Source organism: Schistocerca cancellata, chromosome 6 (genome assembly GCF_023864275.1).
Source record: "Schistocerca cancellata isolate TAMUIC-IGC-003103 chromosome 6, iqSchCanc2.1, whole genome shotgun sequence".
NCBI classification, from domain to species: Eukaryota; Metazoa; Arthropoda; class Insecta; order Orthoptera; family Acrididae; genus Schistocerca; species Schistocerca cancellata.
Window position 1 is genome coordinate 421,722,370 of NC_064631.1, and position 105,623 is coordinate 421,827,992.

The window sequence follows — 105,623 nt, forward strand, 5'->3', positions numbered from 1 at the left end:
CTACAGTCATTTTCGAAGCACTCGCAGTGGAGTAGTACAATAACTTCTTCCTCATTGTGTAGGTAAGTAATGTAGTCATAAATCGGATCTTCACGTGCAAAAATTTTCTTCTCCTTCCTCATTCTCATGAACACTTCAGCAAAAGTATCGTCATCGCTATCTGCATCAGTCGCTATTCCTGCCATCTTGAAAACATATTCCCAAGGTTAAGCTCGTTAACCGGCCAGAAATCACCGGTTAAGTTATCGCGAATTTATTCACCGGTTAGGTGCTATTCCGGTTTCGTACAACGCGTTTTTTGCGCTATTCCGAGAATAGCGCTTAACCAGCTGCTAACTAGAGATTGTACAATCGGCCCCAGGAGCGAGGGATTTCCTTATGCTCTTTTAACGTTCTGAGTGTATTTTAGACATTCTCTTATTAATTTTAAATTGTTGGGGACATGTGAACAAACATTTTCCAGCGTGAATAGTGGCGCACAAGTGGTATGATGCAGAGTGCATTAGACTCTATGCAATACACACGTTCCGTGTTTGTTGATGGGGCAATGTAATATAATTTGGTAGTCAAATGTGTTAATATGTGTTGTGTGAATAAAGCATAAGTTTATTTTGTCCCTTAATAGTTGTTACCTGTCATTTAGTTGCTTTAATCTGCATAAACTACAACAGGATGTGGGCCTAGGTACTGGATTAAAGCAAAATAATAAGCCTTAAGGTGACATGTATTTGCGCAGAAGGTGTGCGGAAGCTGGTATATGCTATACAAAGAAGAAAATAACTGTAAAATGAGTACAACACAGATACCACAAATAGAGCGGATTGTAGGGCGCGAAAATTACGCGACCTGGAAATTTGCTGTAGAGGTGTATTTGCACTTGGATGGCTTATGGGACGTCGTAAACGGTAAATTGGTACATTCTGAATCAAGTTTTACTACTAAGGATCGGAGGGCGAAATCAAAACTAATCTTTTTGATTGATCCAGTGAATTATTTTCACATAGAAAAGGCCATGTCAGCAAAGGAGGTATGGGACAAACTGAAAAACGCATTTGAAGATGGTGGTTTAACCAGAAAAGTAGGATACTTCGTGAGCTAATAACCACAAGACTGAATTAGTGTAAAAGCGTGGATGAATATGTGAATAAAATGATTTGAATCTGAAATCGTCTGAGGAATATTGGTTTTGAAATTGCCGATGAATGGATTGGAACTTTATTGTTAGCTGGACTACCAGAGAAATATTCGCCAATGATTATGGGTTTGGAAAGTTCGGGAATATCCATTACAGCGGATAGTGTTAGAGTAAAGATTCTACAGGACGTGGAGAGTGGACCAGATTCTTATGCTTCAGAAAAAGAAACAGCGTCGGCTTTCAACTCTAAGTACAAGAAGAAGAAGCCAATAAGATGTTTCAGTTGCCAGAAAATTGGACATATTGCTTCAAAGTGTAACAAAAAGTTGAGTATAAAGAAAAGAAGCATGTTAATTCTAGTAGTTCTGAGTGAAAGACTGCCGATAAAGTTAAGGCATTTTCTGTTTTTTACTCTTTTAATGAAGCGAGTGACGATCATGGAGAATGATTCCTAGATTCAGGAGCATATGTGCACATTACCAAAGCTCCGTCAGATTTGTATAATGTTCAGTTAAGGACTGACATTGGAATTCCTACAGTTCACAGATCTAAGTTAAGGTGTGAACTCACAGGAAAAGTGAACCTTAATTTGCTTGTGAATGGGGAAAAGGAAATTGTTGCTGCTCATGATGTACATTATGTAAAGAATATTGCAACTAATTTGTTATTAGTAAGCGAAATAGTAAAGAAGGGTAATAAAGTTACCGTCGATATAGACGGAGCCAAAGTGATAGACTCTTGTGGTGATATTGTAGCTACTGCAAGTAATGTAAGAGGTATTTACAAGGTGAATACAGTTCAAAATACTGCTGAAACAGGAAATCACTCTGTTTACGCCGCAAAAGGTTTCTTGTGGCAAAGGAGACTTGGACATTTGAATAGGAAAAGTATGACTTTACTGACGAATATGGCAACTTGGATGGAAAATTATCGAATGAATAATGTTCAATGGGAGGTGTGTTTACAAGGGAAGTAGGTTAGATTGCCATTTAAATCGAGTCAGAGCAGATCTACCTGAGTCTTGCAACTCGTACATTCAGATCTCTGTGGACCTATGGAGAATGAATCCTTAGGAGGTAGCTTCTATTTCCTGACATTCATAGATGATTTTTCTAGATACATGCATGTTTATTTTATAAGTAGCAAGGATCAAGTGAATGATGTATTTAGTGTTTATTGCAAAATGGTCGAAATTCAGACTGGGAAGAAAATTAAAATTATTAGATCAGACAATGGATCAGAATACGTAAACAGACGGTTTAAGGAACAGTTGAATGGAATAGGTATTAGGCATCAGACTACCACTCGCTACAGTCCTTCTCAGAATGGGGTTGCAGAACGAGCCAACAGAACCATTGTGGAAAAGGAAAGAAGTTTGTTAAGCGATACTGAGCTACCTAAGTGTTTTTGGGCAGAGGCTGTGTCAACAGCAGTGTATTTAATTAACAGATCACCTACCAAAGCTGTGAGACACAAGACAACTTATGAAGTGTGGACTGGGAAGAAACTGGATCTAAAGCACTTAAAAGTCTTCGGATGTGAAGCCATGGTTCAGATTCCAAAACCATTAAGAGGAAACTGGAATGCAAAATCACAAAAATATATTTTTGTTGGCTACTGTGAGGATTCAAAAGGCTACAGGTTTTATAATTCTGTGAATAAGAAGATAATAAGTAGTAGAGATGTAGTATTTTTGGAGGATTATAGACCTAAAATAAAGGAAAGTAGTCAAAACGGTACAGTAATGGAACCAAGCATAATGTGTGATAGTGCTGAAACAGAGATGGAAACTGAAACAGAGGAAGACGAGAATAAAGAGGAAGCTGATGTGCGACCCGAGAATCAAATTGAGGAAGAAGATTCACCACAGGAAGTCAGTTTAAGACGGTCTTCACATATAGCAAAACCAAAAGAATATCCAGATTATGAAGTGTATGCTGCCCAAACAATCAACAATGAACCAGTCACTGTTGATGAAGCTTTAGCAAGTTCAAATGCTCAAGACTGGAGAAAGGCTACTGAAAAGGAGCTGCAATCTTTTGTGGACAATGATACATATGAATGGGTTGACATGCCTGAAAATAAAAAGCCACTAAGATCAAGATCAGTGTTTAGTATTAAAAATCCTTAGAGTGCAATACGAAAATTCAAAGCCAGATTGGTAGTTAAAGGATATTCCCAGAAAGAATAGATTTCAATGAAACCTTCTCACCAGTGGTGAAGTATTCATCGTTAAGATACCTTTTAGCTCTGGCAGTAAAGGAACACTTAGAAATTCATCAAATGGATGTGAAAACAGCCTACCTGAATGGAAGACTGGAAGAGGAAATATATGTGATTCCACCTGATGAAGTTAAGCGACCTTATCAGGGGAAAAGGAGAATTTGGCGTTTGAAGAAAGGCATATATGGATTAAAGCAAAGTGGCCATTGCTGGAATAAATGTTTGCATAAAAGTTTGATCAAACTAGGCATGTTACAGTCAAAGGCAGATCCCATCATATATCATAAAAGGAGCAATGAAGAAATTGCAATCATGGCCATATGAGTAGATGATTTTTTTTTTATTTTAACCGATAGTGGAAGCCACATGGACTTTTTTAAAGAACGATTATGGTCAGAATTTAATACGCCTGATTTGGGAGAAATTAATCAATACTTACGCATGAAGATTCTAAGAAGTGCCAACAGAGAAGAATTATGGATTGATCAATCTCTGTACACAAAGAAGATCTTAGAGAAGTTCAATGTGGAAAATTGCAAACCTATTTCTACTCATATGGAAAACAATGCAAAACTGCTAATAAATGATGATGACAAGAAATTTATGGAAAGTGTACCCTATTTGGAAGCTGTAGGAAGTCTATTGCACTTAGCACAGGCTCCCAGACCAGACATTACATTTGCCACAAACGCAGTAATCAAGGTTTGCAGTGATCTGAGAGAAAAGCACTGGATGGCAGTTAAGAGAATATTCAGATATTTAAATGGAACTGCTGATTATAGGTTAAAATGTTCTAAAACTGGAAATGTAAATTTGGAAGGATACAGTGATGCAGACTGGGGAAATGAGTTGGAAAGCAGACACTCCACCACTGGAAGTTGTTTTAGACTAATGGGAGGATTAATATCACAGTCTTGTAAGAGATAAAGAACTGTTGCTTTGAGTACTGTAGAAGCTGAATATATGGCCTTGTCCTCCACTATCCAGAAGCTCTTTGGATCCATACACTGATGAGTGAAATAGAATCTCCTCCAACATTAAAGTCAACTGTGATACTTTGTGACAATATGGGAGCTATTAAACTTGCAAAAAATAATGTCACCAGTGTAAGATCCAAACATATTGACATAAGGCATCACTTTATAAGACATCATATGGAACAGGGGAATATAATCCACAGTTATCTATGCGCAGAAGAAATGTTATCTGATCTCCTCACCAAGCCTCTCAGTAAGGACAAATTTCAGAAGCCGGGGAAACATCATGGTTTAACCTGGGATGTATAGTGTTGAGTATCTGAGAAACAAGGGGGAGTGTTGGGGATATGTGAACCAACATTTCCCAGCGTGTATAGTGGCGTACAAGATATGATGTGCAGAGTGCATTAGACTCTATGGAATGTACACGTTCCGTGTTTGTTGATGGGGCAATGTAATATAATTTGGTAGTCAAATGTACTAATATGTGTTGTGCGAATAAAGCATAAGTTTATTTTGTCCCTGAATAGTTGTTTTCTGTCATTTGGCTGCGTTAATCTGCATAAACTACAAAATAAATCCACAAAATAAACAACAATTTCACCAGCGCTTAGCGGAAGTCTTCCTAACATCATGCCCTTCAGCAGCTACGGATGCCCACAATATAAAATAATCAGTGTTGCATGACAGTATGTGATTATTGTTAAAAAATTAACTATATTGCTGTTTTGAGAGGAATGTTTGTTTGAAAAAACTCAAAAAGTAATAAATATATTCTGTACCATCCTTCACATGTAGCAACGATAATCGCTTCTGCCATTTCGATTTCGTCCTTCAGATGTAGTAATCTCTGGTGAGAGTTCTGTCAGCCACGTCGGCAAATAGAATTTTATGACTGTCAATTAATTGTCAATAAACGAAAAAATATCCGGTATCATCTTTCGGGTCGCAAATAAAAAGGAAAAGATTGAGTGGAAACTCCTGTTCTGTATTAAACAAGAGTATATGAAAGATAGTAAGCACCTGATGCTTATCAGAGGTAGTTAATCCTTAATTTCTTGGAAGGAAGTGTTTGCGAGATACGTTGCGGATTTGTTTTGCCCGTTCACATCTTGGTATGAAACAGTGTCAACAGTCATTTGAAAATTGGGAATTGTGGTCTAATTTTCAGATAATCGATCAAATATTGAATTAAGTAAAAAAGATAATTGGATTCACGCAAAGTACTGCTTAACAACATGATTTCTGTTTTAATCACGAGTGACTGATGTACATCATTTGCTGTTCTTATAATTTAAAAGTGACGGGGAGCACGAAGATGCGAATATTTAGTTGGTATAAGCACCTTTGATTTGGAAGACAGGCGGATGCATATGAAAGATTTTACTATAAACTCTGAAGCGGATAAGAACCGTAGTGTGATAAATCTGTCGACCAGTTCACGAAGAGTAGCAGAAAGTCGGTTAATTACCAAAGAGCCGAGCCTTAATGTGGAATTCGTGCGATTAGATTGTATATTAGGTACGGCACACAGTACTCTGCATAAATCCTAGCGAGGAGCTCATTAAAGATGTGGGACATGTCGAATATAGACTTACGAATTGGATACATGTATCGGCGTTTTTAGTAAACGGATATGATATTGCTTAAAAATGAAGCAGATTTGTTAAGTTCGTATTTTGCTCACATAGGAGGGTTTAGTGGGAACGATACTGCGTCAATTTCTCTTTTTCCTGTAGATAGTCCGTATCAGAAAAATTTATCTTTACATCTGGAAACGCCTACTCGGAGTATTTCCCTACTTACTCAGCCTTGTTCCAAGTAACTAGGCCTACATATTTTTAACTACTCATGTGCACTATGATACAGTTGTTTGTATCAGTTATCATGATATAATCTATATTATATTCGATGGTCCTGTGTTGAGGTGTAAAAATAAGTGGTGGTAATGCATTTTACTATAGAAGAGGTTGGGAATGTTTGTTACCTACAATCTTGTTTCCCATAGCTGTTTTCAAAAGCTTTTAACAGTATAATCACATTCAGTAAGATGGTTGTGTATTAAATAATATTCAAACGTACATGAATTTCTGAGAATACCTTTTGATAGATACATTATGTGCATGTTAATTATGTGCAGACTCAGATATTTGTGAACTGGAAGTTGGTGAAAGTGTCAGATATAAGATGGAAAAATTGTGAAATGCTGTATACATTATGCCACGTTGCTGAAGGTGTGGTCCATTTTGAGCCCGTAGAACGCGTTCTGATAAATTTCAGCTTGTGTGAAGTTTACAGGTGCTTAGGGAGTAGTGGGACAGGAAGAGATTTCCGTTGCTGTTCTAAATGTATAGGATGTTTATATTGCTCTGATTATCTGCTGGTAGCAGAATGACGTCCTCCATATAAATGATTATCAAAATTGGTGCTGCAAAGTTTACTATAGATTTTGCTACATGGGCTGTTATGTGTTACGTTGCATAAATTTAAATAAGAAATCCTCCTTACTTTCGTGGTTTTTTACAAGATTTATACATAGGTCATATGTGAAGTCATGCCAAATTGCAGTTCAGTAAGCAGTATGTTGGGGCCACTAGCCGTTCTTTTGTAAAGGACAATTTTTCAATGTCATTGCAGTTACTAATAAGTCACAAAGTTTTGTTTACTTTAGCTCATGATTTAAGAGGGTTGTCATGCAAAAATTTGTTGATTTATTTTTTTTTATGTAAAACAGCTTTGGATCATGTTTTGGTGCTTGTCTCATGATAGGATGGTTTTCTGATTTTTCTTCCGTATTTTTAGCCTGCCAGCATGTCTTCTCTCTGTGCAAGTGGCATCTTGATTGCTTAAATAATTACTGAATTATGTAAGATTAAATTAAATTCAAAAAATATATTCATCAGTTTTTCCCGATTTTCGAAAGGGTCCTCTCACATGTGATTATTCTCTGCAACATAAAACATAGAAAAGGGCTCATTTTGTTCAATGAGGAAAAGTTTTTAACTTTTTAGACAAACCAATTCAAAGATAATAAAGTGATTTCAAAACATCCATTGACTGCTATTAAGAGCGAAGAATGCGATGACTGTTTGAAAATTAAGAAAAACTATTATTAGGCCTACTTGTCTTTGTTTTTATTAAAATAAAAATAAATTTGATGAGGTTTTGAATTTCAGAAATCTTTGGTCATTTAGATCATTCCTGTGGTACCTTGAAATTCACCACACCACTTTTTCCCATAGTGCTCAGAGCCATTTGAACCACACCACTTTTCACTATCCATGAACATGAGAAAATATCCACCATTTTTACGTTTAACAGTTGCAAACAGTCAGGTGGACTTCAGAATTGAACTGTATGTTGATGGACATTAAAGGAAACATTTCAAAGCAGTTTAGCATTGGCTTTGCAGATAAACCTACATGTGACTGCCAACATTTTACCATTCTTTCTGAGACTCCACACTCCATCATGTCTTTTGTAGTCCAACTTTGACGTGATAATATCAAAATCTACAAATCTTCTGATTTCTTTGACAACTGCAAGTTTTCTTTCAGTTTAGTCAGCAGTCTATGATCTAAGCATTTAGGATGTGCCTTACTTATACTACATGTCCAAAAATCTTTTAGATCTACATCTACATCCGTACTCCCATACTCTGCAAGCTACCTGACGGTGTGTGGCGGAGGGTACTTTGAGTACCTCTATCAGTTCTCCCTTCTATTCCAGTCTCATATTGTTTGTAGAAAGAAAGATTGTTGGTATGCCTCTGTGTGGGCTCTAATCTCTCTGATTTTGTCATCATGGTCTCTTCGCGAGATATATGTAGGAGGGAGCAATATACTGCTTGTATATGTTCTAGAAACTTCAACAAAAGCCCGTACCGAGCTACTGAGCGTCTCTCTTGCAGAGTCTTCCATGGATTTTATCTGTCATCTCCGTAACACTTTTGTGATTACTAAATGATCCTGTAACGAAGTGTGCTGCTCTCTGTTGGATCTTCTCTATCTCTTCTATCAACCCTCTCGGGTACGGATCCCACACCGGTGAGCAGTATTCAAGCAGTGGGCAAATAAGTGTACTGTAACCTACTTCCTTTGTTTTCGCACTGCATTTACTTCGCATTATTCCAATGAATCTCAGTCTGGCATCTGCTTTACCGACAATTAATTTTATATGGTCATTCCATTTTAAATCACTGCTAATGCCTACTCCCAGATAATTTATGGAATTAACAGCTTCCAGTTGCTGACTTGCTATATTGTAGCTAAATGATAAAGGATCTTTCTTTCTATGTATTTGCAGCACATTACACTTGTCTACATTGAGATTCAATTGCCATTCCCTGCACCATGCGTCAATTCGTTGCAGATCCTCCTTCATTTCAGTACAATTTTCCATTGTTACCACCTCTCGATGTACTACAGAATCATCTGCAAAAAGCCTCAGTGAACTTCTGATGTTATCCACAAGGTCATTTATATATAATGTGAATAGCGACACTCCCCTGCGATGCACCTGAAATCCCTCTTACTTTGGAAGACTTCCCTCCATTGAGAATGACATGCTGCGTTCTGTTATCTAGGAACTCTTCAATCCAATCACACAATTGGTCTGATAGTCCATATGCTCTTACTTTGTTCATTAAATGACTGTGGGGAACTGTATCAAACGCCTTGCGGAAGTCAAGAAACACAGCATCTACCTGGGAATCCGCGTCTATGGCCCTCTGAGTCTCGTGGATGAATAGTGCGAGCTGGGTTTCACATGATCGTCTTTTTCGAAACCCATGCTGATTCCTACAGGGTAGATTTCTAGTCTCCAGAAAAGTCATTATACGCGAACATAACATGTGTTCCAAAATTCTACCACTGATCGACGTTAGAGATATAGGTCTATCATTCTGCACATCTGTTCGACGTCCCTTCTTGAGAACAGGGATGACCTGTGCCCTTTTCCAATCTTTTGGAATGCTGCGGTCTTCTAGAGACCTACAGTACACCGCTGCAAGAAGGAGGCAAGTTCCTCTGCGTACTCTGTGTAAAATCGAACTGGTATCCCATCAGGTCCAGCGGCCTTTCCTCTTTTGAGCAATTTTAATTGTTTTTCTATCCCTCTGTCATCTATTTTGATATCTACCATTTTGTCATCTGTGCGACAATGTGGAGAAGAAACTACAGTGCAGTCTTCTTCTGTGAAACAGCTTTGGGGAAAGACATTTAGTATTTCGGCCTTTAGTCTGTCATCCTCTGTTTAAGTACCATTTTGGTCACAGAGTGTCTGGACATTTTGTTTTGATCCACCTACCGTTTTACATAAGACCAAAATTTCTTAGGATTTTTCTGCCAAGTCAGTACATAGAACTTTACTTTCGAATTCATTGAACACCTCTCGTATAGCCATCCTCACACTACATTTCGCTTCGTGTAATTTTTGTTTGTCCTTAAGGCTTTGGCTATGTTTAAATTTGCTGTGAAGTTCCCTTTGCTTCCGTAGCAGTTTTCTGACTCGATTGTTGTATCACGGTGGCTCTTTTCCATCTCATATGATCTTGCTTGGCACGTACTCATCTAATGCATATTGTACGATGGTTTTGAACTTCATTCACTGATCCTCAAGACTATCTGTACTTGAGATAAAACTTTTGTGTTGAGCCATCAAGTACTCTGTAATCTGTTTTTTGTCACTGTTGCTAAACAGAAAAATCTTCCTACCTTTTTTTAAAATTTCTATTTATGGCTGAAATCATCGATGCAGCAGCTGCTTTATGATCGCTGATTCCCTGTTCTGCGTTAAATGTTTCAAATAGTTTGGGTCTGTTTGTCACCAGAAGGTCTAATATGTTATCACCACGAGTCAGTTCTCAGTGTAACTGCTCAAGGTAGTTTTCAGACAATGCATTTAAAAAAATTACACTGGATTCTTGTCCCTGCCACCCATTATAAATGTTTGAGTCTCCCAGTCTATACCTCGTAAATTAAAATCTCCACCCAGAACTATAACGTGTTAGGGAAATCTCGAAATATTTTCTAAATTTTCCTTCAGGTGATCTGCCACAACAGCTGCTGAGCCAGGGATCCTATAAGAGATATCCAATGTTTGAGACTGCTATAACCATGACCTTCACCCAAATTATTTCATATTTCGGTTCTACGTCAATTTCCTTCGATACTATTGCACTTTTTATCGCTATAAACACGTCTCCCCTTTCACTGTCTAGCCTGTCTCTGTGGTGTATATTCCAGTCTGAGTTTAGAATTTCATTACTGTTTATATCTGGTTTCTGCCAGCTTTCTGTCCCTAGTACTATGTGGGCATTGTGACAGTTTATTAATGAGAGCAGTTCTGGGACCTTTCTATAGACACTCCTGCAGTTTACTATTACCACATTAATATTGTTATTCTCTTTTTTAAAATTTATATTTATGGCTGAAATCGTCGATGCAGCAGCTGCTTTATGATCGCTGATTCCCTGTTCTGCGTTAAATGTTTTTTGCCTACTGCTACCTTGTCACGTCTCAGGAGGCATCTTGTCGGGCCTATGGAGGGAATTCTCTAACCTAAAAAACCCACATGTGCACTCCACACATACTCCGCTACCCTTGTAGCCACTTCCTGCATGTAGTGCACGCCTGACTACATTTCTCCACCTGATAGCGGAGGTCGAGAAATTTGCTTCCCAGATCTCCGCAGAATTGTCTGAGCCTCTGGTTTAAGCCTTCCACTTGGCTCCAAACCAGAGGACCACAATCGGTTCTGGGAATGATACTATAAATAGTTAGCTCAGATTTCATCCCGCGAGCGAGGCTTTCCATCTTCACCAACTCTGCCAACTGCCTTTATGACTGAGGATGACCTCTGAACCCAGACGGCAGGAGTCATTGGTGCCGACATGAGCAACAATTTGCAGTCAGGTGCACCCCGTGTTCTCTATCGCCGCCGGCGGGGCCTCCTCCACATCTTGGATGAGACCCCCCCACCGGTAAGCAGACAGAGTGAATACTAGCCTTCTTCCCTGACCTTTCCGCTATTTCCCTAAGGGGCTCCATCACCCGCCTAACATTGGAGCTCCCAATCACTAATAAACCCCTCCCCCCGCGTGCGTGCTTGGACCTTGCTGAAGGACTGGCCACATGTCCACTCACCGGCAGAGCAGGCGATGTCACATGGCCAGCCTCCACATTGACCCTCCACCTCCTGCAACACAAACGCCGCTGAACCCTCCACTCCCCTTGGGAGAGGGTGGCCCAAACCCGCAGCAGTAGCAGCAGTGGTATGTGCAATTGCTTCTTGAGTTTCATTTACCCAACCTTTTTTGTGACCTCTGGCATCTCTCATTAAGACTCGCTGAAGTGTCAGAGGAGAGATCCCAATAGCAGTTAGGCTTGTGTCAACTGAGTGATTCCAATGGACGTACTTCATCTTCTTACTGTGATCATGCTGACTTCTTTTGTAATGATTTTTTTGCTGCAAAATTGTTGTCAAATTTTATTAACAGGTTTAACATTGCTCTTTTTCATAGTTTTCAAATGACCATTGCAACCCATAAGCCTTTTTCACAGAATGGTTCATTAGATCAAAAGTATATATCACAAGAGAATTTCTGCGGATGTTCATATTTATCCAAAAGCAATGCTTAATGATGAAGGCATTTTGGCCATTTTCAGCAACATGTAATTCATTTCTTCAATTAAGTAAGTGTCACCGTCATGATGAAAATTCTTTTATTTCTTTGAAACCTTCCCGTCAGGTCCTACGCAGAATAATCTGTAAAACCAGTGCTACACTGCATTGAAGTGTTGCTGTGAATGTCATCCAAGTTACAGTTTCTACTTGACTTTGTTTTCAAGGCTTAAATGTAAAAATACTGGATATTTTCACCAGAAAAAACTGCATTTTCATAGATGGTGAACTGTGTTTTGGTAAATTCCGAAATAAAATAGAAACAACCTAAATGAACAGACAAACATTTCTTAAAGTCAGTGGCTGAGCAAATTAATTTTTATTTTAAGGAAAACAAAGACGCCTAATAATAAATTTTACATAATTTTCAAATGTGCATATTCAAAAGGTTCACTCATTCTTTGCTCATAATAGCAGGCAAAGCATGTTTTTGAACTTCATTTTCTTTGAACTGGTTTGTCTACAAATGAAACATACTTTTCTTGATGAAACAAAAAGAGATCTTTTCAGTGGTACAAAGAAAAAGAAAAACTGAGAGGAAGATTTTGAGATATAGCCTTTTGAAAATGAGACAAAATTAATACATTTTTTGAATCAACTTTAATCTTGGATAACTTGATAATTGAGTAATCAAGACACCAATTGCACAGCATTAAGACATTATCTGGTTGCACAAGGTAAAAATAAGCATCAGAAAGTTATTCTATGATAAGATATGAGCTGCCAAATCTTGATCCAAATATGTCACGACAAGATTTACGAGCTACTTTGACAGCACATTGTGATAAATCTGCTGTACATGAGCACCTAGGCTGCTGTACCTAAAAAGTCAAGCAGAACAACAAAGTTTCCTCATGGGAGAGTCCCCATTTATCATGCACAACAGTAAACAAACTTATGGTGTATTAGTATCTGTCGCAACATGGAAAAACTAGCCTTTAAAAACGCATGGATAGTGGTCCCATTATACTACCTACTGCCCTGTAATTTGGCATAGCTTCAAGTAAGAGGAATCTGTACAATCTGTAAAAATCTCATCAAAATTGAAGAGAGCTGAGTGGGAATGACCCAAGTACATACTTTCTCTATCTGATTAATTTGACTAAGAGATACATATCTTAAAATATGACAGTAAAAGTAACCAAGACTTATGTGGAACAATTTCCTGACCTGGACATAAACTGTGCACTAGAAAACTTAGTGCAACTGGTTTTAATGTGGCATTGTTGATGTCATTTGAATTATTCCTTCAAAATGTTTGTTAGTTTTATGCTTTTGACTCAGCTGCTTCCTGTTAATGTGAAACAGGATAACACTGTATTGTGCTATATGATGATGTCAGTGAACAGCTAATGACATGCCTTCATAGCTTTCAAAAAAGTAAAAATAATTTGCAGTAGTGAAGACGAAAAGGAACAAATGTGGCTTGAAGCAATGTCCGTGAATAATGTCTACTGATATATTCACCTTGAAATTGTACAGGTAGACCTACTCAGGAATAGTAATATTTTACCTATTCTTCTAAGTATAGTTACAACTTTCATGTTTCCTACTTGATGAATACAATTTCATGTGAAAAATGATATTAGAAATATGCAGACTATGAATTTAGCATTGAGATATCAAAACTATTTATGACCTCCTGCTGTCATGAATTAAAGATGTCATTGAAACAAAGTGCTAATCTACATTTCGTTATGATTAGAGTGCTAAATTTATCTGTTGTGTGTTTGAATATCATATGATAGTAACATTTAGTCCCATGTGTAATGCTAGAAAGCACTTTCTACTGTATAGATTGTTTCTTTCTTATTGTATTTGCATCATTATCTTTGAATTTAACCAAACGTATAGCATGCAGTACCTGAAAAAGTGCTCTTTGTAGGTTAGCACTTTCTTCCACCGATCTCTTCAATCATAAAATTAGAAGTGATATTCACGAAAAATGTTCAGAATACTTCCATGATTATTCTGATTGCAGTTTTTCCTTCAACCATAAAATGCAATTTTTCTATGCAACACTTCTACAGACTGTCAATGTTTAGTGATGTTAGCGTACTACCATACTTTGTGTCATGATGTTTGTAAAGGAACTCCGCCCGCCACTCCAAACATTGTGCTGGCCGGTGTGACCGAGCGGTACTAGACACTTCTGTCTGGAACCGCGCGACCGCTACAGTCGCAGGTTCTAATCCTGCCTCGGGCATGGATATGTGTGATGTCCTTAGGTTAGTTGGTCTAAGTAGTTCTAAATTCTAGGGGACTGATGACCTCAGATGTTAAGTCCCATAGTGCTCAGAGCCATTTGAACTCCAAACATTGTGTTTCTCACGTGAGACTACCATGCATTGTGGTAGACTAATTTCAAAACAGATTTAAAAAAAATAAAAATAAAAAACACTAGGTTGCCGTAGAACACCCAGTAGAGATCAATTGACTGCTAAGATTTTTATCGCATTTGTGTTTCTTACCAAAATGTAAAGATATTTCATATTTATTGTCTTTAATGTTGGTTTTATTATTTTTTTGTGCATAATAATTATATACACACATTTTTATTTGATCTGCATCATACAACAATAATGACAAATTTTACTATCATACAATTGTGTAGCTACTCTCTAATTATTTTTTTATCCTGTAATGAATAAGTAGTGTTTTACTGGGCATATCTATATGGAGAACTCTGTATATTCTAAGAATCTCAATGAGACTTTTTGCATATCCTTTTGCGAGACATGAGCAGCATGCAAATTTTTTACATGTAAAACAATTATCTCTTGTTTTGTTTCACTTACGAGATTACTCTTTGCAAGTCTTTCATATAACATCTTTAGATGTTCGTTCTTCTCTGTTGGCAGTCAAAATGGATTCTGGAGGTGCTAAGGGCAAAAGTTCCTGACTGACACCACTAATTCTTTTACAACTTTGATTGTAAAAAAAACATTAAGAGATGGTGGAGCCAGTTATCAACTTGTACAAGCAGTGGGCATTGATCATATCCTGGTCAGGAATATTATAGAAAACTTGTATGGACCAGTGTCTCATCATGGCTCTTATGCTATATTTGCATGACATTTGATCTACCACATCTATGTCAAATTTGGTGTTATGAAAATTGATTGTTTCTAGAGTTCTCTTTTCTGCAGCCTCATTGACTCTTACATTGTAGTGCATAGAACTAAGAATAAGCACAGTTTAGTAGTCTTCCTGTGGTAATATGTTAGAGTAATGTCGTGAACCATGTAAATAATGCTTGAATGAAGTACATCTTGTCCTTTTCTCACAGATGGTGGCACTTCCCTTCTATTTATTCTCATAGTACCAACAATGCTTGTACCCCTCTTTTGCAGCTTGAGAGAAGTAAAGGAACTGCCTGATGTAACACTTCTCCCCTTTCATAAGTAAGGTCAAGTAAGGTCCCATGTGACGTAGTGTAATACCTTCTTAGAGGTTGGTATTTGCATGTCTTGTTTCATCTTTTCCCAAATAAGGAAAACCATTATTAACATATCTAACTTAAGCTTCTGTGACCAACCAGGACATTACACTATACTTACGAAGTTTGGGACTCTTTTACTGAGTAAATGGACGTTTGCATTTTTTCGCATATAACTGCTCATTCACAGCTAGGAATTCAGATGGTTTATAACATGCAGTGTAGTTATCTATAAACATGTTCCAGATTTCAGATGCTAAACAAAATGGTCTACTTCTTTACATTACTGATAGCTAGCTCTGATTTCAAAGCAAAGAAATCATTTAACTTCTAAAAATCTATTTCCTGAGACTCCTTGTACCATGTGTCCCTCAGTCATACATTATGGCTGAAAATGCTTCCAACTCCTCCAAACTCAAATACTACAGGTTGTCATTGAGAACAATGTGTTCTTCTGTTTCAGTGCATGCTTTCACCAGAGCAACATATTTTCACCAATAATAGGTGAAGTGGAGTTGGTGGGATTCTTCCATAACAGTACACTTTGCGTTCCCTGTAGGTCTAGCAGTCTCTCGAGTAACATTTTGCTGACTCTTCCATTCTGCAGAGTTTGTTCCATCACTCCCAAACTCTCTGTGGCTAAGATCAGCTCGCCTTTCAGCATTTTGCACTGTAGTATCTACAAAATTTAGTGTGGCTAAATGAATAATCCAGTTTGGTATGTCTATATTTCTGAAACTAATAAACATGTACAATGAATTTTGTTTTTTGATGAACGAGAAACCCAAAAACTTCCCCCCCCCCCCCCCCCCCCCCAATGCCTTTTCATAGGTGTTCAGTATTCCCTCCTTGGGATGCTTGGCATATGTCAATGGGGTATTCAAATTCTTCCCACACTGCAGCACACGTACCTTGAGTTACAGCTTCCACGACTACTGTTATGCGATGTCTCAGTTCACTCACTGTTGTTGGTAATGGAGGCGCACAAACAGAGTATTTTATAAACCCCCACAAGAAATAATCACATACAGTCAGGTCTGGTGACCTTGGAGGCCAGTAATAAGAGGCTGAATCATTTGGTCAGTGTGACCAATCCATTGTCTATAATTATTTGATTTAAAAATTCCCGCACTTCCAGATACCAGTGTGGCGGTGCTCCATGCTGTTGGTAAATGAAATCATTCAAATCAGTCTCCAACTGTGGGAAAGGAAACTTCCCGAGCATAATAAGATATGTGCTTCCTGTAAGTGTTCTTGGCAAAGAAAAATGGACTGTATGCCTTTTCCTGTGAAACTGCACAATACACATTAAAGTCTGGAGATAACTTCATGTGGTTATTCTGTACTCCGTAGTCTCACATTATGACACTTCACCTTTACATTTAAATGGAATGTTGTCTCATCACCAAACGCCAAGTGTGAAAGAAAACTGTCATCCTCTATCTTCCCAAGAACAAAATTACAGAAGTCCACGTGTTGCTGTATGGCACCTTCACAAAGAGCTTGCAGTAGCTGAATTTTGTATTGTTTCCTGTGTAACATAAAAGTCACACTGACAGTTATTACAGACCCGCATTGGGCAAAACTTAGAACACGAAACGCTTTCTGTTGCCCCTACACCATTTTTACTAGAACTGTAGCGGGCGCACACTGCTGCTACCTAGTGGAAAAACATGAGTGTTAGCTCATTCCAACAGTACATTGTTCACGCACAAATCTCAACCAACAGAACAGTTATGATTTTTTAAAAATTGGATGATTCTTTTTTGTACACCCCGTATTATAAGAAAAGAAAAAAAAAAAAAAAAGGACAAGTGTGAGTAGTACCCGTGTTCTAAGGGTTCAGTACAAACTTAATTATGTATATAGATCTGTATGTTTTGATAGGGAGCTTGCGAGCATTAAAATGTATGAAATTCGTCACCATATCTTTTGATTGCGTTGACTTACAAGCTTAAATTTTTTACACTGTCAATTGACCATAGACATTAGTATTTTATATAAACTTCAACTTGATTCCTCTGCATGTTCCTGAGAAAAAGGGATCTTAACAGAGGGACAACAAAATGTTCCTATGAGAGTATCATTTCTACTGACTGAGGTACAGAACCCTAAAAATGAATGTAAATAATATAAAAATAAATTTTATATTTTACAGTTACACTAATTACGATATTTTACTCACCTCTTTCTCTCCCTGTACAATGAGTACCAATACTTGCTGGTTGCATACCAATACCAGATCTATCTACACAAATTACAGCATCATTTTGGTCAGAAGAAACTCTTGGTTGGTCATTATTGTCACTGTGTTCCGAATGTGTAGGAAAATGTTGTTCTTTGCCCAATGTGCCACTTTTATTGTGCTCTCTCTGAAACTCTTCTACTTCAGATTGAGTTGGAAATATCTGAAGAGATTCTATAATTTTAGGTTCAGAAAGGCTATGACTGGGTTAGCAATCCATTGTAGCTTTAGTTGAACAGGTAATGATAACAAACAGACACTCAGAAACCACTACCAACAACATAGTATGAACTCAATCATTGCTGGCTAACAATAGTGAGAAATAAACCAGATAAAGTACATGTCACCAAGCGAGGTGGTGCAGTGGTTAGACACTGGACACGTATTCGGGAGGACGACGGTTCAATCCCGCATCCGGCCATCCTGATTTAGGTTTTCCATGATTTCCCTAAATTGCTCCAGGCAAATGCTGAGGTGGTTCCTTTGAAAGGGCACGGCCGACTTCCTTCCCCGTCCTTCCATAACCCGATGAGACCAATGACCTCGCTGTCTGGTCTCCTCCCACAAACAATCCAATCCAATGCAAAGTACTTGTCGGTGAGAAGTGGTTAATTGACCATAGTTGGGAACTAGTGGTAAATGTGTATTATCTAAAAAATTTGTAGTTACAAAACAAAACAGTTAAAGCAAATGAAACTTTAAAACAATTAGGTCATAAAATCACAGGAACAGACTATTTTAAACACCGAAGAAATTCATAACATGTAAGCTTTCACGGCCGGCATCTTCATTAATTAAAACTTCTGGGCTGAATTGCCGTGGTTCATATATAAAACTACTACTCCTTCCTGTCGTTTCGTTGTTCGTTACCTACTGCGGGCAACATCTTCCGAGGTGAGTCGGCGACTGGCTGCTAGGCACTGGAGGTCCCGCTTATATAAAGCGCTTAGATGGTGCCACCACTCATCACGTGATTTAGACTTTAAAACTATCTCTGGCTAGTGCCATCTCTCTTGATTACAGGTAATCGATTGTCACTTTGTTGGTACAAAGTCGACCACCATGTCTTTTCTAGTTTTAATCCTTCTTCTTTTTTATTAAAATTATTTTTGTGCTTCTAGATCTCTATAGCGTCTCTATACATGCAGATACAATAATGTGAGGTCCTAGCTATCACGTTTGTCTCACTAAATTTTATTTCATGACCACTGTCTTTGAAAACGTGTTCCACTACAGCTGATTTGTCAATTTGTCCCAGTCTACAGTTCCTTTTGTGTTCCGTTAGGTGGGTATTAACACTCCTTTTAGTTGTTCCAATATAAACCATGCCACAGCTACACGGAATTTTATACACACGTGGGGTGGCTAAGGGGTGTCGTGCGTCTTTCACCGATCTTAAATTTTCACTAATTTTCTTGGTAGGTCGAAGGATTGTCTCCACTTGAAACTTGGCCAAAACTTTCCCAATGCGGCCCGTGATGTTATGAATAAATGAAAGAAAAAATTTTCCAGCTGACAGTTGTTGTTGTTGTGTATTCTCGGACACTATTCTTCTAGAGTGGAATGCTCAATCTATCTCGTTGTCAGTGTACTCATTTCTCTTGAAAGCTGTTCGCAGATGGCTTAATTCATCTTGCAAATAAATTGGCTCACAGAAGTTATTAGCCCTGTCCATTAAAGTTTTTATGACTCCTCTCTTCTGCCTAGGATGATTATTTGAATCTTTATGTAGGTAACGATCGATGTGTGTGTCTCTCCTATATACCTTGTGGCCTAAAGTCCCATCTGCCCATTTAATAACCAATACATCCAAAAAATTTAGTTGTCCATTACTCTCTTTCTCCATAGTGAATTGTATCTTTGGATTGAAACTGTTTACGTGCATCAAAAAATCGCTTAGTTCCTCTTCACCATGATTCCATATCACAGAGGTGTCATACACGTATCGATACCATTTCGAAGGGCTTTTTATTGGCCGACTGCAGCACTTATTGTTCGAAAAATTCCATAAATAGATTATCAATAGCTGGACTCAGAGGGCTACCCATGGCCACCCCATCAATTTGTTCATAAAACTCGTTGTTATATTGAAAATTGTTTTTATATATGAAAATTCGATGTAGTATCCCTGTTCACCATGGTCCCTGTCGACGAAGCTCTTTCTTACATAGCTGATATGTTTCCTACTGATATAATAGCTTTGTTTCGACATCGCCTATCCTCGACTTATTTTCAATATAGCAACGAGTTTTATGAACAAATTGATGGGGTGGCCATGGGTAGCCCCCTGAGCCCAGCTATTGCTAATCTATTTATGGAATTTTTCGAACAATAAGTGCTGCAGTTGGCCAATAAAAGCCCTTTGAAATGTTATCGATACATGGATGACACCTTTGTGATATGGAATAGTGCTGAAGAGGAACTAAGTGATTTTTTGGTGCACATAAACAGTTTCAATCCAAAGATACAACTCACCATGGAGAAAGAGAGTAGTGGACAACTAAATTTTTTGGATGTATTGGTTATTAAATGGGCAGATGGGACTTTAGGCCACAAGGTATATAGGAAAGACACACACACCGACCGTTACCTACATAAAGATTCGAATCATCATCCTAGGCAGAAGAGAGGAGTCATAAAAACTTTAGTGGACAGGGCTAATGACATCTGTGAGACAATTTATTTGCAAGATGAATTAAGCCATCTGCGAACGGCTTTCAAGAGAAATGAGTACACTGACAACGAGATGGATTGAGCACTCCACCCTAGAAGAATAGTGTCCGAGAATACACAACAACAACAACTGTTGGCTGGAAAAGTTTTTCTTCCATTTATTCGTAACATCACGGACCATATTGGGAAAGTTTTGGCCAAGTTTCAAATGGAGACAATCCTTTAACCTACCAAGAAAATTAGTGAAAGCTTAAGATCGGTGAAAGACGCATGACACCCCTTAGCCACCCCACGTGTGTATAAAATTCCGTGTAGCTGTGGCATGGTTTATATTGGAGCAACTAAAAGGAGTGTTAATACCTGCCTAACAGAACACAAAAGGAACTGTAGATTGGGACAAATTGACAAATCAGCTGTAGCGGAACACGTTATCAAAGGCGGTAATCATGAAATAAAATTTAGTGAGACAAACGTGATAGCTAGGACCTCACATTATTATATCCGCATGCATAGAGAAGTTATAGAGATCTACAAGCACAAAAATAATTTTAATAAAAAAGGAGGAGGATTAAAACTAGACAAGATATGGCGGTCGATTTTGTACCAGCGAAGTGACAATCGATTACCTGTAATCGAGAGAGATGGCATTAGCCAGAGATAGTTTTAAAGTCGAAATCACGTGATGAGTGGTGGTGCCATCTAAGCGCTCTATATATGCGGGACCTCCAGCGCCTAGCAGCCAGTCGCCGACTCACCTCGGAAGATGTTGCCCGCAGTAGACAACAAAACATCAGGAAGGAGAAGAATTTTTATATGTGGACCACGGCAATTCAGCCCAGAAGTTTTAATTAATGACGACCGAAGAGATTCACAGCTTAAAATAAAAAGTAGTCAATTGACCTCTGCTAGGCTTTTTAGTTTTAAATTAACTAATAGATATCCTAGAATGACAAATATCACAACTATGTAAACATGGAATATAGTGCTATATGTGTAAGAAGATGGCTGCATGATATATTCTGCACAGATGGAGAGTACTTTGCAGTGTCGTCAGCTTCCTCTGTCTCTGTCTCATACCTCACGCTCCATTCACTGCCTACCCTAGTAACTGGCAATGCTGTTTGAACATTACACCAGACAACAGCTTCTGATTTTGACTCTCACTACTAAAATTTATATACTCAGGAAAACTATCGTTGTCACTTCTTAATGTACTACTTGTCATGTTTGCTTTGTGCCACTCATAATGAACGCTGTGGTTGCCAGATAACCTCATCCTACGTAAAATAAGATGAAAATCAACACTAAATGTTCTACAGGCACCCAAAGCACATACTGCAGGCAGCCACGGCAGAATGACAGCTGGAGCATCATGCTTGCCACTGCGCCCTACCCCACCGCCTGCCTTCTTGTGTACACGCTATTGTAGCTTTCCACATCCCACCCCCAATGGTCTCATTACTCTACCATGGTTAAGCAGTTGTGAGCATGGGGCCCTGCTGAGCTGCTGATTCTCCCCCCCCCCCCCCCCCCCACTTTTCCCTGCTATGCCAAAGTAAGAGACTGGGATCTCAACAGTGCCTAAATACCTTACACAATCAAATGCCTCACCATCTTTGTGAATATAGCAAATATAGTATCCCAGTGATTTTTAACAAGATTAATTGGCAAGTCTGAGTTTGTGTTCCACTCAATGGGCAGAAGTTATCATTGTATGAACCCGGTGAAATGTCCCACAAGTTAAGCAACTACTGACTGATCAGTTTAACAGTGACCCTATGCAGCCTCATGGAAAGGATAACCAGTTGCAGGATTTGTTGATTTTTAGAAGCAAGAAATTTGCTTTCATCATATCAGTGCAGATGTTGGAGGCCAAGATTCTCAACCAACCATCTTTTACTATTGGAGCCTGCTACCAGGGAGGTGTTCACACTTTGTAAGTGCTTGATAGCCGTCCTCCTCAACTTGCAAAAGGTATAGGATGCAACATGGTGATGCATTTTGGCATATGTTACATGGCTGACACTTCCAAGGCAATCCACCAACTTTTATTAAAAATGTTTAATCCCAATCACATATCTAAGTTAGTTGGTTTGGCCCTAAGCAATCAAAATGTATGGGAAAAGGAGGTTCCACAAATATCAGTCTTGAACATTACCTTCTTTGTAACTGGTATAAACAAAATTGCCACCATTACTGGATCAGATGTATCATTGGCTTACCATGTTGATAATTTCTGTCTGTACTGTAGTTCTAAGTCACTACATTCAGCAAACATCACTTCTAAATGGCCATTCAAAAGACATGAGTTTGGTCCCAAAATCGTGAGTGCCAGTATATGCCTACAAAATCCTGGGTCATGCTCTTCTGCAGAATTCGATTCACCCACTCACATCCTGAATTATATCTGAAGGCAGTGGCCAGAAATGGTACAGTGATTTTAATTTTTCAGGACAGCTGTTTGACCTCAGGTGCGGTTACCACAGATAAAGCAGCTCAAGAAATCTTGTCTGCAGAAATTAAACTCCATACACTTCATTTGAAACACTTCTTGGGGAGAAGATCAATGGGTTCTAGTAAAATTTTTCACATCATTGAATTAATCTGATTAGACTATGGATGCGTCATAGTTGTTTCAGTTTTAAGCCTACTAGAGCCTTTGCACCAAGGTGGAAACCACCTTCAGACTGGCGATATCCATGAGCTATGTCAATAGTCTCCTTGTGGAAGCAAGTATCCCATTTGAAAAGCCATGTTGACAACAAATCTTGACAGTTCTGAAATAGGAATGTGTAGGTATTGCCACTTGCATGTCAGTCGTACAGTGACTCAACTTTACTATCGCAATCACACACTGTTCAGCATGTAGGCTTTGGTGACAGTGTGGCAACGGGAACTGTTAAGTACACTTTTGCTCAAGATGTATTTATTCTGTAAAAATGAATACCCTACTCAGTGATGAATATGTTATCAAATCGTGTGAGAACAATCGACACGTGTCTAGAATGGACAATTTTCCTCGCAATTATGGAGCACTATGTATTTCGCAAACGTGACAAAGCAAAAGAGGTAACGAATGGAGAGCAACAAACAAACTTCGATACACATCAGTGGGGAGCTCTCATTAAGCTCGACCCATGTAGTCCATGGTTTGCAGTTATAGACTCTGGAAAAATGCGTCTGTATTATACAGTGGCTCAGTTCAAACTGCCGTTCCTCTTTCCTGACCCAAGCCCATGTGAGCCACATGTTGCCAGAATTTTGCCTAAAGGTAGGTACGTGTGCTGGCAGATATCTGGTGCAGCTAACTTGGGCCAGCTGTGAGTGGCTCTGATCCGTTCATGCATTTTTTGCAGCGTGGCTGCCACACAGATCTCCCCTTCGAGAGAGGAGCTCGGGAGCTGAGCTTATGTTACAGATGTTTGGTTTTCACGTGTTTTGTTGTGACGACAGCGCGAGTGCAATGGCAGCAGGCCATCGATTGTGATTGGCCAGTGTCACGTGACATCACCACGCGGGTGAACAGTGGGCGTGTCCTCACGCAGATGGCTAATGACAATAGTGGCAGGCTGTGCTAGCTGGGAATTGTCCATAGTAACAAGTGGCTAGCCTCAAGGAACTGCTATAAATTACCCACTTACTCCATAGACAGAGCTTCCCCCATGGTGTATTCCTCAGTGTGTTGTACAGACAGAGTCTGGTGTAGCATCATGGGTCACACTAAAAAAAAAAAAACCCTGTTGATGAAAAGGAAATGAAGTAAAGCATTCACGAGTTGCACTGTTTAAAGTTCACTGACATACTAGAGTGCAGAAGCATGGAGTGGAATCCAATCTGGGCTCGGTGCTTTGGCACAGCAGAGGCAAGGAGATCACACAAAGTGTCTAAACTTGCTCAAATATCTATACTCATACGATTACAGTGTTGTCATGTGAACACGGTTTCCAGAACTGTAGCAGAGAAGACTGGCAGCACAGACGGAGATGACCGGAACTCGATGGTAAAGGACACGGAAGACAGGTGCAGAAATTAATATTCAACATCTGATACGGCGGAGGCATAGAGACAAGAATGAGAGTCCAGAAACTGACAAACAAATAGCCAGTCAGTTACATGTGAGGTGATTTCCAGAGCACGACTGGAGAAGATGTGCTGATGACTCAGCTCAATGGAGACAGAGCATCTACAGCAGGGGTATTGTTATCTACATTTACATTTACAGCTACATCTACATCTACACTCTGCAAACCACTGTGAGTGCATAGCAGAGGGAATGTCCCATTGTACCAGTTATTGGAGTTTCTTCCTGTTCCATTCACATATGGAGGATGGGAAGAATGATTGTTTGAATGCCTCTGTGCATGTAGTAGTTATTCCTAATCTTATCCTCAGGATCCCTGTGTGAGCTATATGTAGGGAGTTGTAGCATGTCCCTCTTGTAATCAATTTAAGTTGGTTATTGAGACTTTGTTAATAGACCTTCTTCAGATAGTTTGCATCTGTCTTGAGTCTGCCATTTCAATTCCTTCATTATCTCTGTGACATTCTCCACAGATTAAACAAACCTGTGACGATTCATGCTGCCCTTCTCTGTATCTGTTAAATATTGCCTGTTAGTCATATCTGGTATGGGTCCTACATGCTTGAGCAATATTTTAGAACTAGTCGCATGAGTGATTTGTAAGCAATCTCTTTTGTAGACTGACTGCACTTCCCCTCCTACTTCATTGTAGGTAACTGCATCATCTGCAAAAGGCCTGATTTTACCATGGGGCACACTTGAAATTACTTCTACATCTGACGAAGACTCTCCATCAAAGATAACATGCTGTGTCCTCCCTACCAAAAAGTCCTCAATCAAGTCACAAATTTTTCTTGATACCCATATGATCATACTTCTGACAAAAATTGTAGGTGCAGCACTGAATCAAATGCTTTTCAGAAATCAAGATACACTGTATTTATCGGGTTGCCTTGATCCAAAGCTTTCAGTATGTCATCTGAGAACAGTGTGAGATGGGTTTCACATGATCAATGTTTTCAAAATCCATGCTGGTTGGCATTGAGATGGTCATTCTGTTCAAGATGCCTCATTATGTTTGAGGTGAGAATATGTTCTGAGTGTCTAAAACAAACCAATGTCAAGGATATTGGACTGTAGTTTTTTGGGTCACTTCTACTACCCTTCTTGTATACAGGTGTGACCTGTGCCTTTTTCCAAGAACTGAGCAAGGTCTTTTTGTTTGAAGGATCTACAATAGATCATAGTTAGAACAGAGGCTAACTCAGCCACAAATTCAATATAGAATCTGACAGGGATTCCATTAGGGCCTAGAGCTTTGTTAAATTTTAACAATTTCAGCTGTCTCTCAACATCACTGACACTAACACTTATTTCATTCATCTTTTCAGTGGTACAAGGATTAAACTGGGGCGAATCTCCTGGGTTTTCCTTTCTAAAGGAACATTTGAAAATGAAGTTAAGCCCTCCAGTTTTTGCTTTGATACCCTCAGTTTCAGATCCTGTCTCATTTGCTAGGGATTGAATGCTAACTTTGGTGCTGTTAACGGCCTTTACATACAATCAAAATTTCTTTGGATTTTGTGAAATGTCATTTGACAGTATTCTGCTATAGTAATCATTGAAGACATCATGCACTGCTCTCTTGACAGCCAAAGACATTTCATTCAGCATCTCTATCTACGGCCCTGCATTTTTTTTTTTTTTTTTTTTTTTTTACACCTATTATGCAGTAATCTCGATTTCTTTATAAGCTTTTTACAGTGTCTCTATGCCATGGAGTTTCCCACCCATTATGAACTGTTCTGCTGGCTACATATCTATCCACTGCATGGTCAACTATTCTTTTAAACTTGAACCACAGTTCCTCTGCATGTTTCTGACCTGTACTGAAAGTTTCACGTTCCTCATCCAGATATGACACTAATGATTTTTTATCTAGTTTACTAGACATATATATCATTCTGCTTGTTTTAGCTGTCCTTTGTGCTTTGGTAACCATTGTTGCCACAACTGTGCCGTGGTCACTGATACCATTTTCGATGTGGACATCCTCAAAGATATCAGGTCTATTTGTTGTCATTAGATCCAATGTATTTCCATCACAAGTGGGGTTCCTAACTATCTGTTCTAGTTAGTTTTCACAGATGGTATTTAGTAAAGTTTCACGGGATATCTTATCATGCCCACCACTAAAAAAACTGTAATTTTCCCTTTTAAATGTTGGATGTTTAAAGTCTCCACTGATGATTACAGTATGAGTGGGGGAGCCTATGTACAAGTGAAAGCTTGCTGTTACATCAGGAGATAAGTCTGGTAGGTTATGCAGCACAGACATTTGAAATGGACACAGTGGCCAGAGTGTGTGATGTAGTCTGCTGGCGGCTGTGGTGGGGGTGGCCCAGTCAACTGTGGTGGATGTGCTGTGAGTGGCTGTGCTGACTAGCTGGACAAAGTGGGGTGGGGCTGTGTCGCAATGATAGCTAGTGGCAAGCATGCGTCTTGGGTGGCCATGGGTGCAAGCTCTGTCTGACTAGTGGAGGAGGAAGTGTCATTCATTAATAGGTCTTCTAGTGGCTCAAAGAAGTGAACGGCAGCAGGAGCGGTCAAGATGTAAGCCAGCTTGACTCTGTCAATTGACATTTGGGTTGTCTTGCCGTTACACTCAGTTTCAAGCTTTCTCTAGCTGTGGGTGATAATGCGGCATGGTCCCAAGCAGGGAAGCCGAAATGGTGGCTGTACCTTGTCGATACACAACATAAAGTGGCCAGTGCTGTAGGTCAGCATGTATGAACACTTTGCAAGTGCTTTGCCACATCAGAGAATGCGGTTGGAGGCAGGCCATGTGGGTGCACTGACATTCTGCCAGTGGAGTGGCCAATGTTTTGCAGGATGGTAGTACCTCCTCCATAAAATCACCAAGAATGGCGAGGGGTTGTCTCTACATGAGGTCGGCAGGTGAAGTGCTGATCTCTTCTTTCCGTGTTACTTGTAGGCTGAGCAGTACCAGTGGGAGTGCTTCCATCCAGGTGTCACCGTGGCAAGTTAGGGAAGCTTTCAGTGTTCATTGGAGCTGCTCGACGGTGATGTTGGGAGGTGCCAGGAGGTAGCTGGTACTTCCGTGTAACTGCACACCACACAGTCGGGTGGCTTGTCAAATTGGTGGCCTCAGTCTGTTGTGACATGACTCGAGCACCCAAAGTGTGCAACACTTGTGTTGACAGAGGAAGGGGTGACTGTCTTGGTGGTGATGTCTTCTATGACATTGCCTCGAGCCAGCATATGAAACAGTCTGCCATCGTCGGCAGATAAAGCTTGCCTTGGTACAGAGGGAGCAGGCCCACAATGTCCACATGGACACATGCAAAGTGGTGTGTCACATCATGAAAGATGCCAATGGGTGCATAGGTGTGTCTCCCAACGTTGGCAAGCTGGCATGCAGTGCCGGTGCATGCCTATTGATGGCAGTCTTTCTGTAGTCCTGAGCAGACAAAACATGTGGCCATGAGTGACACAGTGGTGTTGATGCCAGGGTGTGACAATCTGTGGACATGGTTGAAAGCACTGTACTAGAATTTCTCCGGGAGAAAATGGCGGTATGTGCTTGTTGAAATGTCACACCAAATATTGCAGGCAGAGCCAGGAATGGGCACTAGCACGACCTGTAGGTTGCTGGAAGTGTCATGGCAGAGGCTGCCCAGTTGTTTTTCATTCTCTTGTTCTTCACCAACATCCTCATAGTTCACAGGAAGAGAGATAATGGTAAAGCCATTGGACAAGCAGTTGGCAATGATGTCAATTCCAGAAATATGGCAGATGCCTATGGAGAACTTCAACACATACACCAACTGCCAGAATTGGAATTGCGTACATTTGGTACTATTGTTCCAAAATGCCTGAGTTAGGGGCTTGTTGTCACTGAAAGTTATGAATGAATGGGCTTTTACCAACGGGTGAAAGTATTTTACTGCTTCAAACACAGCAAGCAAGTCATGGTCATAAGCTTTCCAGCCATGTTGCGACTGTGATAGAACCTTCACCATTCTTATGCAAAATGACTTCAACACCATGCCACATCTTTAAGACATGTCTAGACTCACTCAGTCTACAGTGTAGATTACATTTCAGTCGGTCATTACCACAGAGTTTAGCTGACATTACAGCTTAAGCAGACTGTGTTTTAATCTTACAGGGTGTAATTGAGAAGGGAATGCCTCTTGCCGCTTGTTTTGTCCCAGGGATATCACCCCAATCCATCCCTGCCCATACATAGACTCTAAATCTTACCTCCCTATAGTTGAAATCTGTCTAAGCATTATTTATCTGCATAACAAACAAAATATTCATTTTTTCCCTTTTTTTTCTAGATATCCTCTCCTAGAATTGGTACAAAGGGAGGCGAGGTAGGAGGAGTTGTATGGGTACATCATAGATCTTGTTCCAAGGGAACCTTCACCTGTGCACTTCCTCCCGCTGCTCTACCTGCATGTCCTACATTTTCTTTTATTGGAACTCAAATCATGTTCTCCGTAAATCACTTTTTTATGACAGTGTCACAGCTCTTGACCCAGCTCCCATCCTTCATTATTCACAAAACTCTACTGTAGACTCATTCATTATGAGGATAAAGGGACTGATAGTCATCCTTTTGAGTACCTCAGAAACCCATTCATCACCACCAGAATCATAGACTAGACTAGACTAGACTAGCCTAGACCAGAGGACCCACTGATATTGCATGTTTGAGTCAGTTACTTGCTTTGAAATTCTTGACTGATGAAAACTGTGTGTAGATCTGGAATTCAAGCCTAGATTGCTCTTTGAACTCACACTTAGCATATTTGCAGCAGAGAAAAATCCCTCAGTTATCAGCTGCTGAAATAAAAAAAACTCCAGTGTAGCTGACAAGTGTTTTATTAACAAATTGATTGAATTCACTGTCTTGTGTGATATTTTAAAATGTTAATGTTTAACAGTTTCATCCAAATGAATATGGCAGCTACGAAAAGGGAAGGGTATATGTGGCCTGATCTAGAGCTTAAAAGTCTCTTCATTTCTACCATTATCTGTGCATTTCACTTTCTTGTTCCTGATGGGACCTGCTGCATTTGTTTCTGTTTCTTTGACTGGTAATTGTATGTTGCCCAATACGTGGCTTGGTAATCAGAAAATATTAGCCAACTGGAAAACATGTGATAACAAAGGAGGATCACAGGCTATGAAGCAAATCATGCATATAGTCTTATCTGGGGAGAGAGCTATACCACTCTGTGTATCTCCCTCTTAGCTCTGGCATGCGAACATTTGATGTAACAGTTCACATGCAGTATGAGGTAACAATCTTCCTTTACCTGTCACTGTGTTAAATTATAGACTCTGAGGATTTCAGCCACCTCATTACAAAACTTTCATACTCAGCTCTCCTTTGTGGAGATTTTAATGGATATAGTGTGCTGTTGAGAGCTTCATGATTTCTCCTTCATTCTAGACAGAGTACACAAGCCAACACCACCATGCAGTCTTCTCCAATCATTACCAAAATGATACACACATGCTGTGAAAAAAGTCTTCACATTAGAATTAAAGACAACTTACTCTTGAGTGAGTGAGGAGTACTACTCAGGAACTGAACAGTCATGCAGCACTGCTGAGGTTCAAATATCAGGCAACAGCAGAAGAATGTGAGCTTCTTGAGTAGTCATTGGTTATGAACTGAAGGAGATTGGGTTGGATAAATTTAAGGAAAATGAGTTGGTTAAGAGTTTCAGAGAGAACATTAGGCAACATTTGACTGAAACAGGGGAAAGAAATTCATTAGAAGACAAATGAGTAGTTTTGAGAGATGAAACATTGAAGGCAGTAGAGTATCAAATAGGTAAAAAGACAAGACTTAATAGAAATCATTGAATTAACATAGGAGATATTGAATGTAACCGATGAAAGGAGAAAATAAGAGAATAAATAGCTGAGCATCAAAACCTTAGATAGCAAACCAGTACTAAGCAAATAACAGACACCTGAAAGTTTGAACGAATATATAGAAGGGCTATAAAATGAAATGAAATGTCGTGTGGCTAGGACCTCCCGTCGGGTAGATCTTTCGCCTGGTGCAGGTCTTTCGATTTGACGCCACTTCGGTGAGCTGCGCGTTGATGGGGATGAAATGATGATGATTTGGACAACACAACACCCAGTCCCTGAGCGGAGAAAATCTCCGACCCAACCGGGAATCGAACCCGGGCCCTTAGGACTGACATTCCGTCATGCTGACCACTCAGCTACCAGGGGTGGACAGAAGGGCTGTACAAGGGAACTGAATATGAAGGCAGTATTGTAGAAAGGAAAGAGAAATTAAATAATGATGAATGGAAGATATGATACCACAAGAAGAACTTGACAGGTTACTAAAAGACCTACATGGAAACTAGGTCCATGAAGTAGATGACATTCTCTCAGAATTAGAGAGATCCTTGCGAGAGCCAGCCATTACAAAAATATCCCATCTGGTATGCAAGACTTGATACATGTGAAATATGCTCAGGCTTCTTGAAGAATGCAATAATTCAAATCCGACAAAGGCAGAAGTTGACAGGTGTGAATACTACCAAAAATCAGCTTAATAAGTCATGCTTGCAAAATACTGACACAAATTATTTACAAAAGAATGGAGAAACTGGTAGAAGTTGACCTCAGGGAAGATCAGTTTGAGTTCTGGAGAAATGTAGGATCTCGCAAGGCAAAATTGCCCCTACAACTTATCTTAGAAGGTAGGCTGAAAAAGGGAAACCTATATTTTTAGCATCTGTAGACTTCAGAAAGATTTTGACAGTGTTGCCTGGACTACACTTTTTGACATTTTGAAAGAAGCAGGAATAGAAAACAGAGTCTTGGTGGTTATCTACAACTTTTATGGTAACCATATGGCAGTGATAAAGAGTCAAAGGATAAGAAATGCAAGCAGTGGTTGAGAAGGGGAGTGAGACAGGACTGTAGCCTGCCCTCAGTGTTATTCATTCTTTACACTGAGCAATCAATAAAGAAAACCAAGGAGAAATTTTGTAATGGAATTAAAGTTCACACAGAAGAAATAAAAACTTTGAGACTTGCTGATAGCATTTTAATTTTCTAAAGATATGGCAAAGATTTAGAAGAACAGTTGATTGGAATGGGTAGCATCTTCAAAAGAGGTTCTAATTGAATATCAACAGAAGTTAATCTAATGCAATGGAATTTAATAAAATTAAATCAGGCAATACTGGGGGAATTAGATTAGCAAAAGAGAAGCTAAGAGTAATAGATGTCTGTTGCTATTTGTGTAACAAAATAACTGGTTAATTACACCAAAAGTAGAGGGGCTGCAAAATGGAGAATGGCAAGGGCACGAAAAATAATTCTGGAAAAGTGGAATTTGTCAGTATCTATTACAAAATTTAACTGTAGAGAGCCTTTTTTAAGGTTTTTGTCTGGAGTATAGCATTGTACAGAAGTGAAATGTGGATGACACACAATTCTGGCAAGAAAAGAATGGAAGCTTTTGAAATGTAGTGCCACAGAAGAATTCTCTATATTAGATGGGTAGATCTAATAACTAATGAGGTGCAGTGAATCAAATTGAGGAAGAAATAAATAAGTGGCATAACTTGACTAAAAGAAGAGATTGCTTGATAGGACACACCCTGACACATCAAGGAATAGTCAGTTTGGTAATGGAAGGAAATTTGGTGTTGGGGAGAGGGAAGGGGGAGGGCAGGGGAAATTTTAGAGGGAGACCTAGACATGAGTACAACAGCAGCTTGAAATGGATGTAGGTTCCAGTAGTTATTTAGAGATGAAGAGGCTTGCACAAGGTAGAACAGTGGGGAGAGTTGCACCAAACTGACCTTAAGACTGACAATAGCAGAAACAACTACTACAGGATGAAATGCCACCAAACAATTAAGGAACACAAAGAGAGACTGTGGCAAGAGCTCTGCAGGACCATAAACTATTCTAGTAAATCTAAATGTGAATGGAAGACTATGATGACTTTAGGAAGACTTTGGTTTAACCATTGGCCTGGCCTGGAACCCCTATGACTCTTCAGTCACTTATAGAATTTATGAGGAATTATTACACTGTTGTTAATCACACACTAAATAAGTATAAATGGGCTTTTCTGTAGAGATAACACGTGCGTGATCATTTCTGTACAGATAACACAGGTGTGATCATTTCTACCTATATCTACAGGGTGAAGCAAATAAAAGTGTCTGGGAGAACAGAGTTCCAGAGTACAAAGAAACACAGCAGAGGAAAGGAAATACAGAACTAACTTTACTATAAAAGATGTTGAAAGTGACCACCATTCATCTCTTGGCACACTTGAGCCCTGGTCAATAACCTGCTGAAGGTGGATCGAAGCTTGAATGCTGGAATTGCTGAGATCTCATCCGAAATGTTCTGCAGCAGGTCTTGAAGACTATGAGGGTTGTGAAATACAACTTAAACTTGAGGGCTCCCTACACAAAGTAACTGCACACTTTGGCTGGGTGGCCAGCTAGGGCTGCAACCAGACTGACCTCTGCTAACAACTGTGTCAGGCATGAAGATTGTGTAAATGTGCTCCAAGGTTCAACCAGCTGTTTTGGCAGTTGCTCTATACTTTTGGAAATAACTGTAGTTCTTTTCTTTCTCTGTTAATGCTGTCATAAATAGTTTCAAAGTGTTGGCAATGTAAAGTGCCGAAATCTGAAAGGAGATGGGATCAGTAATGTAGCATGCAGGCACTGCACACATAATCCCAACCTTCTTATCAAGCAAAGCTGTTTTGTGGAAGTTATGCGGATTCTCCATTGCCCAGAACTTGTGATTCTGTGAGTTGACATAACCACTAAGGTGAAACCAGGCTTAATCGGACAAAGAACAGATCCATGTCCATGCCATTCATTGTTATCTTAGTGAACAGACACTCATACAACTGGAGGCACTGAGGAACATCCACTGGTTTTAATGCACAGACAGACACTTGCTAGGGAAACGTGCAGGTCCAGGTGGAATATTCATCCACATGATCGACGTGATATGCCAGTCTTTTATGACAGCCATTGGGTTTATTTGGTAGGGCTCTGAAGCATTTTGTGGTGAACTGCAGCCACATTTTCTGGTGTGCAGCCACGTTTTGGAATGATTTTTGACTTGTTCATAACAGATCCAGTCTGACGCCATTTTCAGACTAAGCACTGCATGGCACTCTTTGCTGGCACTTTGACACCATCAAACTTCTCGGTGAACAACTGACCACACTGTTTCCATGACTTTGTTGTCACATAAACTTTCCACAACAGACTCCTGCTGCTCCACTGTGAATAACAATGTCCCCTTTGCACTACTCTACTCACATTGACACAGTCCGCACTACGCTCTGAACCAGCGTGGATCACATGGCAGGTATCCATGTGATATGCCTGTCTTGAGATGTGGTTATATGTTTACATTCTTGTCCAATCGTATCCACTTGTTCTGGCCACTTTTATTTGCTCCACACATCCATACCTTGCAATTCGCCTTAATGTATGCAACAGAAGATACCCCATTATTATTGTCCTCTGTTTTCATTCCATTGTCAGATGATGTGCTGGAAGCACAATTGTCAGTAAACCTCCATATGATCTCTGCAAAGCTTGAATTTCTCTGATTTTGCTGTAATTGTCAATTAGTGAGATATTTGTTGGAGGAAGTGATATGTGTCTTGACTCTTCACACAGCATGCACTCTCAAAGTGTATGGTTTAAACTTTCCTATGATGCTCAAGGTCTCTTGTAGTCACTGGACTTGTGTACACACCTTTTTGACAATCTCACACTTTCTAAATGAACCTGTTGACACAAAGTTCTCTGCTTTGAAGCACTTCTTTCTTGTCTATTAATTGTACCTAATAAGGGTCTCAGACTTGCAAATAATATTCCAGAAACTGTTGAATGAGAGAATTGTGAACAATTGTCTTTGGAGGTCAGATACAATTAATGAAGATTCTGCAAGTGATCTGTCGATCTGACATCACCTTTCTTGCAACTGGCCACTTTTAATGTTTCTGGATACTGACTCCTAGATATTTTATGATGTGGCTATTTCCTGTGGTTGCCTGCACCATTTTTTGCCCTTCCTTCATGATAGCAATGATGATATCTCAGTTGAAGCCAATGATTATGAGGCTAGAAGAAGTGGAAAAAGAAAAACTAGTTTTTACTTATCAGCTGATAAATTTCTATATGACTCTTTAACCATTAACCCTTTGGCTGCTGGAGACATGCTTGCTAGGCGCTGAAATGATTGTGTCATCACCTAATGCTTTGCCTTGTGCATCACCTAATGCTTTGCTAATTTTTTTAAAGAAAACGAATACTCTACCTGTACTATCGGCTCATCATGTTTAAAATGTATACGGTTATAATTATATGTGATGTTAAATGCAGAGCGATCATGCTCATTGTCAATTTATTTATCGCTAGTACAATTGTTGATGTTACAGAGCTAATTACTCATAGTATGCACGAGTAGCTATTTTTTTTAAGACACTGAAGTGTCCTAGCCAGTGTGTGTATCCTGTGAAGTGGCTTCCTGAGGACACAGTGGCATCTGTTACCTAGAAGTGATGATGGCATGTGCTGAGTGCTGAATATTGCAACACGTGGTTGACAACCATATCAGAGTGAAAGCTAGCACATTCACACTGCATGCAGTGCATGCCATATGCTTAGCGCCATATTGGCATAACATTCAAAGTTGTTATTATTATTACATTATCACAAGCATTTCACTGTGCAACGACAGTCAGTCATATCTATCAGTTAGGACATCGTATATCAGTGTGCTGATCATTTCTTGAGTGCTTTCTGTAACATCTTCTTCAGTCACACTATGATTGAACACTGCCAAAGTGGACATTATTGTAGTATCATTGGGGCAAAAATTAGTTTCCGATGTGTGAGCTTCTCTGCCAATATATGGTTGTTAGAAATCTGCACAGATGTAAAGATGACTTTTTCTTCTATAATTTCTAATCTGATTTTGTTAACACATTCCTAAAGTTACAGTCACTTCCACTTTCAGATTCTTCAGATCAGCAGAAACTGTCAGTTACATCTTTTGTTGAAACATAAGGCTGTCGTGTGTTACATCTGCTGACATGAGCATCTTAGGACTTTTGCTTCCATAATCCGTGGATGTGTTAGCACTTACATCAAGATCTAATATCACTTTCCACGAGTCTCTATAATCTCTTCCTCAGTGCAGCCACAACTTCTTGTATTTTATTTTCAGAATAAATGAATAGAAAAACACTGTACTACCATTCCCCATACACAGTAATGCATGATGTGAAGTTGAATGCAGCTAAAAGAGATCACAACAAAGTACCCAAACAGATTTGAGGGCCAGGACTGTGAAATTCTGCTGTACACTTAAACTTGTTAACAGCACTCAGGTATCTGAGTAATGGTGCATGTAAGCTCATCATTAGTGGTTAGGGATCAGCAAGGTGGCCTGAGTTAACTTGTCAGTAGGACTGAAGGAAAACTAGAGGCCACTCTTAACAGTGCCAGGAGAGTAATGGAACGTAAGTTAACTCATCAACAGCAGCCAAAGGACTAATGTCTTGTTTTTATGGTTTGGGAACAAACAGTGAAATACAACATTTTAAGTTTAAAAAATTCAATGAATTTCTGGTACTGATTCTTGGTCAAAGCATATTTTATTCCCTTACCAGAGGGATATTAAAGGACGGTCTTTCAGAGCTCTCAGCATTTTAAAATATATTAACCTTGAGTCATGAGGATAAAACTATCGCTGTGAACAGTAGTTTATTGTAAACCAGTGGAGTAAGTTCCAAGCAATCGAGAAAGACACAGATACCCATTGTCCGCAATTGTCATTGAACAGATATGCATAACTGTAGGCCTTTGTCATTGATTCGTGGCCAAAAGAAGTCTGCTTGTGTCAAACACTGGCCTTAATTCGAGGAAGGAATTTGTGAGAATGTACATTTCAAGTACAGCTTTGTATGGAACTGTATCATAGACAGTGGCAAAACCACAAAAGAAGAGAATCAAATTGTTTAAGATATGGTTATAAGAAGGATGTTGAAAATTTGATGGATTGGTGAGATAAGGAATGAGGATGTCCTCCACAGAGTTGGCAAAGAAAGGAACATTTGGAAAATGCTGACAAGAAGTTGAGACATGAGGACAGGATGTGTGTTCAAGACATCAACTAACAATTCCAATGATATCTGATACCAGAGGGAGTTGTAGAGGGTAAGAACTGTAGAAGGATACAGAGACTGGAAAACATTCAACCAATAAATGAGCACATGAGATGCAAATGCTACTGTGAGATACAGAGAGTGTTACAGGAGAAGAATTTGAGGGTGGCCACATCAAACCAGTCAGTAGACTGATGCCTCAAAAAATGGTTTAAGTCTGTTGTAGAAAGACTGCTGCTGATATGGTCCAAAAATCAGTTTTTGTAATTGTTTTCAGTTTCAAAATTGTGTGACTTAATGCTCAAAAGTATTTTATTCAAATCAACACTGCCCATGGAAGCATACTCTCATATATTAGCTTCATCTGTGTGTGAGATCCTGGAGTCAGTAGACAGTGGCATCCAGATTAATGCTGTCTTCGTTTGCTTCTGGAAAGTGTACAGTTACAAGCATACAGAATATTGGTCCTGCTTTTTGACTGGTTTGAGGTCTTATGCACAGGGAAAAATCATCATGTCATTCATAATGAAGAGAAATCACAAGATATTAAAGTAACTTTGAGTGTACCCCAAAGATTTGTTTCGAGGTTGTCGCTATTTACAATATGTGTAAGTTATGTAGTGAATAATGTAGGGCACTTCATAAGGCAGTATACAGATTATACTGTTGGGAGTAGGGGAAGTCACAGTCCCAGACAACTGTAGCTAACAAAATGCAAAAAGATCCGCAGAACATTGACACTTGGTTTAAGGACTATCAGCTGACTCTAACACAAACAAATATGACCACTACTCTTAAACAAATACGAATTGGCAAGCAATCATTGGAAACAGCCACAACCATAAAATGTGTAGGAGTAAACAACTCTTTCAGAGATGGAATTTATCCAGTAAAACTGAAGATAAGCAGGGTGGTATCAGTGTAGAAGATAGGGAGAAGGATGACCCTAAAAACTACAGGCCAGTTTCACTGATATTAGATTTCTGAAAATACCTGGAAATGGGTAGGGCCAATAGATTAGTTGATTATCTGGAGAAATACAACATCCTTATACCAGTATAGCATGGTTTCAGAAACAGTAAATCAACAATCAAAGATTGCTGGCCTGTCAGATTGCATTATACAATTGTTAGATGAAAAACAAATTGTATCTACAATGTTTCTGGATCTCTCCAAAGCATTTGACGATACTGACCATGATATACTGATAAGAAAATTAGAAAACTATCAAATTCAAGGACAGGCAGGTGAGTGTATTGAATCATAGTTATGCAACAGGAAGCAATATGTATCAACAGGGAATGCATGTCAGTCAGAAACCAAAGCCATCATATATGGAGTGCTGTTGGGATCTGCAATGGGGGCATTGCTGTTTAATCTGCTTGTTAATGACATAGGTGTTGAAGAGAAGCAGAAGAAGATATTGTATGCAGATGGCATGAAAATATTGAACAATGGCTAAAATATGGTACAGCTTGAGAGAAGAGCACACACATCTGCAAGCACCACAGCTCAGTGGCTCCTGAAAAATGGACTTGTTATAAACCTAAAAAAGACTATGCATGCAGTGTTCATAAATAAAGAGAAGCCTGTGCACAAGGGATTAGCGGGAGATGAAATGATACTGGAAGAAGCAGAACCACTAAATTCTTAGGCATCATTGTGGATAATGAGCTGAAATGAAAGCAACATATTAATTCTGCATGTAAGAAACTCAGCTCCATCATATTCTTAATGAGGCAGCTATCGCAGTATGCAGACAAAGAGCTTCTGTGCATAGAATACCATGGACTCTTTGAACCATACCTACTGAAGAAAAACTTCTGAAACATGCCGAAACTGCTTCAGAAGACTAGACATTTTAACTTTTACACCCTTCTGCATATATAAAGTATACACACCCACAAAACACAGAGGAAGAGTGACATATGAAGCATACCCTACTGACTGACAATGCTGACTCAGGCATCAAATTACTAAGAAGTCTGCCTAAAAAAAACTGTGTGGCAATATACATGGTGCTAACTTTTCAAATGACCTCAAGGACTATCTGGTGGAAAAGGAATTTTACAGTGTTGAAGAGTCCTTATCACATTAAACATTTTTGACATCCTATATTACATATACATTCAGTGTACACTATGTAATTCTGCAGGATCAGATAAAATTCAGTTCAATCCAGCTTGTGTCTAGAATGATTTAAAGTGGGATGAGTATGTAGAACTAGTTGTAGGAAAGGCAAATGCCAGATTGAGATTCATTGAAAAAGTCCTAAGAAAATATATTTCACCCACAAAGGAGTAAGCATACAGAACTCTCACAGTACTGATCATTGGTCTGGGGCTCTTACTAGGTAGTGGTAAAGCAAGAGGTCCAATAAAAAAGTGTGTTTCATCACAAGTTTTCTCAGTAAGTGAGAAAGCTGTCACAGAAATGCTCATTAAAATCTAATGGCAAACTCTGCAAGGAAGGTGTTCTACCATTTAAACTTAATGTTAGAATTCCAAGAGTGTACATTCCAAGAAGAATATGCAACATGTAACTTTCTTCCACATATTTCTCTAAAAATGACCCATTGAAATTGGAAAAACTTGAAGTGAGATCAAGCCTAACTGATGGCTGTTCTTCCAGCACTTCACAAAGGAAACTATGTTGTCGGAGAAATGATATTTTTGTGCAAAGCAGCTACTGGTACACACCATATAGGACTTAATGTAGTACAAATGTAAATACTTTAGGATTAAAGGAGACCACTTACCAACAAGCAGAAACATTTAGTTGTCAATAGAAAGTAAGTTTCTGAATTTATCCTTTGAGGAGCTAGAGTAAAATAAAATAGGCATACACACATCTGTGCCCCTACATGGTGCCGGCTAAGTTCACAGTGCTGATGTTATTTTTTGGTAGGTGGACCGGTTGTGGTGGGAAGTAGTGGCATGTGGTGGGTAGAGGAAGAGGGAGGTAGGGAGACGGACTGGTGGTGGGTGGGTAGTGGCTCAGAGGGAGGCAGCTAGGAATGTGTGAATGTGGGGGAAGTGGGATGGGGAGGTGGCAGTTATACGGACAGGCATGATTGTAGTAGCCAGTGGAAAGCAGCACACACTGAAGGTGACAAGGGGATTTGACCTGGGAGGGAGTGACAGGACAAAGGAAGAGGAAGCTGTTGGGTGGAGGGTGCAGGGACAGTGGATTACCTGATCTTAAGGCCAGCTTGATTATGGGAGCGGAGGATGTATTGCAAGGATAACTCGCATCTGTGCAGGCCAGAGGAACTGGTGGTGGAAGGAAGAAACTAGATGGCTCAGGTTGTGGAGCAGATGTTGAAATTGAGCTCAGGTGGTCAACTTTGTTCGTGTCAACAGTTGGGGGTGACCATTCATCCTGGTGGTTGGTGGTCATACCAATATACAACACTGCACAGAGTTTGCAATAGAGCTGGTATGTGATGTGGCTGCTTTTGCAGATGGCCCAGCTTCTGTTTGGGCAGGATAGGCCTGAGTCGGGATTGGAGTAGGAGGTGCTGAGTGGGTGAATTGGGCAGGTCTTACTTCTAGGTTTGGGAGTAGGAGCAGCATAGGGATGGAATAGGTTCCTGTGTAGGTTGGGTGGGGGTCTGAACAGTTTAGGAGGGGTGGGAAGGCTCTTGGGTTGTATGGCCCTCACTGCCTCATGCCAGCGCAGGATGAGAGATCATCAGACCCCTGATGAAGGATATGGTTCTTCCAGTCGAGAGTGATATTATGAGGCCTTCACTGTACTGGACAAGACAGTTCTCATTACTGCACGTACATCATCCATGACTGGCCTGGCTGTATGGGAGGGAGAGGGATTTTTTAGTGTGGAAAGGATTGCAATTGTCAAAATGCAGGTAGTGTTGGTGGTTGGTGGGTTTAATGTGGACAGAAGTGTGAATCGAGCAATCAGAGATGTGGAGCTCAACATCCAAGTAGGTCGTGTGGTGGGTAGGGGGGGACAAGGTAAAATAGATGGGTGGAAAGTGGATGGGGTGTCTTGCCCCTGAGTCCAGATCATGAAGATATCAATGAACCTGAACCAGACATGGAGTTGGAAGTTTTGGAAGGCTAGGAAGGTTTCCCCTAGATGGCTCAAATACAGGTTGGCATTGGAAGGTGCTATGCTGATGCCCATGGCTGTGTTGCAGATTTGTTTGTGAACCATCCCTTCAAAGAAAAAGTAGTTGTAGGGATCAAATGAAAAGATGTACAAGGAATGAAGTTGTGGGTTTCAAGTCTGAAGGACATTGGAAGAGGTAGTATTTGCTGGCAGCAAGGCCGTGGGCATGAGGGATATTGATGTATAGGAAAGCAGAATCGACAGTAATGGATCCGGGAGATAAAGGGGTGGGAATGGTGGAAAGTCGACGAAGGAAGTCTTTGATGTGGGAGGCTAGATTTCAGGCAATTGGTTGGAGGTGTTCATCAACAAGAGTGAAAATTATTTCAGTGGAAGCACAACAATAAGGTGTAGAGGACTGTTGGGTTTGTGGATTTTGGGCCACATGTAGAAGGTGGGTGTGTGGGTGATTGTTGGGATGATGAGGGGTTGTAAATGTAGGCATAGATACATTATTATCTGGACTAGTTTTGCAGATGCTTTCACTATGTCTTCCCAGTGCATACTTATGATGGAACATCATGTCCTGAAATACTAAGTGCAGGACGTTTTTACATTACAGCCATATTCCCAACCTTTTTCTAGAGACTAACAAAGCGTAATTTTACATCAGACACTAAGTTCTCTTGCTGTAACAAGCTAATAAGACACATCTTTTTTCCAAGGCAGTTGCATGTTGTACCATTGCCCTCTCTCGCACAGTTACTCTTCAGTAACCATTTGTGGACAATTATAATGTGGTCTTTTTGGATTCATAAAAAATATATCTTTTGAGAAATGTTTGTGGTGTGAATACCATTGTTTTTTGTTGTGTTTGGTGTAAATTTTGACTTTTCATTTGAGAAACCCTGGAATAGTTTTGGATTTGATGTAAAACCTTGATTTTAAGTTATATGCTTTACAATTCATCAGACCAATAAGACATGAAAAATTTTAATCCTGTGCATGGTGGCAGATCCAACAGAGTAATTGCAGTAAATTTTCTGTAAAATTATTTATCTGGTTGTGTTGTTAGTATAAATAAATGTACAATCTTTCTTACATTGTCTTGAATGCACTGCACTAAGAAGAATAACCAAAGGAAGAACTTTCTCATCTACTCTAGTACCATTAGTGCCCCAAAAAACTAAGAAAATATATGTAGTGTACAGGAATGGATCAGAAAGTGGAGCATTCTCCTCTCATGCTCACTAATGACTTAAGTTACTGGGTACTCTAAACAGCAGCCACTGTTTTTGCTGCCATAAAAGGAATACAGTATATTACTATGCCAAAGTGTATTGGTACCCAGGCAACCAAGTAATGTGTTATGGCAGATGTGGCATACAGTATCACAGAGTTGGACTCCATGTAATTCCACTTTTAAGCTTTGTCTGTTGTGAAACCAGAAAGCCAGGCATCAATGAGAAGAAGAGTGTGATTGATGAACGCTTTTGGCCAACTATGCCGTATGGCCTTGTGGTCACTGTGACTTGCTGAACTTATGCTCACCCATTAACATATAGGCATTTTTTTGCTGATATCACAATACATCACCATGACCCTTTTGCTCAGGTATTGTATGATGTAACAATTCTAAGCAGTTCCTCACAACGCTAGTCACCAATTCTGTTTGGAATTGCACAGTTTCCATTAACGATCAGTGTTATTGAAATTCCATGGTTCAACATTCTACTAATAGGACTACTTTGGGTGCACAACTTCAATCATTTTTTCGCTTGCTGATATGTAAGTTGCCTTCTGAAACCTTGACCACTCATTTGTACACATGAATGGTAAGTTCTTTTCGTTATGCAGAGGTTTCAGCTATTATAGATTAATATACACGTTATGTTGGCTTGGCGGATGCCCTTTGCTCCATTTTGAATGTAACAGACCTTTACCACCCAGCACATAGTGGCCGGCAATGGAGATACACCCTATCTTCCTGCTATGGAATGAATGTGTGACCACTGGCTTGAACTCTTAAAAATAACATTTCTGAGCACATGGATCAATAGACAACTTGCACATTGTTAAGTTTTAGCTATTATTATATCTCTGGGTTTTGAGGGCTAATGCTTTCTGTGCCCAAGGCATTCTGTAGTCATGTCACTTAGGTTGACAAATGGTGAGTACTTTAGGAAACTTGACCAGTCTGGGCTGGGTACAGTAGTGCTGTGCCCAAAGTTCCTTAGCTGTGCACTATCAAGCAAAACCTGACCTCCATTACCACAAGCTCTGGGCATACTTCAGTGGTCAACATGCCTTGTAGTGGTGGAATGTTGTTTGTCACATATCTTGGCTTAATCACCTAGATTGCAGTGCTGTGAGCCACTGGATCTGATGTCTGTAGAGGCAAGACAACTGTTAATGAGCACATCTGGGCTAGCTGCAGCTCCTCAGTTACATTAGGCCTCAGTCAATTTGTTCTGTAACAGTATAGACATTTATGTATTGAACACACACATTCCAATGCACAAGGCACAAATACAGCAAGTACCTAATGTCTTGAAACTGATACACTGAAATACAATCTCTGAAATGAATGATGACAAAAGGCAGTCAAACATAATTTTTGCTGCTGGTTTGTGACTCTTGGCAGAAATCTTTTGACCACTTTGGGTCAAATATGCTCTGCTTCTTTATCTTCCTTAAACGTAGATGCCATGTGGTTTTCCAAGGTGGTGGCTGATACCCACACTTGGATTAACACTGTTTGTTTATTGAACTCGGACGACTAAACTCAGCACAATATGTCCTTCTAATCCATGCTTATGGTGGAACATCATATCCTAAGGTACTAAGTGCAGGATATTAGGCAATCCAGTCATATTACCAAAGTTTTACCAGAGGCTAGTAAGGCATCATTTTACATCAGACACTAAGTTCTCTTGCTGTAACGAACTAATAAGACATGTCTTCTTCCAAGGCAGTTGCATGTTGTACTACTGCTCTACCACACACAGTATGACTCTCCAGTAACCATTTGTGGACAAAGATAATGTCATTTTGGATTCATGCAAAAATCTGTCTTTTGAGAAATGTTTGTGTGTGTGAATACCATTGTTTCATATCATGTTTGGAGTAAATCACAACCTTTCCTTTGTAGAAAGCCTAGAACATTTTTGGATTTGTTGTAAAACATTGTTTGTAAGTTGTTTCCTTTACAATTCATCACACCAATAAGACATGAAAAAAATTAATCCTGTGCACAGTGGAAAGTCCAGCAGGGTAATTACAGTAAATTTTCTGTATATTATTTGTATAGTTATATTGTTAGTATAAATAAATGTATGGTCATTATTATATGTATATTAATGATTTTGCAAACAATATTAATAGTAATAATAAAAGTTTCTCACACTTACAGCCACATCAAGTGGTTTAAAATCCATGAGCGTTCAGCCGAGTACTCCTCAGTCATTGTCAAGTGGTCACTGTCTTCTGTTTCCTGCTGCCATCCTTATATAGCCGCGCTGCCTTCTGTGACGTCAATGGTACATGCTCCGGCACCATATATGGTAATGTTTGCGTTGTGTGGCCGCCACGCCTGCTTCAACCTTCCGATGGCTGGGTCCCATGCTGTGCTTAGCTGCAGGCCACCGTCTTTATGAGCATGTTGTCACAAATTTTTATTTAGCTTGCTTCTTTTATTATGCTATCCCAAAAACTGTAGTTTGTGTGATAATAGATGTCTCGTTGAATGCAATACAGTGACCATTTTCTAATGCATGCTCTGCTACTGCTGATTTCTCTGGGTAGCATAGACGAAAACATCTCTCGTGTTCTACACAGCGCTGTTCAGTGGTACATATAGTCTGTCTGATATAGAACTGCCCACACCCGCATGGTATTTTATGTACTCCTGGTGTTCTAAGGCCTATGTCATGTTTCACAGACCTCAAGAGTTGTCGAATTTTTGCTGGAACCCTGAAGACTGAATCGATTTTATACCTCTTTAGGAGCGGGCTTATCTTCCCTGTTATTGAGCCACAGAATGACAAGAACGCAAACTTCTTCGAGTCCTCCTCGGAGTCTTTCTGCTTACATATTTTCAGAAATACTTGCAAAATCTGGCAGTTGTTGCACCCGTTTTCCTTGAGTACTTTCCTTAAGTGGCTCAGTTCCTTCGGCAGGTTTTCAGAATCTGAGATGGTTTCAGCTCGATGCACTGAGGTTCTCAGAACAGAACATTTCTGTGATGGATGGTGATAGCTGTTAGCGTGCAGGTATCGGTCTGTGTGGGTGGGTTCCCAGTAAATGCTGTGGGTGGGACACCCATTTGTTTTGCAGCGGATGAGGACATCAAGGAACAGCAAGCCACCATGCCACCATCTGTCTCTATCTCCATCATGAACTTGATGTTGTCATGGATGTTTTTGATGTTGTCCAAGAATTCTCCCAGATTTTGACATCCATGAGACCAGACAATGAATGTGTCATCGATGTAACAATGAAAGCAACTAGACTTTTCAGGAGCCATGTCCAGGGCGATATTTTCAAAGTACTCCATGAACAGATTGGCTACAGTTGGAGCTAATGGGCTGCCCATCGCAATGCCAACTGTCTGGTTGAAATATTCTCCATCATACAATAAAGACAGCGACCTGCAGCTAAGCACAGAGTGGGATCCAGCCGTCAGAAGGTTAAAGCGGGCACGATGGCTGCACAATGCAAATATTACCATGTATGGTGCTGGAGAGGGTACCAGTGACATCATGGCAGGCAGCGTGGCTATATAAGGTCAGCAGCAGCAACCAGAAGACAGTCACCACTTGACAATGGTTGAGGAGTAATCAGCCGAAAGCTCATGGATTTTAAACCACTTGATGGGGCTGGAAGCCCTAGAAACTTTTATTAGTACATATTGCCGTGAAACTATGCACCCCTACATTATTAATAGTAACACCAGGCTTTTTGCAGATGATGCATTTATCCATATGAAGTATTATCTGAAAAAAGCTGAATAAATATTCAGTCGTATCTTGATAAGATTTCAAAATTGCACAGAGTTTGGCAACATGATCTAAATGTTCAGAAATGTAAAACTGTGTACTTCATTACAATAATATCCATGAGTCACTGCTGGCATCAGCCAACTCATACAAATACCTAGGTGTAACATGTTGAACGGAGAACTGGACCTTGCTTTAGGCAAACTTAAGACAACTGGGAAAACAGTGGTACTATGTGGAGATTTTAATATTGAGTTTCTGAGCCATAGCCCTCACAGGGAAAAGTTATTAAATATTATAAAAGCCTACAATCTTTTTCTGACTCTTAGCTCTCCAACATATGTAACAAAAACTAGTGTCACTCTCCTTGATCAGGTATGAGTAAACATGGACAAGTGTACATCTGAAAACTTTGATACCGGCTATAGTGACCACCTTTCACAATTACTAAGCATACCTGTAAATCACATTTCGACCTGTGTACAAAATATTACCCATAAAAGGGTTTATAGTAAGAAAAATATTGAATACTTCCAATACCTAATCAGCGAACAATCTTGGAGAGAAGTATATGATACCTCTATTACCAACGAAAAGATGGAAAAATTTTTGAGCATTTTCAAGCATAACTTTAACATAGCTTTTCCACAAAAGAAAGTGATCTCCAAAAGCACAGATAGATTCAAAAACAGTATTAGATCCCCCCCCCCCTGTGAACCATGGACCTTGCCGTTGGTGGGGAGGCTTGCGTGCCTCAACAATACAGATAGCTGTACCGTAGGTGCAACCACAACGAAGGCGTATCTGTTGAGAGGCCAGACAAACGTGTGGTTCCTGAAGAGGGGCAGAAGCCTTTTCAGTAGTTGGCCTTGTAACACTAACCAAAACGGCCATGCTGTGCTGGTACTGTGAACGGCTGAAAGCAAGGGGAAACTACAGCCGTAATTTTTCCCGAGGGCATGCAGCTTTGCTGTATGGTTAAATGATGATGGCTTCGTCTTGGGTAAAATATTAAGGAGGTAAAATAGTCCCTCATTTGGATCTCTGGGTGGGGACTACTAAAGAGGACGTCGTTATCAGGAGAAAGAAAACTGGCATTCTACGGATCAGAGCGTGGAATGTCAGATCCCTTAATCGGGCAGGTAGGTTAGAAAATTTAAAAAGGGAAATGGATAGGTTAAAGTTAGATATAGTGGGAATTAGTGAAGTTTGGTGGCAGGAGGAACAAGACTTTTGATCAGGTGAATACAGGTTTTAAAAAAAAAAAACTAGGGGAAATGCAGGAGTAGGTTTAATAATGAATAAAAAAATATGGGTGCGGGTAAGCTACTACAAACAGCATAGTGAACACATTATTGTGGCCAAGATAGACATGAAGCCCTAGCCTATTACAGTAGTACAAGTTTATATGCCAACTAGCTCTGCAGATGATGAAGAAATTGATGAAATGTATGATGAGATAAAAGAAATTACTCAGGTAGTGAAGGGAGATGAAAATTTAATAGTCATGGGTGACTGGAATTTGACAGTAGGAAAAGGAAGAGAAGGAAACATAGTAGGCGAATATGGATTGGGGCTAAGAAATGCAAGAGGAAGCCGGCTGGTAGAATTTTGTGCAGAGCATAACTTAATCATAGCTAACACTTGGTTCAAGAATCATGAAAGAAGGTTGTATACATGGAAGAACTCTGGAGGTACTAGAAGGTTTCAGATAGATTATATAATAGTAAGGTAGAGATCTAGGAACCAGATTTTAATTTGTAAGACATTTCCAGGGGCAGATGTGTACTCTGACCACAATCTATTCGTTATGAACTGTAGATTAAAACTGAAGAAACTGCAAAAAGGTAGGAATTTAAGGAGATGGGACCTGGATAAACTGAAAGAACCAGAGGTTGTACAGAGTTTCAGGAAGAGCATAATGGAACAATTGACAGGAATGGGGGAAATAAATACAATAGAAGAAGAATGGGTAGTTTTGAGGCAGCAGAGAATCAAGTAGGTAAAAAGACGAGGGCTACTAGAAATCCTTGGGTAACAGAAGAGATACTGAATTTAATTGATGAAAGGAGAAAATACAAAAATGCAGTTAGTGAAGCAGGCAAAAAGGAATATAAACATCTCAAAAATGAGATTGACTGGAAGTGCAAAATGGCAAAGCAGGGATGGCTAGAGGCCAAATGTAAGGATGTAGAGGCTTATCTCACTAGGGGTAAGATAGATACTGCCTACAGGAAAATTAAAGAGACCTTTTGAGAAACGTTGAACCACTTGCATGAATATCAAGAGCTCAGATGGAAACCCAGTTCTAAGCAAAGAGGGGATAGCAGAAATGTGGAAGGAGTATGTAGGGTGTCTATACAGAGGCGATGTTCTTGAGGACAATATTATGGAAATGGAAGAGGAGGTAGATGAAGATCAAATGGGAGATATGATACTGTGTGAAGAGTTTGACAGAGCACTTAAAGACCTAAGTCGAAACAAGGCCCCTGGAGTAGACAACATTCCATTAGAACTACTGACGGCCTTGGGAGAGTCCTGACAAAACACTTCCATCTGGTGAGCAAGATGTACGAGACAGGCGAAATACCCTCAGACTTCAAGAAGAATATAATAATTCCAATCCCAAAGAAAGCAGGTGTGGACAGATGTGCAAATTACCGAACAATCAGTTTAATAAGCCACAGTTGCAAAATACTAACACGAATTCTTTACAGACGAATGGAAAAACTAGTAGAAGTCGACCTCGGGGAAGATCAGTTTGGATTCCGTAGAAATACTGGAACACGTGAGGCAATACTGACCTTACGATTTATCTTAGAAGAAAGATTAAGGAAAGACAAACCTACATTTCTAGCATTTGTAGACTTAGAGAAAGCTTTTGACAATGTTGACTGGAATACTCTCTTTCAAATTCTGAAGATGGCAGGGGTAAAACACAGGGAACGAAAGGCTATTTACAATTTGTACTGAAAGCAGATGGCAGTTATAAGAGTCAAGGGACATGAAAGGGAAGCAGTGGTTGGGAAGGGAGTGAGACAGGGTTGTAGCCTCTTCCCGATGTTATTCAATCTGTATATTGAGCAAGCAGTAAAGGAAACAAAAGAAAAATTCAGAGTAGGTATTAAAATCCATGGAGGAGAAATAAAAACTTTGAGGTTCGCCAATGACATTGTAATTCTGTCAGAGACAGCAAAGAACTTGGGAGAGCAGTTGAACGGAATTGACAGTGTCTTGAAAGGAGGATATAAGATGAACATCAACAAAAGCAAAACAAGGATAATGGAATGTAGTTGAATTAAGTCGGGTGATGCTGAGGGAATTAGATTAGGAAATGAGACACTTAAAGTAGTAAAGAAGTTTTGCTATTTGGGGAGCAAAATAACTGATGATGGTCAAAGTAGAGAGGATTTAAAATGTTGACTGGCAATGGCAAGGAAAGCGTTTCTGAAGAAGAGAAATTTGTTAACATTGAGTATAGATTTAAGTGACAGGAAGTTGTTTCTGAAAGTATTTGTATGGAGTGTAGCCATGTATGGAAGTGAAACATGGTTGATAAATAGTTTAGACAAGAAGAGAATAGAAGCTTTCAAAATGTGGTGCTACAGAAGAATGCTGAAGATTAGATGGGTAGATCACATAACTAATGAGGAGGTATTGAATAGAATTGGGGAGAAGAAGAGTTGGTGGCACAATTTGACTAGAAGAAGGGATCGGTTGGTAGGACATGTTCTTAGACATCTACGGATCACCAATTTAGTATTGGAGGCCACGTGGAGGGTAAAAATCGTAGAGGGAGACCAAGAGATGAATACATTAAACAGATTCAGAAGGATGTAGGCTGCAGTAGGTACTGGGAGATGAAGAAGCTTGCACAGGATAGAGTAGCATGGAGAGCTGCATCAAACCAGTTTCAGGACTGAAGACCACCACCACCACCACAACAACAACAACAACAACAACAACAACATTACATCAGGCATTAGAGTATCTCGTGAAAGGAAGCAGGAACTTATTCTTCAGTCAAAAACTGAAAGCAGTCCAGAATTTCTTAGTTATTTCAAAAAATACAAGCTAGTTTTGAAATGTTTCATAAAAGCGGCAAGAATTAAAGAAAATGACAAATATATTATGAAGTCATCCAATAAAACTAAGTCCATGTGGAAAGATGTGCAGGATCTTAGGGTGAAGAAGACAAATCACAAAAATATTGTGTGTGAGATCACATGATGGCAAGTATCTCACTGACCCTAGGGCAGTTGCAAACAGTTTCAAATCTTATTATGCAACTGTTACTGGAAAATTAGTGAACGAAAAATTTGGAAATCCATCTAATACAACATGGAAAGAACTTTCATCTATTGAAATAAATAATATATCCATGTTCCTCAGTCCAATAGGCCCAGCAGAGCTCCTAAATACCATTAATTCACTGAAGAGTTATTATTCATCTGGTATTGATGATATTCCAGATTATATTATAAAAATAACAGCAAGACAAATACTTTCGTCTTTATTGGACATGTGCAATTCATCCTTATCATGTGGTGTCTTCCCACAGCAATTGAAAATGGCAAAAGTAATACCCCTATATAAACAAGGTGATCATCAATGTATGGGTAACTATAGGCATGTGTCTCTACTGTCAGGGTTTTTGAATAAACTAACTACATTCTTCAACAAGAATAATATTATTTCCGGATGTCAACTTGGCTTCAGACCTCAGCAATCAATTGAAACAGTCACTTTCAATCTGATAAACCATGTCTTAAATACAGTGGACAACCACAGAAATATCTCAGGTTTACTCTTGGACCTAACAAAAGCTTTTGATGTGATTGATAATTCTGTGCTCTTGAGGAAGCTTGAACGGTATGGTGTAAGAGATGTGCCAAATCAGTGGATTTAATCATATTTTGAATATCACTCTCAGGTAACTGAAATTAAGTACATGGAAGGAAATGAACTCCAGGTACACCTTTCAAAACCATGCGGGCTAAGTCATGGTGTTCCACAGGGCTCCATTTTAGGTCCCCCCCCCCCTTTTTTTTTCTTTTTTTTTTCTTTTCGTGTGTGTGTGTGTGTGTGTGTGTGTGTGTGTGTGTGTGTGTGTGTGTGTGTGTGCGCATTAACCAGTACTGTTTGCGGAGACACCAGTCTATTGATTGAAGGAAATAAAGAAGAAAATCTTACTGCATCTGAAAAAGATATTACAAAGGAGTGTCTGAATAGTTTACCAGAAAAAAACAGTGCTCATGAATTTCCATACCCATCAAAATAAAAATGCGACACAACCTGTAATATGTATAGCTAATCAAGACATTAGTGCTGTCAATGAAACTAAATTACTTGGGATTCATATCCAGGAAAATCTTAAAGGGAGCACTCGTATCACATCCCTAAATTCAAAACTAGCAAAAATGAGCTACGTAGTAAGAATTCTTTGCAACAATACTAGCGCAGAAACAGTTAGGGCTGTATACTTTGCTCGTGTAGATTCGGTACTGAAGTACAGTATCATTTTCTGTGGAAATGTACACCAGGCAATAACAGTTTTCAGGAAACAAAAGGCAATTATGAGGATAATGAAACAAGTGAGCAGCATAAAACTATGCAAACATATCTTTAAATATCTAAAGATCCTATCCTATCCCTTCTCTGCATTTATATACTGGAAGTAGTCATGCATGTCAAGAAAAGTATGCTAAGAAAAGAAAACCTTTTTCCTCAAAACAAAAGTGTCCATGATAACAGTATCAGGTCAGACAGTGACGTACATGATAATCATTGTAACACCACCTTATGCCAAAAAGGTGTATATCATGCAGGAACAAAACTATACAACAGATTACCAAGACATAAAATCTCTTCCTGAACTACAGAGCTTTAAAAAGTCTGACAGCCTACCTTCTGAAAAACTGCTGCTATTCAATCTCTCAGTATCTTATGCAAGGAAAAATGTAATTTGTATCTTTAATTGTAGAAATAAGTTAGGAGTATACAGTATTTTTAAAAAATTTGTAATTATTAATTGTATGGATCCAGTTTGTTGTAAAAATTTAAATAATGTATGTTTGACCTTTGAAAAACCAATATCGTGTGTATGATATATGTAACGAATAAGAGATTTATATGGACAAATAAACAAATAACCAAAAATTGAATCATCACATAGGTTTGGTCATGGATAAAGCAAATGACAAAGTTTGATTTATTGGTAGAATACTCGGGAAGTGCACTCAGTCTACAAAATAGATTGCTTACAAATCACTCATGTGACTCACGCTAGAATATTGCTCAAGTGTGTGGGGCCAATAACAAATAGGACTAACCGGTAATATTGAATGTATACAGAGAAGGGCAGCACAAATGGTCATAGGTCTGTTTAATCCTTAATCCATGGGAGAGTATCACAGAGATACTGAAGGAATGGTGTTGGCAAACTCTTGAAGACAGACATAATCTATCCCAAGAAAGTCTATCAACGAAGTTTCAAGAACAGGCTTTAAATTATGACTCTAGGAATACACTACAATACCCTACGTATCACTCACATAGGAATCTTGATGATGAGATTAGAATAATTACTGCACACACAGAGGTATTCAAAATTTATTCTTCCCAACTCCATATGTGAATGGAATGAGAAGAAACCCTAATAACTGGTACAATGGGACATACCCTCTGCCATGCACCTCACAATGGTTTGCAGAGTATAGATGTAGGTGTAGAACATCTGCAAAAGAAAGCAACTGAAATGTCCTCCTGTGATTATGCATAGTGGGTGCCAACTATGATTAATTCCACGGCTGTAAGTAGTGGTGATGGGCTGAGGAAGCAGGACCTTCTGTAGTGGCTGTTGGATGGCAGTGACTGCGACACTGGTGAACGTACAAGAAAGCACTGTAGGTTGAGTAGCATCATTGTCAGGTGTGGTGGTTTGTAGCACAGGCTCAAGTACGAGGTGCATTCAAGTTCTAAGGCCTCCGATTTTTTTTCTAATTAACTACTCACCCGAAATCGATGAAACTGGCGTTACTTCTCGACGTAATCGCCCTGCAGACGTACACATTTTTCACAACGCTGACGCCATGATTCCATGGCAGCAGCGAAGGCTTCTTTAGGAGTCTGTTTTGACCACTGGAAAATCGCTGAGGCAATAGCAGCACGGCTGGTGAATGTGCAGCCACGGAGAGTGTCTTTCATTGTTGGAAAAAGCCAAAAGTCACTAGGAGCCAGGTCAGGTGAGTAGGGAGCATGAGGAATCACTTCAAAGTTGTTATCACGAAGAAACTGTTGCGTAACGTTAGCTCGATGTGCGGGTTGCGTTGTCTTGGTGAAACAGCACACACGCAGCCCTTCCCAGACGTTTTTGTTGTAGTGCAGGAAGGAATTTGTTCTTCAAAACATTTTCGTAGGATGCACATGTTACCATAGTGCCCTTTGGAATGCAATGGGTAAGGATTACGCCCTCGCTGTCCCAGAACATGGACACCATCATTTTTTCAGCACTGGCGGTTACTCGAAATTTTTTTTGTAGGCGGTGAATCTGTGTGCTTCCATTGAGCTGACTGGCACTTTGTTTCTGTATTGAAAAATGGCATCCATGTCTCATGTATTGTCACAACCGACGAAAAGAAAGTCCCATTCGTGCTGTCGTTGCGCGTCAACATTGCTTGGCAACATGCCACACGAGCAGCCATGTGGTCGTCCGTCAGCATTCGTTGCTCCCACCTGGATGACACTTTTCGCATTTTCAGGTCATCATGCAGGATTGTGTGCACAGAACCCACAGAAATGCCAACTCTGGAGGCGATCTGTTCAACAGTCATTCGGCGATCCCCCAAAACAATTCTCTCCACTTTCTCGATCATGTCGTCAGACCAGCTTGTGCAAGCCCGAGGTTGTTTCGGTTTGTTGTCACACGATGTTCTGCCTTCATTAAACTTTTGCACCGACAAATGCACTTTCAACACATAATTAACTACTCACCCGAAATCGATGAAACTGGCGTTACTTCTCGACGTAATCGCCCTGCAGACGTACACATTTTTCACAACGCTGACGCCATGATTCCATGGCAGCAGCGAAGGCTTCTTTAGGAGTCTGTTTTGACCACTGGAAAATCGCTGAGGCAATAGCAGCACGGCTGGTGAATGTGCAGCCACGGAGAGTGTCTTTCATTGTTGGAAAAAGCCAAAAGTCACTAGGAGCCAGGTCAGGTGAGTAGGGAGCATGAGGAATCACTTCAAAGTTGTTATCACGAAGAAACTGTTGCGTAACGTTAGCTCGATGTGCGGGTTGCGTTGTCTTGGTGAAACAGCACACACGCAGCCCTTCCCAGACTTTTTTGTTGTAGTGCAGGAAGGAATTTGTTCTTCAAAACATTTTCGTAGGATGCACATGTTACCATAGTGCCCTTTGGAATGCAATGGGTAAGGATTACGCCCTCGCTGTCCCAGAACATGGACACCATCATTTTTTCAGCACTGGCGGTTACCCGAAATTTTTTTGGAGGCGGTGAATCTGTGTGCTTCCATTGAGCTGACTGGCACTTTGTTTCTGGATTGAAAAATGGCATCCATGTCTCATCCATTGTCACAACCGACGAAAAGAAAGTCCCATTCGTGCTGTCGTTGCGCGTCAACATTGCTTGGCAACATGCCACACGAGCAGCCATGTGGTCGTCCGTCAGCATTCGTTGCTCCCACCTGGATGACACTTTTCGCATTTTCAGGTCATCATGCAGGATTGTGTGCACAGAACCCACAGAAATGCCAACTCTGGAGGCGATCTGTTCAACAGTCATTCGGCGATCCCCCAAAACAATTCTCTCCACTTTCTCGATCATGTCGTCAGACCAGCTTGTGCAAGCCCGAGGTTGTTTCGGTTTGTTGTCACACGATGTTCTGCCTTCATTAAACTGTTGCACCGACAAATGCACTTTCAACACATCCATAACTCCATCACCACATGTCTCCTTCAACTGTCGATGAATTTCAATTGGTTTCACACCACGCAAATTCAGAAAACGAATGATTGCACGCTGTTCAAGTAAGGAAAACGTCGCCATTTTAAGTATTTAAAACAGTTCTCATTCTCGCTGCTGGCAGTAAAATTCCATCTGCCGTAAGGTGTTGCCATCTTTGGGACGTATTGACAATGAACACAGCCTCATTTTAAAACAATGCGCATGTTTCTATCTCTTTCCAGTCCGGAGAAAAAAAATCGGAGGCCTTAGAACTTGAATGCACCTTGTATGTCTGGTTATTGATCTGGAGCCTGCAACTGAACTGGCTGTTGAGAAGCTGAGTGGCAACCTAAGTACTTGTTAGTGCAGGAAACAGGTGTGACGTGATATGGGCATGTGAACACATGGACACAAATCAATGCATGAAACTGTAGTAATGTTTACCTAATCTGCATCTCATGTATTGGCATGGCTTTTGCACCTTGATGCTGAGGTAGCTGCAGGAGGCTTGGCGATAAACAGCTCAGTGATTCTTCTGTTGACAAATCCTTCCCGAGATTAGGTAGGGCTGTACCCAACCCACAAACCATATCTTTGAGTGTGGTGGCCGAATATGCAGGGGCTGCCCAGTTCTGCATATACTACAATAAATACACACTTAGGTGACAAAAGTCATGGGATACTTCCTAATATCATGTCAGATCTACTTTTGCCTGGCGTAGTGCAGCAGTTTGACTTGGCATGCACAGAAAAATCAATGGAAGTCCCCTGCAGAAATATTGAGCCATGCTGCCTCTATAGCTGATGCAAGATTTTGTGCATGAACTGACCTCTTGATTATGTTGTACAAATGTTCAGCAGGGTACATGTCAGATCATCTGAGTGGCCAAATCATTCACTAAAACTGTCCAGAATGTTCTTCAAACCAATTGCAAATAATTGTGGCCCAGTGACATCTCCAAGTAGCTGAACATAACCATTTCCAATCAGTGATCAGTTCAGTTGGACCAGAGGACCCAGTCCATTCCATGTAAATGAACCCCACATCATTATGAAGCCACCACCAGCTTACCCAGTGCCTTGTTGACAACTTGGGTTCATGGCAGTGTGGGGTCTGAACCACACCCGAGCCTTACCATCAGCTCTTGCCAACTGAAATCAGGACGCATCTGGCCAGGTAAGTGTTTTCCAGTCATCCGGGACCAACTGATATGGTCACAAGCACAGGAGAGGCAATGTTGTGCTGTTAGCGAAGGCACTTGCATTGGTCATCTGCTGCCATAGCCCATTAACATCAAATTTCACCACACTAACCTACAAGATATGTTCATCATATGTCCCACATTATTTTCTGTGGTTATTTCATGCAGTGTTGTTTGTCTGTTAGCACTGATGACTCTATGCAAACGCTGCTGCTCTTGGTCATTAAGTGCAGGCCATCAGCCCTTGGTGAGAAGCAATGCCTGAAATTTGGTATTCTTGGCACACTCTTTACACTGGGGATCTCAAAACATTGAATTTCCTAATGATTTCCTAAATGGGATGTCCCATGCATCTAGCTCCTCTACCATTCCACGTTCAAAGTCTTTTTAATGCCCATCATGCATTCGTAATCACATTGGAAATCTTTTCACATGAATCATCTGAATACAAATGGCAGCTCCACCAATGCACTGCTCTTTTGTACCTCGCGTGCATGATACTACTGCCATCTGTGCATGTACATATAAGTGTCCAATTACTTCTGTCATCTCAGTGTAAAATAATTAATAGGTCAACAATTAATGTAGTCCATACAAATGTATTCATCCCCCCATGAACCATGGACCTTGCCGTTGGTGGGGAGGCTTGCGTGCCTCAACGATACAGATAGCCGTACTGTAGGTGCAACCACAACGGAGGGGTATCTGTTGAGAGGCCAGACAAACATGAGGTTCCTGAAGAGGGGCAGCAGCCTTTTCAGTAGTTGCAGGGGCAAGAGTCCGGATGATTGACTGATCTGGCCTTGTAACATTAACCAAATTGGCCTTGCTGTTGTGGTACTGCGAATGGCTGAAAGCAAGGGGAAACTACAGCCGTAATTTTTCCCGAGGGCATGCAGCTTTGCTGTATGGTTAAATGATGATAGCGTCCTCTTGGGTAAAATATTCAGGAGGTAAAATAGTCCCTCATTTGGATCTCTGGGCGGGGACTACTCAAGAGGACGTCGTTATCAGGAGAAAGAAAACTGGCGTTCTACGGATCAGAGCGTGGAATGTCAGATCCCTTAATCGGGCAGGTAGATTAGAAAATTTAAAAAGGGAAATGGATAGGTTAAAGTTAGATATAGTGGGAATTAGTGAAGTTTGGTGGCAGGAGGAACAAGACTTTTGATCAGGTGAATACAGGTTTATAAATACAAAAAAAAAAAAAAAAAAAAAAAAACTAGGGTAATGCAGGAGTAGGTTTCATAATGAATAAAAAAAATATGTGTGCGGGTAAGCTACTACAAACAGCATAGTGAACACATTATTGTGGCCAAGATAGACATGAAGCCCTAGCCTATTACAGTAGTACAAGTTTATATGCCAACTAGCTCTGCAGATGATGAAGAAATTGATGAAATGTATGATGAGATAAAAGAAATTACTCAGGTAGTGAAGGGAGATGAAAATTTAATAGTCATGGGTGACTGGAATTTGACAGTAGGAAAAGGAAGAGAAGGAAACATAGTAGGCGAATATGGATTGGGGCTAAGAAATGCAAGAGGAAGCCGGCTGGTAGAATTTTGTGCAGAGCATAACTTAATCATAGCTAACACTTGGTTCAAGAATCATGAAAGAAGGTTGTATACATGGAAGAACTCTGGAGGTACTAGAAGGTTTCAGATAGATTATATAATAGTAAGGTAGAGATCTAGGAACCAGATTTTAATTTGTAAGACATTTCCAGGGGCAGATGTGTACTCTGACCACAATCTATTCGTTATGAACTGTAGATTAAAACTGAAGAAACTGCAAAAAGGTGGGAATTTAAGGAGATGGGATCTGGATAAACTGAAAGAACCAGAGGTTGTACAGAGTTTCAGGAAGAGCATAATGGAACAATTGACAGGAATGGGGGAAATAAATACAATAGAAGAAGAATGGGTAGTTTTGAGGCAGCAGAGAATCAAGTAGGTAAAAAGACGAGGGCTACTAGAAATCCTTGGGTAACAGAAGAGATACTGAATTTAATTGATGAAAGGAGAAAATACAAAAATGCAGTTAGTGAAGCAGGCAAAAAGGAATATAAACATCTCAAAAATGAGATTGACTGGAAGTGCAAAATGGCAAAGCAGGGATGGCTAGAGGCCAAATGTAAGGATGTAGAGGCTTATCTCACTAGGGGTAAGATAGATACTGCCTACAGGAAAATTAAAGAGACCTTTTGAGAAACGTTGAACCACTTGCATGAATATCAAGAGCTCAGATGGAAACCCAGTTCTAAGCAAAGAGGGGATAGCAGAAATGTGGAAGGAGTATGTAGGGTGTCTATACAGAGGCGATGTTCTTGAGGACAATATTATGGAAATGGAAGAGGAGGTAGATGAAGATCAAATGGGAGATATGATACTGTGTGAAGAGTTTGACAGAGCACTTAAAGACCTAAGTCGAAACAAGGCCCCTGGAGTAGACAACATTCCATTAGAACTACTGACGGCCTTGGGAGAGTCCTGACAAAACACTTCCATCTGGTGAGCAAGATGTACGAGACAGGCGAAATACCCTCAGACTTCAAGAAGAATATAATAATTCCAATCCCAAAGAAAGCAAGTGTTGACAGATGTGAAAATTAACCAACTATCAGTTTAATAAGTCACAGCTGCAAAATACTAACACGAATTATTTACAGACGAATGGAAAAACTAGTAGAAGTCGACCTCGGGGAAGATCAGTTTGGATTCCGTAGAAATGTTGGAACACGTGAGGCAATACTGACCCTACAACTTATCTTAGAAGAAAGATTAAGGAAAGGCAAACCTATGTTTCTAGCATTTGTAGACTTAGAGAAAGCTTTTGACAATGTTGACTGGAATACTCTCTTTCAAATTCTGAAGATGGCAGAGGTAAAACACAGGGAACGAAAGGCTATTTACAATTTGTACTGAAAGCAGATGGCAGTTATAAGAGTCAAGGGACATGAAAGGGAAGCAGTGGTTGGGAAGGGAGTGAGACAGGGTTGTAGCCTCTCCCCGATGCTATTCAATCTGTATATTGAGCAAGCAGTAAAGGAAACAAAAGAAAAATTTGAAGTAGATATTAAAATCCATGGAGAAGAAATAAAAACTTTCAGGTTTGCCGATGACATTGCAATTCTGTCAGAGACAGCAAGGGACTTGGAAGAGCAGTTGAATGGAATGGACAGTGTCTTGAAAGGAGGATATAAGATGAACATCAACAAAAGCAAAACAAGGATAATGGAATGTAGTCAAATTAAGTCGGGTGATGCTGAGGGAATTAGATTAGGAAATGAGACACTTAAAGTAGTAAAGGAGTTTTGCTGTTTGGGGAGCAAAATAATTGATGATGGTCGAAGTAGAGAGGATATAAAATGTAGACAGGCAATGGCAAGGAAAGCGTTTCTGAAGAAGAGAAATTTGTTAACATTGAGTATAGATTTAAGTGTCAGGAAGTTGTTTCTGAAAGTATTTGTATGGAGTGTAGCCATGTATGGAAGTGAAACACGGACAATAAATATTTTGGACAAGAAGAGAATAGAAGCTTTCGAAATGTGGTGCTACAGAAGAATGCTGAAGATTAGGTGGGTAGATCATGTAACTAATGAGGAGGTATTGAATAGAATTGGGGCAAAGAGAAGTTTGTGGCACAACTTGAGTAGAAGAAGGGATCGGCTGGTAGGACATGTCCTGAGGCATCAAAGGATCACAAATTTAGCATTGGAGGGCAGCGTGGAGGGTAAAAATCGTAGAGGGAGACCAAAAGATGAATGCACTAAGCAGATTCAGAAGGATGTAGGTTGCAGTAGGTACTGGGAGATGAAGGAGCTTGCACAGGATAGATTAGCGTGGAGAGCTGCATCAAACCAGTCTTAGGACTGAAGACCACAACAACAACAACAACAACAACAAATGTATTTTGAGACTGTCATCAAAACATTACAAAAACATTAGTGTGCCTCTCTTTGCATCCATTCAGCCCCATATTTACCAGGGAAAGAAAAATTATGTCTGCCTTTCTACAGTTATTTTAAAACAACTGAAAATTAGGCGGTAACAGAAATAAAATTGGTTAACTGAATGAGTAATCAGTAACAATGGATACATGATGAAAAAAAAAAAGTTGCAGATTAAGCACTCTAACATAACCTCAGGAGTTCAGGGTTCACTGTCTAGCACATTTAGATTTTCCTGTCCAGAACCCTTTCTGCTTACTTCACCAGCATGAATTTGCTTGACAATGTGGTAATTGTGTACCACACTTTTCTATTTGTCTTAAATCTCTGTCACTTGTTTATGTGTACTTCTACGTCTGCCTCTACATGATTACTCTGCAATTCACAGTTAAATGTCTGGCAAAGGATTCATTGAACCACCTTAGAGCTATTTCTCTAGTATTCCACTCTCAAACAGTATGCAGGAAAAATAAACACTTAAATCTTTCCGTGTGAGCTCTGACTTCTCTTATTTTATTATTATGATCATTTCTCCCTATGTAGATCGGTGCCAACAAAAATTTTTCACACTCTGAGGAGAAATGTTGGTGGTTTGAAATTTCTTAGAAATTGTGCTTCATGGCACCCCTCAACTTTTTCTGTATATACACTCCTGGAAATTGAAATAAGAACACCGTGAATTCATTGTCCCAGGAAGGGGAAACTTTATTGACACATTCCTGGGGTCAAATACATCACATGATCACACTGACAGAACCACAGGCACATAGACACAGGCAACAGAGCATGCACAATGTCGACACTAGTACAGTGTATATCCACCTTTCGCAGCAATGCAGGCTGCTATTCTCCCATGGAGACGATCGTAGAGATGCTGGATGTAGTCCTGTGGAACGACTTGCCATGCCATTTCCACCTGGCGCCTCAGTTGGACCAGCGTTCGTGCTGGACGTGCAGACCGCGTGAGACGATGCTTCATCCAGTCCCAAACATGCTCAATGGGGGACAGATCCGGAGATCTTGCTGGGTAGTTGACTTACACCTTCTAGAGCACGTTGGGTGGCACGGGATACATGCGGACGTGCATTGTCCTGTTGGAACAGCAAGTTCCCTTGCCGGTCTAGGAATGGTAGAACGATGGGTTCGATGACGGTTTGGATGTACCGTGCACTATTCAGTGTCCCCTCGACGATCCAGTGGTGTACGGCCAGTGTAGGAGATCGCTCTCCACACCATGATGCCGGGTGTTGGCCCTGTGTGCCTCTGTCGTATGCAGTCCTGATTGTGGCGCTCACCTGCATGGCGCCAAACACGCATACGACCATCATTGGCACCAAGGCAGAAGCGACTCTCATCGCTGAAGACGACACATCTCCATTCGTCCCTCCATTCACACCTGTCGCGACACCACTGGAGGCGGGCTGCACGATGTTGGGGCGTGAGCGGAAGACGGCCTAACGGTGTGCGGGACCGTAGCCCAGCTTCATGGAGACGGTTGCGAATGGTCCTCGCCGATACCCCAGGAGCAACAGTGTCCCTAATTTGCTGGGAAGTGGCGGTGCGGTCCCCTACGGCACTGCGTAGGATCCTACAGTCTTGGCGTGCATCCGTGCGTCGCTGTGGTCCGGTCCCAGGTCGATGGGCACGTGCACCTTCCGCCGACCACTGGCGACAACATCGATGTACTGTGGAGACCTCATGCCCCACGTGTTGAGCAATTCGGCGGTACGTCCACCCGGCCTCCCGCATGCCCACTATACGCCCTCGCTCAAAGTCCGTCAACTGCACATACGGTTCACGTCCACGCTGTCGCGGCATGCTACCAGTGTTAAAGACTGCGATGGAGCTCCGTATGCCACGGCAAACTGGCTGACACTGACGGCGGCGGTGCACAAATGCTGCGCAGCTAGTGCCATTCGGCGGCCAACACCGCGGTTCCTGGTGTGTCCGCTGTGCCGTGCGTGTGATCATTGCTTGTACAGCCCTCTCGCAGTGTCCGAAGCAAGTATGGTGGGTCTGACACACCGGTGTCAATGTGTTCTTTTTTCCATTTCCAGGAGTGTATGTATATTCTCTGTCATTTAATAATTTTCTCCAGTTTTGGGCCTGTTTCTCTTGTTTTAGAGACATGAATTAAGTTTAAAAAAATTGGCAATGGTTTTAGCAGAAAGGGAAGGCTTAAGAAGGAGGGAGAGGTAAAAAAGTTAGGTGATTCAATTATTTTGAATCTTTTAGACTGAGTTTTGTGGCCATAGAATACACTGTTTCTAAAATAAGCTAAATAAGTTTTTTTAGCTTCATTGACTGTTTGAATTAAATGTTTAATACACTTGTAAATTGAAGGATGTTGATGGCTGACAAAAACAACCATTTCAGTAAACAAATCTCTTTTTCTTAAAATGGGAACAAAAATGAATTGTATTATAGTATTTACACTGTAATATGCATAAGTAGAGGTGATCACAGTATGATAGCTTGAGTATGCAATTATCTTGCATATTTATTGATCATTATTTTTAATGTGTTTCAGACTGCCGACATGTCATCTATTATTGGCACTCCAGAAGAACTGTTAAAAATCTCTCCAAAATTCACTGAAAATATTCTTATTGATATATTGAAAGAAATTTCTGGTCACAGTGAAGTAAAACTTGGTCAGTATACACTGTTTCGAAGGGATGCCTGTGGAGATAGTTATCTCAGTACTATCACACGTTTAGCAGTTCAAGGTTCAGATGTTGTTAGTAAGAAACAATATTCTATTGCACTGATTGTTAAAAGCTTGCCTCATAACATTGGACGTAGGAAAACATTCAGGTCATGTGAGTTTTTTCAAAATGAGACAGCTTTCTATGAGAAGGTAAGTATAATATTAAAAAATTCTCAATTTTCGTGTAATGTAACGTCTAAATTTTTTGGCAGGGGTTTTGAGGGATTAGGTCAGTCTTATTATTATTATTATTATTAGTAGTAGTAGTAGTAGTAGTAGTAGTAGTAGTAGTAGTAGTATTACTAATATTATTGTCAATAGGACTCAGTGAAAATGCTGCTATACAGCAAGTTACGAAAATATGTGAGGATGAGTGCTTGCTTAATGCATATATGGGGGGAGGGGAGAGGGATTTGTTGATCCAAGGAGCTAAACCAAGACAAGTGTATTTACACAATTTTACCATGTAAAAGGGGAAAATCTATGAGACAGTAACATGGAAGCTAAGCCATACTCGTTGAGGAAGAGCTTCTGGAAAGAGTTGCAATTCCAGAAAAAAAGACACAAGAAAACTAAGGAAAATTTGATAACACCACCAGATTGAAATGTATGAGAGATTGAGAACTAACAGAAATTAATAAATACACAGGTATGGAAATAAACTCATGCCTGATTTAAGGAATCAGAGAGACCCATGGAGCATATTTACTGTGTATGGTGTCCCTTCACTGGTGGCATGCAAAATATCAGTATGGGTATGGCACTGTCACATGACAGTAAAGAATGCACAATGGCTCCTTAAACTGTGGATCACACCATTCAGTATGACTTTAATAATGCCCATATAACTAGCTAATTACTCTCTAGAGGTCAACGTTTGTTGGTGGTGGCAGTATTAGGATGCACATCCAGAGCGACCCGTGCATATTCAAATGAATTTGGTTTAGGGCGTTAGTTGGCCACTATTTTGTTGTTGTTTTACTGTCACTGTCATTGTGGTCCTCAGTCCAAATACTGGTTTAACGTAGCTCGCCACATTAATCTGTTCTGTGTGAGCTGCTTTATCTCTGCATAATGTCCACCCATACTGTAGTCAGCCTTTATCTTCCTCTACAGATTGATTGACTATTCCTTGGTGCCCGTGTGTGTCCTGTGAACCGATCCCTTCCTTTAGTCGAGTTGTTACATAAATTTCTTTTGTCCCCAATTCATTTCAGTGCTTCTCATTAGTTATCTGGTGTACCCATGTAATTGTTAGCGTTTGTCTGTAGTACCACTTTTAAAAAGCTTCAACTCCCTTCTTGTATGCACTGTTAATTGTCCGTGTTTCACTTCCATACAAAGCTGCACTAAAGTTAAATGTTTTCAGAAAAGAATTACTGACATTTAACTTTATGATACTTTGTGACAGATTAAAACTTTGTTCCAGATTGTAACTCAAATTCAGAACCTTCACCTATGATTCACGATCCACCCTCACAACTTTACCTCTGCTGTCAGAGCTTCTCTCCCACTTTTCAGACTTCCCAAAGCGGTTCACCTGGATAACTTGCAGGACTAGCATGCTTGGAAAAAGGAATATTTCAGAGGAATGGCTTATCCACAGCCTAGGTATATAGGAGAACTTCTGTGAAGAATGGCTGTGAGGGTAGATTGTGAGTCATGCTTAGATAGCTCCATCTGTACATCTTTTGCCCACATGAGTTAAAGGTTCTGAATTCAAGTCCCTGTGTGGCACACAGTTTTAATCTGCCAGGATGTTTCAAATCAGTGCACACTCTACTAAAGAATGAAAGTCTATTCTGTGAACTTACTTTTGTATTTTTTTTTTTTTTTTTCCTCCAGAAGCACCCTTTTTGCTATTGACACTCTACATTTTATATCGCCCCTACTTTGGCCATCATCAGTCATTTAGCTTCCTAAATAGCAACACTAATCTACTACTTTTGGTATCTGATCTGCCAATCTAGCTGTCAGTGACCCCTGATAAAATTCAACTAACTTCATCAGCTTTGTTTTACCTTTGATGATGTTCATGATATATCCTCTTTTCTAGAAGACTATCAGTTGTGTTTAACTTACCTTTAAAGTCCGTTGCTGTCTTTGACAGTATTATCATGTAATCAGTAAACCTTAAAATTCTAATTTCTTCTTCATCAACTGTAATTCCCTTTTCAAAGTTCTCTTTTGTTTCCTTTACTGCTTGCTCAGTGTACAGATTGAATAAAATGGGGGAAAGGCTACATCCTTATCTCATTCTGTTCTCGACCCCTACCTTCCTTTCATGTACTTTGACTCTTTATAACTGCAGTCTGGGTTATGTAACAATTTTAAATGAACTTTTACTTCCTGTATTTTATCAATGTTATCTTGAGAACTTCAAATAACATATTCAAGTCAACACTGTCACTGCTATCTCTAAATCTACAGATGCTACAAATGTAGGTTTGCCTTTCTTCAGTCTTTCTTATGCGATAAGTCACATGTGAACTACTGCCTCACATATCTTGCATTTCCTCAGAACCCATACTCATCTTCCCCGAGGTCAGCTTCTACAGATACTCTAATGTTTGCATTATTCTGTAAAGAATTTGTGTTAGTATATTGCAAACCATGACTTCTTAAGCTGATGATTTTGTAGTACTCACAGCTGTCAGCACCAGCTTTCTTTAGATTTGAAATTATTAAATTCTTGATGTCAGAGAGTATTTTGTCTAGCTTGGATATCTTGCACGTACTGGGTGGAATGGTTCTGTGGCAATATGTTCTGAGGGAATGGCCTCTACTCCAGATGCCTTGTTTCAACTTACCTCTTTCAATGCCCTGTCAAATTATTCTCACAGTTTCGTATCTCCCATCTGATCTTCGTTTGCTTCCTGTTCCACAGTATTGTCTTGAAGGTAATTTCCTTTGTAAAGCCCCTCTATATATTCCATCCACTTGTCAACCTTCCTTTCTTTGCTTAGTACTAGCTTTCTGTCTGAGTTTTTAATGTTGTGTCTAGACAAGACAGTATAGACACAGGGTGAGGTTACCGAAAGGGCACGCGTCAACTCACGCCGACTGGCGTGAAGTCTGGAACAGGATAAGTAATGAATGCTAATAAGAAAAGTACGTAGCTTGTCTAATACTTATCTTTAATCCATCATTGTGGTACATCGCTATTGACGATACAAGTGAGACTCTCTCCAGATATGGTTAATGGCGCCTTGCTAGGTCGTAGGCATGGACTTAGCTGAAGGCTATTCTAACTGTCTCTCGGCAAATGAGAGAAAGGCTTCATCAGTGTAGTCGCTAGCAAAGTCGTCGTACAACTGGGGCGAGTGCTAGTCCGTCTTTCTAGACCTGCCGTGTGGTGGCGCTAGGTCTGCAATTACTGACAGTGGCGACACGCGGGTCCGACATGTACTAATCGACCGCGGCCGATTTAAAGCTACCACCTAGCAAGTGTGGTGTCTGGCGGTGACACCACATTTAATGTTCACAGGACTCCTTCTCTTTTCTGTAGAGGTTCATTTTGGCTTTACATTTCTTCTCTAGCCATTTCTGTTTTCCCATGTTGCACTTTCTGTCACTTTAGATATGCATCTTTTCTTTTGAGTAGTTCACTTGCTGCATTTTATATTTTCCTCTTTTCTTCAGTTAAATTGAGTTCTAAACATGGTTTTTTTCTTGTTACAGAAGTTTATTCACCCAGATCATGTAAAAATACAAATTATTACTGGTTTCAGCAAAATTAAATTGCCATGTTTAGAGCATTTGTATAGAATTTTTTCTCCCTATACAAATGATCTGAAGGTGGTGATTAAATTTAGCTAAAAACCAATAATCATTGTGTATTTTTATGTGATCTGTGCAAATAGACTTTTGTAAGAAGAAGAACAACTATGTTTTGACTCTGAGACTCCCCCAATACAGCTGAAAATGTCAGGTAATCATCATAAACTGAATTCCTACTGGGCCTACCTTTTTGCCTATTTGATACTCTGCCACCTTCTTTATTTAATCTGTCAAAGCTACCCTTTCATTTTCTACTGTATTCCCTTTCCTGTTGCAGTCAGTCATTGCCTAATGTTCCCTTTGAAAATCCCAACAACCTTTGGTACATTTCAGCTTACTCTTTAATTTGCTACCTTTCTTCAATTTCTTCAGTTTTAATCTGCAGTTTGTAACAAATAAACTATCTCCAGAGTCCACATCTGCCCTTGTAATAGTTGTCAGTCCAAAACCATGTTCTGGAATCTCTCTCATACCGCTATGTAATCTATTCGAAACCTTCCAATGTCTCCAGGTCTCTTCCGTGTATACAGCTTTCTTTCATGAATGTTGAATCATGTGTTTAGCAATGATTAAATTAAGATCCTTGCAAAATTCTACCAGGCAGCATTCCATTTCAAACCTTTTCCCCAGTCCATGTTATACTCCTGTGTCTTCCTTTTCCTGTTTCTACTATTGAATCCCAGTTCTTCATCACAATTAAAGTTTGTCTCCCATAATTAACCAAATAATTTATTTTATCTCATGTGCTCATTCAATCTCTTTATCCTCTGTGGAATGTGATACTCATAATGTTGTAGGTACCCTTCCACCAGTGCTAGCTGGTCATGCGGTATAATTCTTCAGATGAAACACAGTTCTACATGGAACATGCAAAAGTCTGAAAGATGTTGAAGTCCGGACAATGTCGTTCTTGTAGATGACAATTACCACTGTGATTTTAAGGAATATAGCCAGTGATGTGCATACTCACCACTCTAATACACTAGCGCCACCAGCTAGATCCTTTCCCACAATATTTACGAGTTGGTATTGTGCCCCTGCAGTATGCCAAACTAACAGATAGTGAGAATCACTCGCATTGCTGAACTGTGACTTGTGTATAAACAGGATACTGCCTCACTGTTTCTGGATACAGTCAGTGGGCAAGCTACTAGATTCTACCTTTGTGTTTGGGTAACAAAGCACGCTGATCATTGAACATTCCGGGAAACCTCTACAAACCAATAATGCTTAGTTGGATGGGACGAGTCATCAAAAGGCTTTAATGAGGTCCCTAGCTACAGCAGGCCTTATACTGGTCAAATGATTTTGGATAATAAAAGTGAGATAATTATTCTCATGCTGAGTTGTTGAATGTTTTGCTGTTGAATGTTTCTTCATTTTAAGATTCCACTCCATAGCTGTGAAATGGTGTTACAAGTGACATTCATGACTCAGATGGCAATGACTGCTTGGACTCCAATTGCTATCAATCCATCTGTGCACAAAATAATCAAGATGTATTTATAGGATGGTTTCAGGTACAGTCACAGGTAATTGTGACAATTGGGAGAGTTTTCTTTGTTAGGTACTGTTAGCTTTGGGATTATAAGTACTTTCTGCCTCAACTCCAACAAGATTGTGGAGTACTGTTTTTGTTACACTGCTGTTTATCGCCAAGTTCAACTCCAGCCGCTGCCATGTCTTTTAATGCTCATTTGTTGCTCATATGTTTTTTGGAGCCCACAGCTATTCTGTAAAATGCACATTCTCTTGGCATTTTCCAGCTTTGACAGATAAGATGGCCAGTGAGATCTTAATAAACTGAGTGCTGGATCCCAAGTCTCATTTAAATTCAAATCTCTGTCCAAGCTTATTAGGTTTTCTTACTTTTTTATGTTGTTGGACTCCTTAATCATGCTCTCCCAGAAGCTTGGTGTTTGCAGCACATCCGTCACTAGTCTCAGTGTATATAATTTCATGATGGTACACAAGGCAAAACTTGATGTTAGCTGGCTTGCTTTATTGTGTTAGTTGGGTATGTCACTATGTTCCTGCACCTCTCTTCAATTAGTCTAATAGCTTGCTCTCCCCCCTCCCCCCATAAGACATGCATCATTCTTGTCGAATGTGGTAATCCCCACATGTCACAGACCTACACAGTCTTTAACATGACAAAAAAGGCTCTTAATCATTGTTGATATGAGCAAAATACATTGGATATAAGAAAAGCCACTAATTGCTTATCTGCTGTATACTGGATAAAACTCCAGAAAGATAGGTAGACTCCTACAGAAACATGGAATTAATTGTATTTCACTTCCACTAACAAAGATAAAAATTCTCATTTTTAATGTTTATGATGGTCTAATTCTCTAAAAGCCTTGTGAATGTGGCATGCCTTACTTGTGATGGACTTTTAGAACAGTCAAGGATAGGTGCAAGAAACATAAACATCACACAAAACTAAAACAACCAAGCAAATAAACTGTCACCAAGCACTGCCTTGAGTATTGTCATTAAACAAAACATGAAGAAATCAGTTTTGTGGGGCGAATGTGCAGTACAAGTAAGGAGTGCAACAAAATAGAGAAGTCAGAAAATCTAATAGGCTGGAGCAGAGGTTTCATTTTAAGAAGACATGGGATCCAGCACTCAATTTATTAAGATCCCATTGGTCACCTCATCAACAAGAGCTGTAAGATGCTAGGTGAATGTGCATTTGACAGAATAACAACGTGGTCCTCAAAAAATGAATGAGCAGCAAAAGCTGTAGCAAGGACCAGGAGTCGAATTCAGCTGTAAATAGTGATACAACATCAACACTATTTCATATTCTGGTTGGAGTCCAGGTAGTGAGTATGTGCAACAACACAGCTCAAAGCACCTGAAGAGGACAACTGGGCCAGTCATAGGGCCATATTTAGGATTTGTGGATCATAAGACTGAACCTGAGAGACTGGTCTTACCAGGAGAAATTTTGTGACAACTAAATTGGAAAAACTTAATTTTAAAGCATTTTCAGATTAAAAGCATATTATCCATTATTTAAGATTTATTATTTACTTTTATCAAACTTATTTATAGAGTTTATGATTTAATGAATTTATGATATTAAAAGAATGGAACTTTTTAAGGTATTCTACAAAATTTATTGACATTGTTATGAATAGCCATGTATATTTTTAAAGTGCAATAAGTTGAGATTTATGAGAATGCAAAAGTCAATATTTCAGTTTTGAAAATGTGGTACACTGCCTGATGAAAGAAGTGAGGTACCCACAAAGTGAGGAGGAAATGAAATGAAACTTCAAGGGCTGAGAGGTTATGTGATATTATTTCAGTGACTATGAAATTGAGTTACATTTACAAAGAACATGGCAATTTCAGTTCACTTATCAGTATGACATTGCACCACATTTGGCCTGGTGTATGCACTGATATGGTTGGGAAGGGTGTCATGAAGCCATTGTATCCTCTCCTGATGCCAGGCCATAGCGGTTGATGTGGTCCTTGAAATCCTTGAAACTGACACTGAGTCAGAATTGACATCCGAGCTGTTACCATACATGTTCTATTGGGGACAGATCTCGAGATCTTGCTGGTCACGGGAGCATCTCAACAACACTTAGACAGTTCATATAACCATGTGTTGTGTGAACGAGCATTGTGCTGTTGAAAAATGGTAACATAATACAGGCGCATGAGAGGTAACACATGCAGGCACAGGGTGTCCATGACATACTGTTGCACCATCATAGTTCCCTTCGTCACGACCAGCCATGGCCTGAAGTCATACTCGATTGCTTTCCATACCACAACACAACGAGTAATACTGTTGTGCCTCCCCAAACAATGGAAGAATGAGAGCTCTCCACAGGTCACTGCTATACTCACTGACGATGGTAGTCCAGGGTAGTGAAGAACTACAATTCATCGCTGTTGAACACAATTTGATGCCATTTATCAACAGGCCATGCACCATGTCTCCATTCCAGCCACAGCAACAATGCAGACATTTGTCTTGTGGTGTTAATGCCTATGCATTCCTAGTCCATCTGCTGCTAGTCTCTGATCAATGGTGCAGGATGACACAGAATGTTGCAGGGAGTCAATTACTTGTTCTCGGATACCAGACACAGCTGTGAAGGGATTGCAATGTGCTTCATGCACAATAGGACAGTCCTCCTTTGTGGTGGTCAGATGTGGTCAACCGGAAACGTGACGACAAGTATCCTTGCTTTCACATTCCTATGCAGTCCAACATCACGATGCTGTCACATCCAAAGGTCAACAGATCTGGATATTGTACAATCTGATCAGCTGGCCAACTGCTGGCAGAATTGGAAAGATGCCTATTTCCAACTCTGTCACAAGCTGATAACACTGTCTCTAATGTGTCCTTCACAGTGATCGCTCAACATCTGACACTGCTCATGTGCCTTACGTACACGACCAGGCTGGTAACAACGCTAAACATGAACAACACAAATGCAATGTGGTAACCATTCTTCCTGTTGCAGAGAATTGCAACTCTAATCATCTATATACCCATTGGTGGTCTGTACATGCACAATGTTACATTTACATCCAACATTGACTTCTGGGTGCTTCACTCTTTATCAGCCTGTGTAATATATTAGAACTAGAAGTAAACATGTTTGTTACAAATGCAGGATATCAAATGGAATGTAACAACAAGGCAAAATTTTCATATATGAAATTAAAATACAATACTTTGCCACAATATCATGTTAACAAATAAAATTACATGAAAGTTGCATTGCTCAGCTTCAGTTAGCTCAAGAATCCAGATCTGATCACAGATTCTGGTGTGGATGAAATGAGGTATGGATTAAATTGACTTTCCAAGAAATCAAACCCACTTCACACTGCCGAAAATGTATAACATTTCTTTTAAAAGTCTTGCCAGTTTTCCCCATTGAAGTATTATGCATCTGACTGCTGAGCACTGGTAATTTGAGATGAGGGAGTGTGGGGTTTGAGAAGTGAATGCTAATTTAATTCATATCAGTTGTCCACTGAGAAAATCAGCTGAATAAGCCCATACAAAATAATTAGGTCTATGTCTTTTGCAAGGGCCCACACTACACCTACTGAAACAAAGACTCTTTCAAATTTTTGTGGTGTGGACCCTTGGGCTGCAGTTTAGGTACCATGCATGCAAATGTACCCTGGTCAAAATGTACCCTGGTCAGTTGTCAAAATATTGTGCAGAAGAATGGAACCATCAGCACAGCTGAACACCTGAAAGCACACTGTTAACAATCATGCCGAGAAAACTTGAGAGATCTCTTTTAGGGCGTGTTCACTGTGAGAAACATCTTCCCTACAAGTTGAATACTGTGTACCCAACATGAGCTAGACATGGTCAGAACTATTATAACCAAGATGCCTGTCCACACAGGAAACTGCAAGCACATGAAGTACCCTATTATTGGTGTGCTATATGATATAAGCCTTTGTATTGTCATATCAAAGATTAGGCACTACAGTGTTGCTATGATAGAGTTTTGTGAATGTTGAAGATCCTTAAACTTATGGGCATGAGAGTATTATAATGATAATCAACAAGCTCAAACTTTGTGACAATGTCTCTTTAGTCAGAGCTACACAAAAAATTGTCAAATTACTAGAAAACATGGTATGATGCCAAAGAGGAGACGAAAAAGCATGAAAAGTTACAACACTTTCAATGATTTGCAAGTAGCAATTCACAGTGTAGGGCTGGAATATATTAGTAATATTTTATTGTTTTATATTTTATGCACGGTGTCTCAGAAATATTACAACTTTGAGGAGTTGGAGAGGGTTTCCTGTGGAAAAAATTGGGGATAGGAACCTATGTCCAGAAATTTCATCTAATGGTGCTACAGAGCATTGAACTTACAGGCACTGGTTCCGGCCTCTGACCCACACCTTTGACAGTAAATATGATTTTGCATGCTGATTGGCCATAGGTGGAACATCTCGCATTGCTGTTTGCTACTCACTGATCATAACTGATTGCCGTGATCACCAGTGGAGAAGGTAATCTAGCTCCTGCATAGACAGGCCTTGACCCCTATGATTGCAATGTTCTGTTGTCTTGGTGGATGACAGTTTAGGACACTTTCTCATCTGCAGTTTATTTTTTTCCTGTGCACCAAAAAACACTGGAGACTTCAGAGGGTTCCAGGGGAAAAATAAACTGGGGATGGAAACCGAAGCCCGAAACCATCACCCACCAAGACAACAGAGCACCACATTCATAGGAGACAAGGCCTTTCTACACAGCATCTAGCACTATCTTCTCCGCTGCAATTGAGGCACTCAGTCGCAAATCACTGAATAACAATCGACATTGCGAGATGTCCCATCTACAATCTGTCAGATTACAAAGTCTCCTTTTCTGCCAAAGGGGTAGTCTAGGACAGGCTCTGGCATCTATAATGTAAGTACTGTGCAGTGTCACTGGATGACATTTTCAGACATGATTTCCTATCCTCAATTTGTTCCTCAGGACACCTTCTACAATAACCTAAAGTTTGTCACAACATTTCTGGGACACCATTTAGATGTCTTCTAGAAAAACAACAACTTTTTTCTTTTTAAAAATGTACAATACAGATGTAAAGTAGTCCATAGCTCTTGATGTTTGCTTGAAGTGTGCCAAACCATAACATTGAAAGTACCATGAAGTAAAATTTACAGGAGAAAGAAAAATTTTTCCAAAAACTGGAAGACAAGGAACATCATTGTGAGATAAATAGCTTGAAACAATTTTTATCTGATGTAACACCAAAAATTAAAGCAATAGTAACTTCTATTCTTACCAAAATGTCATAAGTACCTATTATTGTGCAGGTCAGAATGTTATAAGTCCAAATGAAGTTGCACTTGAGACTGAGATTAGTGAGTAGAATATAACACATTAAACCATAATCAAACTTGATTGTTGAAAGGAAACACACTATCTTAAAGGCAATTAAACAGATTTGTTCATAATAACACTGTAAAGGTATAAGCACTGAATATAAGCAAAGCACCAATTCAAAGTACTTGTTCAAAACTGAATAAGTTTTTTAACACGTAGGTCAATGGTTAGTCAGTAGTTCTTCGAAGAAAGCATCTCATTTTAAGTAAGGATTGATGTCATTCTTCTCCTGTGACAGTGGAATTGGCGTTTCCTCAAATTCAACACTAAGATTTTTAAAGTCATTCATGGGTTTGTCTGTCTGCAAAATGTTGATCAGTCTGCATGGATTCACTTCAGAGTACACTATTTTCATGTCTACTGCACCAGACATCCGTTCTGATACCATTATCATCATCAATTCACTTACATATAGATTTTTTTGGTGTTGAAGGCTTTAGAAATACTTCAACAATCGAAAAAACTCATTTCTTAGATCTTTGATCTGTGCACTGCCTATACTTTCCACTATTTGTCTTCTTGTCAAAGGATTGGAACACTTTTCAACCTTCTCAGTCTAACTAAAATTTCTGTCTCTTGATGGGCAGGTATGACCAGAAATAAGAAATTTCATTACAATTTCATCTAATCTTCCTTTTGGAACTACAGTTAGAAACATTCCCAAAAGAAATTGGTTTTTATTTTGATCACTGCAGTTTTTGCACCATAACACAAGCTTATTTTGTTAGTATTTAGGCCTTTCATGATAAAGTCAAATACAATGTCAGCTACTTCATTAGAACCAAGATCTCCTTCAGATTCATTTCACAGTTTTATGTAGACCCTGTTATCATCTTCTAAATGAGTACCCAAGTTCATACATGCTAGTTGTGTGCTATAATACATTTGTGAATGTGTTAGAGTGGGTATATACATCAGTTACTGTAAGTAAATGAGAGTATGCGATGCTTATATTAGGATGTTTTGCATTATCCTATCACTCAACATGCAGCTTTGAGAAGCTTCTGACTGGCATTGATGAAGTTCTAACGATTTCTTAATGACATTTCTAAGCACAGAGTTCTTACTGACTCTTAAATTAGTGCATTTGGAGTTACAAACAGAGCATGTATCTGACTTTGGCTAGGCAAAAGAAAGATTTAATTCCCCGTTGAATATTTCATGAAACCACCGATGAGAAACAGGTCTTTTCTTTGAATCACTGACACACTTTTGTGATGTTTAAAACTGGTTAAAGGTAAATTTTATTGGGATTGTTGCATCTCAAATACTGATTTTTTCGAGAGAGGCTGGAAGAGATATACTCCTTAATTTGTTTCCTTCCATTGTGCAGCTCTTTTTGATTGACTGCCATGTCATTTGTCACACACATCCATGCTCTCAACATGATTTTTTGCTGAAGGCTTTGTACTCTTCTCTTAGTGACACTAAGGGTTTGACAAAATGTCTTAAGACGTATCTGTACTTCACAAGTAGCAGATGTTGGTACCATATACCTCAATATTCTCTGTTTTTGGCTGTCTGCTGCTGCTTCATATTTCCAATGTCATCTCCTGATTAAAGCAGCATGAATATGATCTTTTAAGCATTCTTTTTGATCATTGTATGTCTGCAGGTCATAAATCTTTCAAAACAATGTACTTCTGCAGTCCAGTCAAAGAGCTCTGGATGAAAACTGACTCTTGCAAGTCATCTAAAACATGTAAACTCAACCTCTGTAATGTTGTTACACAATACTAATGATAGTAATTAATATTTTCTACCATAGAATAAAGAAATAATACATTTTAAAAGCTAAATGCTACACAGAAATGGCAACAAGATATCCATTGTTTTCCATTGTTTTAAAATTATTGTATGAGATGCATCCAAAAGTTATTAGCAGCAACAAAAAGAGCAGTTTGAGGTATGTACCTATTTTGTCCTGTGATTCTTGTGACAATCATTTGTTTGAACACTGATTGCCATGACTAGCCCACAGGTAAGATAATTGCTGATATTTCCAACTGCGGATTCTTTTTGGGAATAACTATAACCTCTCAGTGCCAAACAATGTAATTCAAAGTGAACCCATAACTCTCTGCTGCATTTTCACCCCACACACTTTACTACTTATTTTTTCTGCAGCTCTCTGCTGCATTTTGTTTATGCATATATTTCAAGGACCTTCAGCCAACACCAAACACTCATTTTGTTAGAAAATGGAGTTGGTATGATGTAACTGATCTTACTAATTTTACATGATCTTCATTTTGAACATAGGTTATGGCAAAGCTGCTGGAATTTCAGAAGAGGAAGAATCCAGAGAAACCATTTCTTGAAGTTCCAAGGTATGTATTGTGCATTATTTGTGTATTACTGACATTACATAATTGTGCACTGGAAAGATTTGGAACATGGGAAAATGGAACTATTATATCAATGGATGACTGAGAACAAGTTTCATGAAAAATTATAAGGCATAAAAAAATAAAACTGCTTTAGCTTTTATTCCATTAAACATTTCCATTTGACTGAGTTAACACAAGATGTGTACACTTAAATAATTTTTGCGAACAATTAACACAAGATGTGTACACACTAATAATTTTCGTGAACTTATTCCTGCATACTACTCTCCAGCTGCACTCCATAATATATCATCAGAAAGTCCTATACAAATATCAACAGTGGAATTTTTAACATTTGACTATTTCAGAATGACTATTTACTCTGCAGCAGAATGTGCATGGATTTGAAATTTCCTGGCAGCTTAAAACTGTGTGCTGGAGTGGGACTCCCACCTGATACCTTTCTTTATTTTTCACTAGCAAGTGCTTTACTGTCTGAGCTATCCAAGCATGGCTAACAACTTGCCTTCACATTATCAAATTTCCTGCCTTCCAGACATCACAGTTCTCCTGCATACATTTTGCAACTAGCACTCGTGGAAGAAAGGATACAGGGGAGACATGATGCTGGCACAGCCTAGAAACAAAGACTACTGCACAATTGGTGCAAAACAAAGCAAAAGGCTATAGATAAGGAAATGCTTAAGGAGTTGACTTTCAAGAGGGTAATGTGTGAAGCCTTCAAATACTACTTAGCAGCATATTATTAAAGGATATTTCTCAAAATCCAAATAAATTTTGGTCAAGTGTAGAAGCTGTTAGTGATACCAGTTAGTGTCCAGACACTCATGGATGAGGCAGGAACTGAAACTGAGGGTAGCAAAGCAAAAGTAGAAATGCTGAACTCAGCTTCCAAACGTTCCTTTACAAAATGAAAATCCAGGAGTATTACACCAGTTTAGTTCTCACACCACTGCAAAGATGAGTGGCCTAAATATTTGTGTCAGGAGTGTTGAGAATGTGCTGAAATCACTAAAATTCAGCGAAGCTCTATCAGACATTATACAAAATTTTTGGCCAAGTTAGCTTCTCTTTTAACTGTAGTTTACCATAGATCCCTTGAACAAAAAAATTATGCTTAGTAGTTGGAAAAAAGCACAAGCCACATCCTTCTACAAAACGGGTAGTGGAAGTGGTCCACAGAATTACCATCCAAAATCATTTATGTACATTTTTTCCAACTCTTAGAACACATTCTGAGCTCAAACATAATGAGGTGTCTTGAACAGAATGGCCTCCATTCCAACCAGCATGGATTCCAAAAAAACACTGATCATGTGAAACCCAACTTGTCCTTTTCTCACATGACATCCTGGCAACCATGAATTCAGACAGTTAGTGACAGTGCCACATCTATGCTTCTTATCAAAAGTGCTGTTTTGTGGGAAATAAAGTGGAATTTGTGACTGGATTGAGGATTTTTTGCTAGAGAGGATGCAGAATGTTATTTTGGGTGGTTAGTTATTGACAGATGTAGAAGTAACTTTGTATGTGCCCCAGTGAAGTGTGCTGGGACCCTTGCTGTTCATGTTGTGCAGTAGTGATATTCAAAATACTAATAGTAACCTCAGGCTGTTTTTCAGATGTTAAATGTATCTATAATAAAGTACTGTCTGAAAACAGCTGTACAAATATTCCATCAGACTTTAACATGATTCAGAGTCATGCATGATTGCCTCCATGCTTTAAATGTCCAAAAACATAAAACTATGCACTTCACAGAATGAAAAAAAAACATAGTATCCTTACTGTGAACAGCTGAAAATGGGAGGAAACTAAAGCCATAATTTTTCCTCATGGGAATGTAGCTCTACTTTATGGTTAAATGATGAGGGTCTCTTCTTGGGTAAAACATTTTGGAGATAAAATAGTCCTGCATTCAGATCTGCAGGCAGGGACTACTCAGGTGGATGTTGTCATCAGGAGAAACAAAATTGGCACTCTACAGGTGAGAGTATGTAATGTTAGATCACATAATTGGTTAAGTAGGTTAGAAAATTTTAGAAGGGAAATGAATAGGTTGAATTTAGATATAATGAGCATTAGTGAAGTTCTGTGGCAGGAGGAACAGGAATTTTGGTCAGGTAAATACAGGATTATAAATAAGAAATAAAGTAGGAGTAATGCAGAAGTAAGTTAGATAATGTATAAGAAAACAGGAATGTGGGTGTCAATATGAACAGCACAGTGAACACATCATCATAAGCAAGATAGACACTACACCCACACTCACCACTGTAGTACATTCAACTATTTCAGAGGCGGAGTTGAGGGGCACAAAACGAAAGCAGTGGTTGATAAGGGAGTGAGACAGGGTTGTAGCCTATCTCCATTGTTTTTCAATTGATACATTGAGCAAGCAGTTAAGAAACCAAAGAAAAATTTGGAGTAGGAATTAAAGTTGAGGGAGAAGAAATAAAAACTTTGAGGTTTGCCAATGACTTTGAAATTCTGCCAGAGACAAGAAAAGGAGTTGGAACAACAGCTACAAAGGATGGGCAGCATCTTGAAAGGAGGGTATAATATGAATGTACACTAAAGCAAAACACGGATAATGGAATGTAATCAAATTAAATCAGGTGATGATGAGTGAATTAGATTATGAAATGAGACTCTAAAAGTAGTAGATGAGTTTTGTTATTTAGGCAGAAAAATAACTGATGATGGTAAAAGTAGAGAGGATATAAAATATAGACTGGCAGCGGCAAGAAAAGCATTTCTGAAGAAGAAAAATTTGTTTACATTGATTATGGAGTCAAGTGTTAGGAAGTCTTTTCTGAAGGTATTTGTATTGAGTGTAGACAGGAGTGGAAATGAAACATGGATGATAAACAGTCCGCACAAGAAGAGAACAGAGGATTTTGAAATTTGGTGCTACAATATAATGTCTAATACAGATGGGTAGATCGCATAATGAGGAGGTACTGAATGGAACTCGGGAGACAAGAAATCTGTGGCACAACTTGACTAAAAGAAGGGATCGGTTGATAGGGCACATTCTGAGAAGGATCTCCAATTTAGTATTTGGGGGGAAATGTTGGAAAGTAAAAATCATAAAGGGAGACCAGGAGATAAATACAGTAAACAGATTCAGAAGGATATAGGTTGTAGTAGTTATTCAGAGATGAAGAGGCATACACAAAATAGAGTACCATGAAGAGCTGGGTCAAGCCAGTCTTCAGACTGAAGACAACAACAACAAAAATAGTATCCTATGACTACAGTATCAATGACTCACACCTGAAATCGGCCAACTCCTACAAATAACTAGATATAAGACATCGTAGAGCTTTGAAATTGAACGCTCACATAGACTCGGCCCTAGGTAAAGCAGGTGGCAGACTTTGATTTATTGGTACAATTCTATGGAAATTCAATCAGTCTCTAAAGGAGAGTGCTTACAAATCACTTGTATGATCCATCCTAGAATACTGCTCAAGTGTGTTGGACCCATTCCAAATAGGACTAGCAGGGGATATTGAAAGTATACGAGGAACAATGGCACAAATTGTTGAAGGTGTTACAAAGTGGCAGAGTGTCATAGAGATGCTGAAAGAATTGAATTAGCAGACACTTGAAAATAGTCACAAACTATCCCGAAAAAGCCTACATACAAAGCTTCAAGACCCAGATGTAAATGATGGCTGTAGGAATATGCTACAACCCCCAACATATTGCTCCAGTAGGGATCATGAAAACAAAATTAGATTAATTACAACACACACTTCATTTTAACAGTCATTTTTCCATGCTCCATACATAAATGGAATGGAAAGAAGTGATCATATGTGGTACAATGGGAAGTACAGTTTGCCATTCACTTTGCTGTGGTTTGCAGAGTGTAAATGTAGATGTAGAATTCAATTGAACTGAAGAAAAGAGGAAAATATAAAAATTCAGGAAGTGGAGCAGGCAAAAGAGAAAATATACTCTTAAAAAACTAGATTGACAGGAAGTGTAAAATGGGAAAGTGGATATGGCTCAAGGAGAGATGTAGAGCTGTCTGTAGAAACTTTTGGGGAAAGAGAAACAGCCTTATGAATATTAAGAATGCTTCATCTACATGACTACTCTGAAATTAACATTGAAGTGGTTGGCAGAGCGGTTCAGACTCTTTCGCATTTGTTCCACTCTTGAATAGCACGTTGTAAAAATGAAGAGTTAAATCTTTCCATGCCAGCTCTGATTTCTCTTATTTATTGTGTGTCCATTTCTCCCTATGTAGGTGCCAATCAAAATAAAATTTTCTTATTCAGAGGAGAAAGCTGGCAATTGAAATGTCATGAAAAGATCTCGCCCAATGAAGAATGTCTTTGTTTTAATGATTGCCACCCTAATCTTCTGCCACTAAAACTCTGATGGAAAGCTAGTACTGAACAAAGAAAGGAATATACAGGCAATGAACATCAAGACAGTATTATGGCAAGAGAAGAGGAAGTAGATGAATATGAGATGGCAGATGTAAAACTGTCTGAAGATTTTGACTGGGCATTGAGTACCAAATAGGCAAACAGACAACACCCAGTAGAAATCTTTATATAACATATGAGACAATGAATTTAGTTGACAAGAGGAGAAAATACAAAAATGCAGCAGTCAAAGGGGAATGCAGACATAAAAAAATGAGATTGATAGGAAGTCCAAGAAGGCAAAGTAGTAATGGCTAGAAAAGAAATGCAAGGCTGTAGAAGCATACATGTCTATAAATCTATCAAGAAAATATAAGAGAAAGCTAAAAGATGGAATATAAAGAATAGCTATACAAGGGAAACAAACCTGAAGACAACATTATAGAAAGGGAAGAGGAAGTTAATCACAATGAGATGGGACATATGATACCGCAAAAAGAATTTGAGAGTGCACTAAAGACCTAAGTTGAAACAACACCCTTGGAATAGACAACACTCTGCTATATTCATGAGTAACTTGATACCAGTGCATGCATCAGAACTCAGGAGAGAAACAGCTAAAGCCACAAGGTGGAAAGCCCACCAGTGGAAGAGAAATACAATACCAAGAGATAACCAAGCTAAACATGGCTGTCTGATGGTGGACAGGACACAGACAAGGACAAAAGCAAAGCAACCTATGTAACCAATGAAGTGCCAAGCAGAAACTTTTGCCACAATGATGTGAACAGGCCAAGACCAAAGAACGATACAATCTGAATTGTGACCAGAGAGAAAGGCAAAGTACCAAATGGGGTTGTTATCCAATAGTGTGTAATACAGTGATGACAGCAACTGACAATATCACACATGAGTACAGAGCTGACTGATGGTTCAATGGGCAGCTGTATCTATGTCAATCACAAGGAACACTGTTGGCTGGCATATTCACATGGTGACATGAGTGGCACATTCACTATGTGAGTGCAGTGCTACAGCAGGACTGTGCCCTCTAACAACCATTTAGGTCCAGTACCTCCTGTGAGTATTCAACTTCCACTGAGCTGGATACCAGATATTCTGTCGGGAGTTATTGAGTTCCTTAGGAGAACATACCATGACAATAATATTCCACCTGGCACATAAGATGTATGAGGCAGGTAAAGTACCAATTCAAAAAAAGGCAGGTGTGAGTCTTACCAAACTATCGGTTTGACAAGTCATGGTTGCAAAATACTGCCACACATTTATTTATTTATTTATTTATTCTTTGCCCATGGACTCCAGCTGAAAATCCAGCTGAGAGTATTGGGTGTGTCATACAATAGGCTATTAACATCAAACTTGATTTCATTATATATAAATGAAACAATTGATTAAACAGAAATAGTCCATAATCATACAAAGGTATTACATGTTTCACATTATATGTACACACAAATCCAAACAACATACATGATAATTTTAAAAGATACATTTCAGTAATGATATAACATATTAAACACCATCTTAGTATTCACTCAAACTGTATATACATTTCTCTGTGAGATATAGTTTCAAATGATTTTTAAAACATTTTAGGTCTGTTTCTTTTTTAATGATTTTGGGGAGTTTATTAAAAAACCTTTTGCCTGCTTCTTCTGGGGCAGTCATAGACAGTTTTAGATTTCTGTTTATCATGTAGTAATTTTCATTTCCTCTTGTACCGTGTTTGTGTACATCTTTATTTAGGAGGTGTTTATCACTTGACCTTACCGCCATTATGCTTTGGTATATGTACAGTGAATATACTGTCATAATATTATAGTATACAAAAGCTTACCTACAGGTCTGTCTTGGTGGTATTTTAGCAATGCATCTCACTGCCCTTTTCTGAATTGTGAATATTCTTTTTAGGTAGCCAGCTTGTGCACTTCCCCATATATGAACTGAATAAGACAAATGTGGGAAGACAAGTCCATAATACATTGATCTGAGGACTTTATCATCCACAGTCTTAGCTGTTTTATGCATGATGAAGATCTGTTTGTTTATCTTTTTACACAGTGCATCGATGTGCTCCCCCCATGCCAAATGTTTGTCTATTATAGTTCCTAGAAAATTTGTGCTGGTTACTTCTTTAATAGTCTTTCCATTTATATTAACATTTATATTATAATTTTCACTATGCTTGGTCTGAAATACTACATTCATTGTTTTAGACTGATTCATAAACAGGTTGTTTTGTGTTAAATATTTATTTGCATTTTCGATAGTCAGGAGTGCTTCCTTCTCAAGCTCCTTCTTTGTGTCAGCTGTGCAAATGATTGTTGTGTCATCAGCATACATTATAAGTTTCTGATTTATATAGCTAGGGAAGTCATTTACGTACAGTATAAATAGTATTGGCCCAAGCACAGACCCTTGCGGCACACCGTGTTTAACTGTTTGTAATTCTGATCTGTAGTTTGTTATATTTCCCCCACTAATATGTCTGATTTCTGTACATTGTTTCCTATTTGTAATGTATGATTTAAGTATGTCATAGCATTTTCCTCTAATTCCATACTGATATAATTTCATCATTAATTTTGAGTGGTTCACACAATCAAATGCCTTAGATAGGTGAATAAAAATCCCACAAGTCTTTTGTTGCCTGTCAAGTAAATTAAGAATGTGCTCAATTATATCTGTTGATGCTGTTTTTGTTGACTTCCCTTCTCTGAAACCATGTTGTGATGTATGCAGTATACTGTACTTTGTTATAAAACTTACAATTCTATTCTTTATTATCATTTCATAGATTTTAGCAAATGCTGAGATCAATGATATTGGCCTGTAATTTCCTAATTCATCCCTGTTCCCTTTCTTAAATATTGGCTTCACTTTACTTACTTTCAGTGAATCTGGAAATATACCTTCTTCTATCGCAGCATTCAGCATGTGTGTCAATGGTTTTAATATACATTCTCTGCATTCTTTTATGAGATGTGATGTGACACCATCCAAGCCAGATGAATGTTTAATTTTAAGTTGTTTTATTAGGTTTGACACTTCTGCATCCATTGTAGGTATGAAAACCATAGTATGATTTGTATGTGGGGGGTTTAACAATTTACTTGCTGCATTTGTTTTATTTTGACTTATTAATTCGTCTGCTACAGTAATATAATATCTGTTAAAAGTATTGGCTACTTCTAGAGGGTTTGCGTTGCTTTTCCCACTCATCAGTGGGCAGATGTCCTCCGCCCGATTTGTTACTTTTCCTCTCTCTTCATTAATGAACGACCATAAACCTATTGAGTGGTTCTTCCCCTTATCTATAGACATACTGATGAATGATGCTTTAGTTTTTCTGATAAAACTACAGTACTCTTTCTTTTTTATTTTATATAGTGTGTTGTAGGCCTCAGTATTTTTTTGTTTGGAGAGGTCATAATACACTCTCAGGTTATTTCTGGCATGCATTACTTCTCCAGCCACCCAGCTTTTCTTTTTTTGTTGCTGTCTGACAAGCCTTTTACTAACAGGACATGTAACATCATAATAATAACTGAATAAAGAAAAAAACTGGTTCCATTTGGTGTTTGCATCTTTAGCTGCATATATTGTTTCCCAGTTTTCTGCCTCTAACATCTTTTTTAGCAGCTTTATGTTATGTGGGTAGTTCTGTCTTCTCATCTCCCATATCTTCTGCACTGAATCACTAGTCTTTATATTTATGTCTATCATGATTGCAAAATGGTCTGCTAATGTGGAGTTTATTACCTGTGTGTCACAATAGCATGTAGGAATATTTGTTATTACATGATCAATTATAGTTTCACTATGCTTTGTTACTCTGGTTGGTTTATCTATTTTTATTTTTAGGTTGTATATGCACAATATGTCCAATAGGGTCTTAGTATTGTCTGTATTTTTACTTGTGTCTATGTTCAGATCTCCTATAATTATCAAATAAGCATATGTTTTTGAGAGGTGTTGGATTATATCTTCCAGCTGTTCAAAGAAGGTTTTGATTATACCATTTGGTGATCGATACAAACCTAATACACAACATAAATTCCCAGCAATTTTAGTTTCCAGTGCTGTAGCTTCAAAGCTCAATTCTATAGCATATTTTGTTATATTTATGGCTTTAGTTGATTTATAGTTAGAAAAAATGGCAACCCCACCACCTTTATAGGAAGTTCTGCAAAAACTGGCTACTTTCACATAATTCTTCAAGTTGTACATTCCTATGTGATTTTCTTTTAGCCCATGTTCTGTAACTACTGGAATGTTTGGCCTATACTCCTGTAATATTACCTCTAGTTCCTCTGTTTTATTGTTTATGTATTGAACATTTTGGTGAAGTATTCTAATTATTTATAGAAGAATGGGAATACTGGTAGTAGCCAACCTCATGGAAGTTCAGTTTGGGTCTTGGAGTAATTTAAGAAATGTGAGCAGTACTGACCCTATGACTTATCGTAGAAGATAGATTGAAGAAAGGCAAGCTTACATTTATAAAATTTGTAGTAGATTTATAGAAAGCTTATGTAACTGTTGGCCATAAAACATAATTTGCAATTCTGATAGTAGCTGGGATAAAATACAGGATGCAGAAGGTTATTATGATTTATACACAAGTCACACTGGAAATGTAAGAGTCAAAGGACATGAAATGCATGCAGTAGTTGAGAAATGGGTGAGACAGCATTATAGCCTATCCCTGGTGGAGCTCTATCTGTACAATGATGAAACAGCTGAGCACCCAAGGCTGCTTCACACAAGGCTAGTAATGTAGTCAAGCAGCAAGTGATTTAGTAGCTCTACTTGAGAGCTAACAGCAAATAAGCAAGTCTGCATTCACACTTGATTTAACTGGCAGTCAATTGTTGGCTATTATTGAGGCATGCACTGCAACATGATTTTCTGAGCGATAGCTAACAAAGCTGTACATCTTGCAGTAATGGTTATACTGGAAGAGGTGGAGGAAGAGATTGAAACTGTGAGGATTAAAAAGAAAAATTGGGTACAAAAATGGATCTCCCAAAGAGATTTGCAAGGAGCATCCAATGTACTTCTGAAAGAGCTACCAAGAAATTCAGCCCATTGTGGATCACACAACTCCCATGCTATTTGGGAACAGTATGCTGCCTAAATAGTAGGGGAAGGATCGATTTATTGGCAGACATGTGTGATTTTCTAGAAGACAGCTTTTGGACAATTTCAGTGGCTACTGAAGTGGGTTTCAAACTTCTTATATACTTATTTTGAAGCATAAATGATAAACATGTGTCTTAAGTACTGGCTTACCAAATTGCTTTCACTTTGTATAGTTTCCATGTTTAAGTTCCTGGGACATACATCCAGTATCTTAAACCTTTTAATCTTTGGTATGTACACTGGGTCCACACCTCTCCCCGATAAATTTGATCCTTAATTTTCTTCAATTCTTGGAAGTAGGTGAATCTGTTAGGAATATGCAATGTGATAATTTTAGTACTGCACAGTTAATGGTACAGTGTAGATCAAATGCTTATTGTAGTGCAATGCTCAGAATCTAAAAATAAAGAATAAATACTGACTACGTGCTTTTTATTTTCTTTTTAATCTGCTTTTCCTGAAAGCTGTGGGTTTTCATCATCTTTTCCCACTCTTTGATTCTGGTTACCTTGACTGCTTTATTTTTGTATAGTGTGCATCCCACAAGCACTCCTGTTCTACATAAAGAGAAACAAGCTTAACTGTTGTATCATCACAACAGCAACCCATTTTGCTGACTTCCGAGAAACAGATGACGGAAAACAGAGAGCAGAATGATGATGGACAATAATGCATACTACTAAACAAATGGTGTTCACACATGTCCAGTGGTGTGCCAATTGTAAGTGAGCTGGGGGAGTGGGAGGGGCTACTTAATGGGCCATTATTCGACATAATGCATTGGGATGATTAAACTGTTTTACTTACTAACTTTACTAAACAACACTTCAGACACTTTTAGTTACTAACTTACAACTTGACTAGATTACTGGCCTGTTGTTAACCAGCCTAAAGGAGACATGGAAGAGAAATTAAAGTTCAGGGAGAAGAAATTAATAGTATGCGGTTTGCTAATGACATTGGAATTCTGTCAGCTATGCAAAGGGCTTGAAAAACAGTTTAACAGAATGGATAGTATATTGAAAAGAGGTTATGAAATAAACATTAATAAAAATGAAACAAGGGTAATGGAATGTAGTTAATAAATCAGATGATGTTGCTGGAATTATATTAGTAAATGAGGCACTAATAGTAGTAGATATGTTTTGCTCTTCTGGTAGAAAAATAACTGTCAGTGGCTATCTGAAAACAGAAATTTGTTAATGTTGAATATAAATTTAAGTGTTACAGAGAGTTCTTTGTTGGTAATGTGCCTGGCATACAGCTCTGTATGGAAGTGGAACATAGATGATAAACAGTACAGACATGAAGAGAACTGAAGCTTTTAAAATGTTGGACTACAGAGGAATGTTGAAGGTTAGATGAATAGATCAGATAATTAATGAATGAAATTGGGGAGAAATGAAATTTGTGGCACAACTTACTAAAGGAAGGGATTGGTTAATAGGATACACTGTTAAGACATCAAGGAATAGTGTGTTTGATAATGGATGGGAGTATCACAGGCTGAAATGTATTTAGATTGCAGTAATTATGCAGAAATAAAAAGGTTTGCACAGGATAGACTAACATGGAAAATTTCTAATTTATGTCATCATTCACTTTGACAAAAAAATTAAAATTTACAAAAATTATTTTTGTTGCTGACATCTTTTCTCAGTATGCTGGGAAAAAAAAGAGAAAAATGTTAGATTGATCATTAATTTAAGTGGAACTTCATAAAAATTTCATTTTTCTTATCTTCTGTTGGTTGTCCTTTAGTACTCATTCTTGTTCTGGGCACAGATTTGCAAAATTGATTACTGGGTTCAATCAGAATCAGATATTTTGTTGTCTCATAACATACATGGATAAATAAGTATAATTTTATGTATAGTATTAAATGAAATGTCACAGGTTACTTGTGTGATGTTCCATATTTTATTACTATTTGCCTCTATTGCATCCAAATGACACTAGATTCATAATACAACTCACTACACAAACACGTTTGATGTAATACAACTCCTGCCTTAAAGATGTTACACCGAAAATAGTAACCATAACATTAACTAACAAAAATAGTTCATTCACACTGTACATTCTTTTTGACATTTTGTAAATATTTCAGTAAACAACAACAACAACAATACTACTGATAGTAATAATAAGATAATAATAATAATTGGAAATGTAAAAAATGAAAATTAAAAAATATATAATTAAAAAAATTACAAAATCTGTACAATATTCTCTAACCAAATTCAGGTGCAGGTGGAATTTCCATGTGTATCTCATACTGATACAAGTGTGCACTTGATTTAAAATCATGTAAGTTATAAATAAAAATATAAAAAATAATTGTATGTGAAGTTTTATTGGACTGTGTTGTATTGTGTTCTTCAGTAGAGAATGAGAGTGTAGCATTGACCAGTTTCATTATATGCTGCATCAAATTAGTCTTCAGGATGAAAATCAAAGAAACAGTAATTTCTGTAGGCTATAGGTTTTTGAGCCTAATGGCATTTTGAGCAGATATCACACATGTTTGTTCTTAATTTTAGCAAGTGTATTGTGTCTGCCACTATGAGGAAGTAATTATTGATATTTGAGGGTGCTGTAATTTCTGGTAGATGTTAGTGTCACTATAATAGGCAGAAATAGTTTTTAAATGCTTTTTTTTCTTACTCATCCCATTTCTCTGGAGCATCTCCTTTTGTATGTGCAAGTCAGAGAATAGACGAGTGCTGATTTTCATCCACAGCATCGTCTCTAAGAAGAAAGGTTTGTTATTCTGTAAGATTGTGAATAACTTAAGATGATACTTCAGATACAGTGTCCCAAAACATAATTTCCAGTAACATTCATACTTATTTCTTTGGGGGTGATGTACAGATGTTGCATGAAAGTCCTGTAGTTGCCCATACAAAACTGATAAACAGAGCATACAGCTATTGATGCCAGATATTGTAATGAAAACCAATAACACATTTATATTCTTTTCTTTATAGTCACACTTGTTGTATCTGATCAAATTCAAGATAATAAGTTGTGTTTGTTTGATGCCAGAATCACAGTAGATATTCATATCACATGCATTACTTTGTTAATGATGTAGCCAAACAAGTAATGCAGAAATATGTTCTTGAGTTATTAGATGGAGTTATCACCAACAGTAAAGCTACAGAGCTGGGCTTGCAGAGAAAGAAATCTCTCCTCTCTTCTTTCACATTAATTCACTTGATCAGTACAGTGCCTTTAGGAACTTAATTGCACAGAAAAAATCATAGAATAAAAGTAGGGACACACAAGCTTTTATTATATTTTTTACATTATATTTTGTATTTTAGGTGTTTCAAGGCTGTTGCAGATGGTGAAAATGATTTCATTGTGATGGAGGATGTAAGCCCAACTGGGTTCAAATCAGCTTCTCGAACAGAAAGTCTTGATTTTGAACATTGTGCCAGTGTTTTGAGATGTTTGGGAAGATTTCATGGCCTGTCATTGGCAATGAAAGACCAGGAGCCAGAAGAATTTAAAAAAGCTGCCAGTTGTTTAAAGGTTTGTAGACACTACGGAGCTTGTGAATCAGTCAATCCTGCCAATCTTACTTTGTCCAGTTCTGCACTTGTGGGTAAAAATTGTAAATCAGTTTCATAATTGTTGACTGTTAATACAGTGCACTGAAGTGATTTCTAACAACTACTTCTCTGTGAAAATGTGTGTTTTGACTTATTCCACTTCCCCAAAGGTTCTCTTTCATGATGAATTCTGTGAACAAATGAATAATTATTTGTATTAATGACATGGTACTTGAAAAACTTGAGTGAAATTTTTAAAAAATGTTAGAGGTAGATAGCCACATAGCCAATAGCCTTACCATAATTCTCACATAAGTCCCCCTCAGATCACTGAAGTTAAGCACTGTTGGGCTTGGATAGCACTTGGATGGGTGGTCACCTGGGTCTATCGAGTGCAGTTGACAAGAAGATGCACTCAGCCCTTGTGAGGACAATTGAGGAGGAGTTACTTGACTGAGAAGTAGTGGCTCTGTTCACGAAAACTGACTGTGGCTGGATGATTGGTGTGCTGACCAAATGCCCCTCCACACCTGCCTCAAGTGATGCCTGTCGGCTGAGGATGACTCAGCAGTCAGTCAGTACCATTGAGCCTTTCAAGACCTGTTTGGACAGAGTTTAGTTTTAGTTTTTAGATAGCCACACAAACAAAATTTTGAGCACTATTTACGCAGTGTGGGATTTAATGAGATGGTGCGTGACTGTGTTTAAGTATATGTGTGTGAAACGGCAAGGTGTACAGAGGACTATATACATAAAGATAAATGACAGGCATGCTTAAAACAAAGTGTGGAGTTGGTTGAAGTGAAGCAATGAGAGAATTCTTTCAAAGTATATATGTAAACAGTACTTATGTTTTATATGAAGAAATAAACATGTGCGCATGGAAACTCTTGGATGTTATAGAAATTCTGAAAAGTAACTTCAGTTTCCATGGAGGCTATTCTTACAGTATTCTGGCTTTTGACTCCAGAATTTAAGAAAGTAGCAAGCTGGTTTCAAAGTGCAAGAAACATTAGTAACACTTGTAAAGGCATTTCACTAGCTGAATTAACAAAAATAATTTACTTTTGGCTACTTGGAAAAAATTCTACCCTCCCTGAACTACAAGCTACAAGAACTTCTTAAATTAAGATGTTCTACTAATGTGAGCCTGACGTACAGCAACCAACATCTTTCTTCTACACAGACATGACAGAAGTCATGGGATAGCGATATAAATATATATGGATAGTGGCAGTATCGCACACAGAAGGTATAAAAGGGCAATGTATTGGTGCAGCTGTCATTTGTACTCAGGTGATTCATGTGAAAATGTTTCAGACATAGTTATGGCCTTGTGATGGAAATTAACAGACTTTGAGCATGGAAAGGTAGATGGAGCTAGACACATGGGACATTCCATTTTAAAAATTGTTAGGGAATTAAATATTCCAAGACCCACAATGTCAAGTGTGTGCTGAGAATACCAGATTTTAGGCATTACCTCTCACCACTGACAACACAATGACAGACAGTCTTCACTTAGTGACTGAGAGCAGCAGTGCTTGCAAAGAGCTGTTTCTTCTAGTCCAAATGAATCGATCATTGAGTGGAAATGATTATGTTTGGCTACTTGGAGACCATTTGCAGCCATTTCATAATGTGCCCTGTCGCCAGGCTACAGTTGTTTGCAATTGGTTTGAAGAACATTCTGGATAATTTGAGTGAAAGATTTTGCCACCCAGATCACCTGATGTGAATCAAATCGAACTTTTATGGGATGTAATTGAGATGTCAGTTCATGATCAAAATCCTGGACCAGCAACACTTTTGGAATTACAGATGGCTATAGATGCAGCTTGGCTCAATATCTCTGCAAGGGGCATCAAACAACTTGTTGAGTCCGTGCCATGTCAAGTTGTTGGACTATGCTGGGCAAAAGGAGGTCCCACATGATATTAGGAGGTATTCCGTGACCTCTATCACCTCAATGTGTAGAAAGAATGTGACTATTACCTTCACAAGATATGTACATTGAACTATTTTCTTTGACAGTTTTTGGTTGTCTGAAGAGCCCCCAGGGAAGATACGAACAATAAAATTGAAACATTGTGTTTTTGTGAAGGGATTAGAAAGCTCAACAGCCATGAAGATTTTATTTGGTATTTGGACTATAAAACTTGTAATATTTCTATAAGGGAGATGAATTTTATACCATTATGCCATATTTGTGTAGAATTTATGTGTATTCAGTAATCAGATTTAAAGAAAGAGAATTTTTCTTTTATGTTCAACATCAAGTTATACGCATTAAAGGAGAGGCATACATTTTTCTCCAGAAGTCTTATTTTTCAGAACTTGACTTTTATCATAGGTGTGCATTATTATTACACACATTACAGGCCTTTTATCAGACCATGCAAAACATTCATGACTACTTGTTCCTCCTGTTCTTCCAGTACTCCTTCATTCATTCACTAAAGGCGCTCTTCCTTTCTTCCATCCACTTTGGCCTTTGGGTTTTAGGTGCTATTTTCTCTGACATCACTTTCCACTTGTACACCTTGGGTCTATAGATGCCTTTGTCCATGACTTCCGCTGAATCTGTCTGAGCTCTTTCCAGATCAGTTTTGACTTGTGTCATCCAGGGTGTAGTGGTCTTGAGCCTCTGGATGTACCTGAGGATTCTGTTGATGAATCTGGTCTGTGGGAGTCTGTTTATGTGTCCATAAAATTTTAGTCACCTCTTTCTAATGTCCGCTGCAATGTTGGAGAAGTTTGTGGTGTCCCTATATCCATCGTCCGTGAATTTTGGCCCAATAATTTTCCTAATGATTTTTCTTTCCTGTGTGAGAATGTTCTCAAAGTCGGCCTTTGTGTGTAACATCAGTGTCTCACTAGCGTATAGCACCTCAGGTTTGATTACAGGGTTCTAGTGATGAATTTTGGTGCATGGGACAGAAATTTCTTGTTGTAAATACCCTGTGTTTTGTATAAGGTTCTCTTCATTTTCAATAATCTTGTGTTCTGGGCAATTTTCTCCTTTCCTGTCAGTTAGGGCACTTCACCTAGGTACTTAAAATGTGTGACTCTGTTGATTTTGCCATACTTTCTGTTCAAATTTGGAATGTTTACTTTTGTGCAGAAGAACTCAGTTTTCTGAAAGGAAATCTGTAGCCCTACTTTTTCTGTGCACTCTTTGAGTACTTCTATATGTGTGGTTGCTGTAGTTTCATTATCAGTGAGTAGTGGCAGATCGTCTGCGAAGGCTAGACAGCCAATCTCCAGCTTATCCTTTGGTCGTCCAAGTCACACTGGCTTCCAATGGCCTTGTATTTGCAACTCTTTCTCCCAGTCCTTGATGACCTTATCCAGCACTAGGTTGAAGAGGAGTGGTGAGAGTCCATCACCTTGGCGAACACCTGTCTTGATCTCAAAGGGTTCGCAGATTTCCCCTTTGAACTTCACCTTAGATGTCATGTTTGTCAGTGTCTGTTTGATCAGTCGCCGTGTCTTGCCATCCAAACATTGTTCATGTGGAATGTTGAACAATGACTGACGTCGATGGAATCATATGCCTTCTTGAAGTCAATGAAGGTGCAAATGACTGGACTCTTCCTGAAGGCTTTGATTTTCAGAGTAGTCTTCAGATTGAATATTTGTTCTGCACAGGAGCGACCAGGATGGAAGCCCGCTTGGTACTCACTGATCTTATGTTCCAGTTGATTCCATGTTCTTTGGAGTAGGCACACTGAGAGAACCTTCTACACTCCTGGAAATTGAAATAAGAACACCGTGAATTCATTGTCCCAGGAAGGGGAAACTTTATTGACACATTCCTGGGGTCAGATACATCACATGATCACACTGACAGAACCACAGGCACATAGACACAGGCAACAGAGCATGCACAATGTCGGCACTAGTACAGTGTATATCCACCTTTCGCAGCAATGCAGGCTGCTATTCTCCCATGGAGATGATCGTAGAGATGCTGGATGTAGTCCTGTGGAACGGCTTGCCATGCCATTTCCACCTGGCACCTCAGTTGGACCAGCGTTCGTGCTGGACGTGCAGACCGCGTGAGACGACGCTTCATCCAGTCCCAAACATGCTCAATGGGGGACAGATCCGGAGATCTTGCTGGCCAGGGTAGTTGACTTACACCTTCTAGAGCACGTTGGGTGGCACGGGATACATGCGGACGTGCATTGTCCTGTTGGAACAGCAAGTTCCCTTGCCGGTCTAGGAATGGTAGAACGATGGGTTCGATGACGGTTTGGATGTACCGTGCACTATTCAGTGTCCCCTCGATGATCACCAGTGGTGTACGGCCAGTGTAGGAGATCGCTCCCCACACCATGATGCCGGGTGTTGGCCCTGTGTGCCTCGGTCGTATGCAGTCCTGATTGTGGCGCTCACCTGCACGGCGCCAAACACGCATACGACCATCATTGGCACCAAGGCAGAAGCGACTCTCATCGCTGAAGACGACACGTCTCCATTCGTCCCTCCATTCACGCCTGTCGCGACACCACTGGAGGCGGGCTGCACGATGTTGGGGCGTGAGCGGAAGACGGCCTAACGGTGTGCGGGACCGTAGCCCAGCTTCATGGAGACGGTTGTGAATGGTCCTCGCCGATACCCCAGGAGCAACAGTGTCCCTAATTTGCTGGGAAGTGGCGGTGCGGTCCCCTACGGCACTGCGTAGGATCCTACGATCTTGGCGTGCATCCGTGCGTCGCTGCGGTCCGGTCCCAGGTCGACGGGCACTTGCACCTTCCGCCGACCACTGGCGACAACATCGATGTACTGTGGAGACCTCACACCTCACACATTGAGCAATTCGGCGGTACGTCCACCCGGCCTCCCGCATGCCCACTATACGCCCTCACTCAAAGTCCGTCAACTGCACATACGGTTCACGTCCACGCTGTCGCGGCATGCTACCAGTGTTAAAGACTGCGATGGAGCTCCGTATGCCACGGCAAACTGGCTGACACTGACGGCGGCGGTGCACAAATGCTGCGCAGCTAGCGCCATTCGACGGCCAACACCGCGGTTCCTGGTGTGTCCGCTGTGCCGTGCGTGTGATCATTGCTTGTACAGCCCTCTCGCAGTGTCCGGAGCAAGTATGGTGGGTCTGACACACCGGTGTCAATGTGTTCTTTTTTCCATTTCCAGGAGTGTATGTGATGTGTGTTAGTGAGATACCCCACTGTGGGATCACCCTTTTTGTGTAGAGGGTGGATCAATGCGCATTACCAGTCATCTGGCAACTTTTCTGTTGTCCATATGTCTGTTATGATCTGTGTGAGTTCTCTGAATGAGTTTGGTCCAAGGTTTTTCAATAGTTCGGCCACTATGCCATCTTCACCAGATGTCCTGTTGTTTTTGAGGCTGAGGATGTTGTTGTGTTGGGGTAGTGAAATTGTGTGTCTGTCTATAGGTTCTTCGTCTCGGAATCTCTCTGTGGGCTCTGGGCAATTGAGAAGTTCTGAGAAGTACTGTGCCAGCACCTTGCAGTTCTCCTTATCCATCAGTGCCAATTTTCTGTCAATATTTCTAAAGCTGAGGTTCAGTAGTGTGTATCCTCGGATGTGCCCTGCAAATGTCCTGTAGAAGTCCCTTGCATTGTAGTTGCGGAAGTTGTCCTCTGTAGAGTCTAGCTGTTCCTTCAGGTATTTCCTCTTGGATTGTCTAATAATTTTTGCTGTTGTCTTCTATGTTTCGTTGAATGAACACCTGTAAATTTTATGGGTACTTGGTACTGTTGTATTTCTGGTATGCTAATTTCCTGGTGACAATTGCATTCTCACAATCTGTGTCCCACAAGGGGTGCTTGATATTCTTCTTCAGAGGAATGAGGGCTTGTGCTTTTTCTGTGATTTTTTTTTTTTTTTTTTTTTTTTTTTTTTTTTGTGGAAATTTTGCCAGTCATTTGTATGTTGTTTTTCTCAAGCATCTTTCACTTCAGAGTCTGCGATTTTTTTTTTAATGTCAAATTTCAGTAGGAGAGTTTTCTTACAGAAAATTCTCTTGGGAGTGAACTTGACTTTGATGCATGTTAGGTAATGGTCAGAATCAATGTTGGGTGTTGGCTGTTGGCTGTTGTTTATGATTTATCTTCTTATAGTTAATTTAGCTACTGTTCAAATATATCAGATTTGATGAAGTTATGAATCGTGACTTAAAAGTTTGTAAACAGTGACAAAGTGCTGTCATTACAGGTACTGAATGTAAGTAGTCGTTAGCCAGAGTTAGACTAGATAATTTTGTGAGATATTGTCAGATATAGTGTAGAGGATATGACACAATGTAAATAAACTATGAATGTTGTTGTTGTTGTTGTTGTTGTGGTCTTCATTCCAGAGACTGGTTTGACACAGCTCTCCATGCTACTCTATCCTGTTCAAGCTTCTTCATCTCCCAGTACTTACTGCAAACTGCATCCTTCTGAATCTGTTTAGTGTATTCATCTCTTGGTCTCCCTCTACGATTTTTATCCTCCACGCTGCCCTCAAATACTAAATTGGTGAGCCCTTGATGCCTCAGAATTTGTCCTACCAACTGATCCCTTCTTCTAGTCAAGTTGTGCCACAAACTCCTCTTCTCCCCAATTCTATTCAATACCTCCTCATTAGTTATGTGATCTACCCATCTAATCTTCAGCATTCTTCTGTAGCACCACATTTTGAAAGCTTCTATTCTCTTCTTGTCTAAACCATTTATCATCCACGTTTCACTTCCATACATGGCTACACTCCATACAAATACTTTCAGAAACGACTTCCTGACACTTAAATCTATAACCGATGTTAACAAAAGTCTCTTCTTCAGAAATGCTTTCCTAGCCATTGCCAGTCTACATTTTATATCCTCTCTACTTCAACCATCATCAGTTATTTTGCTCCCCAAATAGCAAAACTCATTTACTACTTTAAGCATCTCACTTCCTACTCTAATTACTGCAACATAACGCGATTTAATTCGACTACATTCCATTATCCTCATTTTGCTTTTGTTGATGTTCATCTTATATCCTCCTTTCAAGACACTGTCCATTCCATTCAGCTGCTCTTCCAGGTCCTTTGCTGTCTCTGACAGAGTTGCAGTGAGCATGCTTTTAGTACTCTGTTGGAAATTCCATCAATTCCATGTGAGCTTCTTCTTTTGAGTGAATTTATTATTTTCATAATTTTAGTAGGATAGGTGGGGTGAATTTCAATTTTATCGAATTGCATATGTACTGCCTCTTCCATATGCTGCCTTGCATTTTCTAATGAATAGCTGGATCCTATTTTCTCTACAACACTTACAAAATGATTATTAAAATGTTTTTCACTTCTGACTTCTTGTGAACAAGCTTTTAATTGTGTTTGATAGCAATACAGGCTTCCTGTGCTCTCAGTTGCCCTGTTTCCCTTTTCACAATGTTCCAAATTGTTTTAATTTTATTATGAGATGTGCTAATCTCAGACATAATGCACATACTTCTGGAATTTTTAATAACTTTTCTTATTACAGTGCAGTAGTTTTTATAATGTTTCACTGTTTCAGGATCATTACTCCCTTTTCTGTTTACAAGATATTTTTATCCCTTTAGTAAGCCATAACTTTTTACATGGTTTCTTATAACTATATTTCATTGTTTACTTAGGGAAACTGTTTTCAAATATACTCACAAAGGCATCATGAAATAGGTTAAATTTTAAAGTAGCATCATGTTACTGTGTACCTCATCCCAGTCTAACTGTTGCAAGCTTTCCCTAAAATTTTGAATTGTTAAATCATTAATGGAATGCACCATTTTGGAGGACTGTTTAGCATTACTGTATGGAGCTATATCATATACTGTAACTAGCCGTGCATCATTATCGGACAGACCATTCGTAACAGGAAAAGCTTTCCTGTACTACCTGAGTAGGAAAAACAACTGATGTCAAATTGAAAGAACCAAATAATACTTCGTGGTCAAGCTTTCTGTCGGGCTTTTTCAGAAAATCTATATTGAAATCCTCACAAACAATAATTTGCTTTTCTTTGTCTGACAGGTAGCTCAACAAAGAATCAAAGTTTTTCAAAAATAGTTGAAAATTTCCCAAAGGGGACCTATACATGGCTATAATTATAAAAGTGTCATTATTTAGTTTAAGCTCACATGCACACACTTCTATTTGTTGCTCTATTTATGCAAAATTTTATAGTTTCCAAATTTTTCGCACTATGACTAATTGTAACATATACGGCAACTCCTCCTCTCTCCACAGTGTCTCTACTTATATGTGCTGAAAGCTTATATCCACCTACATTTACCATTTTCATACCTGTGACTATATGATGTTCAGACAGGCATAGTACATCTATTCCATCACCAGTTTCTAAATCTTCTAAACAAACAAGAAGCTCATCTACTTTGTTTTTAAATCCCCTGATATTTTGATGCAATATATTAACATTATTTTTCACTGTGCTTTTATGTGAATCTTGTGACATACTAACATTATTTTTCACTCTACTTTTATGAGAATCTTGTGATATTTTCACATCTCTAGCGCCTGCCTGTCTGAAATTCTCATTAAGCCTCATTTAAATCAATGTTAGATGATTGGACACTGATCTTAGCCTAAAAAAGTACTCCCATGAGTTTCAGTGCCCCTCTTAAAGATTTTGCTATCGTCCCAGCCAGTTTACCCTTCCATTTCCTATTGAGATGCAGTCCATGTCTTGTGTAGTCCCACCTACCAATACCATCAACAGGAACCAAACCTATGCCTGACAAAGTAGCTGCCTGAAGCAGCTGATCTAGCTCCATGTTGACCCTCCCGAGAGAGCTGTTCACTTGGGGCGGGTCATACCGCATGAAAGCAGGAACCAAGCCAACATTTGTATGATTCATTGCAGATGCCATTTTTACCAGGTCACACTCAATATTGCAGCCCTGATCCCTATCAATACTGTTTCCCACTCCACCCACTACCACAACATGATCCTGCTTTGTTGCCACAGCGCATCAGATAACAGGCGTCACCACGCTTGTGGAGCTATGATGATGCAGAAAGCTCTTATGTTCATATGTGTACAGCATCACGTTATGTCATAAAGGAAGCAAGACATTAAAGGATACTTCAAGAGCATAGGAATTTTGTGAACCATAAATGCATAATTCAGCTTAAAGTACACATTCGTATGTCCAGATTTGGATGTAAATTTTCTTGGAGTACAAGTTCTGTATTTTCTCATGTTTGGTTCTTTATTATGGCATAATGCCATACACACTAGAAGATGGAAATGTGCACTTGAAATGCAGTGAACACATGAAACTAGCAAATAACATTTTGTTTCAAGTAAATTTACTGCCTCAGCCGAATTTCTTAGCAAACCAACAAAAATAACTTCATTGTTCTGCAAGGTGATTAATGTTTGGCAGTCAGAAAGGTGGAAATAAAATAAAACCTGAAACTAATAACATATTTTAGCCTTCCATAATTATGTGAATGTATTTTAATTTGCTTGATAGCTCCTGTTCACAGAAATCCATTTTGTTTTCATTTGACAGCATTCTTCTATCGCACGTCACTGATTTCGCTCTGTGGAATTGAAACATGTAATATTTTTCAATGAATGCCATCAAACTATAATCAGGACAGTGGAAATTAAAATGTCCTCTGGTGCCTCGACAGCATTCTTCTATCGCACGTCACTGATTTCGCTCTGTGGAATTGAAACATGTAATATTTTTCAATGAATGCCATCAAACTATAATCAGGACAGTGGAAATTAAAATGTCCTCTGGTGCCTCTCCTGCTCCCATTTTGGCTGGTTTGACATCCTGGCCCTCTTAAAAAAATAAACTCGCAATTAATACTGGATGGAATTATTTGTAACCAAGAGAACAAGAACTCTTCAGAAAATTTGCACTCCTTATTGCCTATTAGCTAATAACTTGCTGTTTTGTGTGACATAAAATTAAATATAGAATAGATAAAACCAGTAAAGATAAGAGATAAGAAAGACAGTAAACATTTCTTCAATTCTCAAGTGGTTTCTTGATCTGATTATGTGTATTTTGCCAGTCTGACAAAACAAAATAGGCATGCCTAATATTGCAGCAATTGTAACACACACTAAATGAGCAAGACTGTTTTGACACAAATGCTCGTTTTTATAACACGACAGAATATAGTTCATGAAGAACCAATATCAAATGCCTATTAGGCCTACTACGAGCAAAAAGTTTTATGTTAGGAAATAGTTTCACATTTCATTCATATGCTCCAGCTTCTGAAGTATGAGATTGAAAAGTAGTAGTTCAAAATTTTTATATAAATTTGGAATCATCATATTCTTCCATAATTTGTGTGATGTCCCCATTTCTCCTCCTTCCTTGTTCTAACAAACAATCTTGTCATCACTAATTCTGTAACTATTCCTGCCAGTGTCGAAACTTATTCTCCAGTTAACTTCACTAACTGTGCCGCAATCACCGGTTTAGCTATCCCACATTTATTTTCCGGTTAGGTGTTATAATGTGTTTGCACAACACGTTTTCCGTGCTGCTCCCAGAATAGAACTTTAGTGGCTGCTAGCCAGGGACTGACTAGTATAGCGGCTGACCAAAAATTTTCTGTCAATATTTCATTTTCGTAAATACACCGAGAAGATAATACGTAATCTTTGTTACTTGTTATTCCTGTTAATCATTTATTTCCACTCTGGTAGTCTGAATCTGTGGACTTCACTAGTAATTATAACAATGCAGATCATTCACAAACCCAGTCTACCACATTAACAGCGGCTGGCATTCACTCACTCAGCTTTATTCCACTCAGCTTGCATAGCCGTGTCCCCTTTTGTCTGGAGGAAGGGTTATTTCTAGTGCAGTGGGGTTACCCTGGCAGAGACATCATGTGCACTATGCATGCATTTAAAAATCAACTTAGAATCTATACAAAAACCAACAGAGAAGTGTTTCAAAATCGTATGAATAATCAATAGACCAGCGTGCTCTGGATGCTAGGCACTTTGTGAAACAAGGTCTTTTTCCTCAATAATAAGAATTTGGCTCACCCCTCTGCAATTGACAACTGGGGCAGATACCTTGGTTTACCCCCGGCTCCCTACAACCGGGCATGTTGCGCATGCATGAATCTGGCATCTTAGGCGTTTCAGTAAAATTTTACCAGGTAACATCAGCTGCTACTGCTTATACAGCTAGCTGTGAAGCTTCCATAACCAGATGTGGGAGAAGGTACTAACCATACACGACTCAACTGCGCATGCACATGAACTTGCTCGCAACTGCTCAAACGAATCTAATGTAAGCAGTTGTGATGTCACGCTCATTGGAGTCAATTTGTTGTTATGATGCATTGCATAGTCTTCCTAAAGCCTTTGACGCATTTTGCTGTTGGCATACAATTGTATGAGCAATGTTGTTGTATATGGTGCATTTCCTTTACAACATTGTGTTTTGTTGTTGTATATGGCACATTTCCTTTACAACATAAGTTTTATTTTTTTTCTCGTGCATGTTTTATTGCTGCAGTATTATTCTGCAGTAGCGAGATACAGTAATATCCTTGTCAAAGTATTGGTTCTTACCAGTCAAAGTTACAAAAATTTAACAGAAACTAAAACAATGATAAATTTCTGGAATTCTAAAAAATTCTCTGGTTTTTCCCAGTTTTCTACCAGAAGAAAAAATTCCCAGGTTTTTCCCAGATCTCCTCGTTGTCCTGGGTCATATACACCCCGTTTAAGTGGAAAGTAGTCCTTTATAAACCAATGAAAGGGTACATTGTGGCCAGGTTAAAAACTTCGAAACAAAGGTCAGACACGCCATCATCAGTTTACAATACCACAGTGCAGAATGACTAGCTACAGTTGTAAGGTACAGAGCTACAGTGTGAGAAACAGTTGAATGATAAATTTTGTAATAAAATAACTCTTGTAGACTTCTAAAAAGTTTTCCCCATCATAATTTTCCATGACTTCACAAGTTTTCGGCTACTATTATGTTGATGCCTGGATCTACATACTTCTGTAAGCAACTTTTTCTTGCAGTGAAGAAAATGAAATCTACCCACAGATGCTCACTTAGAGGCTGAAACTTGAAAGCAGTGCTCACAAAGTGGTACCAAACACTGACACTTATGAAAAACAAAATAAGCAGAATTCACTGACACCCAGTATTTTTATGTTTAAACTGTGAATAAAATAGTCAGGATATACAAATTGATACCAATTTAAACTCTGTCTGAAAATGACATTTATCATAAGGCTGCATCAGTTATAAGAAATTTCATGTTTTGTACTTAGCTCCCCCATATTCTTCATCTCATCAATTAATGAAATGTAAGTTTCATTCAGTTTTTTTTATTTCTCATCAATACAACAATCTTAGGAAGTCAATTTGCCATGATAAGCATTAATTAACTACAATGAAATGATACATCTCTATGGAACTTATGTTAGCAATCATGGAATAGATTTGTTGACCATAACTTTTCATGCTAAGCTGTTTTATTCTGATTCCTCTTTCCCTCCCCTTCAGTCCCCTCCCCTCCCCCATCCCACCATTTTTCACCGTGGGACAGCTGGTTGCTTACTGCATGAACAGCTCGTTGAACTGGACTGATTTACAGCAGCCAGATACCCAACAAAGTAAGAAATCATTGTGTTCTGTTACACATGAAGACAAAGTTGAATTTGGCATTGTTAACAAATGTGTGTTCTACTTCAGAGCACACAGACAATCACAGCTATCTTTTTTAGGTGCTGTTGCCACAACTAGGGTGAGTTGTTGAGGATGAAGCTGTTGTGATGTACATGAAAAAGGTTGTGGAGAATTAGTCACAATGGTTAGAAGAGGAGCAAGGAGTATAAATGAAGGTAGGAATATGGTGCAAGAGGAATATTGCCCCAGAGCAGGCAGAGCTGGTGGCATATTGCACATAGAGATACAGTCATCTGGGAGGAATGTGAACAATATAGCAGAGAACAATGAAAAAGAGAGGGACTACTGAGAGAATATTGTTGGTCAAAGGCCATGTTGCATGAAATGGGTAATTTATTTATTTATTTATTTATTTACACGTCTAGTTCCGTAGGATCCAATTGAGGAGCAAATCTCCAAGGTCATGAAACATGTCAGTACGTGAAATTACAACATAAAAGTATTAACAAATTAAAAAAGAAAGGCCGGCCGCGGTGGTCTAGCGGTTCAGGCGCTCAGTCCGGAACCACGAGACTGCTACGGTCGCAGGTTTGAATCCTGCCTCGGGCATGGATGTGTGTGATGTCCTTAGGTCAGTTAGGTTTAAGTAGTTCTAAGTTCTAGGGGACTGATGACCACAGAAATTAAGTCCCATAGTGCTCAGAGTCATTTGAACCATTTAAAAAAAAATGTTTATGAACCCAAAGAAAGTCAAGCCATAAGTTTAAGTAAACACAGTCAACAATAAAACATAAGAGTCAGCTTAATTTTTCAAGGAACTCCTCAACAGAATAAAAGGAGTAGCCTATGAGGAAATTCTTCAGTTTCAATTTGAAAGCAGATGGATTTATGCTAAAATTTTTTAATTCTTGTGGTAGCTTATTGAAAATGGATGCAGCAGTATACTGCACACCTTTCTGCACATGAATTAAGGAAGTATGATCCAAATGTAGAGTGGATATTTGCCGAGTATTAACTGACTGAAAGCTGCTAATTCTTGGAAATAAGCTGATATTCTTAACAAGAAACAACAGTAAAGAATATATATATAGTGAGAGGGTAATGTCAAAATACCCAGACAAGTGAACAGGGGTCGACAAGAGGTTCGCGAACTTACACCAGTTATTGCCCAAACTGCCCGTTTCTGAGCCAGAAATATCTGTTTATAATGGGAAGCATTACACCAAAATATAATACCATGTGACATAAGTGAATGAAAATAAGCAAAGTAGATTAATTTTTGTGTCAAATGATAACTTACTTCAGATACCGTTCAAATAGTAGAACTGGCAGCATTAAGTCGTTGAAAAAGATCCTGAACGTGGACTTTCCATGACAGTTTACTATCTATCCGAACACCTAGAAATTTGAACTATTCAGTTTCACTAATCATATGCCCGTTCCGTGAAATTAAAATGCTGAGTTTTGTTGAATTGTGTGTTAGGAACTGTAAAAATTGAGTCTGTCTGTGATTTAGTGTTAGTTTATTTTCTACAAGCTGTGAACTTATGTCATGAACTGCACTATTTGAACCAGAGCCAGTGTTTCACACAGCATCCTTTACTACCAAGTCATCAGCAAACAGAAATATTTTAGAATCATCCATAATACTAGAAGGCTTGAAGACCAAAGATGAATATTTCAGAAATGTAATGGACACACACAGAGTGTGGAAAGGAATAGAAAACAATGGTGAAATAGGAAAATGATTGTATGAAGTGAGGTGAAAGTTGCAAAGGACTTCATTCCAAAATGTTTGAATAAATAGTGCTGTTGCTGATCTTGATGGTGATTGTAAACAAAAACTTTTCATACTCTTGTGATTGTTTGTTTACTGGCATGAGTTACAAAGTGGTAAAAACACTGTATTGTTTTATTTGTTTAATCATGTACAACTTCATTTGAATAAGATGATTGGACCATAGTGTTACTTACAGGTGTTTGCTACTTTTTACTGAATATTTTCAGTGCCTTCTGGAATATTTGAATTTTTTAAAAATAAATATATCTTTTTAGTGAAGCAGATTTTATTACATATGCTGCTTTGGTTTGTTACAGGAGACATACTACAGTGAAGATCAGCGAGAATGGTACAGAAATATGATGAAACGAATTTGCAATATTACTATAGATGCAATGGAGCAAGAATATCCTAACAGCTCATATGAAAAAAAAGCGAAAGAATTCTGTAATGAGGGACTGTTTGATGTACAAATGGACCTTGTGAAGCCAAGAGAGCCTTATTCTGTTATTACAAATGGAGATGCATGGATTTGCAATTTCTTGTTTCTGTACAAAGATGCTGATGGAAAAAAAATCCAGGATACCCGAATGATTGACTTTCAGTTAGCTCGCTATGCATCTCCTGTTTGTGACATGTCATTTTTCTTATACAGCTGTACAACTAAGGAGTTCAGAGAAGCGTATTTGTCTGATTTGGTTCAGATTTACTACAAAAGTATGTCAGACTTAGTATCTGATCTAGGCTCTGATCCCAATGCAGTATTTCCTTACAAAGCTCTAGAGAGTGAAATGAAAGCTGTAAGCAGATATGGATTTATAATGTCTCTAGAGTCTGTGCCATTCTCAGAAATTGATGAAAAAGATGCACCCAACATAGATTTAATTGAAGGAGATGATGCAGTGCCACTGGAGAAAATATGGGTATTGCCACCAATGCATAAGGAAGCCAGACAGAGAATTGCCAACAATGTAATTTATGCCATTGAAAATGACCATATTAGTTAGTTATTTTGTGAATGAGAATGACAATGAAATTAATAAAATCTACATTGAAAATGAAGGATATGCTATTAGAATTATTGTCTTGTTATCTCAGCACACATCCAACTCTTCCCCATGATATAATTGACTCCTATTATGTCCATTTTTGTATGAGCAGATCTACAATTAAAGTGGATTGACAAATCACATGGGTCCAAATATGAAGAATAGGCTGGACTGGCAACACCAGCTGGTGCTCATTATAACAGCCATAATGTGACTAGATGCATTGTTCTCTTTTTTTGTCCATTAATCTTGGTTACTCCTGCTTCACCTCACTATGCAAATGGTTCTGCAGTGATGCTTAATAAGAGCCAATCACTGTTTCATCATTTCCCAAATAGTCGGTTAAGATAAAACAAAGAAAAATGGGCATATGTCACTTTACCAGTCACCGAGCGAGGTGGCGCAGTGGTTAGCACACTGGACTCGCATTCGGGAGGCCGACGGTTCAATCCCGTCTCCGGCTATCCTGATTTAGGTTTTCCGTGATTTCCCTAAATCGCTTCAGGCAAATGCCGGGATGGTTCCTTTGAAAGGGCACGGCCGATTTCCTTCCCCATCCTTCCCTCACCCGAGCTTGCGCTCCGTCTCTAATGACCTCGTTGTCGACGGGACGTTAAACACTAATATCCTCCGCCTCCACTTTACCAGTCGAAAATCTTTTACACTTTTTTCAATGCACTTACCTCCAACATCTTTTAGTTAGCTAGCTAGTTAGACAGTTTTACGTTGCTTGAATCATTGCATGATAAATCATAATGATGTGGAACAAGTCATTTTACATTTACGTCACAAATTAATTTGTAAGTATGCCTACATGCTGAACAGGTGTAAGTTGTTGTTACCATAATAATAATAATAATAATAATAATAATAAGAGGCTTCTACAAGACATTTGGTTATCAAGTTTATGCAATATTCTTACTGCATGTTTCTGTAGAATAAATACTTTGTTTTGACCTTCACTGCACTGCCCAGAGTATTATACAATACAGCTGTAATAAGTGAAAGTATACTAATGATCCTATCTACGGATCAGCGCAGTGATAAAGATCTCAAAATGGGAAGCAGACAGAATGTTAATTTATCCATGTGCTCACGTTACTTCATTTCGTTATCTATCTAGGAAATGTCACACATGGATCCTCTATACTGAGTGCTCATTAATCTCTACAACCATAACCTCCATGTCATTTTTATTTCTTTGCAATTGTGTAATATCAGTTTTTATGTAATGAGTGGTTAAGCTATTTGCCATGAACCAATTGTAATCCTGTTCCACAATTCTCCTAGCCATCTCTTGAATGGATGGTTTTAGGCCCTTTATCAGGAAACATTACAGCTTTAGAGCACTCCTCCAATTTTCTGGGCAAATAATTTTGTAGGTCAAGAACAGGTGCAGACCAAGCTCCAAATCTTGTCAGGCACCATATTT

General features: G+C 39.1%; 1 protein-coding gene across 7 annotated transcripts; it reads left to right on the forward strand.

The window, feature by feature from the left end:
• The first annotated feature begins 5,203 nt into the window (after window positions 1-5,203).
• Window positions 5,204-104,204, forward strand: LOC126191015 (uncharacterized). 7 transcript variants are annotated; one of them, XM_049931707.1, is made up of 6 exons: window positions 13,451-13,500; window positions 44,121-44,271; window positions 62,361-62,690; window positions 75,499-75,566; window positions 88,474-88,684; window positions 103,460-104,204. In XM_049931707.1, the coding sequence occupies exons 1-6, from the start codon at window positions 13,466-13,468 to the stop codon at window positions 104,147-104,149; spliced, it is 1,485 nt and encodes a 494-aa protein (XP_049787664.1). In that variant the 5' UTR covers window positions 13,451-13,465; the 3' UTR covers window positions 104,150-104,204. The 7 variants fall into 7 exon arrangements, with proteins under 7 accessions (XP_049787669.1, XP_049787668.1, XP_049787670.1 ...); XM_049931706.1 differs by lacking the exon at window positions 13,451-13,500 and adding an exon at window positions 14,898-15,024; XM_049931709.1 differs by lacking the exon at window positions 13,451-13,500 and adding an exon at window positions 24,529-24,569.
• Window positions 104,205-105,623: the final 1,419 nt, after the last annotated feature.

Excerpts from the sequence above, each read along its gene's own strand:
- LOC126191015 (XM_049931706.1), top strand. The coding sequence starts at position 14,972 with ATGGTGGAGCCAGTTATCAACTTGTACAAGCAGTGGGCATTGATCATA. Across the intron at positions 44,272-62,360 it reads ATGCTCCGGCACCATATATG|ACTGCCGACATGTCATCTAT; the intron begins GTAATGTTTGCG and ends AATGTGTTTCAG. Across the intron at positions 75,567-88,473 it reads CCATTTCTTGAAGTTCCAAG|GTGTTTCAAGGCTGTTGCAG; the intron begins GTATGTATTGTG and ends TTTGTATTTTAG.